At 37.0% G+C, this 144179-nt stretch overlaps 1 protein-coding gene across 1 annotated transcript; it reads left to right on the top strand.

Annotated features, from left to right (window-relative positions):
* The first annotated feature begins 24396 nt into the window (after positions 1 to 24396).
* On the top strand, positions 24397 to 118388 carry SCN9A (sodium voltage-gated channel alpha subunit 9). The gene is made up of 26 exons (XM_040229263.1): positions 24397 to 24704; positions 30475 to 30593; positions 31199 to 31288; positions 31863 to 31991; positions 33533 to 33624; positions 34607 to 34816; positions 40883 to 40946; positions 42195 to 42336; positions 44959 to 45165; positions 46762 to 47049; positions 49276 to 49647; positions 52707 to 52836; positions 54070 to 54308; positions 56834 to 57007; positions 57767 to 58123; positions 60726 to 61202; positions 79264 to 79384; positions 87384 to 87538; positions 89814 to 89987; positions 94330 to 94452; positions 98708 to 98989; positions 99799 to 99852; positions 100718 to 100855; positions 109085 to 109189; positions 110610 to 110880; positions 113924 to 118388. Exons 1-26 carry the CDS (start codon positions 24447 to 24449, stop codon positions 115114 to 115116), a joined length of 5964 nt encoding a protein of 1987 aa, XP_040085197.1. The 5' UTR covers positions 24397 to 24446; the 3' UTR covers positions 115117 to 118388.
* Positions 118389 to 144179: the final 25791 nt, after the last annotated feature.

The following is a 144179-nucleotide window of genomic DNA, read 5'->3' as shown; positions in this document are numbered from 1 at the left end:
GTCCTGGGTGTTCATTGGAAGGACTGATGTTGAAGCTGAAATTCCAATACTTTGGCCACCTACTGTGAAGAGCTGACTCGTTTGAAAAAACCCTGATGCTGGGAGGGATTGGGGGCAGGAGGAGAAGGGGACGAAAGAAGATGAAATGGTTGGATGGCATCACTGACTTGATGGACATGGATTTGGGTAAACTCTGGGATTTGGTGATAGACAGGGAGTCCTGGCGTGCTGTGGTCCAGGGAGTCGCAAATAGTTGGACACAACTGAGTGACTGAACTGAACTGAATGGAAGGCCAAGATAGACATTCAAGACTGGTCTAGTGCCTGAAAAAAATCAGTAGATACCTACACGGTCCTTCTCCTTCTGTTACTTCTGACTTCCAGCCAGAAGGTCCATTATAGTACAAGATGGTTGTTGGAGCGCTAATATCCAAATTCTAGGCAACAGAAAGGAAGGAGGACTCAGCTTCTCCTTTTTCAGGCATCTACAAGGAAGTTGCAGCAACATGTCTTACATTTATTTAGTCAGAACTAGTCATACCCCTACCTGTGAGGAAAACTGAGTAATGTAGTTTTTCAGTAGGGCCAATAATTCAGGATTCTTGTGTAAAAAATAGAGAGTGAGAATGAATATCAGAACACATACATTTCCTCTTTTGTTCCAAAGGATGGGACCATTTTAGGTTTTTAAAATTTTTTCAAGAAGCAGTCTCATTATCAAGTAATACTGAAGGGTTTATTAAATAATCATTTATAGACATTGTGCTTTTTATTCAGAAAAAGTTACAAGCTTACAAAAACTTTATTCAGAACAAATTACAACTTCTGGAAAATTATGAACTCTTTAGACTAGAAAAGAACTTAAAGATCATCATCAAAATTTTTCACTTTCCCAGGAGAGTAACTGGCACTAGGGTAAGCTGAGTAAAACCTGTTCTGGGTCTCATGGGTGGCAAGAGTAAGAGCCAGAACATAAATAATGGTTTCCTAAGGTTCCTACTAATACTCTTCACGCAACATAAAGGCATAAAAATTGCTGCCCGGATTCCTATAGACGTGGTTAGTCGCTCAGTCATCTCCGACTCTTTGCCACCCCTTGGACTGTAGCCTGCTATCCTCTGTCCATGGAATTCCCCAGACAGGACTGCTGGAGTGGGTAGCCATTCCCGTCTCCAGGGAATCTTCCGACCCAAATCCATGTCCATCGAGTCAGTGATGCCATCCAACCATCTCATCCTCTTTCGTCCCCTTCTCCTCCTGCCCCCAGTCCCTCCCAGCATCAGGTATTGAACCCTCTCTTACAATTCAGTAAGAGCCATCTGAGCCACCAGAAGAGGAATGCCTGTGGAATCACTACTCTTCTAGGAAGCTCTGGTTCATAATCATCTGTTCCTGGGCTTAATGCTACCAAGTCCTCCATAGACCTCTCAGCGTTCCTTTAGTTTGCTCTGCGTATTTTGATGCATCAGGGCCTTGGTTCATCTTGTTCCCTCTGCCAGATCAATAATGACAATAATAGCAATCATCATAGGAGTTTATTAAAGTCTTACTGTTTTAGGTGCAGTTCTGAGGAGTGTATATTTGTTGATTCATTTAATTCTCCATCATCCTTTTCATACTCATCTTCAGTTCAGTTCAGTTCAGTAGCTCAGTCGTGTCTAACTCTTTGCAACTCCAGAATCGCAGCACGCCAGGCCTCCCTGTCCATCACCAACTCCCGGAGTTCACTCAGACTCACGTCCATCAAGTCAGTCATGCCATCCAGCCATCTCATCCTCTGTCGTCCCCTTCTCCTCCTGCTCCCAATCCCTCCCAGCATCAATAGTCTTTTCCAGTGAGCAACTCTTCATATAAGGTGGCCAAACTACTGGAGTTTCAGTTTTAGCATCTTACATGTGAGTAAATTGAAATGCCCAATTAAATTATTTGACTTAGGTAACATAGCTTCTATGTCTTGAAGTCAGGATTAAAAAGAAGTTATCCTGCCTGGATTATACAGTCAGGATAATTAGAAATATCTATTCAACCATGAACTTCTACAGAATTCTGGCTTATCTTTCCTACCCTAGGTCAAACCCACTTCTACATCCTTCTGTTTCTAAAGTACTTTTTCCGTTTATCCTCCCTTGTATTATGGTAATTTGTACATAAGTCTTTCTTAAAGACTATTACCCTTTAAAAGTAGAATTTATTTCTGGTCTGTGTCAAATGGTTCTTTATGCTGATGAGTCCAGAGTTACTATTTTCATCCCCACTCATATACTGCGTTCCAAAACAACATGGCTCACTTCTTATTCACCTGTATACTTTATGTCTGCAGACATCTCAAACACATTATGTTCAAAACTGGACCTGTCATTTTTCTCTCTCGTTTAAGTCTCATCCTCCTAGTTTTCTTACCATCAGAAATTATGGGAGCATTTACTTGGTTTTCCAAGTTGGATACCTGAAAGCAATTTTTGATTCTCATCTCCTTCCTAGGGTACCACATTTAAGCATCAGTTTTAACTTTTCACGTGGTCTCAAATATGATCATGCTTCTGTACCTTGATATGCTGCATTTTTGTACTCATTTGCTAGCTGATCTCTATCCTGTAAATTCACCCTCTGCACTGTGGAAGACATGAGCTTTACTAAATACAGATTTGATCATTTTCCTGCTTAACTTAATTCACAGTCATTGCATCTCCCTTATTCTCCAACCCTCCTTTCTCATCATTATTTTTTCAAGGACATAGTTCCTTTAAAAGGAATGGGAAGAGTGAATATTTCCCAAGTGAATTGGTGTCAATATCTAGGTCTATAGCTCTGCACAGATATTCTTTATAGTGAGGACTATAATAGGAGTACCAAAGGTTGGACCAAAGCTAATGATAATGTAGTGATTATAATTGAGAAGAGTGGAGCCATTGTGGATTTATTGACAGCCTACAATACCCATCAGGAGAAGGATAACTGAAAACTGAGCCATTTGCTCAGGGTGTTTACAGTGTAAACAGGGAGTAGACAATGTAAAAATCAATTAGAGTCAAATTAGCAAGTCAGTTCCTAAGAACCTTGGCCAGTGCTAAATCAGAGGGGCCTGTGGATGAAACTGTGGTCTAACCATAGGTTTCTCAACTCAGCAAGATTGACATTTTGGGCCATGTAATTCTTTGTTGTTGGAGGTGTTCCTGTAGGATGGTTAGCAAGCTCTGTAGACTCTTCCTGCTTGATGTTCATGACAAGCACTCCTCCTCTTACTGAGTTAGGTGTTAATTATAAGAATTGTACTTTTTTGGTGGCGATAATACAAGTATAATTGGGTGATGTGTGTGTGCTCAGTCGTATCTGACCCTTTGAGACTCCATGGACTGTAACCTGCCAGGCTCCATTCTCCATTGAATTTTCCAGGCAAGGATATTGGAATGGGTTGCCATTTCCTACTGCAGGAAATCTTCCCGACCCAGGGATCGAACCCATATGTCTTGTGTCATTAGCAGGCGGATTGTGGTACACTCATATTTTGGTGGATGTTTACCTAAAGGTGTGTTGTTTATGCAAAGTTGAAGCAAAGTTTAAATGAGTCTCTGAGTGTTGATGGTTCTGCCGTTTTTACATAATGAGCAACATCTGCTGTCCTTTATATTGACAGTAAGGGCTTCCCTGGTAGCTCAGTCGGTAAGGAATCTGCCTGCAGTGCAGGAGACCCAGGTTCAATCCCTGGGTCAGGAAGATCCCCTGGAGAAGGAAACGGCAACCCACCCCAGTATTTTTGCCTGGACAACCATGTGGATAGAGGAGCCTGGTGGGCTATAGTCCACAGGGTCACAAGAATCAGACATGACTTAGCGACTAAACACCATATTGACAGTAATGTAATTGTCATGAAATTATTTTCTTATTTTAAGATTCTGCTCAAACAGAATGATTTTTGTAGTTTTGTTTGCATTCATTACTTTTCAGTGCTCTTGCGTTCTAAAAGCTAGTGGCTCTCTAACAAATGCAGTGGAGACAGTCCTTGACTATTTGAAGCACTGAAATCATACATTCATTCTGAAAAGGCCCCACAAATTCTTGTTGGCTTTTTAAATAACTCCCTGAGTGATGCCTACTTATTTCCTGTTTATAGTTTTCAGTATCTCTTTACAGTACGATTATGCTGTTTGAAAGCAGAGAAGAAAGTATTATTGTACTCCGCTGCTTAAAAGAACTTGTTGAATGAAAAAAATTAAGGAAAATGTTATTCCTTAAATACCAAGGCTGTTTTTAAAAGTTATACACAATGGAGTATTACTAAGCCATTAAAAAGAATACATTTGAATCAGTTCTAATGAGGTGGATGAAACTGGTGCCGATTATACAGAGTGAAGTAAGCCAGAAAGAAAAACACCAATACAGTATACTAACGCATATATATGGAATTTAGAAAGATGGCAACGATAACCCTGTATGTGAGACAGCAAAAGAGACACAGATGTATAGAACAGTCTTTTGGACTCTGTGGGAGAGGGAGAGGGTGGGATGATTTGGGAGAATGGCATTGAAACATGAAACATATACGAAACAAGTCGCCAGCCCAGGTTCGATGCATGATACTGGATGTTTGGGGCTGGTGCACTGGGACGACCCAGAGGGATGGTATGGGGAGGGAGGAGGGAGGGAGATTCAGGATGGGGAACACGTGTATACCTGTGGCGGATTCATGTTGATGTTATGGCAAAACCAGTACAATATTGTAAAGTAATTAACCTCCAATTAAAATAAGTAAATTTATTTTAAAAAAGAATAAAAGAAAATAAAAGGAACAACTTTACTTAAGAACAAGTGGGGGAAAATCCGTCTTCTAATGAATGATTATTATGGCAGGTATTAGGACTGTATTTTGAAATGACTCTTATCTCTTGAAGAATTTGATTCTTGCTTATGAATGTTGCTAAACACTCTTCCAGAATGGGGTAAATGGAACCATCTGTAGTCAAAGAAAAAGAGGTTAAAAATTCAAGACAGTGTTTGTTTGTCAGTAGACAACATTTTAAAAAGTCGTAGATCAAGAGAGATGACTTAGTCCTAAAAAATACAAAAGCAAGTTATGTCATGAAAGGTAGTATTATACACTTCAAAGAAATCAGCCATATGACTTCAGAGTCATTGGCCTTATGTACATATGTACTCAGTATTTCAGCTTGAAAGGCTGATGTTGACCATGTTTTCTCATTAATGAATGTTCAGTGGACAAAAGAATGAAATAAGTGGATGTGAACACTATACCAGATATGTTACAATGTAAATGGAACATAGAATCTAATTGCAAGAAATTTTACATAAGAAAATTCTGCAAAACAAGGAGCTGTTAATGGAAGCCAAATCACCAAGGAAATATTTAAGAAAGATATGGATAATTTAGATGCTGATAATTTTAGATATACTATGAATGAAATTTTAAAGTAAGCATGCTCTATGTGTATGTTTTATTTATCTCAAAATGGGTATAAGCAATTCAGTCCAGTTCAGTCACTCAGTTGTGTCCGACTCTTTGACCCCATGGATTGCAGCACACCAGGCTTCCCTGTCCATCACCAACTCCCAGAGCTTGCTCAAACTAAGGTCCATTGAGTCAGTGATGCCATCCAACCATCTCATCCTCTGTCATCCCCTTTCCCTCCCTCCTTCAGTCTTTTCCAGCATCAGGGTCTTTTCCAGTGAGTCAGTTCTTGGCATCAGGTGGCCACAGTATTGGAGTTACAGCTTCAGCATCAGTCCTTCCAATGAATATTCAGGACTGATTTCCTTTAGGATGGACTGGTTGGATCTCCTTGCAGCCCAAGGGACTCTCAAGAATCTTCTCCAACACCACAGTTCAAAAGCATCAATTCTTCAGCATTCAGCTTTCTTTTCAGTCCAACTCTCACATCCATACAGATGGACCATGGTTGGCAAAGTAATGTGTCTCCTTTTTAATATGCTGTCTAGGTTAATCATAGCTTTTCTTCCAAGGAGCAAGCATCTTTTAATTTCATGGTTGCAGTCACCATCTGCAGTGATTTTGGAGCCCCCCCAAAATAAAGCCTCTCACTATTTCCATTGTTTCCACATCTATGTGCCATGAAGTGACGGGACTGGATGCCATGACTTTGGTTTTTGAATGTTGAGTTTTATTCCAGCTTTTTCACTCTCCTCTTTCACCTTCATCAAAAGGCTCTTCAGTTCCTCTTCACTTTCTGCCCTAAGGGTGGTGTCATCTATGTAATCTGAGGTTATTGATGTTTCTCCTGGCAATCTTGATTCCAGCTTGTGCTTGATCTAGCCCAGCATTTCACATGACGTACTCTGCATATACGTTAAAAAAGCAGGGTGACAGTATACAGATGTACTCCTTTCCGAATTTTGAACCAGTCTATTGTTCCATGTCTGGTTCTAACTGTTGCTTCTTGACCTGCATACAGATTTCTCAGGAGGCAGGTAAGGTGGTCTGGTATTCCAATCTCTTGAATAATTTTCCACAGTTTATTGTCATCTACACAGTCAAAGGCTTTGGTGTAATCAATAAAGCAGAAGTAGATGTTTTTCAGGAACTCTCTTGCTTCTTTTATGATCCAAAGCAATGTTGGCAATTTGATCTCTGGTTCCTCTGCCGTTTCTAAATCTAGCTTGAACATCCCGAAGTTCATGGTACGTGTACTGTTGAAGCCTGGCTAGGAGAATTTTGAGCATATCTTTGCTAGCATGTGAGATAATTGCAATTGTGCGTTAGTTTGAACACTCTTTGGCATTGCCCTTCTTTGGGACTGGAATGAAAACTGACCTTTTCCATAATTGCATAAAAAATTAGAAATGATTTAAATTTGACTGAATGTTGTGATTTTTTCTTTGCTAACTCTGGCAACTTTACCTGAGTAGTGGGTAGGGGAGTATTGCCCTGTTGAGAGAACCATTAATTTGCTGCTGCTGCTGCTGCTGCTAAGGCACTTCAGTCATGTCCAACTCTGTGTGACCCCATAGATGGCAGCCCACCAGGCTCCCCCGTCCTTGTGATTCTCCAGGGAAGAACACTGGAGTGGGTTGCCATTTCCTTCTCCAACGCATGAAAGTAAAAAGGGAAAGTGAAGTCACTCAGTCGTGTCCAACCCTTCGCGACCCCCTGGACTGCAGCCTACCAGGCTCCTCTGTCCATGGGATTTTCCAGGCAAGAGTACTGGAGTGGGGTGCCATTGCCTTCTCCAAACCATTAGTTTAGGCCAAGATCAAATAATATAGCACTCTTATGATTATTTAAATTACTTTATTATCTTTATATTTCTCATAATCACAATATTCCTATTTGTCCCAGACTTTCCTGAGGATGAAAACTATACTCTACTAAAAATGTAACCTTAAAAGAAAATTTAATTTTGAAGTATTTTAATCACTTAGCAAAACTGCCCTGTCTAAAATTAGCCTGTTCTTTTCATAACCTAGTTTCCACACAGTGAGTCAGAAGTAATTTTCCCTTATTAAGCAAGAATATTAGTTGAAAGCAAGAGAAATAAACATTGGCTCTCTCACACCAAAAGGAGTTTTATTGGAAGATTCTGGGTTCTCACATGGTCACTGGACAGCTTTGAGAATCTGGACAAGCTGGATGGGGAAATGCAAAGACCAACGGGAGGGCCAGAGGCTATTTGCAGACTCATCTGTCCAGGACAAAACTGCTGGACAGTTCTGCCACAATTGGACTTTACTGTAGTTGCACAAAGACTCAGTTCAGTTCAGTCGCTCAGTCGTGTCCGACTGTTTGCGACCCCATGAATCGCAGCATGCCAGGCCTCCCTGTCCATCACCAACTCCCAGAGTTCACTCAGACTCGCCTCCATCGAGTCAGTGATGCCATCCAGCCATCTCATCCTCTGTCATCCCCTTCTCCTCCTGCTCCCAATCCCTCCCAGCATCAGAGTCTTTTCTAATGAGTCAAGTCATTGCATGAGGTGGCCAAAGCACTGGAGTTTCAGCTTTAGCATCATTCCTTCCAAAGAATACCCAGGGCTGATCTCCTTCAAAATGGACTGGTTGGATCTCCTTGCAGTCCAAGGGAGTCTCAAGAGTCTTCTCCAACACCACAGTTCAAAAGCATCAATTCTTCGGCACTCAGCCTTCTTCACAGTCCAACTCTCACAGCCATACATGACCACAGGAAAAACCATAGCCTTGACTAGATGGACCTTAGTCAGCAAAGTAATGTCTCTGCTTTTGAATATGCTATCTAGGTTGGTCATAACTTTTCTTCCAAGGAGTAAGTGTCTTTTAATTGCATGGCTGCACTCACCACCTGCAGTGATTTTGGAGCCCCCCGAAATAAAGTCTGACACTGTTTCCTCATCTGTTTCCCATGAAGTGATGGGACTGGATGCCATAATCTTCGTTTTCTGAATGTTGAGCTTTAAACCAACTTTTTCACTCTCCACTTTCACTTTCATCAAGAGGCTTTTTAGCTCTTCTTTACTTTCTGCCATAAGGGTGGTGTCATCTGCATATCTGAGGTTATTGATATTTCTCCCGGCAATCTTGATTCCAGCTGGTGTTTCTTCCAGTCCAGCGTTTCTCATGATGTACTCTGCATATAAGTTAAATAACCAGGGTGACAATATACAGCCTTGACGTACTCCTTCTCCTATTTGGAACCAGGCCATTGTTCCATATCCAGTTCTAACTGTTGCATCCTGACCTGCATACAGATTTCTCAAGAGGCAGGTCAAGCACCTGGGAATTCTAATTTGACCTTCCTCCAGCTTGGCTTCACTCAATCCAGAGTAAAAGTAAAGGGAAAATTAGTCCATTTGGATCAACTTAGGAGATATGGCCTCACTATTCTAACAAGAGTAGAAAGGAAGGATAATTCACCTTAGATTTTTATAGTAAGAGGTAAAGGCTCAAGTTCCATCACCACTACTCTCAAAGGGACATCCCTGTTCACCCCAGTTAAGAAGAAAGATTGGTTGTTGGATATAAATGTATATACAGATACACATATACACACACTTCTCTGCATAGACATATCTGTAATTTCCTTTGAGGTGAAAAAATGAAGCAAATTAGTATCTGACTATGTAAGACTGATCTGTATATGCAGTCAGTTGGAATAGATATACCTTTTATACCTTCCTTTTCTTGAAGCAAAGGAAGGCATTTTACCCAAGTAGTATGACTTTTCAATAAAGTATCATTTTATATTTGAATTTGTCTTATGGTAGCAATTGGTAATCCCTTCTCTCCAAAGTAGGGATTCCCTTGTAACTCAGTCAGTAAGGAATCTGCCTGAAATGCGGGAGACTCAGTTTTGATCCCTGGGTCAGGAAGATCCCCTGGAGAAGGAAATGGCAACCCACTCCAGTGTTCTTGCCTGGAGAATCCCATGGACGGAGAAGCCAGGCTGGCTACCGTCCATGGCGTGCAAGAGTTGGACATGACTTAGTTACTAAACCACCATCCCAAGTGATTTAGAACCCAACTATGCCTACTGTCTAATTTGATAAGTGAACTAGGAAATAATATAATATGAAAAGCTAACACAAGTATGAGAGATAATGCACTAAAATTAGATTATAGTAAAAAGAAGCAGTTAAAATGATTAAACCTTAAGAATTTAAGTTTTAAGTTCTGCTTATGTTTATTTTGGAGAAGGAAATGGCAACCCACTCCAGTACTCTTGCCTAGAAAATTCTATGGATGGAGGAGCCTGGTGGGCTACAGTCCATGGAGTCACAGAGTCGGACATGCCTGAGCGACTTCACTCACTTCACTTTATGTTTATTTTAGTATTGCTGTGCAACTATAACATGTATCTTTGAGCAAAGCACACAATACCAAGATTGCATACGTTGACACTCATCAAGACAATTAGTCTCACATGGTTCTTGAAAGAGGAAATTTTATTACAAACAAGTGCCTTATAAGGCTCTCTGGTTCTTTTGGTAACTTCTATGATGTCTCATGGAGAAGGAAACGGCAACCCACTCCAGTACTCTTGCCTGGAAAATCCCACGGATGGAGGAGCCTGGTCGGCTACAGTCCATGGGGTCGCAAAGAGTCGGACACGACTGAGCCAAGAGAGTTCCCTGGTGGCACAGACGGTAAAGCGTCTGTCTACAATGCGAGAGACCTGGGTTCAATCCCTGGGTTGGGAAGATCCCCTGGAGAAGGAAATGGCAATCCACTCCAGGACTATTGCCTGGAAAATCCCATGGACAGAGAAGCCTGGTAGGCTACAGTCCACGGGGTTGCAAAGAGTTGGACACGACTGAGCAACTTCACTTCACTATGATGTCTCAAGAGGAAGATAGGCATATACGTCTCTTACGATTTATGTCTTGGTGCCTGATGTGATACAGCATTTAATCTTGACAAAATATTTTGCTTTGCTGTATAAATGCCACGGTTATCCTGCCAAGGATGGAACCAGATTTGTACACCCAGGGTGTATCTGTCTATTGCCTTCCTCCAGTGATGTTATCTGGCAGATTCTTTACTGCTAGCGCCACCTAGGAAGCCCCTATCAGGTATTCATGTATGAGTAAAATGAACAGCTATTGAGAGGCCTTCTAATTATGTTTCAGAAAGTAGCCAGTACTTGCCCCAGACCTGGTTTAGTTACTGTTTTTCCTCTGTATTCTCCAGATTTAGTCCTCCAGCAGCTTTCCGTTTCTTATCTAAATAGTAGCGCTACTGGTTGACGAATGTGCAAGTCCTCTTATCTCGAATTGTTTCACCTTCATCTTCCTTGTTGTTGACAGTTAGGATCTATATGATCTAGGTTTTCCTCTCATGTGCTGAAGCTGGGTGTGGGAAGGATCCACGTTTCCTTTGGAGCAAAGAGGTAGAGCAGAACTTCGTCTCATGAAAGAGAGCTTGTATCACGACAGTCATACTAGAAGGTTGCCTCTCTCATCTCCCCTGAGGATGGCTTTCTCTTTTATCATGAGACTTTGGATTTTATGAATAGAAAATTTGTAAAGGGGATGTCATTGAACATAAGTGAGGATTTTAAAATGTTTTGGTGGTGGGACTTCCCAGGTGGTCCAGTGGTTAAGGATCCACCTTGCAGTGCAGGGGACGCTGGTTCAATTCCTGGCTGGAGAACTAAGATGCCACATACTGCAGAGCAGGTAAGCCCACCTGCCATGACTAGAGCATCTGCACTGCAATAAAAGATACTGCATGATGCAGCAGAGATCCCACACGCCACAACTGAGATGCGAGTCAGCCAAACAAATTTTTTTTAACGCTATGGTGGCAAAAGAGCACTTTGGTTGCAAGAAATGGTTGATCAAGTGCATCCCTGATAGCAGAGTTGCCTGTTGCCTTGTTGGTTGTTATCAGGTGTTTGCTGTTATTATTTAGTTGCTAAGTTTTGTCCCACTCTTTTGAGACCCTATGGACTCTAGGCCACCGGGCTCTTCCGTCCATGGGATTTTCGAGAATGAATACTGGAGTGGGTTGCCATTTCCTTCTCTAGGGGATCTTCCTGACTGAGGAACTGAACCCACGTCTCCTGCACTGGCATGCAGGTTCTTTATCACTGAGATACCTGGGAAGCTATCAGGTGTTTAGATGTCAGTAAAATGAGAATTTTGCAGTCAGATTTCTTTCATCACAGTGTTATCCTACAGTTCCTAAAGTAATACAGAAATTGAAACAGAGCCTTTTGTAACTTAACTGTATCATCATGCAGATATATAATAAAGCCTTAATTTAACAACTTAGAAGATATTTGACATGCTTAACACTACCGAGTGAGTGAAATGGCCCTTATAGGTTTGTGCAAAGTTGCTTCAGTCGTGTCTGACTCTTTGCTACTCTATGGACTGTAGTCTGCCAGGCTCCTCGCTTCATGGGGCTTTCCAGGCAAAAATACGGTAGTGGGTTTGCCATTTCCTTCTCCAGTGGATCTTCCTGACCCAGACCTTATTCTAAAAGAAAACACACATGAATCCCTTATAGATGAATTTTTTAGCCTATTTAGTCATAATGATCTCAAGTATAATTAGGGCTCAGACATTGTGACTCCAGTCAAGTTCTGTATTTATAAATTGTTAGCTTATTCCTTACCCAAGAGGGCTCATTTATAAAAATTACCTCCCAAGTATAATAACTTAAAAATTGATCAGCATTTCTAATGGATCCCATATTTATTAAATCTATGCTATCTTTACTGTGTAAAACATTATTTTTATGTATTAATTATAGCCCATTTTAATTCAAGTAGTTCAGTTTTGTAGATCTATTATCGCAGGTACATTCTAAATAATAGCAGTGTATTTACTTGATAAAATCAAATTACTGAGACATTGTTAATGTTGTTAGTATAATTTTACACCTGTGATTTCTTCTTGTTTTAAATGAACTACTTATCTTGGAAATGCTTTAGATTTACAGAACAATTTTACAGGTAGTACAGAGTTTCCATGTAAACCATACTCAGTTTACTATATTAATGACAGTTTACATTGTTATGGTATATTTGTTGCATTGATGAAACCATAATGATACATTATTATTATTAAAGAATGCCATTACTGTACTTAGATTTCCCTAGCTTTTTCCCCACTGTCTTTTTTCTCATCCAGGATCCTGCCCACATTACCAGTATTACATTTAACCATCATGTCTCCTTAAGCATCTGCAAGCCATGGCAGTTCTTCAGACTTTCTTTGTTTTTGATGACTTTAATGATTTGAAGGAGTACTGGTCAGGCATTTTGTACAATGTCCCTGACTTGAGAGTTTCTGATGTTTTTCTCATGATTTAGATCAAAGTTTTGGGGAGGAAGACTATACAAGTAAAGTACCATGCTCATCATGTATCAAGTGAGCATATTATCAACATGTAATCACTGTTGATGTGAGGAGTGATTTGTCTTAAATTGCTCTTTAAAGTGCTTGTGTATGGATTCCATGGTGCCTTCAGAAAGCTTTAAAAATAATTGGTAGTCCGGCTAAAATCTTACCTGTGGGAAAATATTACCATTTGTTTCAGGACAAGTGGCAGTTTCAAAGAAGGTTTTCACTTGACAACAGTATGCATAATACAACATTCTATTTTACTTGCTTTTACATTTGTCCACTGTCTTTAAATAGTTTAGATTTGACTGAAGTTGATTCAGATTTTGACAGATCTTCAAAATGGTTTATTGAACCTATTTTACTTTTATATAAATTTAAGTTAGCTATAGGTAAGAACTCAGTGAGGAAATATAAAACAGAATCTGAGATTATGAAAGAATTTTGAGCATATAATTATTCTCCTGCTCCTTGAAATGAGTAAGTGTATCTTTAATTGTCTAATCACAGTGAAAGAAACAGGAAGTTCAAATGATGGTTTCTTTCTACAAGAAATATTGAAAGCTGTCAAATGAAACTAACTGCTAAAGGATTTCCATAGGAAATATTTTAAGAGAATAACTGTATTTTTAAATCTATATTTAAATATGCTATTACCATTACAAAAGCCCGATTCTCATTAGAAAATTATATGGACAAAATATATACATATGCTACCCGAACCACAATAGACTAGATACTGTCATTAATAAAACAATTGGGAACTGCAGTTTAGAGTCCCAGTATTAGGCACCTGCCATGGCACTAAGGAAACAGGCTGCTGAGGCCTTTGTCAGCATAAATTAATGGGCACAGACATTTTCCCCTTTCAGTCATTTAACTAAGAACTGGTTTGGGGTTTACTTGAGTGATTTCTGTGAGAGTCCCAATTTGGATTGTAAATATCTATGGGACCCCATGCCCTTCTTACTCTCAGAGGTTATTTCTATGGCAAGGGCTTCAGAGGACTCTGAAGATTAAAGGAATCCCCCCAAAAGCTTCCTGATGGCTGCGGCTAATACATGACAACAAAAATCCAGTTTTTGAAACAGTATGTTCAGAGCCATAGAAAGTACCTATAGTCCCTAAAACTCTCTAGAGACTGTCATATTTCTTTGCTTGAAGGAAGGGGTCGTTCTTATTCTCTGTTCAGAGACTCTATTAATGATACTTAAGTGCTTCTTAGAAGGTAAACCAAGTGGTAGAATTCATTTCTTTTCGAGGTCTATTCACAAATACAAATTTAAGTTAAAAAAAAAAAAGAAAAAATCTTAATGATAGTTCTTGAACCACCTAACTTTGTCTAAATAAAAAATATCTTGCAAATCTTCATATAAAGTTCAGGGCAAAATAATGGAGATTTACTTAAATGAAACTCAGTAGCAATCTAAATCTCTGAGTAATCAAAATGCCTCTTAGGGATATTTGCACTGTTTAACATTATGTTTTATGAAATAACTGGTTCTTTTATAAATGCTTTGCCATCTTTGGGCTCAGAGAGGTTGCATAACTTTAATATACAAGATCACATACCTAGTTTCTGGAAAACCTAGGATTCAAACTCTAGGACTTTTAGCTCCTGAACTTGCACTTGAATCACTTCTCTAAATCAAATCTCTACTTATGTTATACACATATATGAGCTATGTTTCATGCTTAAAAGGCTAATCATTTCAGTTCAGTCGTGTCTGACTCTTCGCGACCCCATAGACTGCAGCACACCAGGCTTCCCTGTCCATCACCAACTCCTGGAGCTTACTCAAACTCATGTCCGTCGAGGCGATGATGCCATCCGACCATCTCATCCTCTGTCGTCCCCTTCTCCTCCCACCTTCAATCTTTCCTAGCATCAGGGTCTTTTCTAATGAGTCAGTTCTTCACATCAGGTGGGCAAAGTATTACAGGCTAATAATATATTTCTATAAACTGAAATATCCTCAAGTTGATCATAATTAATAGATCTTAGTTACAAGTGTATGATAAAATTGACCCCAGCAAGAAATTTAAATGAAAGAATGAGACAAGTTAATAATATTAATGGCACCATTTATGGTTACTATATGAAAAACTCTCTCCTATGCTCTTTATGTACACTTAATCATCCCAGTCCTAACCACTCTTTGAGGCAGTGATTATTAACCCCATTTTCAAACTAGGAACCTGAGGCTCAGAGAAGTTAAGTCACATGTACGGAGTTAATAGCTGTAAAACATAGAATGTGGATTGTGATAGGAAAGGTCAAGATGATGAAATGATCTGTGAGCTACTGAAACCAGTTCAGACTTTCCTGTATTGAGTGCAAGTACACCTCATGAAAACTTTTGTCCATTTTATACTTTACATTTTGGAAACTGAGCCATACTTTCAGTGTCTTATAGAAACTCAGATATGAAAAGAAACTGGAGAAACTTATATAAAGTGAAAAATTATTAAGTGTGCATGTTCCTAAATAGCATTCATAAATTACCATGTACCTTTAGTTTAAGGACTTCCCTGGTGGCTCAGATGGTAGACAGTCTGCCTGCAGTGCAGGAGACCTGGATTTGATCCCCGGGTCATGAAAATCCCTTGGAAAAGGGAGTGACTACCCACTCCAGTATTCTTGCCTGGAGAATTCCGTGGACAGAGGAGCCTGGCAGACTAAAGTTCCATGGAGTCCCAAAGAGTCGGACATGACTGAACTAGCACTTTAGTTCTTAAGCTGATAAACATGCTTCTTTTAATATCTTTTTTTTTCTGCAGTGTTGTCATTTATTCTTGAAAGTTGAAGATCAGCTTTTTTTAAACTGAAGAATAATTGGCATATAACATTGTAGTTTCAGATGTACAGCATAATAATTTGATATTTGTATACATTGTGAAATGATCGCCACAGTAAGTCTAGATACCATCTGTCATACATAAATTTTTTTTTTCTTGTGATGAAGACTTTTAAAGTTTATTTTCTCAGTAACTTTCAAACCTATAATACAGTATTATTAACTATAGTCACCATGGAAGAACAGCTTTTTAAAAGACATACTTGGAAAGGCTAGAGGTAACTTTGGGTATTTTTTTTTTTTTTTAGCAATATTAGCTATTCCTCTCCATGCTTATTGCTTAGCAAACATTATCTGAGCTCACGTGAGAGACCACAGATTTGAAGGATGAATGAGTGTGGGGGACACTCCTAGGAGGAGCATTGCTTACTTCAAATGAAAATGGAGAGAATAAAGGATACACAACTGAAATTTCCAGGCTTAATAGTGATGAAGTGATATGAGCAATACAACCTGTGGATTAATTGCCAAGTCGTGTCTGACTCTTTGTGATCCCTTGGGCTGCAACCTGCCAGGCTTCTCTGGCCATGGGATTTCCCAGGCAAGAATACTAGAGTGGGGTGCCATTTCCTTCTCCAGGGGCTCTTCCTGACCCAGGGAGTGAACCCACGTCTCCTGAATTGCTGGTAAATTCTTTACCAACTGAGCTACAGGAATACAGCATGAGTGATGCTTAAAATGTTGAGAGTGAAAAATAAAAATATGGCAAAGAACTTGCTTTGCTTTTTATTATCTTGGAGTTTGTAGCTAGAAGGGAGCTAAGGGATTTAGGGTATTTTTGGTAGTCTTTCCCCTTTTTGCCCTGTTACACTCTCCTTTCCTGTTTGGTTTGTTTATTGTCTTCCTTCTTTTGCTCAACCTCTTTCATTTCCTCCTTTCCCCACCTCATTCCAAAATCTTCTTCCTTTAACTGAGCATGATAGAGATTCAGAGTTCAAAAAAGTGTTGTTTTTATTGAATGGAATTTATGTTTATCCTTTCAGTTTTAACATGGAGACTTTACATTTTCATATTTTACTTCCTACTACCTACTGTTCAAATAAAGCAGAACCCCCAAAATTTTGTGTGATTTTAATTGCATTTGTTTTCTTTATTAAATAATGAAACCTGGTCATTAAGTTACAGTGTTCATCTGAATTTTTATAACAATTTATGTAATTTTGGCTGTGCTGGATATTTGTTGCTGTGTGGGTTTTCTCTAGTTGTGATGAGCAGGGGCTGCTCTCCAGTTGCAATGTGCAGGCTTCTCCTTGTGGTGGCTTCTTGTTGCAGAGCACAGGCTCTAGGGTGCACAGGCTTCACTAGTTGCAGCAGGTGGGCTCAGTAGTTGTGGCTCCTGGGCACTAGAGCACAGGCTCAGTACTTGCAGTGCACAGGCTTAGTTGCTCTGCAACATGTGGGATCTTCCTGAACCAGGGATTGAACCAGTGTTTCCTGTGTGGGCAGGTGGATTCTTTACCACTGAGCCACCAGGCAAGCCCCAGTCTGATGTTTTGATTTAGTACCTTTGTTGCTTTAAAAAAACGGTTCTTAAAAGAAGTCACATGAATATTTTATGATTTTTTTAAAAGTAGATAAGCTTAAACCCTCCCTGAAAAATTTTATTTCAGCATTACTTTGATAAACCCTGACAATTGTATTTTTTTAAGTTATACATATGATTCTTTTATATACCTACATTGAGAATGGAGTATACCTTCATTCTGACATAAATACTTTTTTGGTAGCTATAGGGAAAGTACTTACTATTTTGAAATATTAGTATTTAAGAAAATGATAGGGAATGAGACTGATTAATTTCATATTATGGATTCTTGATATTGTTCTCTATCCTCTCAAATTTCTCTGGGAATGCTAATTTTAAACCCTTAATATTCCCCTATGTTTGCTTTTTCCTTTCTTCTGGAGTTAAGAGTTTGATCTGTACGTCTGAGTCCTTCAGTTTCATGTTTGGTAGTTTTGATTACCAGTTTACCCTTATTATCTATTAGTAGTTATAAATAAAAGGTTGTGATGTTGTTGGCCAGGGTTTCTTCTTCCTTTATGTAGGCCCGTTTTCCAAATAAGTACTCCCTTGAAAGGGCAGGATGAGTGCAAGCTCTCTATATGTATCTGATGAGTTGATAGACTGGCTTCATTTTAGGATAGTTGGGCAAGAAGAATCCATCTTTCCCCAGACTCCACTCTGCTTTCACCTAAAATGAATATGGACATCCTAGAGGGCTTATCTCAGTTAATTCAGAGATTAACTTTTTGGTTTTAGTCTCAGGATGAATTCTGCTGCCTTATACAGAAGTATAGAGGAAATTGTGGGATAGCGACCTGCAAATTGTTAAATTGATAATCCTCGGTTAGTCAACTTGGTTTCTGATATACTTGCTTGTGTGCCAACTCTATGCTTCTGTTCTAGAAAGAAGTATTTCTTTCTTGAACATTCTCAGATGAGTTTTTTAGGCCTTGCCTTCTCCTCTTATCTCCTCTCTTGGGTAATCCCATCTGCCATCTCTTTGAAAGTAAAAGTGAAGTCCCTCAGTGTCTGATTCTTTGCGACCCCATGGACTGTAGCCAGCCAGGCTCCTCTGTCCATGGGATTTTCCAGGCAAGAATACTGGAGTGGGTTGCCATTTCCTCTCCAGGAGATCTTCCCGACCCAGGGATTGAACCCGGTTCTCCCGCATTGCAGGCAGATGCTTTACTGTCTGAGCTACCAGGGAAGTCTGTCTATATCTCTAGCTCTATTGCTATCTCTTTAGTTTTGTGAAAACTCTTTAGTGTCTTTTTTTTTTTTTTTTTGGTTTTCAGTGATGTTGAAACCCTTGGTTCCCTACTGTGCATCTTTGTTTTCAATGCAGTGGGGATTTAGAAGCCAAAGAGTGATAAACACATGGAATAAGACCATTGTCGTGAACTGGAAGCAGACATTGCTTTGACTGGAAAGATGTATAAGATAAAAATAGGTAGATGGTAGATGCATATGTACATAGGTAATAGCTAGAAATTAAGAAGAGAGTTCGGAATAAATACTTCCATAGATATTAATACATGGAAATATGGTATTTTCAAATTATAAACTAAAAAGGAAAGAATAAATATTGGCTAATTTTATTAACTATCTTGTTGCTGTTTAGTCACTAAGTCATGTTCGACTCTTTTGCGACCCTATGGACTGTAACCTGCAAAGCTCCTCTGTCTTTGGGATTTCCCAGGCAAGAGTACTAGACTTGGGTTGCTATTTCCTTCTCCAGAGGATCTTCCTGACCCAAGGATTGAACCCATGTCTTTTGCATTGGCAGGTGGAATCTGTACCGCTGAGCCACCAGAGGTCAAATAAATTTCAGCGCTTCTTTTTTAAATACATTTTTTAATATAAAAAGTATGACATTTTTAATGTTAAAATTTGAAAAAATATAAATAAATTAGTAAATAACTCCTAATTCTTCAGGTAGGAATAGCATTCATTAAATATACAGTACATTTAATTTCATACTTTCAATACATTTTAAAAAATTGAGATGAAGATAAGTATATGTTTTTGTTTGTGTACCCTATATTCTGTTCTTTTTATAAGATTTGTAAAATATGTTAAATAGTCTTTAAAAGCACTCTTTAGAGGCCACTCAGTCTCCTATTATATGTTCATTTTTTCATTTAATGAAACCCTGACAGTTAGACTTTTGGATTGATTACACTTTTTCAATATTATAAAAACATTGCAGTAAATATCTTCATAAATGTTTAAAGACATCTGAGATTATTGCTTTTGGTTACTTTCTTAGAAGGGAAGTTATTTGGCAATAAAAAGGAATCAACATATTTAAGGCTTTTGATAGATATTGCAAAATTACCCTCAAAAATTTGTACACATTATTTTTTCCCATCATCCAGATAAGGGTAACCCCTCCTTACCTTTATGATTTCTAGAAGTGTTGAGAAATCTCCTAAACCCAAATGGCAACTACACTTACCACCTTGTTTCTCAGAGAGAGGTAGTGCAGTTTCCAAAAGGCTACTAACTTCTGAAATCAAGTGATTTGTGACCACAGGTTTATAAATTGTACCAGGCTTGGCCTTCAAGTGCTAAAACTAAATCATAGCTTCTCCTAAATTAATCTTATACCAAAAGATATTCTGTGTTTATACTGAGACCATAGAGACTTATGCAGAGATTGGTGTTGAACGTGTGCATTTGTCTCTATTTTCTAAACCTCTTTTCTTGACTTAGGACAGTGTTCATGGATTTCATGATTCAGTTTTCTTAGAAATTGTTTATAATAGTTTTATGGAGGTATAGCTTACCTATCATAAAAATCATCCTTTAAAGTGTAAATTCAGTGATTTATAGCATAGTTACAGAGTTGCACAATCATTGCATTATCTAATTTTAGAACTTTTTTTCATCTCTCTGAGAAACTTCATTCCTATTAACCATTAACCCCATCACCGTTAATGGTCATTTTTCACTATTCCCTCCTGCTAGCCTCTGGCAACAGTAATGTTCTTTTTGTCTCTGAGGATGAAACTATTCTGGACATTTCACACGGATGGAACCATCCAGCCTTTTGTCTTTTGGATCTGGCTACATTCATGGGGTTTTCAGGGTTCATCTGTGTTGTAACATGTGTCCATATTTTACTAATTTTTATTTTCATGTAATATTCCGTTATGTGGATACACTGCATTTTGTCAGTTGACAGACATTTGGATTGTTTCCGCTATTTGGCTATTAAGAATAATGCTGCTAGGCACGTTCATGTACAAGTTTTATGGGGACATGTTTTAAATTCTTTTGAGTCCTTACCTAGTAGTGAAATGAGTCATGATTCATTCTCTCATGAGTCACCCTGGCCTGCTTTTGAATGTGCACATTGAGATATTCCTTATCTTTCACTACTTTCTTAAAAAGAAAAGTTATCTCAGCTTTAGTTTCCATCAAAATAAATGTTTCTTCTTACTGGTTTGAATTTATAGAAACAATGGAGTAAATGAATGCATGCACGCTAAGTCGCTTCAGTCCTGTCCAACTCTTTGCAATCCTTTGGGCTCTAGCCCACCAGGCTCCTCTGTCCATGGGATTCTCCAGGCGACTGGAGTGGGTTGCCATGCCCTCCTCCAGGGGATATTTCCAACCCAGGGACTGAATCCGCATCTCTTACAACTCCTGCATTGGAGTTAGTCAAATACTTTAAAACCCAGCAAAGCCAGCAAACATGTAGTCATTAACTGTTTGGATTTTGTTCAAAAGCAACATTATTAGCTGCTTGTGGCCAGCAGAATAGACTGACTTTGTCCTTTTCCATAATTATAAAATTCCATAATTCTGAATCCAGGTAGAGATACATTCTTATTTCTAATTATGCCATTGCATGGCTTTCAACATGTTCTTTCCCGTGGATGGTTGCTATATATCTACTATTTACAAGAGGGTTTTAGTTCTGCATATTTGGAGAGGATACTAACAGAGTCCTGGAATTTGTCAGAAATGTTTGAAATTTTGTTCTTAAATCAGAGAATTCACTACTTCCTCTTACATATGGTACCCTCTCTCCTGATATCTTTGTTTCTACATTCAAGATATAAAAAAAGAATGTGAGTTAAACTAATTGTATTCTCCTTTACTATGGTCAAACCAGGTTTGCCTGTATGATTCGGTTCAATTGGTATTCCTTTTTAGAAGTTTCATAAACACAAAAGCTGTGTTTTCTCCTTACTCTCACAGCACTATATATCTGATATAGAAACATGCCCAGATTAACTATTTGGTAAAATTATTTTAAATGAATATGAGTTAGCAGAGTTAAAAAGAAGTGTGATAAGACATTGCCATGGCAAAACCCAGATTCAAGTGTGTGGTGGTTTAGTCGCTAAGTTGTGTCCAACTCTTGCGACCTAATGGACTGTAGCCTGCCAGGGAATCTTCCTGACCCAGGGATCGAGCCTGGGTCTCCTGCATTGCAGGCATATTCTTTACTGACTGAGCTGTGTGATAAAACATAAAAAGGTTATTTTTCAGAAAAGCTAAATTTGCTTTATAAGTTTTTACATAAATTTACATTGCAAAATGATTGTTTTTATGTTGTTTTTAAATTGATTTTCCACCTTTAAAAAAAATGCATAGATTTCTGATAAGGGCTTTCTTGGTGGCTCAGAGAATAAAGAATCTGCCTGCAAAGCAGGAGACGCAGGCTTGATCTCTGGATCAGGAAGATCCCTGTAGAAGGGAATGGCAATCCACTCCGATATTCTTGCCTGGAGAATTCCATGGACAGCAGACACTGGTGGGCTATAGTCCATGGTGTTGCAAACAATTGGACACGACTGAGTGGGGACTAACAATACTACTTACTGATAAGGGTTGTTATACTGTGCTCAAGGGGAAGAGTCATCCATTTTGCTCTAAACATAACTAGAGTTGATTTTGTTTAACATGGGAAGCGGAGAAATCTGGAAAAGAAAGAATAATTAGTTTCAGCTTCCTTTCACTTCTTTTTCTGAATCTATATAACCTGTGTTGTCACTATTGTGATTTGCTTAGTTTTTACGTTTCACAGTGGAAAATAAAAGAGCAGACCATGGCTTCTCTTATCTCATCCTCCCTTTGTATATCAGTTCAGTTCAGTTCATTCCAGTTCAGTCGCTCAGTCGTGTCCGACTCTTTGTATATCAAGATATCATTTAATGCACAATCTTTCAATCTGTTCACAGTGGGTTGACATACTAGAAGTTGGTGTATCCCAACACTCAGGCAATCCTAATGCAGAATGACTCATTTTTATTTCCCAGTGGAGGAGTTATGAAGTTACCTTGACTCAATGAAATAATGTGCCTATCATTTTTACAATAAGAACTGTTAATTTTATGCTCTTTTATTTAGAACATTCCAAAATAATAATATATAATTTTTAAAATTTTCTTTCCTGCACTTTTTATAATGTTTTGTATATGCATGTAAGTCAATTAAGGAAGTCATAATTTGAGTGCCTATCATAGTTTTTTTTTTTAAACTTTAAAAATTGAATCTTTCCCAAAACATTTCCAAAATTCCTTTTATCTTCTTTGTTCTTCTAAAACATTTCCCTAAATCATTTTTAATTCAAACTGAAAAAAATGTTTTCTGATTTGTAAAAGGGCATGTATTTATTTTGTGTGTGTGTGTGTGTGTATGAGTGTTAGTCGCTCAGTCATGCCTAACTCTTTGGAACCCCATGGACTGTAGCCCGCCAGGCTCCTCTGTCCATGAAATTCTTCAGGCAAGAATAGTGGAGTGGGTTGCCATTTCCTTCTCCAGGGAATCTTCCTGACCTAGGGATTGAACCCAGTCTCCTACATTGTAGGCAGATTCTTTACCATCTGAGCTACCAGGGAAGCCCATGTATTTATTATAAGAAAATCTAAATGTGTAAAATAGAGTAAAACAATCTTCCACCACTTCACTTTATAGAAATGAGTTTCTTTAAGAGAGAGAAGCAGAGATTGTGAGTATGTCAGACAGAATACAATCAGTGATGCAGAAAGAGGAGAACTGGAAAATGGTGCTATCAGAAGTCCTATCACAAAGATTTTTAAACAAGTTGAGTTGCACTAAGAGTAAGCCCAGATGAAAAGAAAAGTGAATTAAGCATTTTTAATTAAGTTGTCACTAAAATCCGTGAAGTGCTAAGTTCAAGTTCTTAAATAAAGTTCATTAGAGGGCATGGAAAATAAGTCATGTACATGGTTCAGTTCAGTTCAGTTTCTCAGTCATGTCCGAGTGTTTGCGACCCCATGAATCGCAGCATGCCAGGCCTCCCTGTCCATCACCATCTCCCGGAGTTCACTCAGACTCACATCCGTGAGTCAGTGATGCCATCCATCTATCTCATCCTCTGTCATCTCCTTCTCCTCCTGCCCCCAATCCCTCCCAGCATCAGAGTCGTTTTGCATTGAGTCAACTCTTCGCATGAGGTGGCCAAAGTACTGGAGTTTCAGTTTTAGCATCATTCCTTCCAAAGAAATCCCAGGGCTGATCTCCTTCAGAATGGACTGGTTGGATCTCCTTGCAGTCCAAGGGACTCTCAAGAGTCTTCTCCAACACCACAGTTCAAAAGCATCAGTTCTTCAGTGCTCAGCCTTCTTCACAGTCCAACTCTCACATCCATACATGACTGCTGGAAAAACCATAGCCTTGACTAGACGGACCTTAGTCGGCAAAGTAATGTCTCTGCTTTTGAATATGCTATTTAGGTTAGTCGTAACTTTTCTTCCAAGGAGTAAGCGTCTTTTAATTTCATGGCTGCAGTCACCATCTGCAGTGATTTTGGAGCCCAAAAAATAAAGTCTGACACTGTTTCCACTGTTTCCCCATCTATTTCCCATGAAGTGATGGGACCAGATGCCATGATCTTCGTTTTCTGAATGTTGAGCTTTAAGCCAACTTTTCCACTCTCCTCTTTAACTTTCATCAAGAGGCTTTTTAGTTCCTCTTCACTTTTTTCCATAAGGGTGGTGTCATCTGCATATCTGAGGTTATTGATATTTCTCCCGGCAATCTTGATTCCAGCTTGTGTTTCTTCCAGTCCAGCGTTCTAATGATGTACTCTGCATAGTCACTTAGTAAGTGCCCATTCAACATGACGGTAATTATGTGAACACATTACTTATTGCAATTGAAACCAGAATCTGTTTTTTATTATTACTATAATAATTATTATTATTTGTTGAGTGTCATTCTTGACTGGCAAACAGTTAAGGCTTTCTTTATTTCTCCTTAGGCCTCTTATGTAAGGAATTGAAGGGGAAATAAAACATACAGGATGAAAAGATGGCAATGTTGCCTCCCCCGGGACCTCAGAGCTTTGTCTTCTTCACAAAACAGTCTCTTGCCCTCATTGAACAACGTATTGCTGAAGGAAAAGCAAAGGAACCCAAAGAAGAAAAGAAAGACGATGATGAAGAAGGGCCAAAGCCAAGCAGTGACTTGGAAGCCGGCAAACAGCTGCCCTTCATCTATGGGGACATTCCTCCGGGCATGGTGTCAGAGCCCCTGGAGGACTTGGACCCTTACTATGCAGACAAAAAAGTGAGTTTATTGTACCTGGAATGGTGCAGTCTCTCTTTACCTCTTTCGTACAAACAGATACTGAGATTAAGAGGAATTTAGTGAAAAACTACATCATTAAAACATGTTTAGTTAAAAATGCATATGTAGGATATTTCAGAATATGTACTTTTTCTAATATTTCATCAAAACTGATTCTGTCACTGGGATACTCTTTTGATTTTTTTTTTAATAGTGTTCAGTATCATGTTCTACCCTTTAGACATGACATAAGTGCATCCTCATAGAAACAAAATAACTGTCAATGTGAGAAGTAAGACCTGGGTATATGTCCAGAATGCATTTGCATGGAGGTGTCAATTGAATCCTTGGGAATATATAAAATCACTTATCTAATTATAGGGTTTCGAGAGCCACTCATTTAGGGGGTTGGAGAGAAAGGAGAATCTGAGATGGTCAGAGAGGTAAGATATAAATCAGAAAATTTTCCACTATTCAAAAAAAAAGGAAAGAGAATATCTCATAAAATTACTCAGGAAGCTGAGGCTAGATAAAGACTATTGGAATGAACAAGGAGGATGAGTTGGTAACTTTTTTGCAAGCAGTTTATGTTGATGGAAGTCAAAGCAAGAGAGTGGTAACTCTACTCAAAACTCTGTAATGGCCTATATGGGAAAAGAATCTTGGAAAAAAAGAGAGGATATATGTATAACTGATTCACTTTGCTGTATGCCTGAAACTAACCCAACATTGTAATTAACTACGTTCATTTTTTTAAAAAAGCAAGATAGTGGTAGACAGCAAGTGAAAAGAGGAAATGAGAAATTTAAGAAATTTCCATCAGAAAGATGGTCGCTTAAGGCAACAGGAAAATTGAAAACTTGAAAATAATGAAACGTCGCAGTTACGGTTTTTAGTATTTATTTTTGGCTGTGCTAGGCCTTCCTTGCTGTGCGCGGGCTTTCTCTCGTTGCGGCGAGCAAGGGCTAGTCTACAGTTGTGGTGCGTGGGCTCCTCATTGCAGTGGCTTCTCTTGTTGGAGAGCATGTGTTTCAGCAGTTGTGGCACACAGGCTTAGCTGTCCCATGGCACGTGGAGTCTTCCAGACCAGGTGTCAGGCGCATGTCGCCTTGCCTTGGTAGGCATATTCTCAACCACTGGACCACCAGAGAGGTCCCTTGAAAACCTTTTTCACATAGGGTATAAATAGCATGTTTAAAAGTGGAGAAAAATTATTCCCAGAGAGGAAAATACAGAGGGTTGAGTAAAGCAGTTAGTTGCTGATGTTAACAGACAAGGGATAAACCACAAGTTGGCTTGAATTTGCATTAGAAAACTGCAGAAAAGTGGAGAGAAGCCTTACTGTGTGAGCCTTGTAGGGCAAATAGGATGAATTTAAGATATGTTGAATAAATGTAGGCACATCTGAGGAAATGCATGTGAAATACTGTCAATATTTTCCATGCTACAGGAGTGGAAGTTGTCCTTTGAGAGTCAGTCTTGGGAACAAGGAAATGGGAGAGTTTGAAACAACTGCTGTAAAGATAATTCTACCAAGAAAATGAGAAGGTTACCGTCATTTTTGAGACAGTAGCAGATACAACCAGACTGAACTTGACAAAGAGACAGTACAGGATAAAATCAGCAGGTTCCCTAACATTCTCCCAACAATGCTTTGCTACACAGCACCTGCAGAATTACCATCAAGATGTCAAGAAAGGCAGGATAAAGTCCATTTAAAAGTTACTTTGATTGAAGATATAAATAAAAGGGCACATTTCTTGATAAGATAGCTAGCAGACAAAATAAGGAACAGTGCAATGTCTTGTGAAATAGAAAATGTGATGAACTTAATTTTGATAGTATAAACACAACTACTTCAGGGAGAGTTGCTATGAGTAACAATGCGTAATTTTTTGCCTCTATTAAAATCAGCATGTCAACAAACTGACAGCATGTCAAATAAGCAGAATACCTGAGAAGCCTTTGAGATAATACCCAGCATGCTTATTCACCCATCAGTACTCCGACACAGAAGAAAAGAAAGCTAACATGTTTTCAGGGTCTCTGTGACAGGCACTGGATTTTTCATACAAATTAGCAACATATTCACCACAACCTGGAGAGATAGGAATTAGTAAAGGATTCAAGGAAATTAATTAACTCACAAAATGTTACATAAACACTCATACATTCCGTCCTAGATTTTTTTAGTTCAAGTTGATTTGACTCCCTACTGAGATGTTGTCCGGCATCTCTTAATTTAATTTTGTTTTTGTTGTGTAGCAACTACTGTGCTCACAACTTTACAAAAATGAAGGAAACAATGAGTGGATAAATAATGAAATAGGCAAAATTAAAAATACTTTCTCATTTTACTTATTGATATTAGTTCATCCTGAAAAATGTCTGGCTCCAGCAATTCCCATTTCCAGAGGGGGCATAATTTAACCAGCCTCCCGTAAGGAGGAAAAAGTCTTTCTGGAGTAAATCCCAGTTCAGAGACATAAACTAATATTGGCTTAAAGTGACTTGGAAGGTAAGAAGAAAATGTTTGCATTTGGAGGATGAAAAATGGAATTATTTTAGCTCTGGTATAAACTAATGTAATAGAGAATATTTGGCGTAGGACTCCAATCCCTCGCCTTGGCCCCAGCTCCTTTCAGATGTGACACCAACCATATTAAAAGCCCAACACACATCTGCATCAGGATATAATACTTAGGTAGAGCTAAGTCAGACTAAGTAATCTATTTTTCATGGCTGTTTCTTAACAGATAAATAAATACCCAAAGGGATTATTGAGTCTTCTTATTTTTATTTTTTGGTTTGGAGCTTTAAATGATCAACTTCTGTGCTGTGTCCTAGCTCCTCATTCATTCTTGGTTAAAATAGTTTGGACTTCCCCTTGCAACTTCAGGGTTGACTTTCACGTGGATTGAGTCTTTAATGTTTCAGGTTATTCACGCTAATAGAGGAGAACTTTATGTCTGCTACACTATAATCATTGCTTGGATTAAAAATCTTAATGACTCCTGATTTGACTTAGGGTCAGATTTTAACTTATGCTTGAGTGTAATGATCAATGTTTTGTTTTTTTTTTTAAAAAAGGAACATTTAATAAATTAATGTAGAGGTATGTAGAGGTTAGGGCTTCATTTTCATATATGATGAAGATATTAAGTGGCTTCCCAGGTGGCCCTAGTGGTAAAGAACTCACCTGCCAATACAGGAGACATAAGAGATGCGGGTTTGATTCCTGGAGTGGGAAGATTCCCTGGAGGAGAGCATGGCAACCCACTCCCGTATTCTTGCCTGGAGAATCCCACGGACAGAGGAGCCTGGTGGCCTGCAGTATATAGGGTCACATAGAGTCAGACACAACTGAAGTGACTTAGCACGCATACATGTTCCCAACATTTACCAAGAATTTACAAGGTACCAGAACTTAAAAGCTTCACAGACACAGAGTGCTAGGCCTCAAGTTATGAAATGGTAGATCAAGTATTTAGAATACTATCTGCCCACCTCCAAAGCTTACACTCATAAGTTCATAATTCTCTAATTTTATGTTCAATAAATTATTAGATAAGTGAGCCATATTAAAATAATTTATTCAGACATTGACATCTGTGCATTTGCTAGCAGGAATTTAGAGTTTTCTAGAGATACTTAATTCTGCTACTCAAAATTTCATATCTGTTTTCCATCTGTAATTAACTAGTGGCTGTGTATAAATCCAGACAATCCTAAAGAAGTTTTTAGTGTAAATGAAAATTGGGAATTTGAATTTAAAAATAATAAGCCAAGTCTTTTTTTTTTTAATTTCAAGTACAAGTTAACTTAATCTTGCCAAGTTGAGGCAGTAATATTTTCATGTTAGCTCAGATGACTTCTGTTTCATGAAGCCTCCCTGATTATTCCAATAAACATAAGACCCTGCTCCCTCTTTACTCTCATGCTCTGCCATTTGGATTTCTCTGTATGATACCTGTCATGTCATGCCTTGTATTAGAGTTGTGCTGTCTGCTTAGTCACTCACTCGTGTCTGACTCTTTGTGACCCCATGGACAGGCTTCTCTGTCCATGGGGATTCTCTAGGCAAGAATACTGGAGGGACTGCCATGCCCTCCTCCAGGGAATCTTCCCAACCTAGAGATCGAACCCAGGTCTCCCGTGTTGCAAGTGGATTCTTTACTTTCTGAACCACCAAGGAAGCCCTGTATTAGCATTACTGTGCTCTTAATCACTTTTCTCTGAAACCTCTTGAATGCAAAATTCATGCCTTACTTATGTTCAGATTCATTTCAGTATCTCTTATGCCATAGTTGCTCCCAGGTGGCACTAGTGTTAAAAAAAAAAAAAAAAAGAAAAAAGCTTGTCTATCAATGCAGGAGAGACTTCAGAGACACTGGTTTGATCCCTGGGTCAGGAAGATCCCCTGGAGGAGGGCATGGCAACCCACTTGAGTATTCTTGCTTGGAAAATCCCACGGACAGAGAAACCTGGCAGGCTACAGTCTAAAGGGCCGCAAAGAGTTGACAAAAGTGAAGCGACTTAGCACACACGTTCACTAGACAATTGTAGAAAATATTAGATGAATGAATTTTAAGAAGCACAGTGTATTGAGATTTAAAAAAACAATAATTGTACTCAAACATGAGGTATTAATTTTATAACTAATTTTCAATATAAAAGTGAACTCTATGTTCAATTATGTTTTAATGTAACTGGTATAGCAAAAGAGAGCAGGAGTATAAAAAGTTAACCTAAGATAGTTCTCGTTTGTTTTCTCAGGAACACTGCCACATACAAAAGCAAGATTACCCAAAGTTATATCTAAAATTTGGTGGAAAATATTTATTACATGTGTTTACCACTCATAAACATATGTAAAACTCAGAATCAACATCAAAAGGACAAAAAATCAGTGTCTTCTGTTAATAGATAGCACGAGGAATTTTCTTGCCAGCCACAGATAAGTAAGAGCAGGCTTTGAATTTAAGTCTTTCTGGTTTCCAAGCCAATTCCTTAGGTTGTTTTAATGTTTTGTTGTTATTGCTGTTTATTTGTCTGGCTTCTAAATTTCTCAACTAAATACCAAAGCCATGGCGAATGTAACTCATTATTCAGTGATTACATATTTTTTAAATGATTCTATTCACATTTCAAAAAATTACCATGGATAGTAGCAAGCAAGTTCTTTAATTTTGATATTTTAGCTGTTATTAGTATTATATGTAAAATAGGAAAATCAAATTGAGTAATGGGTTTCTTTCAACTCTAATGTTCCTTAAATTCATGAAAATATTTTGAAAACTCATATTTTAGACCATTTGCTACTAACCCTGACAAAAGCCAGGAAGTATTACAATTCTCAAAGCAACATGATAAAAATCAGGGCTAGCTGGTTCCTATTTGTATAAAATGCAATGTAATGATATAAGGAAGTTGTATTTAAAATAATTCCAGTGGCCACAAGTTATTGTTACTGATTTGAATGTTAAGGGATATGAAAAAGAGAACACTGCATTTTGAAAGCTGTAAATAATACATACCCATAAATGGCCCACTTCTTACTTTATTGAAGAAATGGACAATGGACTTGGAGTTCATTGGCTAACATGACGTGAATATCTCCATCAGTGGCTTTGGAACCACACTGCTCGAGTCTGATGGCAGAGTTTCTTTAATATGACTGTACCACATGCAGAGGTAAACTGCAGATATTAATGTACTAGACTGAAATTTTGGAATTTCAATTCATACTGTTTTCTTTTTGCTCCTGCAGACTTTCATAGTGTTGAACAAAGGGAAAGCAATCTTCCGTTTCAATGCCACACCTGCTTTGTACCTGCTCTCTCCTTTCAGTCCTCTCAGAAGAATATCTATTAAGATTTTAGTACATGCATATCCTTTTTAAAATGCTTACTTACAGTGGTTCTTTAAAATGTAGTTTTTGGCTATTTTATTTAAATACAGAGTTTTATTTCTTTTCTACCTGAAAAGACTCAGGTTTATCAATCTCAATATAATTTGGTGTAGATCTCTGAATAGATTGGGAGTATGGCAATTTTGGGCTTCCCAGGTGGTGCTAGTGGTAAAGAACTCACCAGCTAATGCAAGAGACATAAGAGATGCAGGTTTGATCCCTGGGTCAGGAAGATCCCCTGGAGGAGGGCATGGCAGTCCACTCCAGTGTTCTTGCCTGGAGAACCCCATGGACAGAGGAGCCTGGTGAACTACAGTCCATAGGTTTGCAAAGAGTTGGACGTAACTGAAGTGACTTAGCATGCATGCATGCATTCATTATATCATCATCATGACAATTTTAGTATTGTAGGATAAATTGCTTTTATCCATTACTCTTTTGTTCAGAGAGGTTTTTTTTTTTAAGTCTATATACTTTTAGAATTATTTTCTAAGGAAAAATTGTCAGCATTTCAACAAATGTCGTTATCAGATATTCAAAGTTACCATGTGTTGTTTGATCATATTCCTTGATTCTAAGCTACCGCATTCAGCATGCTTATCATGTGCACTATTTTGACGAACTGCATATTTATGACCATGAGTAATCCTCCAGACTGGACCAAGAATGTAGAGTAAGTGGGTATAAGTACATTTTAATATAGTCTTAGTATGGTTGTTGTTATCCTTCCTTTTTCATACCAGGAAGTTATTGCATGTATAAAAATTGTGGTGATTATCTTCCCATGGTATATAGTTACTTTACTTTGCTTTCAATTAGTTTTTTCCCCTTTACAGTATTAACCTGCTAACATTAGAAGAGAATAATACATGTTACAGTCTTTTCTAGAAAAAAAGATCTTACCAGATACCCTGCCTGTTCTTAGACATGTCATGTATCTCTTGTCCTTGGATGTATTTCAGATAGGAACAATACAGGAATTTTCTAGGCAGATCTCATACCTGTGTTCTTAGTAAATTTAAAATACCTCTACTTTCTGGGAGCATTTCTGACATATACATTTCAAGATTTTCTGGAAAGATCTTAGTTGTAATTTATTTTAATAGTTAGAATGGGCCCCTTAATCATCAGCCATACTCTAATCAGTGTCTTCCTTTGATTGATCTGAGAAAAATAATTATAAAGGCTTACCTGGTACCATATTCTTTTCACAAGGGATTAATATCACAATGGACTCTTTTACCTAGGTACACTTTTACTGGAATATATACTTTTGAGTCTCTTGTGAAAATCCTTGCAAGAGGATTCTGTGTAGGAGAATTCACTTTTCTTCGTGACCCATGGAACTGGCTTGATTTCATAGTCATTGTCTTTGCGTAAGTATTTATTTTTTGAAACTCCAAACTCATGAAAATCTAAGACAGCACAGTATCCCAGTGAGAAGGAACTTTGGGATCAGACTTTTCCTGCATATAATAGTTTGATTTAAAAGATACTACATGGAAACTAGTCATAAAAAATGGTAATAATTTTTCAGAAAGAGCATTTTCCACTCAAACATGTATTTATGATATCATTATAATAGAGGATCTTCCTCTGTGCTCAGCATGTGGATGGATAGCATATGTGGTGCCAGTTAGAGTCACACTTTTCCCAAGTTCCTATTTAATATCTGGTAAAACTGATAAGAGAAACAGAGAAAACTCAAGCATTTATTATTAGCATGGTGCTCTTTCTATTAATGTATATCATCAAGAACTAATAAAATATAGACGCAAATCTTTTCATAAGGACTGTCAATGCATACTAAACCTAACATTAATGCATTGTGTATATATTACATAGGCATCCACAGTTTATTTTCATGGGGAAAATATCACATTAAGATATAATTTTAGCTTATTTATATTGCTGCTCTTTTCCTAAATATATTTGTCAGAACATTTCTTTAGTTTTAAAATCTCAAACCTAAATGCAATATTTTCTCTCTGTCATTTTGAATTGTAAAAGTAATACGTGTTCACTGGAGGGATTTAGACAATACATTGGAGAAGGAAATGGCAACCCACTCCAGTGTTCTTGCCTGGAGAATCCCAGGGACAGGGGAGCCTGGTGGGCTGCCATCTATGGGTCGCACAGAGTCGGACACGACTGAAGCGACTTAGCAGCAGCAGCAGCAGACAATACGAAAGGGTCTTGAGATTTCTAGTCTCCAATTCTGTACACCTGCCCCACCTCTTTGTCCTTCATCCATGACTATTGTAGGTCCACCCACCACCTGCTAAGATAACACTGTGTCAAAGAAGGCTGCATCTTCTCAGGGGTCTCCTTTTTTCTTAAGTATAAATTACATGCCATAAACTTCATCTTTTTTAAAGTATAAAATTCGGTGTTTTATAGTATGTTCATAAAGTTATACAACAATCACCACCCTCTGACTCCAGAATATTTTCATTATCCCAGAGAGCAGTCACTTTCCTTCCCTTCTTCCCCCAAGTCCCTAGAAAACACTCATCTATCTTGGGTCATTGGATTTGCCTAATGTAGACATTTCACATGAGTGGAATTTTAAAATATGTGGCCTTTTGTGGCTGGTTTCTTTTAATTAGCATACAGTTGTCAAGATTTTCTGATGGTGTTTTATAGAACATTACTGATATTACCATAATATTGAAGTCTAGTCATTGAAGCATTTCATCATTTATTTAGGCATTTAAGTGTATGAGGCTATTTTAATATTTGCATTTTCCTCACATCAAGTGACTCAAATCAAATTAAATTAGTAATGATAGAAGCAAAAGATTTGCAAACTATAAATTTAAATAAGTTCCAAGCATAGGAAACACCTTGACTAAAGGCACAGGTAAGTATCATAGACTCTATCTAAATTCTGAATAACTCTGATTTAATTCTGCAGGTATTTAACAGAATTTGTAAACCTAGGCAATGTTTCAGCTCTTCGAACTTTCAGAGTGTTGAGAGCTTTGAAAACTATTTCTGTAATTCCAGGTAAGAAGTAACTGATGTGAAGCATTAGGTCACTCATAACTCCAACTATTTAGGAGTTGTTCTTTGCTTGTGTGTGTGTGTGTGTGTGTGTGTGTGTGTTGTCACCGTGTTTGTGTATAAACTCCCCTATTTCAGATATGTGACAGAGTTTGTGGACCTGGGCAATGTCTCAGCGTTGAGAACATTCAGAGTTCTCCGAGCTTTGAAAACAATTTCAGTCATTCCAGGTGAGAGTGGGGTTAAACACCAGGGCTGACTTTGATCTTTTGAAGGAAAAAACAATAAAAACTGAATCTTACATAATTTTAATTAAATTTGATCTCATGTTTTTCATAATTGTTATGAAAAGTCAGCCTTTGAGTTTAATCAATTGCATGAGTCTTAGAGGATGAAGATGGCCATTTGGTTCACATCTCAACTTGAAATTTTTCCTCCTGTTTAACAGTTTATTTTCCATTTTGCTTATCCAGGAATAAAAATTTCAATTTCTTTTACTGCTTTTCTTAGAGTGAAGAAAAGAGATATAAAAATATTAGCATGGGGAGGATTGCATGACACAATGCTTTTTTCTTTCCTCAACAAATCATTTCTTTACTGAAAACTGTTGCCACTGTATCCTGTAATTCAGCCTCTGTTTTGGTCATTATAAAGAGATGGTTTGTCTGACAGACATTTACTGAACTGACACAAGTTATTTTTTCAAGTGAGTGTGGCTATGATTCGAGCAACCAAATTATTCATTTTGACTGGCTATTCTCTGGAAATACTTTAAAGTTTTTAGTCACTTGCTGCAATATACAGAAACAAAAGATATAAAACAGCAGATCCCTCCTTTTGAGCTGGTAGACTTTTTTTGAACTAGGTTATTTAAGATCATTGATTTGATAAAGTGCATGCATTTCTAGGAAAGCTTGTATTTTGCTTTTGGTTTTCATGTAGAAACTTTATTTCATTTTGAACACCTTTTCTTCTCTGTATTCAGGCCTGAAGACCATCGTGGGGGCCCTGATCCAGTCTGTGAAAAAGCTCTCAGATGTCATGATCCTGACTGTGTTCTGTCTGAGCGTGTTTGCCCTGATTGGGCTGCAGCTCTTTATGGGCAACCTGAAGCATAAATGTGTGCAGACTTCACTTGCAAATAATGAAACAATAGAAGACATATTGAATACCCTCGATGAAGAAGAATATGCAAGTAAGAATACCTCTGTAGTTGCTAATAGGTTGAAATAAGGCTAAGAGCATTGTTCTCTTTTGGCAATGAAATGTTGCTTTCATTTTAATTATTTCAAAACTCAAATGAACAGAAAGTTGCAAGTGAATTTTTATCATGTTATATTTTCATAAATTTCCCTGGATCTAAGCTTTCTAGCAGTTCTAATATTGAGAACTTGGGATGGTTTCATAATTCTCAATTTCTATAAGATAAAAAAGAATAAATTTGGCTGTAGAGAAATAAATTTAGCTATAAATTAATGATATTGACCATTAGATTTCATCATGAACTATGTATTTATCTACTATAGTTTTATTGTATAGTTTATGCTTACATTTTTATAGTATGACTTATTATATAATAATACAATTATATTTTTATACTTGTATTATTCTTATAACATTATTAATCATGGTGCAATGTCAATCAGCACATATTAAAATATTTGTCTCAATATATTTCTATAGATTTATATAAGCAGAGAAATTTATTCAGCTTTATCATATTATATTGAGCTCTATCCTCCTATTATAACCAATGATATGTTTCACAGAGCTTTCTAATGGCTCCCCTCAATCTAGCTGATAGACCATTGAAGTTCAATTCCTCAGAACTTGTTCTGTAGGTATCATTTCAGACGATAGGTATACACAGTCTCAGAAGTCTACTTAATTCACAAATATATTTTTGAGTATCTTACAGAAAGCATAAATTGCATGTTGCCTAACAGTTATCTCCTACCACAGTTTCTTTCACCAAACTGATTAGTGTGAGTGATAATGAGGTCTGACAAGATTGTACTTTCTAACACCTGTCTGTATGATGTTACCCAAAGAACCCATGAAAGTTAATTGATAATTGAATCCAGAGGTAAAATGGTTATATAAGTGCCTTAGATAGAAGGGATCAGGGAGTAAAGGTCAGGAGTTACTTCTCCTTAAATAATAAAGAGTCATATGCATCTTTATTTTTTTTAATTCAGTGTGTTTTTTCCTACTCACTGAGAAATATAAAGGCAAATAAAATCTAGCTAATATGGGAAAAACCTGTAAGTAAAGAAAACTAAAAAAAAAGGAACCTAAAACAAGAAAACTGAAAAAGTAGAATTTTAATGTATTTGTTTTACTAACAGTATTTGATAAGGAATTTAGCAAATTTTCCTTTCCTTTTTTAATTTATTTTTTTAGCTTCTGATTTTATTAATATGATCCTAAATTTTATATATTTCCCAAAGACTTTATTTCTAATTTATATGCCATAAAAATTTATATATCTTACAGATAATTGCTGACATTTATATTCTGTTTTATGAGCTGGTTTACAGCACTTACTTAAACTTGACTTTTTGTACTGGGATCACTATGTCCTTTTTTCAGAATCTTGGTCTCATTCCTGAGTTCATGATTTGAGTGATTTTTAAAACATTTTAGAATTCCTATAAGCAATTTTTTTGGAAAGGAGTAGTAAAAGCTCTTAGATTTTGGAGTGTGTCCTCATGTTGCATTTACATGTGAGCGAATGACAGCTTAGCTAAGAGTGGAATTTTATACCACTTTCTTCTCCCTCAATTCTGTACATTATTCTTGATTTTCCTCTGAAATAATACTTTCACAGCAGAGATTACTGTGTTAAATCTGTTTTTTGTGTCATAGAAGCCTGGTCTCACTTCAATATTTATTCAAGCATTCATTTATTGTGTCTGTTTATTGAATGCTTCCTTGAGCTAAGCATTGTGCAAGTTTCTGGAGCTGCAGCAATGAGTATGGTAGCCTCAGACCCAGCATCCACAGAGCTTATCCTCTTGAGGGAATAAAAGAATAAAAGGAGGGGAACAGACAAATAACAATATTATAAGTTATAATAAATGCTATGCAAAGAAAGTAAATCTCAGGGGCTGAGATACTAACTAAATGAGAAGACTTCTCTGAGGAGGTGGCATTTAAGCAGAGATATGAAGGATAAGAAGTCATAACACAGTGTAAGTGTATATGAAGGCTGTTCCTTGAGTTAGAAGGAAGAGCTTGTGGGAAAGCCCTAAGACTGGAAAGAGTATGTATTTAAAGAATGGGAAAGGAAAGAGAATGTGAAAACAGCAGAATGGTTCAGTTCAGTTGTTCAGTTGTGTCCGACTCTTTGAGACCCCATGGACTGCAGCACGCCAGGTCTCCCTGTCCATCACCAACTCCTGGAGTTCACTCAGACTCATGTCCATCGAGTCCGTGATGCCATCCAGCCATCTCATCCTCGGTCATCCCCTTCTCCTCCTGCCCCCAATCCCTCCCAACATCAGAGTCTTTTCCAATGAGTCAACTCTTCTCATGAGGTGGCCAAAGTACTGGAGTTTCAGCTTTAGCATCATTCCTTCCAAAGAATGGTTAGACTTTAGCAAAAGAGAGGCAGAATGGCAACAGAGAAAGTAAAGGAAAAAGGCAGGGGTCATTTCATGCAGGATATTTTAGCCCAAGCAAAGGAGTTTTGATTTTATTTTAAATGCAGTGGTTTTAATCACTTTTGCCATATGGAGAGCTCACTGGGCAAGAATGGATGGTAGACTGAAAATTTGAAGACCATTAGGATGTTGTTTCTGTCATCCAAACTGGAAAAGATTGTGACTTCATCTTGAGAGAAGACAGAAAATTAAAAAGGTGTGTTCAAGATGACCTGTATAACTCATGGATAGATTAAAGAGGAGAGGAGGGCTTAGGGATCTCATCTAGGTTTCTGGCCACAATAACTGGATAGGTGGCAATGGGAAATGAGGCAAGAGTGGGCAGGTTTATAGGAGAAAGTCACTATTACCCAGTTAAAATTGAGAAGTCACTGGGACATCCAAATGGAGATAGAAAGTAGACATGGAGATTTAAGCATAGACACCAGAGGAACTGCCTAGTTTGGAGATAGATATACTTTGAAGTATTCATTAAAAGGAAAAGATATGTACATATCTACCCACATCCTTCTGAAAAACCCTGATGTTTATGAGTAGGTAGAGAATGGGCAATCTGGTTTTTAAAACAAATTTGGTGGTTAGAAGCTGCTCATCTCCACAACCCTAATGTCTGGAAGGCAGGTAGAGAGGAGTATCCCAAAGAAGACATAGAGAAAGAGTGGCCAGTAAAGCAAGAAGCAAAGATATAAGTAAGGATGCCAAGAGAAGAAAGTAGATTGAGAAAAAGGGAATGCTTGTGTTGAATGATGCTGCAAGATCAAGGATTAAGGTCAAGGATGATGAGGATGGAGAAATGTACATTAGCTTACACAACATGGAAATCATTAGTCACTTTCATGCAGAAATTTTAGTGGAGTGGTAGCAGTACAGGGTTGGACTAAGGTGGTGACAGGGGTGAAGAAGATATCGGAAAGAAGAGAAGACAGTGGGTGTAGACAGTTCTTCCAAGACATTTGTCTATAAGGGAATCAGAATAACAGGGACAGTGGCTGGCATTTTTTAAAGGTGGATTTTGATAGAGATATTTTTCTAGTGCTAAAAAGGAATAAGTAGTAAATTATGGATTAATAATTCAGGAGAGTAGGGAGAGGCAAGTCCTTGAGAAAGTGGAAGAGCGAAGGGGAGAGACATCTCCACCATTGAAGCAGCAGAAAAGATGGAGGAGCAGGCTGCAGTGTTCATCAGAAGAGGATTAAGGCAAGCCCAGGGGTTTTTATTTCCACAGAAAAGTGTGAGATGTATCATTGGCTGGGAGTGACAGAAGAGGAATTCTTCTCTTTGTATTACATTCTCCCATTACATGTTAACCTTAAATTCTCTCGAGGCTAATTACCTTAATACTTTACTGTTTACTTGTTTAGGAATTATTTTCAAGTGTTCCACCAGGCCAGTGTGAGCTTTCCCATTGCTTTGCCTTTCATCATTCATGAGCTGAATTGAATAGTTAGCCCTGCAGCATCCCTATACAGGCAGCTGTATAGTCCACTTTTATAAAGCAACTCCTCCGTGATTGGCCAATATGAATCAATATTACCTTAAAGGCTGACTCTAAAGTAATCTTTCCATAATAAAAAAATCTCAGAGATTTATGGATAAAAAGTTACATGATAACCTCCTCCATCCTCATTCTGCCATGCCCACCCTCCCTGAGGCACAGGATCTTTTTTTTTTTTTAAAGCACAGCGTGAGAGTTTTCTCCCCAAACTAAGAGGCTTTATTGCTTTGTGTCTTCTAAGGTTTGTGTCTTCTGTATAATGCCAAACGGTGATGTGTAAGTCGGTCAGTCTTACCTGAAGTTATTTTATAAGAGCTGCTGCTCTTTGAGTATTTATATAGAAAGTGTGGGGGCACTGTGTTAAGTGTTTTACATGCAATATCATGTTAGTACTAGTCAACAGCTCTGTGAAGTAGGTGTTCCTATCCACATTCTACAAATGCAGTAGCTAAATCATAAAGTGGTAAAACAATTCACGTACATATGAAAGGGTGGAAGCAATATTCAAATTTAAGTACATCTGACTTCAGAGTCTTTTTTCTACTGTTACTCCAGAGGCTGCTAAAAATGATCTTAATTTTTTTTTTTTTATTTGAGCCAAATAGAAAGTAGAGTTCCTATTAAAATGTTTTTGTTTTTTTTTTTGTCCTTTATACCTTTACTATGTACTTTTGGATCAGCCCTCTGTATTAAGAATAAGTTGTTACAGTGAATAAAGGAAGAGTTATGAGTTCCTTTACACCTGAAAATGGGCACCAAGGGTACCATGAGAGGGGAAAATGTGCATTTATTTCAGTTCCATGTCCTCAACATTCCAGAACTTAGAAAGTCATAAGTAGATATTGATTAGTGAGTAAACAATGAGAGAATTTCAGAAAATATATTTCCTTCACTTGTGGTTTTGCCTTGCTGGTCCTTCCTCCTCTGGAATCCTTGGGGATCTTTTCCTTCTCTTCTCCCTCCCTCCCCTCCCCTCCCTTACTCTACTTCTTCTCTGGGTTCACTCATCAGATCCCCTTGGCCTGACTGTAGTTGATACTTTCACTGACCTTAAGACGTATCCATCTACTTACTTACTTGACAAATATAATTAAATACCCAGTAATCATTTCAAACAAAGTATAGCTAAAGCAGAGATCCTGGTTTTCCTTCAGGCCATTTCTTTGCCTCCGTCTTCCTTATCCCAGGTAAGGGGCGCCACTCTGACCAGCGGACACATCCCCGTGTCCCTTCCCTTCCACACATCCCACACGCATGCCATCAGCACACCCTGTCACCTTTATTCCACCCCCTTCTCTCCATATCCATGGCTACTCTCTGGAGCCCTGTCACCTCTCACTGTAGTCTCTCAGCTTGTATCCCTGGCTCCACACTTGCCCCCCTATTGTCCAGAGTCCACAAAGCAGCCACGGCAACATTGTCTTGTATCTCTACTTCCTACTTCTATTACTTCCTATCATACTTGAAATCCAAACTCCTTTCCATGTCATGCCAAGCCTTCCACATGGCCCCTGCCTATCTCTGCCACCACAGTACCCCCCACTCACTACACTGTAACTGGGCTGGCCACTTTGCTGTTTTGTCCCATATACCAATTTCATTTCTACCTTAGGGTTTTATTCTGCTCCTTACCCTGTCAAGATGTCTCTTCATCCAGATCTTTGAGTGGCTGGCTTCTCTGTAGCATTTAGGTCCCAGTTTAAATGTCATCTCTTTAGAAAAGACTTCCCTCCCACATTTTGTCACACTTTCTTAATTTATTTTTTTAGGGCCTCTTCCCTTATGTGAAAATCCTTTGTATATTTATTTATATACTTGTTAAGCATTCTTCTCCATCCCTAGCCTCCACCCTTACCTGAGCATAAAGCGTCATAAAACTGATGATCTTATTTATCTTGTTTGTCATTGTATTCACTGTCTGGCCCATAATAGGTTATCAAGATTTTTTGAGTGATAATTTATAAGAATGCAATAAATAAATGAATGCCTATCGCCGGGCCTAAATGTATTTGTAAATATATGTTTTAGTTAACTTACCTGCTTAGCCATTCTGAAAGCTTACACTCCATAATGTGATGTTGTCCAATTTCTTCCTAAACAGAATATTTTTATTACTTGGAGGGATCCAAAGATGCTCTCCTTTGTGGTTTCAGCACCGATTCAGGGTATGTAATATTTGTTTCATTTTTAGTCTAAAGACTGAGAAAAAGAAAAAGCAAGCTCAATCAGTTTGCTAAGAAGGACCTTTGATTCTATGTTATTTTCTTATATTTCATGACATTATTTGACTCATTCTGTCCCACAGTGAGTCCAAACTTTAAAACAATCATGGATAATGTGTACTTTTGAAAGCAAGATGTAGGTATGCTTGAATTAAAACAAGATACCAGTCATATATATCTTAAGGAAGTAGAAAAAAAATTACTTCCAAAAAAACCAACCAAAAGTTGTTTGGATAGTTTCTAGCCTTTCTTGTTTCCAGAAAGAAGAGTGATAAAATCAACTTTTCTTTCCATCCCTAAATTCTACTCATTCTCCCATTGAGTACAGTTCATAGGTGACAGAATGCAGTGACAGTTTGGCCACTCTTAACAAAAGGGTCCCATGGACTTGGGTAAAGCTATTTTAAGGTATCATATTTATGTAAGTACCTGCTGTTTCTCCCATACACCAACTTTATTTCTGCTGTAGGGCCTTTGTTCTTGCACTCTCCCTGCCCAGAGATCCCTTGACCAGACTGTGTACACAGGAAACATAAAAATAAACAAGATAAAGTTGCTGCTCCCAAAGACACATCAAAACGCATTTTATCTGTCATTGTGAATACCAATCTGCTAACTTTAAAAAGACAAAAAGTCTAATTATAAATCTCCATAAACTTATACAATTGCTATCTATTGACTGTTGTTGATTCTAGTTCACCTCAAGAATAATTTGGGGAAACAGTTTTATTAGAGACCTGTATATTAATATCAATCTTTGTGAATATAAGAATTTTTATATGATATCTAGTGAAAGTTTTCAAGTTTTGATGATTGTTGATGATGATACTAATAGCAGCTATCACATCAAACGTTTTTTATGTACAGGAAGTAGGTTAGGTAATTTGCATACATTGTCTTTTTTAAACTTACAAACAATCTTAACCTATGGAAGTACATATTATTATCTTGTCTCATGGAAAGAAGAAATTGGGCCTTGCAGAATTTAAGTAATCTGACAAAGTCAGCAACTAGCAAAAAGTAGGGAGGGGGTTGAAACCCACTTTTTCCTGACTTCAAAAAGTGTGTTCTTAATCATTATTCCATATCGTCCCCCTAAAAAGGAAATCTTGAGTTTTTGACTTCTCTGTAATACTCTTTAGCTTGCATCCTGAAGGTCCTCTGACTTGTGATATTCTTTTTCACATGTAGTCAGTGTCCAGAAGGGTACACCTGTAAGAAGATTGGCAGAAATCCTGACTATGGCTACACGAGCTTCGATACTTTCAGTTGGGCCTTCTTAGCCTTGTTTCGGCTAATGACCCAGGATTACTGGGAAAACCTTTACCAACAGGTGAGTGCCAAGAGAAGCATTCATTGTATTCATTGCACAAAAAAACTGATGTATGTCCTAACCAGCTTTATGTATGAGATATTTTGTTCAATTTAGAATGGAGAAAACTCTATTGTATTAGTCCTGTGTGTTCTATTTCGAGTACTATTAGAATGGATTGTTCTTAAATCATAAATTATTTTCTTATCTTTTCTGGGCTTTTTGATCTCCAGATCTCTTTCCCTCTTTGTGAATGTAGCACCCCATGGGGTCCTAGGTGAATAGCAAGAAATATCCTATAACATTTTCTCATAGCACTGCTATACACTCTATGCTTTCCACACATGCCTCCCAGCTTCAGTTCAGTTCAGTTCAGTTGCTCAGTCATGTCTGAGTCTTTGTGACCCCATGAATCACAGCACGCCAGGCCTCCCTGTCCATCAACAATTCCCGGAGTTCACTCAGACTCACGTCCATCGAGTCACTGATGCCATCCAGCCATCTCATCCTCTGTTGTCCCCTTCTCCTCCTGCCCTCAATCCCTCCCAGCATCAGAGACTTTTCCAATGAGTCAACTCTTCGCATGAGGTGGCCAAAGTACTGGAGTTTCAGCTTCAGCATCATTCCCTCCAAAGAAATCTCAGAGCTGATCTCCTTCAGAATGGACTGGTTGGATCTCCTTGCAGCCCAAGGGACTCTCAAGCGTCTTCTCCAACACCACAGTTCAAAAGCATCAATTCTTCAGTGCTCATCTTTCTTCACAGCTTACAGTGCTCTAAATACCAGGCTCTCCTGGGCTCACCATGCTTTGTTTTTTAACTACCTTGGACACTTGTTCTGGACTCAGTAGTATCTCCCCCAAATTCATACCTGGAAGTCCTAACTCCCAGTACCTTAGAATGGCTATGTTTAGAGTTATGGCCCTTAAAGAGGTAACTAAGTTAAAATGAAGGGCTTTCCAGGTGGCTCATTGGTAAAGAATCCACCTGCCAATGTAGGAGATGTGGGTTCAATCCCTGGGTCAGGAAGAACCCCTAGAGAAGGAAAAGGTAACCCACTCTAGTATGCTTGTCTGGAGAATCCCATGGATAGAGGAGCCTGGCAGGCTGCAGTCCACGGGGATGCAAAGAGTCAGACACGACTAAGCAACTGAGCACAAGTTAAAATGAGGCCATTTGGGTAGGTTCTAAACCAATCTAATGTTCTTATAAGAAGGAAACATTAGGACATGAGTGAGAGACACCACACACACACGCACATACACATACAGAAAATGCCAAGTGAGGACTTAGAAGGTGGCCAGCTACAAGCCAAGGGGAGAGGCCTCAGGAAACTTGAATTTTCATTGTCTAGGACTATGAGAAAACACACTTCTGTTGTGTAAGCTACCCAATTTATAGGATTTTGTTACGGCAGCCTGAGCAAACTAGAATAAGAATGGAAGACTCAATTCATGACTCTAAGTTTTCCTCTCCTAACTCAGCTGCAGTTTTCATCATCCATCTCTTGTAGTGGAATTCTTCATTCACGTGGCCGTCTCCTCCAACTTACATGTGATCTTCTGGGGACTGTGGGCTCTATCTTTTCACCTATATGTTATCAGCACCCAACCTCAAGAGAAAGGAGACCAAAAATGATTATTTTGTATTAAAAAATATGAGTCACTTTTCTCAGATTGCCACAGGTTCTTCTTTTGGCCTGTTTTGTCTGTTTCATTTCTGAGAATATTATAAATGAATGTAGAAATTATATGGAAATCTAACTTCACAGGAAAAAATATATACAAATGACTGTTTAAGGATGCAAAAAGATACTCACCTTTACTGCAAATTAAAACTAGAGTGACATATAACTTTTCATCTCTTGGAATGACAAAGATCAAAAAGTTGGTCAAAAGGAAGATACTGTCTGATTAAACTATGGGGAGGCAGATTTTCTCACACATTTCTGTGAACCACTGGAGAGGCTAACATGGGAGTTTCTATGAAAATTAAAATGAATATGCCTGTTGACTTAAGAATTCCACTACTAAGAATTTATCCAAAAGAAGAATTCAGTAACAACTGATACTGATAGAAAAAGGAACTGAGTTATTAGAGATAGGATAAAGAGACTTATTTTTCAGTTAATATCTGTTTGTACAATTTAATTTTTTAACATGTATTACATTTAAAAATGTTTAGTGTTAGTTAAAAATATGTAAAAGTTGAATACATAAGTTCATTTAATAAGGCTATCTACCTTGTGGTAACATAAACATTAATACTTAATATATCAGAATGTGATACTATAGAAATTGTCTAATCCTATAATTTGAAAATGAGTAAAAACAGCTAGTTTTTAAGTAATTTTCAGACTAGGGGAGAAAACAATTCAGAGTTATTATTAAGTTTTCATAGTCTAGAATCATATTTAGTTTTGGTACAGGCTTAATACATTGCTATATCTTTTGTCCTGGAAAAGTGTGTGTTTTAATACTGATTGTTTTCCATGAAGATACAATTTTATTCCTTTATTTTTTGATAACATGAGACTATACAGAACTGCTCGATTTACCATGCCTTAATATGCCGTTCAAGTTGAAATGATTTACCAAAAAAACCCCTTTGTGTTATTAAAATAATGGTTTCCTTTTTTGCCTAGACCCTGCGTGCTGCTGGGAAAACCTACATGATCTTCTTTGTTGTGGTGATTTTCCTGGGATCCTTTTATCTAATAAACTTGATCTTGGCTGTTGTTGCCATGGCCTATGAAGAACAGAACCAGGCAAACATTGAAGAAGCGAGGCAGAAAGAGTTAGAATTTCAACAGATGCTAGATCGACTTAAAAAAGAACAAGAGGAAGCTGAGGTATTTTTATTTGGTTTAAAATCCTTCCTAGAAGTGAAAAGGCAAAGGGGAACAACAGAACCCCTGTGGTCTCTGTCCAACCTTTCCCAGGGAAATTTTCTTTCCTGGATTCTTTCATATAAACTGAATTTTCATTCTGGTGTGGTCAAAGGAAGCAATTCTGTATTGAGTTAGAGTTGACATCTGCTTCATTCTACCTTCCCCCTTAATCAGCTCACTTCAGCATGGAGAATGTTCTAAGCTCTTTTTCCTAAACCTGTTCCCCATGGTTCCTCAGTGTGTATGATATCAAGCAAAGTCCCAAAACATTTATGATGTTATTTCCCCACAGTAACAATTGTACACATGTCCTTAGGGAAAATTATTTTGATATTAGAGTTAACAAATACACTGTGGAGTAGAAAGCAAATGGGCATCAGTTTTGGTTAAAGTTGCAAAAATTTTAAGGTAATGTGAGATGCTGAAAAAATCATACTTATGATTGTGGCCACTTTAGGTTAAGTCACAAATTTTTGTGGATTTTTCCTTACTCCTCCCTCCAAAGGGGTATGTCAGTCGAAAAGTTTGAGGAAGTTTGTACTAAGAAAACCAAAATTTCAAATATTTTACATAAGTTGATGGTTTGAGCTAGTAAAATCTCTTCAAGAAATCTAACCTATTGGGAGGAAGGTAATCTGTGATGCAGAGATGCTTTTAGGTAGAAAGATGTTCAGTGTAATATTTTAATATTAAACATCAGAAAGCATTTAAATTTCTAAAAATTAGAAAATGGCTAAGAGGATTATAATATTTTTCTGTCTTGAAATATTACTCAGGCATAAGATGGTATGTTTTAAGAATATTATGACAGGAAAAGGTGTTAATATAATAATATATTAAGTCATAGAATACAAAATTGAATATAAGATATATGTTAAAAATATATGAAGACTGAAAGACGTGTTAATGCCAGTTATTCCTGGGATGTAGGATTGTGAGTAATTCTTGCTTTTTATTCACAATATCTTTAATTCCAAATTTTGTAAGAGTTGGAAGGTTTTATAGGGTTTTTAATAATAAAACCTTAATTTTTGTAAAACGGTTAGCACTAGGCTATTGCAGGAATTTCCTCGGTAATCCCTAAAAGTGTCTTTTATTTTCTTGATATATTATTCTGTAATAATTAATTTTATTTTAAAATAATTCTTTCTTCATTTAACTATAGAAGGGCATGAATCTATTGATAATATTGAATTATATTGTATACCTGAACAACTTCTACAAATGAATTATCTTATCACATGGTTGATATGAGTTTTATGTCCCAGAATTATCTAAAGTTAAAACTTTTACATATACTATTTAAATTTGCTTTATTATAAGTATAGTAATAGTATATAATTGTTTAATTATGACCTACAATATGGCTTTATTAACAATGCAGGAGAAGTGATAAACATATATTTTATAAGCTCTCTAATCATGATGCAAAGGAAACATTACTTCCCGTATGAGGGACATGATTATATGCACAGTATAATTAAATTTGTGGTAAAGAGGTGCATTTTGCAGTTCTTGGAACTGACTCACTGTGTGTGTGTTCTCTTGGTTCAACAGGCAATAGCATTAGCAGCAGCTGAATATACCAGCATTGGGAGAAGCAGAATAATGGGTCTCTCCGAGAGTTCTTCTGAAACATCCAAACTGAGCTCTAAAAGTGCTAAAGAAAGAAGAAACAGGAGAAGGAAAAAGAACCAAAAGAAACTCTCCAGTGGGGAAGAAAAGGGAGATGATGAGAAACTGTCCAAATCGGAATCCGAGGAGAGCATCAGGAGAAAAAGTTTCCACCTTGGTGTTGAAGGTCATAGGCGAGCACGTGAAAAAAGATTGTCTACCCCTAACCAGGTACCACTGACACCATCACATGTGTATTGCCAGAGGTGGTATCATAGAGTTCTATCTGAGGGAAGGGCACTCAGGAGAAGAGTGAGTGACTTTATTAGTATGTTTTTAGGTAAAAACCTATTGATGACTGGGCATTTATGGAAAGAACATAGAGATATATAGTCTTCCATTTAAGTTTGACCATTTTGAAGGAGCTTATAGTTTTAGAATTGTCATATCTTCTCCAATATAAATATCCAAAACACATGTTCATGAGAACCAGTGTAGAAATGAAGAAATAATTTACAGTATCAGTTACCTTTTCTTGTTTTTATTTAGTCTTCCTTTTGCAGTGCCTCACTGGTTAAAAACTAACCTTAAAGTAGTTTTTTTTCTTTTTTCACCAATGTAGGTACACCAGACTACTGTAGATATCACCAGATTACAGTAGGTAGTCGCCACGTGACTGCAAGTAGTCAGCACTTTAGGGATCACCAGAATATCAGTCACCCAAACCTTGCTTCATCTACCCCAAAAGGTACCATTCGCTAACATCTAGTCCCATAGTCTCTTATTTCTGCTTGTGTGGAATTTCTCTTTCCTTTTTTTTTTTTTTTTTTTCCCACCTACACCTCTGTATTTCAGACCTTCCTGCTTACAAACCTCCAGGAGCAATGAACTATTATTCCTATTCTTTACACTTCCCTGGTTTCCACTGCACAGTCCCTTCAAATAATTTTTCTAAAACAAAGTAGTTTTTCTGCTCAATTTAAAACATGAAAAGCAGACAAAAACTATGTTGAATAGCCACTGACTACAGAACAAGCCCCACATCTTGTCAACACCATGGCTTTGATCTCAGTCCCACTCTTGTCAGCCTCCACATAGCCTCAGTCCGCCACAGTTGTGACTCTCCCCTCCATGCCCTATGTTCTCATGGCTTTTGACGTGGTGCACGTGGTTTCCTCTTCCTCCTTGTTTTCCTCCTGGCATGGAGCCACCCATTCTTTGCCCCTTAGCTCAGGTGCCACCCATCCACAGAGTCCTCTGTTCTCTCTACTCCTCCCAATCTGCTCTTCAGATACCCACTTAGAATTACTCTCGTTTTCATCTATGTCATTAAAATTTCTAGCTTCTGCTGCTTAAGTCTGTAGGACCCTACCAGATATACACAAAAGTAAAAGAATCCCTTCCTTCAAAGACTTCATAATCTAGTTGGGGAGATATAACTTGAACGTAATATCAGCAAAAAAAAAAAAAAGCAAAACAAAATTATGACTAGAGCAGTTCAAGCTAGTTTTAAGGTAGAGACCTTATATGCATTTTCCATTATTCTCAATGCCTATCACCTTGTCCTTAACATAGTAAGCACTAATGTTTGTTGAATTAGATACATCCAAGGAATATGCAGTTTGATTTATACACATAGTTTATCTTGGACACAAGTCATGTAAATGTGACTTGTTTTCACCTCTTTGGTATTGGGCAGCTTCTTTTCCATTTTCTAATATTATTATGGGGGCTTCTCTGGTGGTTCAGTGGTAAAGAATCCACCTGCCAAAGCAGGAGACACAGGTTCAATCTCTGGGTGGGGAAGATCCCTTGGAGAAGGAAATGACAACCCACTCCACTGTTCTTGCCTGGGAAATCCCAGACAGAGGAGCCTGATGGGCTATAGGCCATGGTTTCGCAAAAGAGTCAAACATGACTGAGTGACTAAACAACAACAAAAAATATTTTTAAGACTTTGTAAATCCATTGGTATTAGAAAGTCTTTCTTAACAGACCTTAACTGAGCCCTCAGTATGCAGGGTAGAGTTGCAAGCAATGGAATGCAAAGATGCGTTCAATGTGGTCTTAGTCTCAAGAAAATTTCAGTACTTAAGGAATGTAGGGGTTGATGTATGAACAGCTCGGTAATAGCTATTAGTATCAAATTCTTTTTAAAGTAATTATTTATAGCAATATGAATGGTACAGAATGAGTGGAAAGATAACTTGAGGCCAGAAGTATAGAGAGTGATACAGTAGCAGATAGTACACTTGGTCCTGAAAAGATGAACTTTTCCAGTCTCCTCATTCCTTATTTGAAAGAATTTGTCATTTTGCTGAATTTGTTTGTTTTTAAATATGTTTCTTTTAAACCCGGTACAGAGCCCTCTGCCCTCAGGTCAGCGGTCTTCATAGGGGTTCTAGGAAATGCACATCTGCTTCAGCAGATATACATCACCTTTTATTTTTCCTGCAGTCACCACTCAGCATTCGAGCCTCCTTGTTTTCTGCAAGACGGAACAGCAGGACAAGTCTTTTCAGCTTCAAAGGTCGAGGAAGAGATATTGGATCTGAGACTGAATTTGCCGACGACGAGCACAGCATCTTTGGCGACAACGAGAGCAGAAGGGGCTCCCTGTTTGTGCCCCACAGACCTCGGGAGCGGCGCAGCAGCAACATCAGCCAAGCCAGTAGGTCTCCGCCAGTGCTGCCAGTGAATGGGAAGATGCACAGCGCTGTCGACTGCAATGGCGTGGTCTCCTTGGTGGATGGACCCTCTGCCCTCATGCTACCCAATGGACAGCTCCTGCCAGAGGTGATAATAGATAAGGCAACTTCTGATGACAGCGTAAGGACGTTTTAAATAGCTTAGGCATGGTTTGGCCCTTATTCTTGCATCCATCACTCTCTCTGCTGGAGGGGCCTTCTCTCTGGTCCTCTGAATGGCTCTGCATCTTGCAATACTTTTTATGCTAGAAACACACCTTTAACTGATTAATGTAATCCTTATACTATTGTTGTAGGTATCCAATTCTAAGATATTTAAAATCCCATTTTTGAAAAATGGTACTTATCTACTGATGTTATACTTGATTATGAATCATCCCCTTAGAAAACAATTTATATATCAGCATAAAATTCATTGATAATGCTAACATTATTAGTTGATAATAGGTCCCATGTCTGTAAGGATATTTGGGTTATTTGCCACCTACTGCTATTTTTTCAAGTCACTACTTTATATATACCTTGCTCCAAGAGATCTTATTTGAGTTCTTAATAATTAATAATAGTAATAATAATAGCAGACACATTAGTATTTATAGCAGCCCTGCTGCTGCTGCTGCTGCTAAGTCGCTTCAGTCGTGTGCGACTCTGTGCAACCCCAGAGACGGCAGCCCACCAGGCTCCCCCGTCCCTGGGATTCTCCAGGCAAAAACACTGGAGTGGGTTGCCATTTCCTTCAATGCATGAAAGTGAAAAGTGAAAGTGAAGTCGCTCAGTCGGATCCGACTCTTAGCAACCCCATGGACTGCAGCCTGCTAGGCTCCTCCGTCCATGGGATTTTCCAGGCAAGAGTACTGGAGTGGGGTGCCCTAGGAGGTGATATATTACTATCCCTTTTATACACCTGGGGAAACTGAGTCATGGGGAAATGAAACAATTTGTGCAAAGTCACTCAGCCAATAAATGGTAGTCCTGAAATTAGAAAAGAGGCCTTCTGTTTCTGAGCTTGTGCTTTTAACCACCACACTTCTCTCTAGGATGTGGTAAACTTCTTAGGAATAGTTTAGAGTAACTGATTTTCCCCCATACATAAATGAAACACACTGTTATCATTAAAAGAAATACCAAAATTCTACCATCTGAAATCTGTGAATAAAAAATAATATCCAAAATACATATGTAAATGCAAACATATACATATAAGACAAAAATAAAACACCTTTCCAAAACAACAGTTTCAGGAGTTTGAGAGTCATTGAGTGGTATGAGAAAAGGGTGTGATGAAGCCTGAAAGTGAGATCTTTCTGGTTTTGGAGTTTCTTGGTTATCTGTTAAGGTCACTCACCATGTTACATTGTGTTGCTTGATATCAGAAAGGCTTTGACTAACCTAACAAGCTCTGAACTCGTGCCACCTATTCATAAATCATATTTGCAGACAATGAAGTATTTTAAGTGAGAATGAAGTTCCATCAGAGCCATGGCCACACATGTTTTTTCGTTTGAATGCATGCATGTGCTTTTGGGTCATATGTGACCTCTGTGCTTGCATGATATAGCTTCAGCCCTCTGTCAAGGTGTTTTTCTTATCAAACAAGCATGTTAAATTTCCATGGAATCATATCTTTGTTGTGTTTTGCTTTTCAATAATGTGTATTACCTATAAAAGATTATATAATGTGTATCAGATTTAGAGATTATTTCCTATTTTTAAATGAATTGTTTCACTTAATACTTAGTTTTACCACAGTAAAGTCATTATCACTCTAAATTCTAAGACTAAAACTACAGAACTGGAGTAATTAGTGGATACTTTATAATTCAATAGAAATAAATGCAAAACATAATAGCATGAAATAATGTACAGTTTAGATGAAAAAATTGCATGAGAAGTAACACAACCTTGACACCTGAGACATGTCTACATGGAGAAAAAAATGCTTTAATCAACACAGCCATTTGTTTGACTTGGGGGAAAAAGTAATCTCTGCTTCCAGAAAGTCAGTAAATTAGAGAGTATATCAGCTAAAACATGGTTATAGAGAGATCTCCTTAAGAAGCCACCTGCAAATATATGTGTGTGTATCCTCGCACATATATGGACATGCATACATATATACACACATACACGTATTTATGCCTGTTTGTCTACATTATAATATACAAGCATATATAACTGTATCTAAACAACTATACTTTACAACTCTAAATCTGTATATCTATATATATGCTTGTAGAATGGTGTGTGTGTATACACATATATATACATACCACATATCGTGACCCCATGAACTGTAGCCTACCAGGCTCCTCCATCCATGGGATTTTCCAGGCAAGAATACTGGAGTGGGGTGCCATTTCCTTCTCCATATAGTTGTGTGGTTGTCTATATGCATATATGTGTATGTGTGTGTATACTGTTGGCCTGCACTGAACTGGCACAGAGTTTTAACTTTGAATTAGGTGCCAAGATTTAGAAATAAGACATCGTTACATAAACATGGGTATACCTGGAAAGACTGAGCTCATATTCCTGCATGGCAGCAATCTTTTGGAGCCTCTTTCAGATGGAGCTTACATTCTCCATTTTGATACAGTGTCCCATCAGTCTTAATCATTGTTTTCCTACTGAGTCATTCATCTTGACAGACTCAGAGCAGCTCATGAGATCTGCTTTGGCATGAGGAACAGTCATGACCCTTGCCTGTTATTGCTATACCCAAACAAAGAATAATTACAGAAGTTTATCAGAGAACATTGAAGTTCTTCCTTTACACACACACACCATTGCAACACTTATTTAGCTGTTTTCATGTTAGGACTCTTACATAGTAAAGCTATCTGAATAAATTGGAGACCCAGAAAGATAGATAATGATAGTGATTATAACAATGAAAGCAGCTCATTTTAGTTTTTATTTCCTTAGTGTTAAGCCATTTAATCCTCATAACAAGATTGTGACGCAAGTACTATGATTATTTCCATTTCACCAATGATGAAATGGAGACAGGTTAAGTAACTCTCCTATGATACACAGCCAGTAAATGGCAGAGCCATGACTCAAATAAACAGTCTAGACTCTAATTACTCACTACAACTATGTGGGCAAGATTTTATTTTCTACCTACAATTTATTGAAATTCCATTCTTAAAACTGTAATTAATCATCTTTTTTTTTTAGGGTACAACCAATCAAATACACAAGAAAAGACGTCACAGTTCTTACCTCCTTTCTGAGGATATGTTGAATGACCCCAATCTCAGACAAAGGGCAATGAGTAGGGCAAGCATATTAACAAACACTGTGGAAGGTATGGAATAACATTCTCTTAACCATACAGATTTTTAAACAAAATTCAGGTAAGTCCTGGTCAGCCTTAAATAGATATAGCAGGTACTTAGGAAGAATTCAAAGAATATAAAATGGTTATAAGTAATGGTAAGACTAACCAGTAGGTACTAATGGAATTGTCTTTAGTGCTTAAAAAGTGGATAAGGTTCTTTGTGATTAAAGACAGGCTTTGGGTGATAATGACCTTTCAAAGATAAATAGCTTTATGGTACTAAATGAAGACAGTGAGGGTGTCTATGTGACTAGCCAGGGCTATGTGACTCTTACTGTATATACACTTAGAAATCTTACCTAGTCTCTCGAAATTGATCATTTTTCTAACAGGCAAGAAAACAATACCAACTTGAGACTCTGTAAGTTTCTGCTTCTGAGAACATTCTATAAAATTGTAAAATGGTAATATGTGACACAGCATCTGTCAAGATAGTGATGCAGAAGCGCTAGAGAAAGCAGTTTAGAGAATATGACGTGAACAGTAGTGGTCAGCCAAAGGGTGGCAATCCCAACAGTGTATTGGCGCCCACCCTCTCTCCCCACAGCACGCCTCTGGTTCCACCTTGTCCATGGCTACCACCTCATGCCCCAACACACGCATGATGGGCCCAGACAAAGTTTTCACCCACCTCCTAAATTGATGATGAGAACTAAATGGGCTAATGGTGTGTGCTACCTATTGCATGAATAGCTCTATAAATTATTTCTAGTCTCTTGGTCCTGGGATTATTTTCACCTGTGAGCTGGCAAAAGCTTTTCCTGGAGAGAATAGAACTATGTGTTATTATTGTAATGGGATTCAGGGCATAAGGGAATGTATATATTGGGGGGGTGGGTGTATGTATGTATATTGGTTTATATACATTTATCTTAAATATATGCATTATCTGAATTAAGAAAACATCAATTCTTTTAACATATGTTAAGTGCTTGTTTCTCTCAGAGATATCCATAAATGCTCTCATTCATTAATTTCACTGCTGTCTTCTTATGATTGATCTTATAAATGAATGCATGATATAAGATTTTTATGTTATATGCTATGCTTTCATAGAAAGGATGTTGTTAAACTTACAAAGTATAAAGCAGAAGACTTGTTTCAATGTTAAAATGTACTGCTGATGTGTATCTGGTTAGCAATAAAATATATAATATGCTAATGATTAACTTGGTGTTCTCTGTGGTTTTTTTCTTTCAGAACTTGAGGAGTCCAGACAGAAATGTCCACCTTGGTGGTACAGATTTGCACATACATTCTTGATCTGGAATTGCTCTCCATATTGGATAAAATTCAAAAAATTTATCTATTTTATTGTAATGGATCCTTTTGTAGATCTTGCTATTACCATTTGCATAGTTTTAAACACATTGTTTATGGCTATGGAACATCACCCAATGACAGAGGAATTCAAAAATGTGCTCGTCGTGGGAAATTTGGTAAGTCTGTTAATGTGTATTATGTACCCAGAACGTCTCTCTTTGGTTGTCATGATTATCATTCCTTTTTTTTTTTTTTAAGTCAGATGGATATTTAGCTATGTTCTTATGCATGCTCAGAATTCACAATGTGAATCATTGTACAGAGACAAGTTTCTGGTGATAAACACTATGTTAAAGTAATTGTGCAGGCATATTGAGGTCTATGAATAACAGCATTATCTCCATAATGGGTCACCATCTTGGGAGTAAATGTGTGTTTGTTTTCTGACAGGCATGTCTGTTAGCAGCAACACTTTGAAAACTTGATACTTTCTTACCCATTTTATAATTATATTGCAGCTTACTTGTGAGTACATACCCTACAAATTTTCAGAAAAACTATGGACATATAGGTAAAGGATTCAGGCCTTTGAAGTCCCAAAGTCCTTAATTTGAGTCCTGGTCTTGCCTCCTACTAGTTATATGATCTTGGGAAAAAATTTTAATATCTATAATCTTTCATGTTCTAATTTATGTAATAATAATGTTTTCTTTATAAAATGATATTTTTATTTTAATACAACAGTAATGTCTTGTTTATATTAAGTATATAAATAATATTAATGCTTATTTATCAACATTTATTGAGAGGAATGAAGACTTTCTACTTATTAGCCAGGCATATAGTAAGTACTTAAACCTGTTTTTATCAGTCATCACCATCATCATCGTAATCATCATTCTTTCTTTTTAAAAAAATTTTTGTTGGAGTATAGTTGATTTACAGTGTTGTATTAGTTTCTGCTTTACAGCAAAGTGAATCAGTTATACACATAACTTGTATCTACTGTTTGTTAGATTCTTCTCCCATGTGGGTTGTAATAGAGTATTAGGCAGAGCTCCCTGTGCTACACAGTAGCTCCTTATTAATTATCTGTTTTTTATAATCATCATGCTTTCAATGAATCAGCAGAAACAAGCCTTAAGAATAAGAATATTTAGAAGTCAAAATGATTAAACTGGACACAGAAGAAATAATGGCAGCCTAGAAGGGATCTGTAAGCTTCAGGAAGATATAGGATTCTGTTAGCAAAGTTGATGCCAGAGTGATCTCTTAAATGGGCAGTGGTGATCACACTCAGTTAATGCCTTATGGCAAACAGAAAGTGCTTAGTTTCCAGCAATCTGCATAACCAGGCAGAAGTTCTGTTTCACAGCCAAAAGGTCCCAATGTGTGATTCTTTATCAATCATGAATAACTCTGGGTGTCTTTGCAAAAAGTCTTTATAAGATATTTTTGCTTTTGCCATGGTCCCCAATCAATTGCTATTTGAAGTCAGAGTGTTTCTGAGTTGGTCTTCTCTCCAAAATTTCTTACACGTATTCCAAGGCAGGATGTTTAAACTCATGTGCCCTGAGTTAGCATTTTTCTTTCTATTCCTAATTGCAAAAGGGCAGGACCATCTAGTTTCTAATTGTTGGTAGAGGTCAGATCATGAAAACCAGTACCTTCTGTATCACTGTGAATCCAAAAATGATTCATCATGTTTCTTGTCTATAACTACAGTCCCAAGTCTGGGTGCTCCCTGCTAGTCTTCTTGATGATGTATTATTTTACAAATGACTCACAGTTATAGAGCTAACCGTTTCCCTTTGAACCTTCTTTGCTCAGTTTCTTTGAATCAGATTGTACCCAAGTGATTTATAAGACTTTTGCTGTTGCCTTTTTAATTGAATCCTTTTCATGCCATGTCATAAATTAATGATGTTTTGTGATGTACTTTTGTGTCAAAGCTTTGGAAATCTTTGGGGCTTCACTGGTGGCTCAGAGGATAAAGAATTTGCCTGCAATGCAGGAGCCCTGAGTTCAACCCCTGGGTTGGGGAGATCCCTTGGAAAAGGGAATGGCTACCTACCCCAGTATTCTTGCCTGGAGAATTTCATGGACAGAAGAGCCTGCCAGGCTACAGTCCATCAGGTCATAAAGAATCAGACATGTCTAAGCGACTAACATTTTCACTTTGGAAATCTTACTTTAGCTGCCACAGTACCAATTAAATACTTTTTCCTCTTCTACTGATATATCTTTGGAGTGAGTCAACTTATTCCTTATTACTCTAAGAGAGCAGTCAGATCAAAAAAAAGACTGGCTCAAAATTTTAGTATCAATATGTTTCCTTTTTACTATCTTCCAGAATAAGTTGTTGACATAAGTTATTTAATTAAGTGTTTTACGAAGAGTGCCTGTCTTAATTTTCAAAGGTTTTATGTATCAGAGATTTTAGTGTGCTCTTCTAAAATTCTCTCTAAAGGTGATGAAAACTGATAGAATCAGAGCTTCTTAATTCTTCAATGCTTATAGTTATAGGAATAGTGATAGTTGGTTTATAGGATTAAATTAAATGATAATATATGTTTATAAAGTATCTCTATAAAGCACATTGTCTGAAACACAGTAAATGCTACACAAATAGTCATTATCATCATTAGGTTGCTTTCATACCTTTTAATAATACTACAAATATATTTTATTTCTCATGTAGGTCTTTACTGGCATCTTTGCAGCTGAAATGGTTTTAAAACTAATTGCCATGGATCCATATGAGTATTTCCAAATAGGATGGAATATTTTTGATAGTCTTATCGTGACCTTAAGCTTAGTGGAACTTTTTCTATCAGATGTGGAAGGATTGTCAGTTCTACGATCATTCAGACTGGTAAATATAGGCCAACCTTGCCTTTATATTCTATGTATAAAGGGGTATTTCTTTGATTTTACGTTACTTTTTTTTTTTTTTAACTTTTGGAGATGTGATTCAAAATATAAGATTAGATCTCAGTAGCTAGTAAAATGAAGTTCCTTCAGTAGCAAATGCACTTAAAGAGCTCAACAATATTTGATTGTTTTAATTTTGGGATCTTGAAGATGTATTCAGTTGTATATGCTAGTATAATGATAGGGCAGTAATTTATATCACAATAAGAAGCTTATGGTTTGTAGAATTTCAGCCATTATAATATGTTCTTAACTTTGTGGATTTCATGAAGCTTATCCCCTAAAAATTGTTGTCTGATGTCAAAAATATTAAAAAAATAATGACTTTTTATTCCTTTTCCCTCTAATATATTGAACTTTCTCTTATGTCAGCATGAAAAAAAATTGTGAAAGTATCAGAAAATAGAATTAAAGATAAATGGTCAATTCTAAAGGATATAAGATCTGAAACTGTGAGAAAAGATTTCCATAACTATCCTGAACTAAAATTACAGTTCATTCAAAATATGTGTAATAATTGTATAGTGGCAAATAAAATAATAGGAATATTGACAGTAGATTAAAAATTAATAATAAAAATAATTGATTTTAACTAGATAATGATAATATTTTAGAATTAAATTTTGGAACAAAGTTCAAGACTGGAAACATTAAGAACTTTTTCATAAAAACTGATAATAAGTTTTGTGTTTACTCTTAGCTCCGAGTTTTCAAGTTGGCAAAATCTTGGCCAACACTGAACATGCTGATCAAGATCATCGGCAATTCAGTGGGGGCTCTGGGAAACCTCACGCTGGTGTTGGCCATCATCGTCTTCATTTTTGCTGTGGTCGGCATGCAGCTCTTTGGTAAGAGCTACAAAGAATGTGTTTGCAAGATCAATGAAGACTGCAAACTCCCTCGCTGGCACATGCACGACTTCTTCCACTCCTTCCTGATTGTGTTCCGGGTGCTGTGTGGAGAGTGGATCGAGACCATGTGGGACTGCATGGAGGTCGCCGGGCAAGCCATGTGCCTGATCGTCTACATGATGGTCATGGTCATTGGAAACCTGGTGGTACGTAATCACCTGCTCATACATTTAAAACTCTCCATAGAAAATTACTATATGATGATATGGTCATTTATTTATAATTATAGGATTAATTAGGTCTAAAGCCATTAATTAGAATATTGACTATTTTAATCCAGTGAAGAACAGAAAAGATAATGAATTATTGTCTTAATTTCTCTGCCAGATAATGCTTATTTATAGCTTTCACAATATTTATTTTAATGGAAAGTTTTCATTTTTCTACTTTTTCATTTTGATAGTAATGTCATATGAATTAATCCATGGTTTTCATATCTTTTAAATGTTGATTCAAACATGAAACTATGCTAGTAAACAGAATATGATTAAATTAATAATAACAAAATGAATTTATAATGGGAACAAGGCAAATGGAAGGCCTAGTCCTGCTGTGTTACAGTCATATATAAGTCTAGCATCTATAACAAGTATCAGTAAACTATATGGTCCAAGGGCCAGATCCTGCACACTGCCTGTTTTTGTATGATTCCTGCAAAGCTAAAATGTTTTCTACATTTTAAAATAGTTTAAAAATATAAAGAAAAATATTTTTTGGCACAGAGAAGGTAAATGAAATTCAAATTATAGTTTCTATAAGCAAAATTTATTGAAAACAGATATGCTTATTCATTTTCATGTTGTCTGTGGCTGTATTACTCTACATAGACAGAGATCTCTGTCCTACAAAGCCTAAATAATTTACCACCTGGCCCTTTTACAGAAAATGTTTGCCCACCACTACTCTATAGCACCTCTTTTACAAGTGATCTGCTTCTCCATTACTGTTTTCTTAGCTTGTATGCCTTCTGTTTCCTTCTATCTTATACCTACCTGTTGATGGGAATTTTCAAGCTTAGAGGCAGGAGAAAATTGAGATAAAATGCTTTTCAGTGACTCGCTTCAGTTTTCAAAGCCATCATGTTCATTTGATGTAGTTGGTCAGCCATTCGTCAGACTGCTCATCAAATATGGTTGTATATGGTAACAGCTATATGGTTAGTACCATCACTTCCCATTGACTTGAAAACAAGTTGCTAGATTTTTTTTTTTTAATCCTTGTAGCCCCCATGCCAACTTGATAATTGGTAAGAGAGTAGATATAAATGTTCTCACTGCAAAAAAATAATGGTAATTATGAGACATGATGGAGATGTTCCTTGACACTATGATGGTAATCATTTTGCCATCTGTATGCTCATCAAACCATGTTGTACACTTTAAACTTATACAATGTAATATGATAATTATATCTCAATAAAGCTGGAAAAGCTAAATCTAATTACAAATTTGAAGGGAAAAAAATCTATTTTAACATTTGCATTGATTAAGGAAACTAAAGGGAAAATGAGCTTTGGTTTGTCATCACCATTCCTATTAGAACACACACACATCAGCAAACATATATTTTATAGTGAAATATATTTTCTTATTGACAATGAAGACCAACAGGAAAATAGTCTCAAATTTTCTTAATGATTCATCAAATTGATTTCTGTGATTTTCTCTTTCCCCTTCATCTCAGATTCTTCTCTTAAGCCTGATACATTAACACAGATGTTTTTTTCACTTGTGCTTTTCTACTTACATTTCTGAGAAATTGTTCTAGGTGTGACCAAAATTAGTTGTGAGTTCTTTTTCCTCAGTTTGGTATAATTTTGATTGTTTAAATATCAAGTAGATGTTTCTGGCCATGAAGAGACTTACATGAAAGGGTTTTTCAATTATCATTTTTTATATAAAATATTTTTTAATATAATTTACATATTTTGAGCCCTCTGTGAGAATTTTTTTAAAAATAATATTCAGTTTACTTGTACCCTTACCTGTAGGAGGAAAACAGAAATGGTTTTGCACACATAATTTTGCTTCAAGGATAGGAGTTTTCCTGACCTGTTTTATAATCTTTTCCAGAGCCAAAATGATTGACAGTAAAGCCACCCAATCATAATGCCATTATCTCATTTGAATTGGGTTCAAGGGGCAGATCTTTTTCTTTGCTTTAAAAGTCTCATTAAGTTGCAAGTTGGCACAATTCTTGGACAAAATATTTTATTACAGGAACTCTGAAAGCATTATATGTTCCACTTAGTGCAAAAGTGAAGTTTATCTTCTGGGAAAAGTAAACTCAGATCTTGGCTTAAGTTACCTTCAGCACAACAGACACTAGTCACAATTTTCTTGTTGTACTTGTTTCTCACAGGTAACAAATACTAAGTAAAGGCAAATGTTAAGAGGGCATTTTAGATGCATAAAAGGGAATTTGGACAGAAGTTTCTGCTGTAGAAATGAGTTTAGGAATGACATCACGGTAATGGTGAGGGAGCATTCTCTTTGCTCCTCATGCTTGCCCTTTAAGGGTCGGGCTGACCTCTGCTCCAGTGTTCACAGAAGCTCACACACTGGGAGACTGATGAGAACTCTAGCTTCTCCTCTGCTGCCCCATCCCGTGTTCTTATCTATGGATGAGGAAGTATAGAGCTCTTCATTGCTGATTTGGATTTTGGCCTATATTTCAGAAAACTGTACTTATGTTCTTTTTTATTTCCCATCTCCCTGTTTCTCCAACCCCGTTCTCCTCCTGACATAGGTCCTCAACCTATTTCTTGCTTTATTACTGAGCTCATTTAGTTCAGACAATCTTACAGCAATTGAAGAAGACACTGATGCAAACAACCTTCAGATTGCAGTGGCCAGAATTAAGAAGGGAATAAATTATGTGAAACAAACCTTACGTGAGTTTGTTCTAAAAGCATTTTCCAAAAAGCCAAAGATTTCCAAAGAGATAAGACAAACAGAAGATCTAAATTGTAAAAAGGAAAGCTACATCTCTAACCGCACACTTGCTGAAATGAGCAAGGATCACAGTTTCCACAAAGAAAAAGATAAAACCAGTGGTTTTGGAAACAACATGGACAAATACTTAATGGAAGAAAGTGATGGTCAATCATTTCTTCATAATCCCAGCCTCACAGTGATAGTGCCAATTGCACCTGGGGAATCAGATTTGGAAATTATGAACACTGAGGAACTTAGCAGTGATTCAGATAGCGAATACAGCAAAGGGGTAAGATTGGTTTTTTACATAGATTGTTTAATGTTATTAATTATTATGAGTTAAAATTTCAGATTTTTGCTTTCATGAATTCTTTTCTAATATGCATACTAATAGGTACTTTGTGTGTATGTGAATTTGTACGGTAACTTCCTAAAGGTTCACGTGGTAAGGTTTTACCTACTGGTTCTTAATAACGGATATAATCTTATTTAGCTAGATTTGAAAGTATGGGAATATTTAAGTCTTCCTTTCCTTTATTGCATTTGTCATCAACTGTGAAGTCATATGCAGTCTCCTTTAATAGCGTCTGTTGAATCCACAGCTCTTCTCCATCACCTTTGCCTTTGCCCTCTGCTTGCCTAAGCATTTCCACATGGTGTCCCCACTGATCTCTCTGCCTTCATTTTCCATCTACTCTAATCCATTTGTTTGATTAATTTTACTCAGGTCCAATCCTAATGACATCACTCCTTCAAAGTATCCTTGATCCCCAAGATAGATCTGAATTGTACACTGCAGGTAAAAGCCTTCATATCATGGCCTCAACCAGCTGACTGGCTATGTCACCTAGTCCTCACCCTGGGGCCCCTACATCTGAACCAAGCCAGTTTTCTTCTGGGCTACTTACGCTCACAACCTGCGTGATTTTGCTTGGGGTCTCCTTCTTCAGTCAAAATCCTGAGTACACCCTTTAAGACACAGCCCTCAGTTTCCTTGTATGTAAAATATTAGCCCTTACTAAGAGCTAGGTGACAGTTAAATGAATTGCACATGTAAAATGCTTAGAACAGTATTCACAGTGCTCAGAAGTTGTACTTATTATTTAGCATTATATTTTATATTCTAAAAAAATTATTATATGCATCAAATGGTACTGCAAACTCATTGAGAACAGGAGACTTCATTACAACTTTTTTGTATCCTCCTTCCCCACCTCCAGGGGCATATATTCAAAGTATTATTGAGCTGCATTTTTATTAATATGGAATATAATAATCATAAGTGAGTTTTATGACAGGATTTTTATGGCATCGCTCTAAAGTTCTAAGATACCATTTTACAATATTTTTCCTCTCTTTAGGTCACATTTGAAAATATTTGACACGTATTTCCCAAACATCTTCTATCTGCTTGACCCTATATTATTAAGACCTGATTTCCCAGGCGGCACAGTGGGAAAGTAAAGAATCCACCTGCCAATGCAGGAGATCCAAGAGATGTGGGTTCAATCCCTGCGTTGGGAAGAACCGCTGGAGTAGGAAATGACAACCCACTCCAGTATTCTTGCCTGGAGTATTCCATGGACAGAGGAACCTGGCAGGCTACAGTCCTTGGGGTCACAAAGAGTCAGACATGACTGAGAGGAGCACACACGCACACACATATTAAGACCTATCCTTCTTAAATTTATAGTGGATTTTGGAAAAAGATACACAGCTCTGTGTGTATGTGTACACATGTGCATTGGCCATGTAACCAATACTAGGTACATAGTAAATGCTCGATACTTATTCGTTGAATAAATATATGGTTTAAAAATTATGAATATATATTATAAGTAGCCAAAGAAATTATCTCCAAGATCACAAAGTAAGGAATAAAATATTTTATTTTTTATTTTAAAAATCTTTACATGGAAGAGGTTAATAATTCCAAAAATTCAGAAGGTGTAGTTGTTTTGGTTTGAAAGTAGAAAATTAGATTCCTCATACCCTGTTCAGAAGCAGTAATCTGGGTCTAGATTCATGTGAAAAGAAAAACTAATTCAATTACCCATTTTTCTGCCTACAAAGATTAGAGTTGTAAAACCCTAACTGCCTAGCAGACTTTCTGAATAAGCTTGAGATTCTGGGTGTTAAAGCACTTTGGTATCTTGGGCTTCCCTTGTGGCTCAGCTGGTAAGGAATCTGCCTACAATGTAGTAGACCTGGGTTTGATCCCTGGGTTGGGAAGATCCCCTGGAGAAGGGAAAGGCTACCCACTCCAGTATTCTGGCTTAGAGAATCCATGGACTATACAGTCCTTGGAGTCGCAAAGAGTCAGACACGACTGAGCAACTTTCACATTTGAGAGGAATAATTTCTTACCTGGTCATTTTTTTCTTTGCTCAAAGCCTGTGGTTATCCTTACATGGATCTCCTTAAGTCGCTGGCAAATATCATATTCTTAGTATGTTGAATTATAATATTTTAAAGGGAATCTACTCATTTTCTAATTCAGAAAGCCAGTAAGAGAAAGAAACTTTATCTACAGTTATGAAACACATTCAAGGCAGAGCAAAATCAAGTCCCAGTCTTGATGTGCATAAGTCTGCCTTTATTCTCCTGTCTTTGTCCCTTTCAGGGATAAAACTCACATTCCTAATGGGGCTCATACCCAGTTTGTCTCCCCTGGGATACTGAGCCATGCTTCTGAAGAATTTACATATCCTGTGATATCCAGAGGAGGTTTGTGATGACATAGTATCCAACTGTCTTCTATAATTAATGATTTCATCTATAAGTTATTTGGTACTGAAATAGACTATTTTAGACGTTCATAAAGTTACTCTGACACCTGTCCCATAAACCTTTCCTAAACCTAAAAAGCATGAACACCATTTGATGGTAACTTAATATTCTTAATTATCATTGAGTTTTGTATGACACTGTAGTCATAACTACTTGAGAAAAAATATATTTTTCTATTTCATAGAAATGGAAATATGTGGCATAATATTCAGGAGCTTGAGGCTACCTTGTAGGTCATAATTAAAAATACATAAACTAGTTTCTTTAAGTCATTTACACAGTATTTGAGTTGGTAAGCCCTAAACAAATGTTAGGTATCGTGTTTATTATTGTATTCATCATCATCATTAGCCTCTAAAAATTCAGATTTTAAATTATGGGCTTTCAAATTTTGTCCTTCTTAATAAGACATTTTCCATGACATATCTCAAAAGTGTGTCACCCTGAGTGTATTCAAACCTGCTTGACTATATACTGGACTTGAGAAGTAATGAAATTTCAAGATCTATAAGAAATTCGTTATGTAGTATTAAGCAGCTGCCAACTGTAACAGCCTGCATCTAGAGTCTTCCTCTCCAGTGCCTTGTGATTTAAATGTTTCTAGTTATGACTTGTTGGTTTTATTTTTCAGTTCGGAACACTAAAAGATATTCACATTTCCTTATGTACCTGAAGTGTTTCTACATCATTTCAGGCTAAGCTCTCTGCTCTAATTCCCCTAATCTTCAGTTCCCATTGAGTTCCCAGTTTTTAAACTGCTTATTCTCTCCTTTGTATCTTTCCTATATTTTCATCTTTGAAATAATTCTTGATGCACTTTTCCCAAAAAGGCAAATCATGATTATCCAATAGAAAATATTGCCCAACTGAATATATGTCAGTTATTTAAGTCTTAAGCATTACCTGGAGTATGGTGAAGAAGGCAGCCTTTGGAGAGAGAATTCTTGCCTTAGATCCTAGCCTCAATATTTACTGTCTCCATGATTTGAGCAATTACAAAAAACTCTGGTTATTTTTTTTTCTAGTTTACTTATATGCAAAATAGAATTATAATAAAGATTACAATATCTGGGTAAACAAACAAGTGCTTGCTGAAAAATAAGTGCCCAATTAACAATTACCATGGGTATGAAATTGAGTAGTCGTGTACGCACTGTAAGTAGCAGTTTGCTACAGGTTAAATTTTTATGTGTAAAGACAAATGTAGGAGCTTGTTACAAATGCCTGTTCTGGGCTGTATCCTGCAAATTCTCTCTGCCTAAGTCTGGATGCACTCTCAGAATCCTTGCCAGCAGTGTTCCCAGTGACCACTCTGATGGATTGGTGGGCATAAATGAACCTAAATTCATCTCTGGCTTGTCTTGATCCAGGTTTCTGAAAATTCTTTTTTTTTATTCAAGGGCTGGGGATATAGTCTACATTAGTCTGTTTAAGAATCTGCATTTTGAACAGGGGGTAATAAAATCTCTGACCTTTCCTACTTTCCCCTTCCCCATCCAGAAAACAAATCCACCCTCTCTGTTATGACCTCGCATCCTTTTTTTTTTTTTTCCCCTGCCCTCTTCTAGCATCAGCTCTCAGGCAAGTTTTCTTCTTCTGATAGACAGTTAGATATATACACTCCAGAATGAAGGCAAAATATTTTGTCATCAAATACCTTACTAGGAAGTGACCAAAGATGGGTTCAAGTAAGGTGTTGAGTAAACTATCTTAAGAGTTTTGAGGCAATAATTGGCATTAGAACACTAACATTTCTCTGAGGATGAGTCTGTCTCAGAATCAAGAAAGACATGCTGTCATCTCTAGGGACCCATGAGAATAAGACCCGTGTCACTGCTTCTTGGAATACACGCTGAACTGATGGCCACCCTCAGAATCAATCTCCTCCTGGGGTGCAGTGCAGCCCTCCAAGCCCTTGGCAAACATTAACACACTGCACATTTTCACCATTAGCATTGAAGTGCTTCATTATTATGAGCCTCAAATGAAGCATGAAATGCATCCATTCATTCAATAAATATTTATTGAGATCTACTATGCTCCAGGCATTGTGCTAATAGTTGCTTAGAGAAAAAAAAAATTTTTTTTCACCCAGGTGCAATAATTCAATGTGATTGGCATCTGGCTTAATTAAGTTCTTAAGACACGTAGTTCTTTTTTTCTGTTTTTAAATCGTGCCATCTCAAAATTGAAAGTTGTAAAAAACTAAATTAGTAAGTTTTTTTTTTTTTAATGGAGAGCTCTTTCTTAGAGGGTTAAAGAGACATCCTTTTGTTTTCAGTTATTACAGATTACTTCCTTTTTTGCTTTAAAGATGAAAGAAAAATAGCCAGTTTATAAACTTGTGATGTTAATTATAGACTGGTGATGTTAATTTTGAATGTGTGTGTAAATTTCAGGGGAAAACATTAAATTTATCCATTTTATTTCTCCAAATATTTTAAAACATAATAGTCTTGTGTGGTTTCTGGAATAAATTCTGACAGCTTTCAGAGACGCTGGTAGCTATGAATCTAAGACCCTAAATCTTTAATGCTCTTTTGACAAATGTATTCTCAATGCTTGCTTAAAGTGAATTTGTTCATCTTGTCTACTCAGCAGAGAGGAAAACATCCTCACAGAACGATCTCCCCATTCATTCTTCCTCTGCTGCTGCTGCTGCTAAGCTGCTTCAGTCCTGTCCGACTCTGTGCGACCCCATAGACGGCAGCGCCAAATGCAAATGCTTAGCTTTACTCAGTGGTTCTTCAGTGTTTTGAAACATTGTCTCCAAGTTGTGATGGAGCTAGCTGAGGTCCTTAGAGAAAGGAGAACAATGAAACTTTCAAATTTTACATAATCAAACTTCTCACCTTCAAGGGAGTGTCATTGAAAACATTGCAAAAACAGTTATGCAGAATTTATGTTCTTAAAGGAAGTGAAGGCCACCTAAAGCCCTCATTCACTTTGATTATGGGAGAAAAAATTGCAAAGGAATCCATGAGTATATATTGTGTTAACTGTGGCTATTCATTTTTTCAACTTCGATTTCCTAAGCACCTGCTTGTTGCCGTATGCCTGCTGGATTCTAGAAAGATGTCAGCAGTGTACTCATTTCCTCAGGAGATGTGGTTCAGAGTCTTCTTGGTCTATGGTGTTGTAAGTGGTAAAGAGTAAAGCTAGGTTCCTGCCTTTGAGTTAAAACACACAGAGAAATCAGAAATTATAAATAAACATATAAAAATAATTAAAAGAGGCTGAGGCAGGATAAGGATAGGGTGACTAATCTTGAAAATAAATTGGAATACTTCACAATGGGGATGCCAGTTGAAGTATTTTTTATGATAAAAAGAATTCATCGGGTGAGAGAAAGAGTAGGGAGAGAAGGGGAGGAGGGGAGGGAAACGGAGACAAAGAAGAACAGAGAAACACCTTTCTGGTAGATGTAAAGGGCCCAGCCTGTGTGGAAGCATCCAGATACAAAAACACCCATTAAATACATGAAAGGATGGCCACATAGGAAGCAGTGGGTAACAGAGGTTGATTGGAGCCGATCCAATAGTGAGTGACTTGACTTATCGTGATTTGGAGATTGAAGTTGGTTTCTGTTTATTTAATAGAAAGAGGAAACTTTGTTTTGTTTTGTTATTCTTTGTTGTTAGTAGACTTCTACTCTTAAAGAAAGTTTGTTTGGGGGTGTAATAAAGGTGAGGAAGCAGAGAGGATGGAAAGTTGTTGCAACCATCCCAAGGACACTTGATGAAGGCTCAAGGTCAGGGAGTGATGGTGACATGTGGGATAAGTCAAAGACACTTGCAAGCTAAAGCATAAGGGCTCAGGGTCTGGATATGTGAATTGTGAGCTGTTTCAAAGGGCACATTCATTTTCTGTGATTGCCATAACAGCGTATCACAGACCTGGGGCTTTGTACAACAAGAACTGTATTCTCTGATAGTTCTAGAGGCTGTTGTGTCCTCAGGGCCATGCTCTCTCAGTGGGCTCTAAAAAGGATTCTCCCTTGCTTTTTCCTAGCTTCCGGTGGTGGTCTTTCATCCTTAGCCTTCATGACTAGCAGCTGCATCACTCTTTATCTCTGCTTCTTTTGTCACATGGGATTCTTCCTGTCTTTTCTTTTTATAAGGACACTAATTATATTGGATTAGGGCCCACCCCAGTGACCTCATCTTAACTTGGCTACATCTGCAGAGACCCTATTTCCACATAAGTCCATATTCAAAGGTAACAGGCATTAGGACTTCAACATATATTTTGGGAGATACAAAGTAATTCATAATAAAGAGTTTTGGCTTAGACGACTGGATGGATATTTATGCTATTAAAAATATGCAGGAGGGAAATATTAAGGGGGTAGGGGAGAGACAGTTTAATTTGGGGACATCTTAATTGTACACTACTCACAGGATAGCTAAGTGATAGTGAACAGTAGATATTTGGAGGTTTTAAGAAGATAATTCAGAGTTGTAGACAGCTTGGAAATTTGTATGTTAATTTTAGATCAGATTCCCTGGAAAACCAACTGTGAGTAGTGTTTTCAGGTTAAACACCTAACACCTGTATGAAATGATGGAAGCAAGTTGATTGGGCAGAGGGAGGAGCTGACATGCTCTGCAGTTGTAGCAGAGGGCTCAGCTGGTTCTATAGACATTGCTGGTATGTATGAGCCTTTGGAGTAATCCCAAATCAAAGCAAGGGCTCAGGACCTGTGTGCCCTGAACCCATCAGTCATTGGATACAGGTTCTCCCTCCACTCTTCCAGGGAAGGGAGTATGACCTTGGGTAAGGCAGCTCCCTTCTGTATTTCAATTCCTAGAGAAGGACTCAGGTATGAGTCTTCAGCAGCCAGCACTCCTAGAAGGTGGAGGAATGAGTAGCTTGTTTGAAAGGCAGATCTGGGCAGTGTACCACAGTATCCACTGCAATACAGGGACCACAGGAGGAAGAGGACAGGTGAATAACTAAGAACTTGAGAAGTGGACATGAAAGCAAGCAACAAAGAGACCAAGGAGAGAATGTATACATTAGTCACTTTCATGTACACTATATAACTTTCCTCCTTACAGCAACCTGGGAAAGAGGGTGATATTAATCTATATTTACAGATAACTAAAATGCTAAAGGATTAAGAAATAGTGCAGGTTAGTTGCTGATGTTTCTGGGAGTCATTTTAAATTTGAACTCCAGGCTTTAACCACCTCTAATACATATCATGGAAAGGCAAAAGCATGAGTAGGAATATATTCTCTGTTATATCCCTGTAATGCTGCAATTCACAGTCAGATTGTCTGTTATAATGGTATTGTGCATTTGCTGATTCCTGTTCAGTTTCTAATCCTCCTTAGTGCTAATTTATTAGCTTATAGTCTGCCTTCAAAATATAACACAAAGCAGAACAAAGCGTATTCCATGAGAGAATGAGAAGCCAGTCCAATGAGGATGTGTTGAGTAACGGATTATATTAGGTTGAAGGCACATGAAAGGAAGTGGCACCTAAGCTAGACATTAAAGAATGGAGATCATATTTCTGCGTGAATGTGGTAGGGATGGAAACCCCAGACAGAGGAATAAACAGTCGTACTGTTCATCTGATTCACTTATTCACTTATCCATCCACCCATTCATCTATTCAGTATTCAATTTCTGCAAGCCATCATGTTTTGAGAAACTTTGTGTGCTTACTTGTTATTAAATTGCTTCCTTTCATTGATTTGATACAAATTGTAAACATTTGCAGTCATCGAGGTTGAATATTTTATGTTTTTTACTATATGGTAGTTTATGTTGAATATTTTATGTGTTTCTACTATATGGTGGTTTTATTACACTGTTGTCAGGCCTGTCTCTCCTAAGATTTTTGTAAAGCTTTTTTTTCCACTAAGAGGCAGTTGCAGGCAGTTTAGATTTCTTCTCATTCCATTTTAGAAAATATATTAATTTTTCCAGAAATGCATTTGATTTGGCAATATTCAATTATACTTCTGGAGGGGAGCTGACATTTGATCCTATTTTTTATGCATAGATTCTTACAAAGACAAAACAGAATACCCCTATAGAATTTCACTTAGATCATTTTTCTGCAGATTGGTTCTAAGCTGTTTAAAATTTTTTCCTCTTTAGTGAATTTGTTCGTGTGTCTAAAAACAATGAAATTTTGGGCTGATGTTTAAATCAATGTTTCTTAATTGTTATATTTTGATAAATTTGAAAACATTCCTTTCATGTAATATGGTTTGAAATGTCAAAATTAAATCATCAATGCTAATTTTAGAGTATGCTTCAAAAACCACATTCTGTCACTCTCACCCCACTTGAGGATCACTTCCTTTAAAATGTCTGTTATGAAGAGCAAACAGAATACAAAAGGTTGCCTTCAGAAATTACAATATTTAAATCATCTCGGAAACAACAGAATGATATAACTGTTTACTTCATTGTTTACAGTCTGTGTTGAATGATACATAATTTTATTACTGTGTTGCAAATATATTTCTTTGTGTTTAGCATATAGCATGCATTGTCAAATATAACTAATTTCTACTTACAGGTATGTGACTTTAAACATTTAAATCAGTTGATTAAGCTGTTCCATCCTGCTCCACTTCCATACCTCAGTACCTAACTTTCTTACTTCTCACAGGGGTAAAAACTGGATCCATCAAGGATGCAGCTCTGTGCTTTTAACCAGGCAGAGACATATGTGACCACTTTTACACAGGTTACCTAAAAACAATTCATACATATGTATATGATATTTCTTTTCAGTGTCGTGCATGCTGTTCAGCTACAAAATCTCTCTGCCTGACCCATTGCAAGACAGTAGAAGCATACACAGTCGTGCCATAGATAAACTGACATCACAGCATGTCATGGGCAGTTGTATCTATTTTTGTTATTCTCTCGATGACTCACTTGGTATATCTCTCATGTCCTTAGGTGATTTCAAGTGCATGAGCTATAGATTTTTATTGGATAGATTATAAAAGTAAGGTATAGCATGTAACAGAAACCACCAAAGCAGCATTTAATTTAAAAACCTCTATCAACTTCCCCTCCTAGTTTAAGCTATACGGTCGACCCTTGAACATCAGGGGTTTGAACTGCATAGTTCGACTTAGAAAGTGATTTTTTTTCAATAGTAAATAATACGGTATTACATAATCCACGGTTGGTTGAATCCACAGTTGTGGAACAGAGGATACTGAGGAACCATGAGTGTAGAGGGCTGACTGTAAGTTTTAATCACATATTAGACTGCATGGAGGATCATGCCCTGACCCCCATGATGTTCAAGGGTCAACTGTATAGGTGTAGATATAAATCATATTAACTTGTCAGGCTTATTGCGATAAGAGTAGAGTTTTAATATTCTCACCATAACAACAACAAAAACGGTGATTATGTGAGGTGAAGGATGTGTTAACTAACCTTATTGTGGTAAACGTTTCACAGTATATACATGTAATCTAATCACCTTGTTTACCTTAAATTTACACAGTGCTATATGTCAATTACACCTTGGTAAAGCTGGGGGAAAAATTAAAATTGTCACATTAAATTCAGTAAATTAAAATTTTATTAAGAACATTTTGTGAGAGTATTATTTCAGGTGTAAACATAAAAATCTTGTAACAAGAAAGGACCATTCTGGTGCTAGTCTTTTATTCACAGTTTAAGGAAATTGAGGCTCATGCAGTTTCTGAGTATGCATGTAGAAACCTGAAGACAGAGACAGAGTACCCAGCTTCTAGGCCAAACTTTGCATATATTTTGAAATAGTTTTAAGCAAAATGATAACTAGGCCTTTATTCCCTTATTGATTCAGTAATTAACATTTGATTTTTATTTGATCATATGTAAAATATATCATTAATAATTTACTGGGCCTATGAATGAATGAGTTATAAATGCCTGAAATGATTAATTTGATTCCAGAATCAATTTTATACACTGATGAGAATAAGTTTCTGATTATGTACATTTGGCCCTCTGTACCTATGGGTTCTGCATGTGCAGATTCAATCAACTAAGGATCAAAAATATTCCAGAAAAGTCCAAATAGCAAAACATGAATTACCTGCATGCCAGCAAGTATTTACGTAATTTACAACTGTTTACATAGCATTCACATTGTATTCACACTGCTAACCTAATGGAAGCAAAATGAGAATTTAGACCACAGAGAGGAAAAAATATTTAATTTTCCACTGATGAATTTACGTAATTTAGATATGATTTAAACTATAAGGGATATATAAAGTATAAAGGATGTACATAAGCTATATGTAAATACTATACCTTTTTATATAAGGGACTTGAATTTATGCAGATTTTGATATCTTCTGTTTATATCTGTGATTATCTCATAAGGAGATAGATATACAGAGTAGCCTCAAGAAGATAAAAAGTTTAAGTGGAACATATTATGAAGTGGACACTAAATCTGTCAATAAGACATAAAACACTTTCTTAAAATTAGAAACAGATTAATATGAATTGCTATAACTAATGTCTAACACATATATAAATATGCTATTCAGATATAATATCTTGTTTTAATTTTACCATAGCTTGCTGAGTGATTGAACTGGAAGGAAAAACCCATGTTAATAGGAATCATGCTTTTTTATATACTTAATAGAGTTCATATTTTTAATTTATTTGTCATTGTTAGAATGTTTCTATTATTGTTTTCTGTTTCCAATGATGAAAGCAAAACTTTATCCTAAAGTTGATACACCCTAGGAATAGTGATGCACAGTTTCAAATTTAAAAAGAAGCATATAGTTTGTTCTAGCTTACTTGCAGTTAATTTTAAAGGAATTCCTGAGTAAAAGACATATTTTTCTATTTCAGATTGATGATGATTTAGAGGCAATATTGTCTTAGAAAACTATTTTGCTGCAAAATGTAGTCAGTCCTCCTCCTAGAACCTAAGTAAAGATATACACAAATGCAATAGCATCTATATATGTATAGGTAAAACACTATTTTTGAGAAAACTATTTTTAGAAATACATATAGATACACACATATATATGCATAGTATGTGTGTATGTGTGCTTAATTCCTAAATTATTACTACTTTTTTTGTTATCAAACTACATTAGAAAACATGAGGTGCATATTAAGGAATGGTCATTCTCCAGATAAACAAAGGCTCAGTTGCAAAGAATGACTTGAAACATTTTCTTTGGCAGAAAAAAATATATTTTTATCTGTGCCAAATTCTATTTTTACATTGTGTTTGCAATATTAGAAGCCTGAATATTTTTTTAAATGGTAATTGTTATATTATTAGAATTTGTCATTCCTGTCCTTCCTCCTTACAAGTGAATAGTTTCAGGAAATAGTATTCATCATTCAGAGATACAGGCAGTTTGTTCTTCGTCATTTCTTTTTTTATTATTGATAATATGTAGTGATCTTAAGTCACAGAGTACGTGCTTTTACCTCACATCTTGTGATCGTTTGCCTATGTTTCAATCCTTATTTACCAACTTGCAGTATTCTAGCAGGCCTCAAAAGGAAAAGTGTTTAAATATTTATTCCCAAAATTTTTAAGGTATTCTTTCTGATTTGACCCACTGCATTCCAGCTATTTACATACTATTCTCAGCAAATAGCACAAAGCCCCTGAATACCAATTGTTGCTTTACCTTTCAAGACCTTGAATGCCAGGGTGAATGCCATTTTCCATTAGAAAGAAGTAGATGAAACTGTAGGATCTGGCTGGGAAGTCTAAAACCAGTCCAATCTTCTTATATGACCAAACTTTCTTGTATTTTTTATTTGTTTTTATATGCAAGATCATATCTTTCAGTCACATAAATTGTCATGTATTGGACAGAAATTACCCTAGGTACAAGATTTTAAGAAAACAAAGAACTTTTAGTAGTGTTTGCTTTATTTTGAGTTTCCTGGTGGTGACTGAGATTTTACCTCATTATTTCTCTGTTGTCTAAAACTATGAACCATTTGATCATGAGATGGAACTGTTAAGTGGGTTTCCTGCTGAATGAACAACAGCTGTTCCCCAAAAGTCTATGCAGCTTCTCTAATAGCAATAAACAAAACAATAGGAAAGGAAAGACTCTGTTTTCTTGTCCTTTATTTTAGAAAGTGCTGGTGTTTTAGTTGCCCTTAATGTGGAGCGCTATGCAAGGTCACAGGTATGGAGCCCTGTACCAAGGTCACAGGATGAAAATCTCTGGAACTACCAAGCCCCATAGCAACTGTTTCCATGAGCCTCTGGATCTAAGCTGGCCAGTTTCCTGACCCCATATTAAGTAAAATGCCCACCCTATTATCCACCACATAGTATCCTAACCAATCACCCAATGCCACCACTCCAGTAGGAATTTTCTCTGTCTTGAGACTAAAAAGTGGCTGCTAGCCTGCAAAAGGGTTCAGCTCTCCCTTGAGCCAACCTGCTGTTCTAATCGTGTCTCCCACTCTAATAAACTTTATTCTCCTCTCATTCTGCCTCATGTCTAGAAATTCTTTTCCAACCCGCACACAGACCATGACATTTTTGGTGGCCTGTACTTGGACTTGGGGTCTCTTCCCCCACCTCCTCACTTCTCCTTTCTCATAAGAACCCTCTGCAAGCAGACAAGTGGCTGTGGAGGCAGCTGAGGAATTCTGGCCAGGGTTACTCTCTGGTGTAACTCTCTGAAGGCGCCACTGCTCACTGTGCCCCGGTGGCTTCCACCCAAATGGGTGATCGTCTCTCTGACTCCTTTCCAAATGAGGAATAGGCCAACCAATATTGCTATGGGGCTTGGTCAGCTCCAGAGATTTTTATCCTGTGGCCTTGGTACAGGGCTCCACACCTGTGACCTTGGTATAGGGCTCCACACTTAACTATGTGAGAAAAGAACTTACCTAGTAAATAAACTATTTTCTGCTAACCTAATGGAAGCAAAATGAGAATTTAGACCACAGAGAGGAAAAAATATTTAATTTTCCACTGATGAATGTTATCTGGTATCACTGATGAATGATGTCTGGTTGCAAAGAGTCAGATACAAATGAGCTAGGAAACTGAACTGAACTGATCTGGTGTATTTTTTAACTTGGGGCATTATCTTTTAAAAATAATCTTGAGAGAAAACAGAATTCCAGAGAGACCAGAACAGAATTTGGGTGACTTTAAGGGGCCCAGAAGCTAAATCATGTAAAGAAAATAAATATCATTACTCTCAAGATAAAAACAAACATACAAATGGTAATATGAAAGGTAATCTCTAATTTTAAAAGTGCTGAAGAGAGTAGTGTTTGTATTTCTGTACAAGGTGGGGGGAATTGCAAGAGAGAGGAGAGCATATTTTGGCTTTAAATTCAAGTTATCCGGTAATAGAATGGTAAACTTGGAAAACTGGACTTCTAGTCACACAAAGCATAGTATAGAATTCTATCTATAGAATTCTTCTATAAAAGTGCTTTGATCCTTTGTTATAAACTTTACCATTTTACTCACTGCAGATTCAAAAACTTCATTACATGTATAAATTATAATACGAGGCTGTAAAGTTAAAAGATGGGTGGTACTGGATCTAATCAAGTCTTTGAATCTAATAAAGTCTTTCTTGCTTATTGACATACAGTGGAGATTTTTTATCACTAATGCTTCCCATAGTTTTTTGTCCGTTTATGGCCAGCCCTTCCTTTTGATTTGCTTCTTTCAGCCTTCTTCCTGTCCCTTGTGTTTCTCTGATTTGATGCTCAGGTGAGATAACTATTCTAGACTGTGCTATTCAAAGAATATCTTTCTTTTGTTGTGTGAAGCAAACAGCCTTATAATATGTACTTTAAATGTGACATCTTTGGGATGTTTTCAACACCAGCCATCCTCTTTGAATAAGGCTTTTGTTGACTTCTGTGCTTCCTCAGTGCTTTATGTTGATAGTGTTTTTTGATTTTGAGTGCCAGATTATCAAGTTATTAGACAATCCTACTTCAAACTTCTCAGAATAAAATATGACCAACTAACATTAATGAGCATCCATACTAGCATGAAATAGGCTTACAATGTCAATGTCTATGTCAGGAAATGTCAGTAAGAAATTTGTAAATGACCAGCCTAGGGCAGTTTTTTCATATGACACCTATATTTAACAGAATCGCTTCTTAAATGCAGTTTTGTAAAAAGCACACCTTCAAGGCAATCAAAAGGAAATACGTGAAGAATAATTGAGCTTTAATTTGATCATATTTTCAATAGTGAAATAGCTACAGAAGTTTGTAGTCAAGATTAGAATGTAACAAAACTACTTTAGTATTTTATGGATACATAAATACATAGTATTTAATACTGAATATAGAAAACTATGTCAAAAACACATGTATAGTATAATAATTACCTAAAGGAGACAGAATCAGGGAGACAGTGAAGGAGACTTGTATTTTTCATCATATACTATTGTACATTTGAAATTTTTGAGGCAAGTATGTAGACTTTATTTAAAGGAAAGAAGGAAAAAATTGGAAAGTACCTACAGTCAATACCCTATTATTTAATAAAAAGGCAGGAATGCTAACTATAGCATATTTCCTATTCTATCCTATACTATACTAGCGATTCTACTAAAAATTATCCTATTTTTACACTTATTTCCCCTTCTGTGAAGAACACCAAAGATGAAAGATTCTCTGTTGACAAGCAAAGAATGGGCAAAAAGTTTATTTCATATTTTACTAAAAATAAAATCAACTTGAAATTATAAAATGACCTATTTATAAAACCAAAGGAGAAATTTTTCATTCTGAAGTATTTATTTTACTGTTCTTAATATAGTATAGTTATTCTTCCATTTCCAAAATCACAAGAAAGAAAGCTAAATAGCAAATGACTGAGTTTACAGAAATGAAAATAACAATATAATTATTTAAAATAACACAAATAATTGACTTGATCTTCTCTATATACTAAATAAGAATAAAAAAACAGTCAGTTGTTAAAATCAGAACACCTACTATGAGATTTGAAAAATTTATCTTCAAGAGAAAATCTTTGTTATAGATGTAAGGCTTTCTATTTAAAGATATCCTTTTTTGACCCTGTTAAAGAAACTTCTGCTTTAGTAAGTATTAAATTTAAAAGCTGAATAGATTTAAACTATCTATATTGCTAGGACATGCACATAAATATTTGAAATTATATACAGTACTGAAATTACTACTGTGTGAATACTTAGTACATTCCCGGGAAAGCATTGAGTTCCTAAAAACATTCTAAACATTGAATTGGAAAGCCACAAGAATTTGACTTGTGATACAAATTATAGTACATATTGAATATTTTGATAATTTATGTTCCAGTGAGGAATAATTTTGAATAACTGTCATTTATGATATAAAATCTGAGTCATTGACAAATTGCCATAAAACTTATGGGGGGAGGACATTTCAATGGCAAGATATGCTTCATAAAATCATCTTAATTTTTACTTATAAATTAACTTGTCATTAATCTGCTTTGTTAATGTTCTTTTGAAGAGTGAGATGATTTCATTAATTTAACCTATGTTACAACTCTACAAATTTTAATCATTTTATTTAGAAGTTATTACCAGGAGAGAGAAAATCATTATAATTATATCCAAGTTGTCAATGTTTTGGCTAAGGACAGTAAGGAGTTTTTTATTCTGTCAACTGTTTTAGCCACTGCTTTGCCTCAAATCCAAGCCAGTAACTTTTTCTCAGGATGGCAGTGTTTGATTTCAGCTCCACAGAATCAAAGTGTCTTGTCTTTCTTGTCCCTTGTGATGGTTCACTTGCAGTTGAAAGGTCAAGAATTGAGGGTATCAGATAATTGTAGTCTTTGGATATGGTATTTAAAATTGGTTTTTGTGGTAGTTGGCACAAGAGGACATATTAGTAATTACAAATTTCCCCATTGTTTCCCGGAGTAATACATATTTTAAAACCTTAAGTCTTACGGAATATCCAGTCTCATAATTAATTAGTATTTGCTTTAAAGTAATTTTAGATGAATAGAATCAGTTTAAATAACCTACTTCTTAAATGAAATTTTATATTGATATTGTTAATTCATAATATTTTAAAAATCTTTGACATTGTGGGAAAAAATCTTCTACGCTAATATAGGTTAGAAGTATTAATAGTATTAGTAATTTTAATAGAGTATTCATAGTTCTTTACTTCAGTTATACAAATAGCTTTCCTTACTTCATTGCTTATGCCCATTACTTTATCAATGCCTTTTTTTACTGATGTTGAATACTGTGTGATAATAATAGCACTGAGAATATAATGTGGTACCCATAAAGCACACTTTTAGCTTCCAAGTCATTCACTAAAAGTTAATAGTCTAGGCTGGGCCTGTGATCTTAATGCAATTCAGGAGACTGAAGAATAAATCTAAATGAAATAAGAATTTTCTCCTTTTTAAAGCTTGCATTTTTTTGGAATTATTCTTAAATAAAAAAACAAGTAAAGCTGTAATCTTAATAAGAGACTACATGCTGTAGTAACTAGTAGTTTCCAATAATCACATGTCATTTAGCAAATGAGAATGAAAATTGAACTCTTCCATTGATGTGCTCCTCCATTATAAAATAATTTTAGGAAAGTTTGACAGAGTTTTGCTACAGTTGCTGTATGTATTTTTTCGAAAACTTTCTGTGTATCTGTGTGTGTGTAAACATCCTGTTTGATCACAAAGTTCTGGGTGGGAAAAAGCCTGTTTGTATTATGATCAGTTTCATGATCATAATGACAACGAGTTCATTCCTCTCATGTGTTGGTCTGCCGTGTTCAATTTCATGGAATCTTTGTTTCAGAGTTTGCATGTGGTGCGTGCTTTAGTAGCCACTATCTCTTGACATTATAAATAATAGTTATGATCTCTTCTACTATATCCTGAAATTCCATCACTAAGATAGGTGATGATGAATAATTGCTATAGACTTTGACATTCTGATTCTGATATAGTATTTGACTTCTTTTTTTGATTCGATGAAAGGCCTTCTATCTATATCATCCTGATACATATCCTTAAATCCAAGCAATGATAGAAAAAATATGTTTGGATTTCATTTTACACTAATTTTATTATTTTAAAAAATTTTAAATATCAACAAGCTTTTTCTGCCAATTGTCAGATCAGACCTTTCCATTATCAGGTGTTGGCATTTGGCATTTGTATATTATTGCTGTTAGGGTCTTAGTTGTTCTAAATAGTAATTACTGGTGTATATAAATTTAAACATAAAACAAAGTAAAAGTGTGGTCAATACTTTGCAAATGTTATAGTTTACATAAAAATTGTACCTTCAGGCTAATTCTGTCCTAATAATTGTTGACATACTAAAAATAATGAAATGTACTTTGCACAGGATGAGTAGATAGAAAGATCAAGCATAGATGCATTGTAAGGTGACCTGACCTCAGTGTATGTTTATATGTTTTTATGGCCATCGTATTGTTAATCTTTTTTTCATAACACTTTGCATGACTCTGATGATCAAATATGGTTTTTAACAGGAGATTTGAATTGAACCCTAAATGAACTCTCTGGTGGGGTGGTGATTTCTTTTTAGAGGCTGAACCGATCAAGTTCCTCAGAGTGCAGCACAGTTGATAACCCTGTGCCTGGAGAAGGAGAAGAGGCAGAGGCTGAGCCTGTAAATCCAGATGAGCCAGAGGCCTGTTTTACAGATGGTAAGAGAAGAATTGAGACCTCACTTAACATCCATTTGTTAATGTTTTGGCCTTGGTCTTAAAACCTAATGCTTACTTGGGATTGATGGATAAACTGTCAGAAGACTCCATTCCATGCTGATTTAGTCATAGCTCTGTGACTAGGCTTCTGTTTCCACACTTATGCTACTGATAGTAATTTACAGTGGCAGTGTGTTATGCTGTAAAGCACTGCCATTTTTTGAGAGAAGCAAATAAGTGTGATACCCAATTAATAGAAATTTGTGTTTGCTCAAATTAGTACTATAAGCAAAACACATGGAGTTTCCTTTAGAAGTATCCCTATGAAAGGCATTTAAGGGTATCATCATGTATTTCAGCATCACAATAAAGTTAAATTGACTAGAACCATGTAAACTTAAATTTGTACAGATGCACCAAGATTTCTTCTACACATTTTATGAATGACCCTGATTTAAAATTCTAAGATAACCAGAAAGAAGTTGGGTTTATCAAACAAATTATAGCTTTATGTCAGAAAAGGACTTTAGAACAACTTAAACCCTCTGCGGAAAGTATTAATGCTAAACTATTTCAGACTGTAGGTGCTATCTTACTGAGATCAAACTTTACAAAGGCTATTTTAATCCTATAAAATACCAATGAGAATACTTATATAATAACTTTGAGATATTCATAACTTTTCAAATTCATGACTCTAATTTGTCTAGTATACAAGAGATATTACAGAAACACATTTTCAATGAATTGTAGCCTTCAACACTGAAAATTTGCTGTAAACCAAAGTTTCAGTTGTGTAAGATGAATGCATTCTGAAAATATAACAGGCAACAATATGATTATAGTTAGCAATACTATATGGTATACTTAAATTCCCTGAAAGGGTAGATCTTATATGTTTTTAATTACTCAAAAAAAAAGAAGAAATTGGTAACTATATGAAGAGATGGCAATTTAATTAGCTTGATTGTGGTGATTATTTCACAGTGTAAATATAACATATTTACAAGTTGTATAACTTAAATTTTTAATTGTCAATTATCTCAATAAAGCTGGAAAAAAATGGACAGAGTAAGAGAAGAATGTTTGCATGCAAAGTCGCTTTAATCATGTCTGACTCTTTGCAACCCTCTGGACTGTAGCCCACCGGGCTCCTCTGTCCATGGGATTCTCCAGGCAAGAATACTGAAGTGGGTTGCCATGCCCTCCTGTAGGGGATCTTTCCGACCCAAGGATCAAACCCATGTCTCTGGTGTTTCCTGCATTGGCAGGCAAGTTGTTTACCACTAGCACCACCTGGGAAGCCCAAAAGAAGAATAGGCAAAATCAGTCTACAAAGGTAGAAGTCAGACTAATTAATACTTACCTTTAGGAGATAGAGATTGGGAAAGGGCATGACGATGATTTCTGGGTGCTTGAAAATGTTATATCATGACTGACATTGCTATTACATGAGAATATTAATCTATATAGTTAAAATATATATACTATACTATATGTATGTTTGCCTCAATAAAAATTTAAATAAATAGATAAATATAGTTTTTAATGACCAGAACACCAAAGAAAATCTATGAGCACACACACCTCTCTTAGCTGTATCATTTTGAGCAGCTGTGTTCCACTAAAGACTTTATACTCATTGGACCTGCTGGGGTAAGCGGTTCAGCCTGATGAATTAAACAGGGCCACCAATGAGCAATGGCAAATTTCAGCCGCTTATCTACTTCTTTTACCCAATCACCAAATAATCATTAAATTCTTTCTGCAGGCACAGGCCTGAGCACTAGACAGAGCAGTTGGAAAAAAAAAAAAAGGTTTCTTACCCAAATGAAGTATGTAAGTATATGGTAGGTCAGATAAGCGATATGTGCTCTAGAGAAGTAAAATGAAAATGGGAATACCAAGGTCGAGGGGTAGAAGCCTGCTGCTGCTGCTGCTGCTGCTACTGCTGCTAAGTCGCTTCAGTCATGTGTGGCTCTGTGCGACCCCATAGACAGCAGCCCACCAGGCTCCCCCGTCCCTGGGATTCTCCAGGCAAGAACACTGGAGCGGGTTGCCATTTCCTTCTCCAGTGCATGAAAGTGAAAAGTGAAAGTGAAGTCGCTCAGTCATGTCTGACTCTTAGCGACCCCATAGACTGCAGCCCACCAGGCTCCTCCATCCATGGGATTTTCCAGGCAAGAGTACTGGAGTGGGGTGCCATTGCCTTCTTCAGGGTAGCAGCCTACTACCATATAAATAGAGTGATCAGAGAAGGACTTTCCATAAAGGTAACACTTGATCAGAGACCCAAAGGAAATTGAAGCAGATATATGAAGGAAGGCTGTTTCAAGCAGAGTAAGGAAGGCATGTGCCCTGAAGTGGGGATATGCACATTTGAAAACAAAACCAAGGGGCCAGTATGAGTCGAACAGATTGAGAGGTGGCAAGATTGGTGAAAGATGAGGTTAGAGATGCAACAGAGGCCAGATCATAAGAGTACTGAAAAACATAAGAATCTTATTTAGAAGTCTCACAACATGTCATCTTATAAGCAGATGGGTGGGTAGCAAGGGCAGAAGTTGGAAAACCTCTGAATGTTCCTACAGTAATCCAGGTGAGAAGTGATGGGAAATTAAAACTACTGTGGGAGTATGAGCGTCTGAATATATTTTGAAGTTAAAGCTGAAGGGATTTGCTGCTGGATTAGATGTTGGTTGTTAAAGCTTTCTTTTCTTTAGAAGAGTCAAAGATGACTCCAAGCTTGGGGCCTTCGAGAAATACATAGTCTCCACATGAAGGGTTAAAAATAAGCGGGCTTGGTCTCCATGGGAAATCCACAGTTTGTTTATTTATAGTAGAAATGACCCTGACCAAGTTGTGATTGGCTGACAAGCGTTGAGCTAGAATCAATGCCAATTTAGAGCAGTATTTGGCCTTCAGAGGTTTTTGTTACCTGAAAGGCAGCAGAAAAATCAAGGCAAATGTGTGAGTTAAGTCAGAATAATTGTGTTTTGGTGAAAACGAACAGTAACAGGATTTGTTGTTTATAGTCTCGCATCCATTGAGCCTTTTCAGCTTCATAACTACCACTTCATCAGTTTGCACCTTATTCCTCTTCATCTTTTTCTCCTCCCTCTTCTTCTGTGTCTTTCTTTAGTTCTGTGTCATTAGCGTTATAATCCAAGACTTCAGGTTTCTTCCCCAGTTCTAGTACCATTCTTCACTCTCCTTAATTCTGAATATCTTTGCAATCTGTATAATTATGAACATGACATGACTCTTTCATTCTGCTTGGTTTTAATAGTATTGCTGTTGGATTAAACAATTAGCAAATCAAAAAATCAGGATTAGGGTGTGAGAAGGATACACTCTTCCTTATAAGGATGTGTTCTCTATTAATTTGATAGGAGGCACTAACTCAGTCTGCCTTCAAGTGTTCTGAGTTCAACTTCCTAAAAAATAGCTAATAACTAATCCTAACTTTGATAACACAATAACTAACTCTTTTGTGCCTATTTTGTCTTTTCTTTTTTTGAAGGAAAATATGGACAAAACATTTGTTTTAAAGGATTTAGAATTTTTAAAGTGTTTTAAAAAAGACATTTTCTAATCAGTTTTTACATTAATTATACTGATCATGCTGTTACATTTTTATTAATGGATAAACTGTCTTAGAAGAAGTCTGTGGTTTCTTTTTTATTTGAAAGCATTAGTTTAACATGATGAAACCCAGTGGAGATTTTATGTAATGGCTCATAAGAGCAAATAAATGAAACCACCCAAAAGGAATAGCATTTACCCATGGGGACCCATTAAAATGTTTGAGAGGTTCTCTGTTATGTTTACATTTAATTAATAGTCCTTTAAAAAAAGAAAGTGTGATACCGTTGCTAACCAGCTAGGTTGGAAACCTCTTGGGATATACCTTTCTATGATGGTCAAACAGGCAGTGGTCTTGCACTCCTGTCTCAAAATAAGAGAGAAACTGTGAGGTATGATAAATCCTGAGGAAAATATTTATGCACCTTCATCTCAGATAAAAGGTTTATCTACTTTTCTAATTAGAATATATAGTGCCTTTTCCTGCCTGAATCATAAGAATAATATTCTCTTCAATCTAAATACTGACAAAAATAAATCCCAAATGGTAAAATCTTCTTGGGGCTTCCTTAATGGCTCAGTGGTAAAGAATCTGCCTGTCAATGCAGGAGATGCCGGAACTTAGAAGTTCCCAGAAAGGGCAAGAACACATAAAATATACATGCCAGGAAAAATGTCAGAGACTTGGGGGAAAACATAGCTTGCTACCTTTCTATAAAGCTGAAAATTACTTACCTCCTATTAAGAATCAATGAACTAATTTCACTACAGAATCATAGAAGAAGTACAGTACATTGTCCCAAAAAATGTATTTCATTAAAATTCTAGCTATGTTGTTTCAGGACATACAGGTTATGGTTATATGAAGTTATTACTTGATAGGCTCAATATTTGAATGAAACATATTGCTTGATAGACACGGAAATTATTTTTAAAGCAGCCATGAAATTTCCTCCTTGGAAGGAAAGTTATGACCAACCTAGACAGCATATTCAAAAGCAGAGACATGACTTTGCCAACAAAGGTCCGTCTAGTCAAGGCTATGGTTTTTCCAGTGGTCACGTATGGATGTGAGAGTTGGACTGTGAAGAAGGCTGAGCACTGACGAATTGATGCTTTTGAACTGTGGTGTTGGGGAGACTCTTGAGAGTCCCTTGGACTGCCAGGAGATCCAACCAGTCCATTCTGAAGGAGATCAACCCTGGGATTTCTTTGGAAGAAGTGATGCTAAAGCTGAAACTCCAGTACTTTGGCCACCTCATGAGACAAGTTGACTCATTGGAAAAGACTCTGATGCTGGGAGGGATTGGGGGCAGGAGGAGAAAGGGACGACCGAGGATGAGATGGCTGGATGGCATCACCGACTCGATGGACATGAGTTTGGGTGAACTCCAGGAGTTGGTGATGGACAGGGAGGCCTGCCGTGCTGAGGTTCATGGGGTCGCAGAGTCAGACACAACTGAGCGACTGAACTGAACTGAAACTTCTGAAACAAGCATCTGAAAGCACTGCTCATTTTTGCTTTCCCAATTCTACTTTCTCTCCAAATGAGGTTTTACGCGTAAGATTTTTAAGAGAAGAATTAACTGTAGTACTTCTTTTTAAATTCTTTCTTTTCTTTAAATTAATTTTGATTGTTTATTCTTTAATCAATTTTAATTAAAAAATTTTTCAGTTGTTATTTCTCTAAGCCTCTCTTGGTCATAGCTGTGTTCACAGTCCTTCATGAAACGTTTTCCTCGCTAACTTTTCTTTTACTTCAGCCCCTTGTACATTTCCCACACTGCCGATTCTGTCATTTCCTTCAGGGTTTTCTTTTCTTCCACCTATCCCAGTGATGTACAGCTAAATGTTTAACAACCAGTTCTCCAAGAAAAAAAAAAATGGTATACGTACTGCCATCAGTTTACCATGTTTTGTTGATGTAAAGGATATGTGGTACACAATTTACAAATAATCATATAATCAACATCCTTCATTGACTATTCCATATAGCTAATTAGTTCTCACAGAGTGTGAATTTTACCAATTTTTAAAATTTATAACAATGGTTGCAATTGATAAGGATAGTTTTAACCTGAAGGTTGCTTGGAATTTTCATTTACATTAATCAGTATCATGAAACAGACTTCCTGTCAGAACTTGACTCATTCATCAGTGATGTGAACAAATTTTTGCTGAGTCAGATAATAGGATTTGAGCAATGAAGGAATATTTCCTCAAATTTTTCATGCTATTCACAGTGTAATGGCTGCAAACATACATAACTTTTACTGTTTTATTAACGTTTTATCCATCACTTTCTTAGTCTACTCTAGAAAATCAGCAAGCCTTGATTTACAGCACTTGATAACTTTTGTAAAGACTCCCATCATGACTCATTTCAAACTACTGGTGTCACTTTGCTGCATGTGGAGTTGAAGAGACACACAGTAGCCCAACAGTGTAACATATTTCTACCAACCAAGAATACATAAAGATACTCAAGAGCATAAATAATAGCAAATTGTAGTAAAATTATTAGAGTAGTATGTTTTGAGCATTTATTACCTTTTCTAAAGTTAGACTTTTAGGTTTATACACTTTAATTTCTGATAACAGCTGTGTTTAACAACAGGCTAGCAAAATTTTCCTGAAATTTAACAGTAAGTTGTCAAGACCAATGTGAGTTAGTTCCAGCATACCTTTGAATTCTCTTAATATAGCTGTTCCAGAATGTTCCAGACTTGCCCCTTTTCTCTCTTACCCTAAATACTTTTTTTGTGTGGCCTTAACAACTGTCTTGATCTCAGCTGACACATACGTGCTAATGATTCCTTCACATTCTTTTCCAGCCCAGACTTTTCCTTTAAACTTCACAGATTCACACCTTCAAATATCTACAGGACCTCTGTGCTTAGAGATTTTACAGGCATCTCAAACTCATTACCACCCCGAGCAGTTCCTGCTGCTGTGCTCTTCATTCATTGCTGACATCCTCACAATTGTCTGGGCTTCTCCCTTCTTCTTACATCCCATATCCAGTCAGTCAGCAGATCCACTGATTATACCCAATATGTCTTGACTCTTACTGCTCTAGTTCCTAACAAAAGCTACCCTAATCTATTTTTCTTGTTGGGAATACTGAAGCAGCACCCTAAATTGTTTTCTAGTCTGGGTTTTTCTTTGTACCTCACCATCCCTCTTTTTTCTTCTCTTCCAACTTATCCTCCACAGTTGTTGGAGATGTCTATTTAAATTATGATCTTCCTATATAATTCTCTACCCACAACCCTTCATTTACCCTTCATTAGAATATAGGATATAGACCAAACTACTTAAGGTGGGGGAAAATATTTTCTATAATCTGACCAGTTTCTCTGCCTCATCTCTCATCCGTACCTCTTGTGTACACTTTGCTTTCATCACAGTTCTGAAATAATCCCTGTACACATTTTGCTGCCTCTTGGCTGGAATTCCATTCAAACTCTTCTTGACTAACACTTTGATTTAATACACCTCTTTCAGAAAACCTCCTCTGACCTTACTTCTTCAACAAATTAAGCCAGCTTAGGTGAATGTCTTCCATGCTACCAAAAATAACCCCAGCATATCTGTCCTTTTAGTTGCTTTATCCTACTGTAGCCATTTATTTCTATATCAAGCTGCCTAACTAAAAGCCAAAAACAGATTCCATAAGAAGAAGAAACCATGTACACAGTTGAGTAAAATGTTTGCTCAATAAATGTTTGATAAGGATGTGAATGAATAAACCTAAACAACTTTAAATAAAAAATTCCTGTTTTTTTTAATAGAAGTATGTTTTACATCTGTGATTCCAAAGTCAAATTGGTTTTTAACTTACATTATTTGAAAGTTTTATCTGCATCTTATAAACAAGATCTCTTTCTTTTGAACTGAATTTATAGGTCCTTCCACTAATTTTTAAAGTATTACTTAGAATGCTGTTTCTCAAAAGTGTTTTTTTATAGAGAAGTTGAAGCAGCACCAGATTGTAGACTAAATTCACATCAAGAAGGTCATGAAATGCAATATTATCTTGAGATTTATATTGATTCACCAATCATTATTTACTGCTCACTGTGTATCAGGATTAGGATTGTATTAGGGCTGCAATAATAAATAACAGTATGTGGTTTAAATACTGTAGAAGAGGTTGATGAGGAGCTAGGGAAATATAGAAAACACAAATATATCCAAGTTAGAAATTACTGACAAATATTAAGAAAACGCCATGGAGATTTAAGAGATAAGAAAAAGCAACACCCAAGTTAAAATTATTTGAAGCTTCAGATGTGCTTGAAATTATTTGGTTGAGGGATTATCATAGGGAGCACTTTGCATTAAATAATATTTCTTAAGTATTTTATTTATTCTGAATATCCAGATTTTACATGCATGTCTTTCTTACCAGGTTGCGTACAGAGGTTCCCATGCTGTCAAGTTAACATAGAATCAGGGAAAGGAAAAATCTGGTGGAACATCAGGAAAACCTGCTTCAGGATAGTTGAGCACAGTTGGTTTGAAAGCTTCATTGTTCTCATGATCTTGCTCAGCAGTGGTGCTCTGGTAAGTTATCTCACACCTAATGCTTAAATGGATGGTCATTATTTTTAATAAATGTGTTGGAATTTAAAAATATTGTGGCTTTTTTTTTTTACTTAAAAATTAATCCCTCTGAACAGTAAAGGACAACATGTTAGTCACCTTAGTAAATATTTACTACATGCCAGTCATTATTCTTCCTCCTGGAATGCAATGATGTTTAAGACCCACAGACTTTTCTCAAGGAGATCAGAGAGCTTTAGGGAAGTAAGAGGCACAGGTGATACAGAACTGGGATATGTTAGTAAGTGAAGTACATGCACGTTTAAGCTCTGGAGCAAGAAGAGTCATCTGCTTGAGAATTCAGAAAGATAGATGATATTTTGCAAAATCTAGAAAGATGAATAGGAATTTTCCAGCCAGGAATGTGGCCTGAGGGGAATGAAGCATGAAATGGCATGAGACATTTAGGAAATTGAAAGTTGTCAAACTGTAGAAAATGTGGGAGGAAGAGCAAATCCAGGGAGGTGGGTGGTGACCAGAGATACCATGAAAAAGACAGACAGTGTCAACTTATGAAGCATCTTGCATAAGAGAAAATACTGTAGTTTTAGGATGCGAATGGGATAGGTCTTTCATTCTTATACATGTGCTAAGCACTTTCAATGAGGTTTGAAAAGGAATTGGGAGAGTTAGAGGCTCCCTGAGCTTTTTCTTGACTTGGAGAAGGGAAGCAAGTTAAGTCCTGAGGGCTTGACTTTAATTCTTGCATTTCAGTTCCATTGTCATTTAGAAACTCTGCCAGCTGCTAGAACCTTCTCTCAGCATCTGTCCATTCTCTGTATCCCAACTTCTGTGTTTCCTCAATATTGACAATAACCTTTTGTAAAAAGTGCTAAGGATTATTTTTAAGGTATTGATAGAAAAACTTGGAATAAGAAGAATAAGAATGGCACAAGTCCATAACTGTGGACAAGTAGACCAGTGTTAACCACTATAGATAAAGGTCCTTTTGCTTTAATTTTCTCCAACAAGGTGAATATTATTTAAACTTGAAAGAGAAAATTCTAATCCTTTAGACCTGTTTAGGTCAGCAGTCATTTTCAATTGCTTCAGTTAACTCAGTTCTTTAAGTCCTTTCAAACTATTTCTCAACGACTTTGTGGTTATAACCACAGTATTATCATCTACCACTCACTGAAAGTTCTTGGGAAGTATCAAAAGGTATCACATTGATGGAATGAATATAACATATTAGTAGAGCTGAAGCTTTTAATGAATGATAAAGGGTTGGTGAAAAATTCAAAGAAAGAAACCATCTTCTGTGTGTTATAGCCTTATTAAGCTACAGCACTGATTCGTTTCACAAAACTTTCCTGTTGTGTTCTTGACACAGAGCTAGGTACTGGGAATTCATAAACACATAAGAGCTTAAGGAGAGGCTCTAAATCCTACTGCTGGCTTGAAGAAGAGTGCAGGGTGAGAGAGATTTATAGGAGGGGCTGACCCTGGAATCATGTCTTAAATTATTAAGACTTACTAGTTTGCAGGAGAGTGTAGGGGTGTCAGATAGTGGAAATCACTGAAAGAGTCAGAGATCATGGTTCTTTTATAGGACTATAATTTCATTCTTTTGCACCCTAGTTCTCTGGACCTCTGGTGACCAGCCACCTGTACTGATGAGAACAAAGTGGTACACCTGCGTGTGTGCTTGAGTGTTAAGTCGCTTCAGTTGTGACTGACTCTTTACAATCCTGTGGACTGTGGCTAGGCTCCTCTGTCCATGAGATTCTCCAGGCAAAAATACTGGAGTGGATGAGAATGGGATAGGTCTCTCAGTCCTGCAGGATCTTCCCAATCCTGGGCTCAAACTGGCATCTCTTACGTCTACCTGCATTGGCAGGCAGATTGGTGACTCAGCGGTAAAAATAAAAATCCGCCTGCAATACGGGAGATGCAGGAACCCAGGTTTGATTCCCTGGATTGGAAGATCTCCTGGAGGAGAAAGTGGCAACCCACACCAGTATTCTTGACTGGAGAATCCCATGGACAGAGGGCTGCAGACCATGGGATTGCCGAGTAGGACACAACTTAGCAACAGACTTTCTTTTTTTCCCTTTACCACTAGCACCACTGGGAAGCACATGTGTTCCACTGTAACTAAACCAGAAGAAAGTCAGCAGGCCCATAATAGTGTAATATGTCAGTGATCTCTTTATCAGAATTTCATTTCCTGTTTTGGTCTTGAATCATAAGCTTTAAGTTGTACTGAATTTAAATTTGAATGTTATTTTCACAGGCTTTTGAAGATATATATATTGAAAAGAAAAAGACCATTAAGATTATCCTGGAGTATGCTGACAAGATATTCACTTATATCTTCATTCTGGAAATGCTTCTAAAATGGGTGGCATATGGTTACAAAACCTATTTCACCAATGCCTGGTGTTGGCTGGATTTCTTAATTGTCGATGTAGGTACTTTTGAGTAAATTTTAAAGAGGGTTTATTCTTAATAATAAGAGGTCTGAAAAATCTCACTAATGTTGTGTATTAATCATATTTAGATAGGTAATATGCGAAAAACAGTTTTTTCCAAGGCATAGCTATACCTTATAATCTGTGTTTCTCAGACTTCCTCTATGAGAAATTTGATTTTTGATACTTATACTAATAATTTCATATTTGATTTTTTTGATTCACCTTTTTAATATATATGTTACATAGTTACTGCCTAGAAAAATGAATGGTAAGATGAATACTTTTGCAATATAATAGTTTTAAAGAAAGGCTAGCCAAAATAAGAAGTAACAGAAAGAATGTAGATCTTTTCTCTTAATTATGTAATTATGGTTGAGTCTTCTAAAAATTATTATAAAATATTTAAGATCCTCACAAACTTCTTAAAATATTATCCCAAACTTTGCTCTTTTCATCTCTCAGTTTAAGAAAAAAACTTTACAAGCAGAGTTGAATTTATTTTTAGTTAATAAATAATAATGGAGTTTGTTTGTATTTTGAAAATCTGAAGTGTGATTCTCAATATTTTGGAGTATGTAATATGCAGAATTCAGGAAAGTTACATAGCTTCAATTTGAATTTTTTAAAATATTTTTCAAAAAGTTAAATAAGTTATATATACATATAATATGTATAATATATATGTATATGTGTATAAAATGTTTTAATAATTCAACAGAGCAAAACTCCACTCAATATTCACAATATTCATATACATCTAGGCATGTGGATTTAGGGGAGGAGTTGAGATTTTTTTTTAATATCTCAAAAACAAATTTATTTATCTAGTACAGTTGCTTTCAAAGTGTAATACCTGAACCAACATCTTTGGCATTTGTGGGTGGTAACTTGTCAAAGACGCGAATTCTTAGGATCCACTTAAGTCCTACTAAATCAGAAACAATGGTGCTGGGAGCCAGCAAAACTGTGGTAACAAACCTCCTGATGATTCTGGTGCATATTCAGCTTTTAGAACCACTCATGATTTGATATTCAGAGGATGGGTTGTTTGATATCTGCAAGTTTCCTGATTATTTGAAACCTGCTTGACTGACCATTATTCATCAGGAGGGGCATATATCATGCTTATATACATGTATACCTAAGTAGAAAGATAAATATGTGCATATATATAGATGTTCTTATCAATTACAGACTGCATTTAATTTTCTCAATAATGTACATTTATTCAATATAATAGCACTCACTTAACAGTGGTTTGGAGATCAGGTTAACCATTTCCTTAGGGGTTATTCAGATTATAATCAACATTTTAAAACTTTCTTTTTGCTTATTAAAAAAAAGAACATTTATTATTCTAACTTAAAAGTATACCTATTTTTTAAACATACTTAAGTGGAAACTAATGGACCTGAAAGGTTAGGTGAATTTAAAAGTGATATGAGGATTAGTGAGAAATGCAGGATATATAGCTGCTGCTGCTGCTAAGTCGCTTCAGTCGTGTCCGATTCTGTGTGACCCCATAGACGGTAGCCCACCAAGTCCCCCGTCCCTGGGATTCTCCTGGCAAGAACACTGGAGTGGGTTGCCATTTCCTTCTCCAATGCATGAACATGAAAAGAGAAAGTGAAGTCGCTCAGTCGTGTCTGACTCTTCATGACCCCATGGACTGCAGCCTACCAGGCTCCTCTGTCCATGGGATTTTCCAGGCAAGAGGGATATATAGCATGAGGACCTAAAAAGAAACAGTTATACGACATTTAGTGAGACATTTAGAAGTATAATAACTATGTGAAATCAAAACACTTCACCACACATCCTGATTCAAGAATCAGTTCTGTGTTTCTGACAGCAGCAGTAGTGAGCTTATAAATGATAAACTTTTCTACTCCTTTAATAGTTAAACATAAGGAAGTTGCCTCTTGATTAGCTTCCTAATCTTCCCTGGAAAATTGAATCTTTCAGTCATTACTTAATCCCAATGAACTGCATTGCAGATACTGTTCTGAGTCATTGCCTCTTAGTGCACACAGTGTGAAACAGTGGATACTTTAAATGGATCTTATTCAAAGACTACAGTTCCAGATTTCAGGTCATTGAGGAGTTCATTGTTGCTTACCAAAATGTGTATTGCTTTTCTCTCCATGTTTTTTCTTCTGAGATAACTTAACGATAAGAACACAGATTTCTGTTGGACACTGGTTGTGGTAATTGTGGAGGGTCATCTAACATGACGAAGTTCTTATATGCCTGTACTGATTGTGAAGCCAGTGAGATCACCTACTAGTGAGCTGTCTTCAGTACAATTGAGATTTTGTCCCACAAATTATTGCTAGGAAAATCTTTGCTGCTGATTCTGAGAAACTGTAGGGCAGAAAAATCTTGTAGAAAATTTGCCTCATTTCAAAATCATAAGTCTTCAGAATACTTTTGAATAAGGTCTATACTAGGTCATAAATTTGGCTGAATGAATGCCACACTCTTTGGACTTAGCTTTAGAATCACACAGTTCATTATTGTTGTTCAGTCACTAAGTCATGTCTCTTTGCGACCCCGTAGACTGTAGCATGTCAAGCTCCTCTGTCCTCCATTATTTCCCAGAGTGTGCTCAAACTCATGTCCCTTGAGTTGGTGATGCTATCTAAGCATTTCATCCTCTGCCACCCCCTTCTCCTTTTGCCTTCAGTCTTTCCCAGCATTAGGGTCTTTTCCAATGAGTTGGCTCTTTGCATCAGGTGACCAAAGTATTGGAGCTTCAGTTTCAGCAACCGTACCTTCAGTGAATATGCAGGGTTGATTTTCTTTAGGATTGACTAGTTTGATCTCCTTGCTATCCAAGTGACTCTCAAAAGTCTTCTTTAGCACCACAATTTGAAAGCATTAGTTCTTCTGCACTCAGTCCTCTTTATGGTCCAACTCTCACATCTGTACATAACTACTGGAAAAACCATAGCTTTGACTATACAGACCTTTGTCTGCAAAGTAATTTCTCTGCTTTTTAAATGCTGTCTAGGTTGGTCATAGCTTTTCTTCCAAGGACCAAGCATCTTTTAATTTCATCGCTGCAGTCACCATCTGCAGTGATTTTAGAGCCCAAGAAAATACCCTGGACTTTATTCCAATTGAAATTTTGATAGTTGCTTTAATTAAATGTTCAGAATTAGTAAGCAAGTAAAAAAACCTACAAAAATATGAAAAGCATATGTGATTTTATTATTCAGATATAAGAAATAAATTACTTTCCTTCTATTATTTCTTTTTTTCTGGTTAACTTTCCTTTAAATCTACTTCCTTAAAAAGGCATCTATTTTAACCAATTTTTAGACAATTAGTAGATAACTTTATATATAAGTCATGTTGTTCTTGTTGAGTTGCTCTTCAGTTCAGTTCAGTCGCTCAGTCATGTCCAATTCTTTGCAACCCCATGGACTGCAGCATGCCAGGCCTCCCTGTCCATCACCAACTCCTGGAGTTTACTCAAACTCATTTCCATTGAGTTGGTGATGCCATCCAACCATCTCATCCTCTGTCGTCCCCGTCTCCTCTTGCCTTCAATCTTTCCCAGCATCAGGAATTTTCAAATGAGTCAGCTCTTTGCATCAGGTGGCCAAAGTACTGGAGTTTCAGCTTCAACATCAGTCCTTCCAATGAACATTCAGGACTGATCTCCTTTAGAATGGACTGGTTGGATCTCCTTGCAGTCCAAGGGACTCTCAAGAGTCTTCTCCAACACCACAGTTCAAAAGCATCAATCAATTCTTTGGCACTCAGCTTTCTTTATAGTCGAACTCTCACATCCATACATGACTACTGGAAAAACCATAGCCTTGACTACATGGACCTTTGTTGGTTGCTTGTCAGTTCAGTTCAGTCGCTCAGTCGTGTCTGACTCTTTGTGACCTCCCCGGTCTCAACTCTAACTCATCAATATAGCAAATTCCTACTTATCCTTTAGACCTAAATTTCAATGTGCCTTGTCTGTCCAGATATAGCTGGGCATCCTTCCTATGTGTTCAAACACATAAAATCCTTATTATATGAATCGCAGCACGCCAGGCCTCCCTGTCCATCACCAACTCCCAGAGTTCACTCAAACTCATGCCCATCAAGTCGGTGATGCCATCCAGCCATCTCATCCTCTGTCATCCCCTTCTGCTCCTGCCCCCAATCCCTCCCAGCATCAGAGTCTTTTCCAGTGAGTCAACTCTTCGCATGAGGTGGGCAAAGTACTGGAGTTTCATAATCTTTAAAATTGACTTGTTCTCATCATGCGTTATTATTTAATTGAAATGATTAAATGAAATTTTTGATTAATGAAAATTTTCTTTTTTGTAGGTTTCTTTGGTTACATTAGTTGCAAACACTCTTGGCTACTCAGATCTTGGTCCCATTAAATCCCTCCGGACACTTAGAGCTTTAAGACCTCTGCGAGCTTTATCTAGATTTGAAGGAATGAGGGTAAGAAAATACTAAACTTTATAATATATTCATATTTCTTAATAGAGTATGAAATATGAAAAATGGGTAATTAGGAATTATGGACTGTTTATACACATGTGCATATATATACATATGTATGATCTGTCTATAAATAAGTGTGTATACATGTGCATATATATACATTTCAGTGCATATTGTTTAACAAAGAGTAAATGAAATATAGTAATGCCTCCTTCATATTATATTGTTAGGCAGTGATTCAAATAAGTTACTTTTCCCTTCCTAAATGAAAATCTTTCCTATGGTAAGAAATGCAAATGCAGGGGACACTATTAGTCCTGACAGCATCTCTCATATACAAGTCATGAAGAACTTGCCTGTATCAGGTGCTTAAATAATATTTTTTTTAAGGAATCACTCTGGGTAGGAAGAATAAGAAAAGACAGAGAAGTAGCATCAGGCATCACTTTAAATTTTATTCTTGAAATATATGGTTCAATGAAAATGGAAATATCTCCAAATTATATTTGAGAAAGTGGAAGCTCTCAGTTAATTTAATTTGCACTAGACTGTATAGTGCCTGAAAACTGATTCATTTTTCAGAAACAAAGCAGGTGAGATAAATAATGACTACCAGAAACCTAGCTTTAGGGCTGTATTAAACGAGCAAGTTCATAAAATACATAGAGGATAAGAGGACAGTGAGTTTATTTTCTCTAATGAGTCCATGTCCTCATTTGTTGCTACTCCCCTCAAATTTCTTCTTCTCCAGATACGTTCCTGCTCTCTCATGCCTCCATTCTCTTGGCTGGGAATGCTTCTCCCTCCTCTGTCTCAACTCTTAACTCATCAATATAGCAAATTCCTACTTATCCTTTAGACCTAAATTTCAGTGTGCCTTGTCTGTCCAGGTATAGCTGGGCATCCTTCCTATGTGTTCAAACACATAAAATCCTTATTATATTGCATCACACGTATTTATCTGACTGCCTCTCTGTAGTCTCTGAACAATTTAACATGCAGATTAATCTAGCTCACTGCTTCTCTAAATGTAGTCAGCATCATTTGAAAACTTACTAGAAATGCAAATTCCTGATTGCACCCTAGATCTGCTGAATGATAAACTCTGGAGTGGGGCTCAGAAATCTGAAGCCTCAGGGGAATGGTAGACGTCTTTTAGCCTAGCAGATCTTCATTGTTATTTTTGCTAACCTAATTAAGACTATAACCTCAATTAGTTAGTATATCCAGTGCATATTGTTCCAATGTATATGAGAGATCATTATACAAAAAAAAAATTTTCATAAGTAAAAGTCAATTCCTGTTTGTCATGTAAGAACTGAAAAATTATGTTTCATTTTATACACAAAGGTAATATTGGAATTGACATTAATTTTGCTCTTTGAGCATTAGTATATAGAATGTTGCCATCAGAACTTCTCACTGATCTGTGGACTCAAGTGGAGCACTTGTGACATTTTCATGATCAAGGAATATACTTTGACCAACAAAACTACTTCCCTCAGTGATTAAGTCACTCCATTATTTGACCCTGTTCTTTGTTCTTCATCTGTAATACAGGTGAATAGGATGAAGGAGAATGTTCTAATATATTTGGAGTGACACATGTATCTATTTAGTTACATTTATTAGCCAGGCAAAAAAAAAGACATTTCTTCACAATGCAGGGTCATTTTTAAGAATATGATTGGAGACATTTTATAGTTAGCTTCCTTTGAAACGACTTGAGGTTCTTGAACTTCCTGACTTCTCCAAATGGCTTCTCATCAGAACAACATATATCCATCTCCCTCAGAGACCCATCAGAATGCGCATTCTTTCAGCAAACATTTTCAACACCAACTATGAGTCAAATTTTGTTCTGTAAAAGAAGTACAATGGTAAATGGACCTCAGCCCCCCAGGAGTGAGTCAGGACAACGTCCATGGAGAGATAGACAGGGGAATATTAGTTATTCTGCGACATCTGCTATAAACAGTAAGCACCCAGTGCTCGGGGACTAAAGATGAAAGTGGCTGCCTGCGGAGACCTGGGAGGGCCTTCATAAGGAGGTGACCTTGGAGCCATGACTGAAAGAATGGGCCCTAGCTCACAGGCAGGTGGGCATTCCAGGCAGAGGTGCCACTTGGTAGAGAAGGACAGAGTTGAATAGGCAAAGGGTGTTTGAGCAGCGACTAGAAGGATCAGCACGCCTAGGTGATGAGCATAGTGGGAAGGTAAAGAAATGAGGGTGAAAATGCAGGTTTGAATCATAGTTGACCACTTTGAACTCTCTAATCCTGTTCTTCCTAACCCTTTTGGGGGTGATGTGTACTATAAAACTCTTGTGAAAGTATAAATCCTCTCCATAAACAAAGCATGCCCAGAATATTTTCATATAATCTCATGCCCCCATGGAACCTCTACAGGTCCATGAATCGCAGGGTAGTAACTGTAGTTCTGGATCAAGAATCAACAACCAAAGCCCACAGGCTGGATGCCTGTTTTATAAAGGAAGTTTCTTTGGATCACATTGCATTCTTCAGTCACTAAGTTGTGTCTGGCTCTTTGTATAACCCCATGGACTGTAGCCCACCAGGCTCCTCTGTCCATGGGGTTTTTCCAGGGAACAATATTGGAGTGGGTTGCCATTTCCTTCCCCGAGGGATCTTCTGAACCCAGGGATCAAAACTGTGGCTCCTGCCTTGGCAGGCAGATGCTTTACCACTGAGCCACGTGGGAAGCCCCACTCGGTCATAGCCACACCCAGTGGTTTATGTATGGTCTGTTGCTGCAATGGCAGAATGGAATAGTGGCAACAGAGATCATATAACCTGCAAAGCCTAAAAATATTTAAGACAGCGTTTGCCAATTCCTGCTCTAGACAATCTCGAAAGTAATCAGGGGTCCTTAATGTCTTCCCTTTTGGAAATGTCTTGAGAACCTGCTCAACATATTGTGAAAAAAGAGAGAACATATGCTTTTTACTTATCAAGTTAGTCTTTAATGCATTTGTCCCCACATTCAACGTAGAGTTTAAGAAGATAGTAAGTTGGAAAGATGAGGTAATTAAGAAAATCTAGAGAGTGATATGGCTGGATGGACGTGAGTCTGAGTGAACTCCAGGAGTTGGTGATGGACAGGGAGACCTGGCATGCTGCGATTCATGGGGTTGCAAAGAGTCAGACGTGACTGAACTAGTGAACTGAACTGAACTGAGAGAGTGATAAATATTAGAGTAGTTGCCATGCAGTAGAAAGAGGCTTTGGTGACAGGTAGTAGTGGAAAAGCAGAAATAAAGGGAGCATGAAAGATAAAATGTATTGCATTTTTGTGTTAGCTGAGACTAGCTCTGTCTATATTTAGCCAAAGCTTATATGTAAAGTGCTTTTTAAAGTTAGAATAATAAATTTGAAAAGATTGCTCTCATTCTGCAAATGAGGAAACAGAGATCTTAAGGTCTTAAATATATTTATGTATCACATAACTAGTGTCCATGCATGCTAAGTCATTTCAGTTGTGTCCAACTCTTTGTGACCCTATGGACTGTAGCCCACCAGGTTCCTCTGTCCATGGAATTCTCCAGGCAAGAATACAAGAGTGGGGTGCCATGCCCTCCTCCAGGAGATCTTCCCAACTCAGGGATCAAACCTGAGTTTCTTATGTCTCCTGCATTGGCAGACAGGTTCTTTACCACTAGTACCACCAGGGTACCACTAGTACCCCATCACATAACTAGCAGAACCAATTAAATCTGAGTTCAAACCACAAAAAGATTCCCAGTCTTAATTCCAGCTTATATATAGTAATGGTTTACATGGAAGAATTTTAGCACTGGTAATTCTAGGACTATGAACCTTTAAATGTACATTTTGCTTATTTAATCATTTATATTTATACATTTCTTTCTTTTCTAGAGCATGCAGATTTTATGACTTCACCTTACATACATCAGGTTTTTGGTTTATTCTTTTATTTATTTAATTTATTTGAACTGTCATTTAATCTTAGTAAATTGTTTTGTGTTGTTGCTAATAGTTTCACTGTCTGATCCTCATGTATTTTTGTAAACTCATTGAGCACAGGGCTCCTGTCTCATTTTGTCCTGCTTAGCACACTGCTGAGCATATAGTAGGCATTCAATACGTCTTATGTCTTAAACATGTAAGGGTAGCTTTTCTAACTTTTTAAATTCTGCATAATGTTTCATTAATGTTGCCTATTTAACATTCTTACTGGTCCTAATCGCTCTTTTCTTTGTTTTGAATGCTAGGTGGTTGTGAACGCACTCATCGGTGCAATTCCTTCTATCATGAATGTGCTGCTTGTGTGTCTCATATTCTGGCTGATATTCAGCATCATGGGAGTAAATTTGTTTGCTGGCAAGTTTTATGAGTGTATTAACACCACAAATGGATTACGGTTTCCTACAAATGAAGTTGAAAACCGTTCTGCCTGTCTTGCGCTTATGAATGTTAGTCAAAATGTGCGATGGAAAAACCTAAAAGTGAACTTTGATAATGTTGGACTTGGCTACCTGTCTCTACTTCAAGTGGTAAGTGACTCATTTTATGAATGCTTGATAATTTAGTGCACACTGGATGGAGGCACTGTCATTATCATATAGCTATTAACTAAAAATTAAAGATAAAGTACTGTGTGACTTAAACAACAGAAGTGGTCTTTCTTAGAACATGTGCCTGTAAATATGAGTTAAGAAGCATGGGCTCTATTGCACTACTCTACAGGTGATTAATCCATAATCACCTTTTCAGAGTCACCTGACCCCCCTGCCATTGTGCCTTCTGAATTGCTCCAAAAATGAATAGTCATTTTTTGGACTACTACTTTCACACTACAAGGAAATCAGAAGGACTTGCCACTGGTACAGAAAATCCTTAAGATATGGAGAAAAATTACTTCTTTACTTAGTTGTAAAACTCTCCACCCCCTCTGGAAAAATAAAAGTTCAGGTACAAAACTCACAGGCAATTATAACAACCTGGAAATTCACTGGGACTGAGATTGAGAATGTGACTTGGCAGTGTGCCCCCACTCTGTTTCTTCTTGACACAGCATCTTTATGTTAAGTTGGTATCTTAAAATATAATGGGTTCTCTTTATCCATGGCTTTGCATCTCCGTGATGCCAGGGCTTGAGCTTGGGCAGATTTGGGTATCTTCAGGGAGTGCCCTGGAACCTGTGCCCCCTGCATGTGCCAAGGGATGACTGTATAGTTCACTAACTTTATAGTTCACTAACTTAATATTACTTAATAAATGTAATATTAAATGCAGTTACTCAGTTATGGCTAGTTTAGACTATGAGCTTCACATTCAGATTCTATCAATGTTATATTTACAGGCAACGTTTAAGGGATGGATGGATATTATGTATGCAGCAGTTGATTCTGTTAACGTAAGTATTGGTAAACATAACACCAAACTCTACAATTTTGAAAAGCTTCTTTGTTTAGTTAGGCTGTTTTCAAACAGCAGCTCCAAGAAGCTCTTGCTGTGTGCACACACACTGAAGAAAATCCACCTGGTGTTTGCCTCGGTTACCTGTGTGGCATTTGGAAACAGAGCTTGACTTAAATTCTGTGACTCTGCTGTATCAGACAAGCTTGCATCTGACTTGCAGCAAGCCACTTTATGTCTCTGAGCCTGTTTATTGATCTATAAAAAGAAAATAATTCACCACTACCTCATGGGGCTCTTCTCTGGATCCAGCTAGAAAATGTAAATAGAGAACTTAGCTCAGCCCGGCAGTAATGTGTTCAGTAAATATTTATCAAAATAAAAATGAAATAACATGTTTTATTTATCCATCTTACTGCTTTTATATTTTAAAGTGCCGTGGAAGAGTTAATGTGAAATAAGTCTCACACTAAGGAATTTTTAAAACTACTGACTAGTCTATCTTATCACAAAAGCTAGTGAAGATATTTCTATAATCAAATTTAAAAAGGCCAAATTTATGTAAATATGATATCATCTCTTTCACCATTTTTTCTGGAAATAAATAACACAGATTGTAATTTACTTACTACATTGTCCTATAATCCAAGAACGTGGATAAGCCCTTTGTAGTTATTTGAAAATTATATTTAGTATTGAATAAAGGTTTAAGAACGATTATGTTGAACTTTGACAACACTATGGCTTCCGTAAAACCACATTTACCTAGGATTGCACTATTTGAATTTCCTTGTCAGAGCATGTGAGAAAGAAAATGATGAATCTATTGTCCAACATACTGTTAACTTTTGTTGATTCCATAGGTAGACAAGCAGCCCATTTATGAATACAGCCTCTACATGTATATTTATTTTGTCATCTTCATCATCTTTGGGTCATTCTTCACTTTGAACTTGTTCATTGGTGTCATCATAGATAATTTCAACCAACAGAAAAAGAAGATAAGTATTTCAAGTTTTTGTCATTGCCCTGAAAGTCGTGAACATTATTTTTCCAAAAAATATATTGTGAAATTTAATGCCAATTACTTCATTAGAATTTCATTAATTTTCCAAGTAGTTTTTAGTATCCAGTGATGGATATGCTTAATCTCATTCATCTCTGCACAGAAAATAATCATCCTGCAATGCCTGAGACCTGGGTTCGATTCCTAAGTTGAGAAGATCCCCTGGAGATGGAAATGGCAACCCACTCCAGTATTCTTGCCTGGAGAATCCCATGGACAGAGGAGCCTGACAGGCTACACTCCATGGGGTCACAAGAGCTAGACACAACTTAGCGACTAAATGACCCCACAGTCCTAATTATTTTTAAGCAATACATCAACTGTTCAGGTCTTTTTCCCCAGTGTTCCCTGTAGAGACTTGATTAAGAAAACTCAGTGCACTAATTATTATTCAAAATGCTTTTCATAAATAGTTCCTATATTCTGTTCTGAGCCATAAGAGGGATTATTGTTATAGACTTTGTCTTATAAATGAGGAAAGGCACAGAGATTTTGAGTGATTTACCAAAATTATGCACCTGGTAAGTGATAGGGTTTTAACAGTCAGTAGTTGATCTTATATACTTTGTATATTATGTAGGCCCCTTTCTACCCCCCAATAAATGCAGTAAGAAGTTAACAAGAAATGTAAATAGGCAGAGGAAAGCTAGATACAGCTAAAACATTTTTATGATGTATGTGACAATTGAGCAGGCCTTGGGAGATGGATGAAGGGACACATAGCAATGCGGAGGCAAAAGGCTAAGTAGTCCGCAGCAGGTCAGAGATATGTCTGAGCACGTGCACAGTGATGATAAAGCAGGCAGCAATCCAGGCAAAATACCAGACCATCCAGTTGGGATGTAGTTTTGAGAAAAGAAATAGTAAGAGGTCTTGATTTGCTTGAGCACAGATCTGAAAGGCCATATTAGATATTTTTCAATAGGAGCTGATGTCATTGAAGTATTTTGAACAAGGAAGAACATACAAGCAGGACATACACATTTATCAAGATTTGATAACATGTCTGATCCTGTGTAAAGTACTTTACACAGTAATCTGCATCACATTCTGTAAGTGTAGAGAGCATAGTATCCCCATTTCACCTCTCAGAGGGGTTATGTGCCTTGCACATGATCGGATAGCTCAGAAGTAGCTACATCGTAGATCCAACTCTGAGGTCTCTTTCCCCAGAATTTATGAAAACCCAGCTTTAATTTTAAAAAATTAATCTATCAGTGATGCAGAGAATGACTGTAAGAGCCCAAAGACTAGGTTAGACTCTGCTTTACCTGTGACCTAAACCACACTTCGGAGAAGGCAATGGCACCCCACTTCAGTACTCTTGCCCGGAAAATCCCCTGGATGGAGGACCCTGGTAGGCTGCAGTCCATGGGGTTGTGAAGAGTCGGACACGACTGAGCGACTTCACTTTCACTTTTCACTTTCATGCATTGGAGAAGGAAATGGCAACCCACCCCAGTGTTCTTGCCTGGAGAATCCCAGGGACGGAGGAGCCTGGTGGGCTGCTGTCTATGGGACACACAGAGTCGGACATGACTGAAGCAAGTTAGCAGCAGCAGCAGACCACACTTCATTCTCCAAATTAGTCATTTGCAGCACTAGAGAATGTGTGTGTGTGAGTGATAAGTTGCTTCAGTCATCTCCGACTCTTTGCGTCCCTGTGGACCATAGCCACCAGTTTGCGCTGTCCATGTGATTCCCCAGGCAAGAATACTGGAGTGAGTCGCCATACCCTTCTCCAGGGGATCTTCCCAACCCAGGGGTGGAATCCCAAGTCATGTCTCCTGCATTGGCTAGAGGGTTTTTTACCACTAGCGCCACCTGGGAAGCCCACTAGAGAATAGGGGATACATTCAACTAAGAGATTTTAGGGGGTAGGATCTATAGTATTGTTTGTGGCTTGCAGGAGAAAAAATTGTCTATGAAGTCTCAGTTTCCTCAAAGTAAACTGAGTTACTGTGGCTGTAGCACCACCCACAGGAAAAGAGACTTTAGAAGGATACGGTATAGAATAACAAGAGATAGTGATTTCAGGTACTGGCTTAGTATCTAAGAAAAGACAGATGTACTTGCAATGAAATGTCATTCATGATATAATTGACTGTTCATGGGTGAAGGAAAATGTAGTAAATATTGTATTGTGTATGCGTACATTCTGAATACAGGTGTTTATTTTTCAAAGAATTTTTTAAATTCCTTGTTCCATTCTAACATTTTATATCTGACAGTCAAAGTTAGTGTTATCATATATTCATGCCTTTAGGCAGAGAATCTTAAATAAATAATAATCTTGAAAAAATATATAAATTATACCTTCATTTCCAATGTAGTTATTTTTCCTACTTTGGTCATTATATATGTGTACCTGTGATGGAGTTCTGTAACATTTCCTACAGAGGATGAATTATACGTGTATCTAGAAAGAGCAGTATGGTCATGACAGGACAGCCACAGCCCTCACTGCTTTACTCCCCTTGCTTTTAAATATTATTCTTACAACAAGAATTGCCACTGCAGGAAGATGGGATGAATAGACACCATTACCAGTAACATCAGGCACAATTACTAATTGCAAAACACTGACAGCTCCTGTCATCTCCTACCATTCTTCCAGTGTTTCATTGGCATTTAAAACATGCGTTTCATCTTCTGCCCCTTTCTGAATAAGTTTACAGTTTCTTTCCAACCTACTTGGAGAATGAAAGAAGACAGGAACAAGCTGTCTTCAGTTAATAACCTACTACGTAGGAGGCCTCCTGTGCTATACAAAATGTGTAAGAATTCATCTAATCCATAGAACAAACAAATGAAAGTGGTACCTTTGTATGTGTGTAAAACCGAGGGCTATAAAGAGTAAACAGCTTGTTTCAAATCAAGAACTAGGTCATTGGTAGTCAGGATCCAAAGTTCTGTTTGAGTGCAAAGCCCATCCAAAATGAAATGTGGCTTCTTAGTGCTTCTTACCTTTAACACTTTGATCTTGGTTTGGTGTGAAAGTCCAAGTGTTACTTGATCAGTCATGTCCAACTCTTTGCAACCCCAGGGACTATAGCCCACCAGGTTTTTCTGTCTATGAGATTTTCCAGGCAAGAATGAATACTGGAGTGGGTTGCTATTCCCTTCTCCAGGGGATCTTCCCAACTCAGGGATCGAACCTGCATCTCCCCCTTGGCAGCCAGATTCTTTACTGCTGAGCCACCTGGGATGCCCACCAAATACCCATACCTCTTTCTAATAGCCAACCCCACTTGACTAGTTTTTCAAACTAGTCTTTGAAACTAGTCCTTAAGTCTTATAAATACTGTTTTTATCTTTAACAAATCTATGTGATAGTTGGGTTTTAATAGTTCATCAGAAAATATACTTCTAAACATTTGAACTTAAGTTACTAATGAGTTCAAGTTATAAAAGGGAAATGTATGCAATGTATTTACACAAATGACTAGTACAGACTTTGGTACATGTAAATAAGTTGTGTTTACACAAATGACTAATACAGAAGTTGGTACATGTAAGTAAATTCTAAGTAACATCAACCCTTTTCAGTAACAGTAACCTTATTTGGAAGGTTAATAACAACAACAGGAATTATAAATAATTATTCAGGGTTTGAAATGCAGTACCTTAATTGATCCTCACAACAAACCAATGAGTTAATTACTCTTGTAGAGTGAGATTATTCAGCCTTCAGATCAGTTCAGGCACTCAGTCGTGTCCAACTCTTTGAAACCCCAGGAACCACAGCACGCCAGGCCTCCCTGTCCAAAACCAACCCATGGAGCCCACCCAAACTCATGTCCATTGAGTCGGTGATGCCATTCACCATCTCATCCTCTATCGTCCCCTTCTCCTCCTGCCCTGAATCTTTCCCACCATCAGGGTCTTTTCAAATGAGTCAGGTCTTCACATCAGGTGGCCAAAGTATTGGAGTTTCAGCTTCAACATCAGTCCTTCCAATGAACACCAAGGAATGATCTCCTTTAGGATGGACTGGTTGGATCTCCTTGCAGTCCAAGGGACTCTCAAGAGTCTTCTCCAACACCACAGTTCAAAAGCATCAATTCTGTGCTCAGCTTTCTTTATAGTCGAACTCTCACATCCATACATGACTACTGGAAAAACCATAGCCTTGACTAGATGGACCTTTGTTGGCAAAGTACTGTCTCTGCTTTTTAATATGCTGTCTAGGTTGGTCACAACTTTCCTTCCAAGGAGTAAGCGTCCTAATTTCATGGCTGCAGTCACCATCTGCAGTGATTTTGGAGCCCCCCAAAATAAAGTCTCTCACTGTTTCCACTGTTTCCCCATCTATTTTCCATGAAGGGATGGGACCAGATGCCATGATCTTAGTTTCTGAATGTTGAGCTTTAAGCCAACTTTTTCACTCTCCTCTTTCACTTTCATCAAGAGGCTCTTTTGTTCCTCTTCACTTTCTGCCATAAGGGTGGTGTCATCTGCATAGCTGAGGTTATTGATATTTCTCACGGCAATCTTGATTCCAGCTTGTGCTTCTTCCAACCTAGCGTTTCTCATGATGTACTCTGCATATAAGTTAAGTAAGCAGGGTGACAATATACAGCCTTCACGTACTCCTTTTCCTATTTGGAACCAGTCTGTTGTTCCATGTCTAGTTCTGTTGCTTCCTGACCTGCATACAGGTTTCTCAAGAGGCAGGTCAAGTGGTCTGGTATTCCCATCTCTCTCAGAATTTTCCACAGTTTATTGTGATCCACACAGTCAAAGGCTTTGGCATAGTCAATAATAATAGCAGAAATAGATGTTTTCTGGAACTCTCTTGCTTTTTCAATGGTCCAGCGGATGTTGGCAATTTGATCTCTGATTCCTCTACCTTTTCTAAAACCAGCTTGAACATCTGGAATTTCATGGTTCACATATTGCTGAAGCCTGATTTGGAAAATTTTGAGCATTACTTTACTAGCATGTGAGATGAGTGCCATTGTGCAGTAGTTTGAGCATTCTTTGGCATTGCCTTTCTTTGGGATTGGAATGAAAACTGACCTTTTTCAGTCCCATGGCCACTGCTGAGTTTTCCAAATTTGCTGGCATATTGAGTGCAGCACTTTCACAGCATCATCTTTCAGGATTTGAAATAGCTCAACTGGAATTCTGTCACCTCCACTAGCTTTATTTATAGTGATGCTATCTAGGGCCCACTTGACTTCACATTCCAGGATGTCTGGCTCTAGGTGAGTGATCACACCATCATAATTAACTGGGTCATGAAGATCTTTTTTGTACAATTCTGTGTATTCTTTCCACCTCTTCTTAATATCTTCTGCTTCTGTCAGGTCCATACCATTTCTGTCCTTTATTGAGCCCATCTTTGCATGAAATGTTCCCTTGGTATCTCTAATTTTCTTGAAGAGATCTTTAGTATTTCCCATCCTATTGTTTTCCTCTATTTCTTTGCATTGATCCCTGAGAAAGGCTTTCTTATCTCTCCTTGCTATTCTTTGGAACTCTTCATTCAAATGGGTATATCTTTCCTTTTCTCCTTTGCTTTTCACTTCTCTTCTTTTCACAGCTATTTGTAAGGCCTCCTCAGACAGCCATTTTGCTTTTTTGCATTTCTTTTTCCTGAGGATGGTCTTGATCCCTCTCTCCTGTACAATGTCACAAACCTCTGTCCATAGTTCATCAGGCACTGTATCAGATCTAGTCCCTTAAATCTATTTGTCACTTCCACTGTATAATCATAAGGGGTTTGATTTTAACTGCTATATAATACATCTTTGACATAACATGTAAAGACCAGCCTGACTTAGAGAATGTCTGCCACATAGGTTTTAAAGGGATGTGTTTCACAAAGTGTTTATAAGCTATGAAAGTGAAGTCGCTCAGTCGTGTCCGACTCTTTGCGACCCCATGGGCTGTAGCCTGCCAGGCTCCTCTGTCCATGGGATTTTCCAGGCAATAGTCCTGGAGTGGATTGCCATTTCCTTCTCCAGGGGGTCTTCCCAACCCAGGGATCGAACCCAGGTCTCCCACATTGTAGACAGACGCTTTACTGTCTGAGCCACCAGGGAAGTCCTTATAAGCTATGGTTAATTAAAATGACAACACAAGTTTCTCTACCGGAGTGTTTTGTAATCTCCTCTTAGCTTCATCCCGCTCTTCATTATACTGACGACCAGGGTATCATCAACAGAAGACAAGACATGTAATTATAAGTTATTAATAGACTATGATATTCAACCCTCGGGCTTCCCAGGTGGCGCTAGAGGTAAAGAGCTCGCCTGCCAGTGTAGAAGACATAAGATACACAGGTTCGATCCCTTGGTCGGGAAGATCCCCTGGAAGAGGGCATGGCAGTCCACTCCAATGTTCTTGCCTGGAGAATCCCATGAAGAGCATAGACTGGCAGGCTACAGTACACAGGGTCACAAAGAGTTGGACATGACTGAAGCAACTTAGCATGTACTCACTTTCAACCCTCATCACTAGATGGTGAAGGGTTTAGGTTTCTCTTGACATTATCATGAAAATTATCTCTTGTACTTCAGTAGATCAGATGAATACCAAAGTTACACAAACACTGCATATTAATTAGAGGAGACGTAAATTAAAACACATAAGACAGAAAAAGAAGACTGGTTTTCATTAGGTATTTGATAGATAAGAAAATGCAATCGAGGGAAACCATATCCAGATCACCTTTAACTCCAGGACCTTACAAGTAAAGTAAAGATTTCAGAACTATAAATTTCCCCCCAAATTCCCAATTACATGGATTGTGCTAATTTATGCCATAACTAAAAATTTATATTTCAGGTCAATAAGGAATGTGCATGAATCTGTATAAATTGCAGATAATTTTAAGAAATCAACAGAGTTTAAGAGAATAGGCAAAGTTTCTAGGTCTCCTGTGTGAGATTTAGACATCTACAGTGAAGAAAGGATCAAAAACTTTATTTATATGTTAATTTATTTACTGTTGAATCTTAAATGTTGTATATTCAATTAGAAAGTCCTTCAAGTCAGAAACCCTAGAGTATTGATAATTTTCTCAACATCTAAAACTCTATTATGTATATTGTTTATACCCAATAAAGTGTTTATGTTGAAATTCCTTCATTTGGAATTAAAGAGGTAATGAAAGTTTTTTTAGTAAATAAGTAAATAAATGTATTATGTGTATACCAAATATATTTGTGTGTGTATACTATTTATTAATGTGTTATAATAACATATATAGTATATTCATTTTTCTGCTAAAGGAATATGGTATAATAAAATGAATACAAGTGAATACAAAAATATTATTACTTTTTGCCCCTACTATTTATGAGCCAGTATGGCTAATAAATAAACATTAGCCAACTTCTTATTCACTACTTTTGTTTCTTATCACTCTTCCTGATATATTTGTTATTTAGCAATGAAATGCCTGATGAGACAAGTAGCAGATAAAATGAGATACCAGCATATCATTTAAAACAAAACAAGTTAGGCTACTAAAAAATAAGTGAGCCAATTATTATTTCATGTAATCCATATATTTTATATATTATGCGTATTACATTACATACAGATAGAAATGTCCCTATGTGTAGGTAATCCTTTAAGATAGATTTGATTTATAGCTACCTTGCATGTAATAAGATACATTTCATTTTATTAAATTGAAGTATAATTAACATATAACAATATATTAGCTTCCCAGGTGGTACTAGTGGTAAAGGACCTGCCTGTTAATGCAGGAGACATAACAGATGCTGGTTAGATCCTGGGTTGGGAAGATTCCCTGAAAGAGGAAATGGCAACCCACTCCAGTTTTCTTGCATGGAAAATCCCGTAGACAGAGAAGCCTGGCAGGCTGCAGTCCATAGGGTCGCACAGTCAGACACAACTAAAGTGACTTAGCATACAGCACATACAATATAATGATTCAGTATTTGCATACATTGTGAAATGATTACCATAAAACTTTAGTTACATGTGTCACCATCTGTCACCAGAAGTATGTAATACTTTTCAAGAGCCATACTAATCTCTGTATGGTTCCAATTTTAATATATGTGCTACTGAAGTGAAAACACATTTCATTTCTGTATGAATACACTTTTAACCTGAATAATCACCTGAAGGAATATCCGGAAAATGATTCTGGTTTTAACTAGATTTATTTTTATTTCTTTACCTTGGAGGTCAAGATATCTTTATGACAGAAGAACAGAAGAAATACTATAATGCAATGAAAAAGCTGGGATCCAAGAAACCACAAAAGCCAATACCTCGGCCAGGGGTAAAAAATATTATATTTAGCATGTAAATTTTAAAATCATTTTAATTAATCTTTAATATATAATTATTTCTTAAACATGAGAACGTATAATTTTAACATTTTAAAGAAAAGTCCTTATAAAACTGAATATATGTATTTTGAACACTATCACAGCTCTTAATATTCTTTCATATATTTTCCTTTTCTATAAAAATGAAAAAAATAGTTATATATGCTTTTACCTCTACATTAGCTATACATCTTACTATTAGTACAAATGGTCTATAGAGAATCAAAATAAAATGTACTTTTGACTGAAATTTGATTATGTTGATGACTTTATGATGTAGTCATAGCATGTAGTGATAGCTGTCTTCAGTCAGTTGAAACCAACCTTGTAGACCTTTGATATTAGAACAGATAGAACACCAGGGAGGCAGTTAGACTGGTCATGAATCTAAACTTTATCCTGCCATAAGATCAAAGACCAGAATACGCTCAGATGTAGTGAGTCTTAGCAGTTAAATAGTTTATAATCCTCTAACATTTAATGTAAATTTAAATGCATTATAATGTATCTCAATTTCTGTTTTGTATAACACTGTATACCAAAGTTGTGGATAAAGACAGAGCATCCTAAAAATGGGAATATGTTTAGTACCAGCTGCCTACATGAGGATTATCCAGCACTTTTTCAGTGGACACATGGCCAGTTTTCACCCAAACCTGCAGAACCATAATCTATGAATTTAAAGCTCTAGTATTTAATTTTCTCAGTACCCTACTTGATCTTGATAGAGTGTCTTAAAACTTGCCTATGTAACCAATAAAGGATTTTGAAATTGAGTTTCATGAAAAGCACAGTACTGTTCAGTGAGATTGATAAGAAAAGTGGTATGTTAAATATGGATATGTTTGGAAGTATATATTCTATACATGGAAGAGACAGGAAGGTATAGATCTCTGATATTATAGCAGTAATACCAGTGTAAGACAATGCCAACACAGTCAAAATAATGTGACAAAGTAGAAATTTAGAGATGTCGTTTTATTACCTTGAAACACTCTAGGTAATGGAACTGAGATTTTCTTTTCTTTTTTTTTTTTTCTCTGAGAGTTTCTTAGTAAATAAAATTACCTTGTAATCCTGGCAATTCCTATATGACATACTAGGGTGGATATGCTTAAAAGCAAATGTTAGTGTACAAGGTTAATTGAAGAATTGGTACACTGAAAGTCAACAACAAGTTGTCATGTACTCTCACTTAGATTTAGCCCATTAATAATATTCCTTAAACAAAGTAAGAACTTATAACCAAGGATAATTTATGCAAGTTTTGAAGACAGATAGCTTTACATTTTGTTTTGTTAATATGATCATTTATGGATACTACTTGGAAAATTTACTGTACAATTTCCAATCATTTTTGTTTCTTTGCAGAACAAATTCCAAGGATGTATCTTTGACCTAGTAACAAACCAAGCTTTTGATATAGCCATCATGGTTCTGATCTGCCTCAACATGGTAACCATGATGGTAGAAAAAGAGGGTCAAAGTGACTACATGACTGAAGTTTTATATTGGATCAATGTGGTTTTTATTATCCTGTTCTCTGGAGAATGTGTGCTGAAACTGATCTCCCTCAGATGCTACTACTTCACCGTAGGCTGGAACATCTTTGATTTTGTGGTTGTAATTCTCTCCATTGTAGGTAAGACCATTTATTAATGAGATTTTAATTTTGAATCAAGCTAAACATCACATATATTCAGAGAGGTTTCTGAATTCATGAATATAAACCTACTTTTGAGTAACACTGAAAAAAATGAAGTAAACTTTAAAGCAAAACTAAACAAAATAAAAACATCTGTGTCAGAATTCCTAGGTTCAAGTTATGAGCCTGAAGGATACATTTTCTATTTGTTGGAAGCACATAATACCCCTTGATGTTTGACTTCCAGTATACCCTTCACAAACGTAGCAAGTGTGTTAGTAGATAGGTATGTTTTGCTGCTGCTGCTGCTAAGTCGCTTCAGTCGTGTCCGACTCTGTGTGACCCCAGAGACGGCAGCCCATCAGGCTCCCCAGTCCCTGGGATTCTCCAGGCAAGATCACTGGAGTGGGTTGCCATTTCCTTCTCCAATGCGTGAAAGTGAAGCCGCTCAGTCTTGTCTGACTGTTAGCGACCCCATGGACTGCAGCCCACCAGGCTCCTCCATCCATGGGATTTTCCAGGCAAGAGTACTGGAGTGGGGTGCCATGGTATTTTTTAGACCAGTGTAAACTGGCAATATAAATCTAAATGTAGAATCTGAAGTCATTTCTAGTTTTTGCACATATGAGAACTATCCCTTGATTAATGATAAAATAACTAGCCAGAATATTGGTGATTGAAAATTCTCCCTGAAATCAAAGTGAAGTTAAGGTATGAAGAAATGCCAGCTTCATTTCTTACAGCTTCATACTTGTCAAGTCTGTAATCATTTTCAACCAACTGCAGTCATGTCTGTGAATCACAATATTTGATTTTATACTTCCTCTTGTTTCATTACCATAGCTGTTTCCCTGTTATCTTCTTTTTCATTATTTGTACATGCCTTGCCCAGTAGTTTAGGTTTGCATTCGTTTTTATAATTATAAATTTTAGACAGGAAGAGATTGTGGAGATTATTTAATACAAACTCACCTAGAGATGCTGAAACAAGGAGACTCAGAAAGGTTGAAAGTACTATAACCTAAAACTGCCATATTGAGTACTGCAACTTAGAATAAGCGTTCAAAATCAATTTTTGAAAAAATAAAAGAAGAATTAAAATTTAGGTAGGAATCACACATTAACAACAAGCAGGAGAGAAGAAGCTTCCAGTTAACTCAGGAAGAATAAAGGAATATCCCTCTGTCACTTCTCTTTGTGACAGTGTTGGCTGATCCAATTAGATCAGAAAACAGAGAGGTACATATCTTTAAACAATGGAGCAAATGATCAGTTTCACATCTTACTGTGGTACTCTAAAAATGCAAGAGAATCAACCAATAAAATGGATTCAATTAGAGTTCAGAAGATGCAGATTTTAAATTGCATGAACCATGAACCAATGTTAATAATTGTTTATGGGGACCAAAAGATTAGAAAATATATCTAAGGAAATCTGATTCATGATTCCAATAAAAATAAAGAAAAATACCTAGAAATAACTGTAATAAGCAATGTATAAGACTTCTATGAGGAAAACTAACAGAAACAAAAGAAAGTTTAAATAATAAATCCAGTGTTATCCCAATGAGAATATGAGTGGGATAATAAATTGGCAACATAAATCTAAATGATTCTAAAATTCATCTGGAAGAAAAATTAGAGTAATGAGGGGTGACTTTACATTGCCAGATATTAAAGATTGTTATTACATTGATGAAGTAATAGATTCAAATAAATAATCCTAATTTAAGCTTCAATATATAGAGAATTACTGCATTACTCAGTTGAAAGTCAAATCTTGTGGATCAAGATTAATTGATGTGTAAAAATGTATTCTAGTAGAAATAGATTTATAACCATGAGCTTGAATAGTCCTTTCTATTCGTGACAAACAACTCCCTTGAGACAAAATAATAGATATGACCACATAAAAATCAAAATATTTATTCTACGGAGGAAAAAATCACTACCGCCACCAAATTAAAAGAAAAAAAAGTTAAAAAACATGTTAAAAACAAGGAAATTGTTAATGTACCATTTATGGCTAACAAAGGACTAGTACTTGTAATAAAAAAATATTCCTCACACATCAATAAGAAGTAAATCTCCCAACAGAAAAATATTCAAAGAGCTAGACTGGGCCCAAAGGAGAAAGCTGAAAGTAGTCAACAAGCATACTAAATGTCCAATAAACTAAGAAAATGTGGATTATTTTTCCCCAAAAAATGCCACAATACTGAGATGTTTCAAACATCACAGAGATATTTTTGGTAAAATTATGAAGAAGAAAACAGCACTGGTGAGCATGTGAAGTGGGAGCACTTTCATAGACATCATTAGGAAAGTTAGCTTCTACAGACTTTTTGGAGGTAGATTTGCAATATATATAACAAAAATTTAAATATACTGTTTCACCTACCTTCTATTATTATCAAAAAATGCTCATGCAACTAGAAAAAAATATACCTGCTTAGATATTCATTTCAGTCAAAACAATTGGAAATAGCATAAAGTTCTTCAATATATGGTGACTTTGACAGAACATTATACAACTATAGGGAATTGTTCTGTTGTCATTTATATGGAAATACCTCCATAACATATGACGAAATAACTAACACAGATGACCAAAAAAACCCTTCTATTATCATGCTTACATTTGTATATGTTTGTGTGCTTGCACAGAAAAATGGAGTGATCCTAAACGAAATACTAACAGCAGTTAATGGTTGGTTGATATTTCAGGTGATTTATATTTTCTTTTTAGCATTTTACTATATGGCTTTAATTTTTCTACCCTTACAAATTAAAAAACTGTGCATGAAAAAAAAATAAGGTTCACAAACCTACTAAAGGAGAAAAAATGTCACAATGGTTAAGTCTAGCCATTTTACTGTGGGATTGCTCAATCCTTGGATTGTTATAATATTGTTTTCAATATAAAATGAAAATCCTGAAATCACAAGAGATAAAATGGCACATAAATCTATTTAGAGTCATGATTTTCTGTAGCATAGATATTTAAATATTTACCATTTATTCCTTCACTCTTCACCAGGTATGTTTCTGGCAGATTTGATAGAAAGGTATTTTGTGTCCCCTACCCTATTCCGAGTGATCCGTCTTGCCAGGATTGGCCGAATCCTGCGTCTGATCAAAGGGGCCAAGGGGATCCGCACGCTGCTCTTTGCTTTGATGATGTCCCTTCCTGCGCTGTTTAACATCGGCCTCCTGCTCTTCCTGGTCATGTTCATCTATGCCATCTTTGGAATGTCCAACTTCGCCTATGTTAAAAAGGAAGCTGGAATTAATGACATGTTCAACTTTGAGACCTTCGGCAACAGCATGATCTGTCTGTTCCAGATTACCACCTCTGCTGGTTGGGATGGATTGCTAGCACCTATCCTCAACAGTGCACCTCCAGACTGTGACCCAAAAAAAGTTCACCCTGGAAGCTCAGTTGAAGGAGACTGTGGGAACCCATCTGTCGGGATATTCTATTTTGTCAGTTACATCATCATATCATTTCTGGTCGTGGTGAACATGTACATTGCTGTCATCCTGGAGAACTTCAGTGTTGCGACTGAAGAAAGTACTGAGCCCCTGAGTGAGGACGATTTTGAGATGTTCTATGAGGTTTGGGAGAAGTTTGATCCAGATGCGACCCAGTTTATAGAATATAGCAAACTCTCTGACTTTGCAGCTGCCCTGGATCCTCCTCTTCTCATAGCAAAACCGAACAAAGTCCAGCTCATTGCCATGGACCTGCCCATGGTCAGTGGGGACAGGATCCACTGCCTTGACATCTTGTTTGCTTTTACAAAGCGTGTTTTGGGGGAAGGTGGAGAAATGGACTCTCTTCGTTCACAGATGGAAGAAAGGTTCATGTCTGCAAATCCTTCTAAAGTGTCTTATGAGCCCATCACAACTACACTAAAAAGAAAGCAAGAAGATGTGTCTGCTACAGTTATTCAGCGTGCTTACAGACGTTACCGCTTACGGCAAAATGTCAAAAATATATCAAGTATATACATCAAAGATGGTGACAGAGATGATGATTTGCCCAATAAAGAAGATATGGTTTTTGATAATGTTAATGAGAACTCAAGTCCAGAAAAAACAGATGCAACTCCATCCACTGTCTCTCCACCTTCATATGATAGTGTAACAAAACCAGACAGAGAGAAATATGAAAAAGACAAAACAGAAAAGGAAGACAAAGGGAAAGATGGCAAGGAAGGCAAAAAATAGAGCTTCATTTTTGATATATTGTTTACAGCCTGTGAAGGTGATATATTTGTGTTAATAAGACTCTTTTGAGGAGGTCTATGCCAAATCTCTTTTTATCAATTTATTCTCAAAGTCAGTGCATTTGCTAGCTCTGATTTTCTGACATAGGTGGGCAGCATTAGCAGATGGCTATTTTTGCACTGGTAAATGTATCTCTAAGAATTGTTAAGAGTAAGTGTACAGGGATTATTGATTACAGCAAACAAAGGTGATTTAATTTTATTTACTTTTAATTAATCAGAAAACCATGTAGAAAATATTCACATCTGCCTTGTCATCTTTTCACAGGATTGTAAACATTCATGTTTCCCATGCATGCAGGCATGCGTGCGTGCACACACACACCAAGACCTAACATTTGGATATCTACAAAAGTATTTTGCCTTGACTTTTCAATGAAGTGCTCTGATAGAAGGCACCAGTAATGAATGTTCAGTTAAAACACCTTGTTATCTTGTTATTGGGGGCAAGACTTTTACCATGTACAGAGGTCATTCTATATTTTGAGGTGCTTAAATTTATCCATGTTACATGAAAACCAATTTATATGTGCCCACTAAATGCCATGGGACATGTAGGCTGGTCAGTTCTACCAATGCTTTTTGTTTATCATGATGCATATACCGATTAGGATAAGAGTTACCTTTAGAATATTGTGCTTCATGGACTGCCTTTTTCTATATCTTTGTTTGTTCATTCAGTAATCATGAAACATGAAAAATTATTTTAAGTACATATCACATTCCTTGAAAGAAACAAATGAAGATAATTGAGAAAAGAAGCAACTAAAGAAAGCTTTATCCATTTTTATTTATATACTGTAATGCCAGACTGTGCTGCTCCAAAAATACCAACAATGACCCAACTCTTATCATTTTTGTCACGGTTTTCTGCTTTCTCATGCAGTATTGTTGAATCATTATTCAGCACTGAGCAAAGCTGATACTGTCTTCAGTGGAGTGCTTCCAGATATGCAGAAAGATATTTGATATCATAGTACATGTTTGAGCAGATCATGACTTGGACACAGTATTTAGTATATCACCTGCATAATATCCTGAATGTGTACAGCAGGCTTTCAAGTCGTACTACATGGCAGGCTTTCAACACAAACTTGTGTGTAGTAAGAACGAAATAGCATTCAACCAAGATTCTTGCCAACTTGCTTGCCTGATTGGTTCTAGTAATCCACTTGAACCTTTGTTCTTTCATCTACAAAATGAGGAGGATGTCACTTTCTCCTTAAAATTCTATGACTATGAGATATATTATGTATCCATCAATAATGTACCCTGAGCTTAAATTTTACCAAGCACACATTCATTTTGCTTTAGCTGTTGTTCTTCTATCAAGGATTATATATCTAGTTTAGAAAAAAAAACTTGTTAATACTGGCTTGAGAAGGAATAGCCATAATGCATTTTTTATGAGCTTATTCCAGGAACATGAGATCATTCTTCTATCGAGTTATTCATGTACAAGCAAAAACTGAGTTACAAAAGTGGAAAGTAATTTTATTTAGAAGATTTTGTGGGAGGTTTCAAAACAAATATATACAACAATATTTCATTCATTTGCTTTCTTCAATGAAAAAAGAACATAAACTGTATTTCTATATTAAGTGCTTAAAACATTTTTGTTGTTGTTCTTTTGGCTAGTTAAAAATAAAGGATATTTAAGCATACCTATAGAGATGAAGAAGTACGGATAGAGGATGAAAGGCAAAGGGCAAAAAAAAACCCAAAACACAGAAATGAGAAAGACAGACAAAAACAAAGAAAGCGACATCTCCACAGAACTTCCTGCCTAGAGTGTTTCTAAATTATGATGTGTTTTACAGCATTTGTGAAGGAGATTATCACATCTAGACATTTATCCTAAAGCATGAATGAAATTAAACCTAGGGCCAAAGATTCTTTACACCTAAATCCAATCATTCATCTTACATTATCTGGGCCTCTTTTTATTTACTATATAAGATACCATGCAGTGTTTTCCTAGACTATATAGAGCATTGTATCACCTCCCTGCTAAGTCTGTTGAAAATAGGTTTTGACCAATTTAGAGAACCATGCAAAATATATTACCTTTGTAAGATTTTTTAATACAAAAAATTAAGAAATATTACCTTAAATGTGAATGCAGTTTATCCTCATCATTTTAAATCCATATAACTGTACTTTGCATATTTATAAAATATAGTGGGAAAAGATATGGGAAGGTTTATGTGTGATTTACTATTCATGTTTTTACATTGCCTGATTTTTATGTGAAAAAAAATATTAGCAACTTGTTCCTCAACATAATTTATTCTAAGCATTTCAAAAAAAGAATTACAAAGTTGCACTTCCATTTCATGCTGAACTATAATTTTTTAATGTAACATGGTTAAGTTTTTATATATATATGTTTTCCCAGGAATGTCTAATTGTAACTTTTTATCAATTAATATTTTGGAACCAAGTGCTCATTTAATATATTACAAGCTTGAAGGGAAATTAGACTTCTCATTTCATACAGATTACTGTTTAGTACTAATAATAAGATACCATTCTCAGCACTGTCATGCTAATATTTAAGTCACAGTATCATTGAACACATTTAATCTAATGATATAAAATGACAGTTACACTGTACAATTTAAATTGGAATAAAGTGGCAGGGAACAGATTTGAACACATATCCATTCATCCAATGGAGATAAACATGGGAGAATCTCATTTTACCTTTTTGACTGTTACGTAGTTTGCAAAAGATGTAAGTAACTTGTTGGCTGTTTCTAAATGCTAACTGATGAAAACTTCAGCCCTAAATGTTCAGCATGATTTTATAGAATTTTGATAGCTTTATTCAAAAGTTAAGAGGAAATGCATATGTAAATAAAACAGTTCTAAATAGCAATTTCAGAGGAATGTTAATGGGAGTGATGAGAGTGGGCCAGCTAAATTAGAATGGCCAAGTAACTGGCTTGGGTTTAGGACCTATGTTTAGAGGCCACCAATTTCTTTTAATAATTGTAGTTTGTTATGTTATATTCTTGAGGAAAATAATTCAGTTGCTTTGTAAAGATAAATGAATAGCCATGAATATAACAATGCTGTTTACATAGAATTCTTTATAAATTTCGTACATATATGAATGCTCAAAATGTTTGAGTTTGTCATAAATTATATTGTAGTTATACTTGAGACCTGCACATTGTAATAGAATCTAAAAATAAAAGTCATCAAAAAATCAAATCATGTTTGCATGTATTTTCTGTTTTTGTGAGAATAACCTTTAACATTATACCATAATCCTGGCAAAAGGAACTGCAGAGTACATGGTTAAAATCTCTTTCAAGGGAGGGAAAGATTGCGTACTGATTAGAGTGGAGGGGACCTTTGCTGCAACGGGATTTGATGCACATGGGATGAAAAACATGAATAATTGAGAGCTGTAAACAATCAATAGGGGAAACATGCTATACTTTATTCTCTATTATTCTGAAAGCTGTGTAATTAGATACCCATATTGACAATCTATCCCAGAAGAAAAAGCCAATTTTAAGAGATTTAGGAAGCTTGTGTCATGTCTATATCACATGCTTTAGCTTGACCCTCAAATTTATTTTTCAGAAGCAATTGAAATGCAAAAAAGCCATGGATGAAACTATAGGTAGTAAGTATATAGAAAAGATTCAGAGCTTATTAACAACTTTGTAAACCTAGTAGCATTGAGGAAAAATTATTCCTCTTCCAGATGTAATATTTGCTAGCATTTGCTAGTTTCGATTGTATTTTGTGCAAGACAATATGACTTCTATTTCATTAATTTCCACTCAGTGAGTAGCAACACCTTGGGATATCTCTATGGGCCTATAAGAATAAGAAAAGCAAAAACAAGCCATATTGCTAAGTGAGGGAAACCATTCTGAAAAAGCTATGTATTGTACAAACTAGCAGGTGGCACCAATGGGAATATTTCAACCCAGGCAGAACATACTGAGATTTCATAACCTTAGAGAAATTTAAATAGAATTGATTTTAACTGCATAAACCCCAGGGAAAATTGAAAAAAGAACTACTGAAGAAAATTGCTATAATTTATTGAAGAAAAAGAATGCAACTCAAAGTCTGAGAAAGACTGTTAATAAATTGAGACTACAGAAAAGTGACATTTTCCAACCTTCTGGAAAAGCCACCCAAACCCCATCTACTTTTGGTCTTTCTGCAGAGTTTTAGAACTGCCAACACCTCACTTTCGTGAAAGATAAACATGATGATGGCATCTGAATGACTAAATACCAGAGTGTAATATTATATTGATTTATCATTCATTATAAATCATGTATCTGTTTGTTAAATTATATTTTACTATTTCTTCTATAACCTATGTTATAGACTATTTTCTTTCATGATACTTTGAAAGACAGTGTCTGGATGCTCCACTCTCAAAAGCTTCATAATTCTGGGTCATAACTTAAAAATAATGACGAGGTTGTGCAGATTATTTCACTGCACGTGTGCCAGTCCCTGTTTCTCTAGCTTAGTTCAAGTCAAAGGGCTTTGTTTACCTATAGAAGCACTGACCTCCTTAGACCAAGCTCATCATGTTGCTTGTAGCTCTTGGCATGAGAGTTAAGTGAAGTTTTAACTTTATTTCAATGAAAACGATTAAATTATGCTTGCTCACATTCACTTCTTGCCTGCAGTTATTCTTCAGATTTCTCATGTAGGCTGTGGTTTAGTATCATGAAGCTAAAGTAGATCGTTTCTTTTCTTCTCCCTGGCTTCCTCCCAGATCCCTTTCTGCCTATAACCTGGCTCTTAGGTGGTACTCTGGCTGTGGTTCTAGGAGGCAGACCCATTTACCTCTCAAATAAATGGACAATGTGTGATTCCTTAGAGAGAAACATCTTTTCCTTTACTTGCAAGTATCAGAACCAAATTAGGTGACTCCAAACCAGTGGTTAGGGTAAGATGAATATACAAAAGAAAATAGGCAGGAAAATGAAGCATGAAGGAATGTGTTTCCCACCTGTTTCCTCTATTATTCTTTTAAAAAAGAGTTGATTTTATTAAATTCATCAACTAGAACCACTACATCAAGACAGGCTGAGTTGTTTAGGGAGATTACAAGAAACTTCCATCTTTACTAATTTCTTCAAGCGAGTCAAAAGATATTTAGAAGTTTGATAGTTGTAGGTTCTACAGGATGTTCAAGAAAACAAATGTTTTCTGTGGAATTTTGATGCCTAATTCTTATTCATAGCATTTTACTATAAAATTAATTTCCAGGACTGAGAAGAACCTCCAGGAAAATGAATCATTCTGGCAGCTTAAAATGACTGAAAATGCTGTTGGCGTTTTTCCCTGTCAGCATTTCCTCCTGTTCAGTTACCTCCTCCAAGAGTAAGAGAACTCGTTTACCCCCCGTATCTGTCATCTTCAGAGCTAAAACTAACAAAACAAACCTCTCCCTCTTTACAAGATCATTGAAAGCACTTAAAGAAATCTAAGCTCTGCTTTTCAGAGTCTGATACCATCTTATGTCTTTAAGATTTGCCAAAAAATACAAATACCCACCCATATACACAACAGCAGCATAACACATAGTATCATGAGTTTAAACCTTTCTGTCACTTACTCACAATGTGACTATAAGCTTAAACAATGTACTCTATTCTCTGAGTCTGTTTCTTCATCTATAAGAGACCAGCACTCATTAGATCCAAAATACATAAACATGTGGTAGGATTTTTAAAGGCAAAACACTTTATTATGTATTTTCTGAAGTACTGCTCATTCTTAGGATTCAGTAATAAATTCTATCAAGTAATATTCAGCATCTGCTGTATCTTGGATGAATCAGTCAATGATGGTTGTTCAGTGCTAATGTACCATGGGAACACGAGGAAGATGAGTTAAATCTAGCAAGGGTAGACTAGAGTCAAATATTGAAAAATGAATAAGAGTTAGTTTTGAGTGTGTTGAATTTGAGTTACTATGGGTCAAAGTAAAAAACTTACTGAAGGCAACTGAACATATAAAGGCCTGTAGTTCGAGGAAAACACCAGAAAATATCTATTTAAGACAGAAGAAGTCACTAAGAAGAGGATATAGGGAGGAAAAAAACATGTAAGACGTATAAAAAATAAACTTCGAATGTCAGAAATACCACCTTATTAATGCACTGAAATATCAGTATTTTTATTTTTGTTATTCATCAGACAAATGAAAATTAAAACAGCCATGAGATATTATTAGACTATCACCAAAATGACTACATATAAAAGACAGACAATAACAAGTCTTATTAAAAATTTGAAGCAGGTAAAGCACTTAAAGCAAAATTTAGAAAAAAAAAAATAAAGGAGAAAAAAGAGTGGGTATATGTATATGTATAACTGATTTGCTTTGCTGTACAGCAGAAGCTAACACAACACTGTAAATCAACTGTATCCCAATAAATTTTTATAAATGTGAAGCAAAAGAAATTCTCATACGTTGCTGCTGCTGCTAAGTCGCTTTAGTCATGTCCAACTCTGTGCGACCCCATAGACGGCAGCCCACCAGGCTCCTCTGTCCCTGGGATTCTCCAGGCAAGCACACTGGAGTGGGTTGCCATTTCCTTCTCCAATGCATGAAAGTGAAAAGTGAAAGTGAAGTCGCTCAGTCATGTCTGACTCTTCACAACACCATGGACTGCAGCCTTCCAGGCTCCTCCATCCATGGGGTTTTCCAGGCAAGAGTACTGGAGTGGGGTGCCATTTCCTTCTCCATCATATGCTGCTAGTAAACATATAAATTTGAACAATTACTTTAAAATATGTTTGTCAATATCTGTTTAAACATATACGTATTCTATTACTGGAAATTTTATGATACACAAAAACGAGTGTTTATAATCATCAAAAGAAATTTTTATGAAAATTCAGAAATGCAGATTCAGTATTTGTATCGGAAAGGATACTGTGGTAGAGTATACAACAAAATGCTATACACTGCAGGAAAGGACCACTAGCTGATAGATGCAGAATCATAGAGACTCTCACCAACAAAATAATGAGCTAAAGAAGCTAGACAAAAGATTATACATTGTATAATTATAAAGTTTAATAACAGGCAAAACTCATTTTTGATAATAGAAGTCAAAAGAGTAATGATATTTTGGAGGCTTACTGACTTGGGCATTAGGGAGAATTGTAGAATACAGGATATGTTTTAATCTGGGTGGCATTTACATAAGAGCATAAATATGTATATTAGAACTGCATGATTTTTCACTTACTGTATATTTATTATACCTCAATAACGTAATAATCAACAATAACAAAGTACTGAGTTAGAAATCAGCCATCAAACCTCCAAGGCAGCTCAGCTGCAGTGTTTTCTCCTCTGTGTCCCACTGCTTCTTTTCTTTTGGTTCTTAGAAATTTCCTTTAATTTCTTGCAAGCTTCGTCTTGCATTCAAAAATATACTTATTAAATTCTACTCAACATGCATCTTATATCAGGATTTTTTCAGGATATCTGTTCATCCCATTGTTGAGCATTAAATGGACTTGGGCTTCCATGATAGCGCAGTTCCTATCTTTTCTGATAATAATACTGAATACATATTTATGCTCTTATGTAAAGGCTTATGGGCTTCCCTGATAGTTCAGTTGGTAAAGAATCCACCTGCAATAGAGGAGACCTGGGTTCCAGTCCTGGGTCAGGAAGATCCCCTGGAGAAGGGATAGGCTACCTGATTAAGTGTTCTTGGGCTTCCCATGTGGCTCAGCTGGTAAAGAATCCATCTGCAAAGAGGGAGACCAGGGTTTGATCCCTGGGTTGGGAAGATCCCCTGGAGAAGGGAAAGGCTACGCACTCCGGTATTCTGGCCTGGAGAATTTCATGGGACTTTATAGTCCATGGGGTCCCAAAGAGTCAGATACGACTGAGTGACATTCACTTTCACTTTCAAATGGACATGAAACGATATCCTATCTAAGAATCTCTTGCAATGTTGTCTGAAAGTCATAAAAGCTAAGATCATCGTAATGAAACTTTGGCTCCCAAGAGAATTTTTTTCTCCACTTCATAAGCCTCCCAGAGCAAACCTAGAAATAGCTTTTATAAAGCAGTAGGAAAATGGGGGGAAATAATTTATTCAAAGAGACTCATTAGGCCTGAGACTTAAGTTTGTAAATTTAGATGATGTCTTAATTATTTTAGAGGAGAATAATTATTTGGAGATCTCACTGAAAAATCATTTTCCTACTGCATTGTAATTGCATTTCACTAACAACACAAAGCTGTCTGAGAACTTAGATGTACCATAAACACATTCATTATTTGTCTTTGGAGGAATGGCTTGAAATAAAGAATGCAATATGAACAGCCTTCTTTTCTCCAGCTTGCAGTGTCTTAAAGTTTTTCTTTTCTTCATTATTTAGACTGGTCATTCTTTTTAAATTGATCTCAGACTAGAAATTAGCCGATAGATAATAATATCTATCCTGTTCCTCAAATTAAAAAATCAAACACACAAACCTCAGAGCATACTTTTATCCTTTCCTTATTATATAGGCGTCCAACTCATCAACAAGTACTGTTGGTTCAAGCTATAAAATACACCCCAAAGCTGTTCATTTCTCCTTATCTCTATCACCTTTACCCATAGGTCTAAACCACTATTATTTTTGGCTTGATCTGTTCTGGTAGCCACTTTACTGGTCTTTTGGCTCCACTTTTGATTCCCTACAATCTTTTCTCCACAGAACAAACAGAATGACCCTTTGAAACCCTCATCTAAACAAGCCATTCTTCCCTGGTGCCTCAGACAGCAAAGAATCTTCCTGCAATGCAAGAGACCTGGGTTTGAACCCTGGGTCGGGAAGGGAATGGCAACCTACTCCAGTATTCTTGCCTGGAGGATTCCATGGACAGAGGAGCCTGGCTATAGTACCTGGGGGTTGCAAAGAGCCGAACATGACTGAGTTACAAACACACACACACACAGTCTCCCCCATTGCCCTAATTCCTCTTAAGGTTCTTCAGAGCTTCTTCTTCCACTTACCATGAGGGGCAGACTTCTTAGCATTAAAGGGCCTGATATGACCTGGGCCCTGCTTAACTGCACGCCTCCCTGCCATACCTGAAACTCACAGAGCTTTAGCTCCACTGACTTTCCTTCTGTTCTTTGACTCATTAAATCCACTCTTGCCTCAGCTCCTTTGTGTTTGCTCTTCTCCCCTTTTCCTTGTGCCTCTGATTCAGAACCCAGCTGCAGCCACTTAGATTTCAGCTCAGGTGTTTCCTCTTTAGAGCAGCCTTGCTTTACACTCTATATAAGGTAACCCCACTGCGCCCCAGCCACTCCTCACCAAGTTGAAGTTCCATCTTCATCTCATCAGTTACTAGCACCTAAAATTCTTATGATTTTTATCCATTGGTTGACTTGTCTCCTCTCAGCTGATAAACAGTCCTATGTGAGGTAGACACACTCTTTATTTTAGCCTTCTCTAACCCTAGAAGGTCTGACCTCCAACAGAGGCTCAGTGAGGATTAGTTCAATGGGTTATTTCTGAGGCCTGAACTCCATCAGTTTGGTTTGAAAAGGAAAAGCTCCAATGGACTCCTGTGACGCAAAGGTCAGTGTCTACTTATAGCGTTACCTTTTCTGTGAATTTAACACAGAAATCCTGGGAATATATGGTGGGGAAAGCCTAGCAGGGAAGGGCTTTCCTGAAATCCTCCCATACCTCTCTTGTATTTGGGTTATGTTTGGTTATTCTGTTTCAGAGGAGAAAAGCAAATCACCTCTCCTTAGGAGTAAATAACCACAAAATGAATGCCTATCAGTCATGTCCTGGTAAATGTGTAATAACTGGCTCTTCTTTGGGACTAAAAAGCTCTATTTGTATGTATCTGCTGTCAATTCCTGTAGTATAAATACTCCTACAACAACGAAGTTCAAGCAAACAATCTGAAGTCTCAGAATGTAGCGTTGGGAGGAGATGGGCGCCACAGGCCCCTCCAGCCGGTCCAAGCTGGCTCCAGCAGACCACTGCTGGCCACCATGTGCCAAAAGCAGGGTGGAGATTTCATATTCAGTCTCTCCTTAGAGCAGCCTGTGAATGGATAGGCATATGTCAGAGACGAGGACTTAAACTTAGGTAACTTGCTCATGGATACACATCTGGAAAGGGGGAGAGGTGAGGTGAGGTGAGGTGAAGTCACTCACAGAGCTCAAATCCAGACTTGACTTCAGAAACCACATTTCTCATTTGTTTCACAGAGACGCAGTCGAAGAAGGCAATCCCAACCTCAACGACAAACAGGATTTTAGTTTAAAGTCAAGCTGCTGCTTAAGATCCTGTCAGTCAGTCAGTGTTAGGCCCTCAGTCTGCCCAACTCTTCACGACTCCATGGACTGTAGCCCAGGCTCTTCTGCCGGTGGGATTCTCCAGGCAAGAATACTGGAGTGGGTTGCCATTGCCTCCTTCAGGGGTTCTTCCTTACTCTTGTATCAAACTGTCTCCTACATTCCAGGCAGATTCTTTATCCCTGAGCTGAGCCATGGAGGAGTGGAGGGGGAGCAGATGCAGGGTGTAGCCCTAAATTTGCATTTCTAACAAGTTCTCAGGTGATGCTGAGGCTTTCCATCCAGTTCAGTTGCTCAGTCATGCCCGACTGTTTAAGATCCCCATGAACTGCAGCACACTAGGCCTCCCTGTCCATCACCAACTCCCGGAGTCCACCCAAACCCATGTCCATCCAGTTGGTGATGCCATCCAGCCATCTCATCCTCTGTCGTCCCCTTCTCCTCCTGCCCTCAATCTTTCCCAGCATCAGGGTCTTTTCAAATGAGTCAGCTCTTCGCATCAGGTGGCCAAAGTATTGGAGTTTCAGCTTCAACATCAGTCCTTCCAATGAATATTCAGGACTGATCTCCTTTAGGATGGACTGGTTGGATCTCCTGCAGTCCAAGGGACTCTCAAGGGTCTTCAACACAACAGTCAAAAGCATCAATTCTTCAGCACTCAGCCTTCTTTATAATCCAACTCTAACATCCATACATGACCACTGGAAAAACCATAGCCTTGACTTAGATGGACCTTTGTTGGCAAAGTAATGTCGCTGCTTTTTAATATGCTGTCTAGGTTGGTCACAACTTTCCTTCCAAGGAGCAAGCATCTTTTAATTTCATGGCTGCAATCGCCATCTGCAGTGATTTAGGAGCCCAGAAAAATAAAGTCAGCCACTGTTACCCTATCTATTTGTCATGAAGTGATGGGACCGGATGCCTGATCTTAGTTTTCTGAATGTTGAGCTTTAAGCCAACTTTTTCACTCTCCTCTTTCACTTTCATCAAGAGGCTCTTTAGTTCTTCCTCACTTTCTGCCGTAAGGGTGGTGTCATCTGCATATCTGAGGTTATTGATATTTCTTCAGGCAGTTGATTCCAGCTTGTGCTTCCTCCAGCCTAGCGTTTCTCATGATGTACTCTGCATATAAATTAAATAAGCAAGGTGACAATATACAGCCTTGATGTACTCCTTTTCCTATTTGGAGCCAGTCTGTTGTTCCATGTCCAGTTCTAACTGTTGTTTCCTGACCTGCATACAGTAACCACACAATAAACCAATAATTTGCATACATATTACAGATTGGAAAGCACTGGTCAAGACCATGTTTCCCAAACTTCACATTGAATTACAAGGGGACTTTAAAACCAATGCCTGGATTGAAACTCAGAGATTCTGCTCTAATTAGTCTGAGGTGCAGCCTGAATGTTGTAGAAATAGGAAGAACTCCACAGGTGATTCTAATGTGCGGCTAAGTTTGAAAATCAAGAGAAGTTGCTCTGGCTTTAATCCATAGATGCCATATTCTCTGCACACAGCTCTCCGTGTTCCCCCCGTAACTGACCCATGAGAAGAGCACTCATGCCCACAATGTCCTGGTCTGTTTCAAGTGTGTATTGAATGACATAAACTGCAGTACCAGTTTAGGACCCAGCAGACTGCCTCAGCTAAGAGTTAGGAAGTTCTCCTTCAGGTCTCAGTCTCTGCTGCTTACTGAGTGTTTGCCTTACTTAGTTGAATATGACATTTAATTCCTCTGTTTTGTCTTTTTCTTTTGTATACATATTAGTGAGCAATATTTTTTAAAGAAAACTTGAAAAATAATATATTATTTCTCTGTATATGTGAGGTTAAAACATGTTACCTCCTTTCCATTGTTAAAGAAAAACGGCATTTGGTTTACTCAAATTGCATGAAATGGTTGCAAATATTAAAGAGAGAAACTGCAGATCAATTTTGGCCTGCAAATTTAAAAAATTCTTTATATAATGGCTCCATCTTCTGGCCAATGAAATAAAAGAGTTTTCAAGCTCGAAAATGCAGTTATGTGTCATTCCACAAGTTAACTAGTCTGAGTCAGGAAAAGAATAAGGTGACTTCTTATTCAGAAAGATTCTACGAATTTGACTGAATTTCTTCCTTGAGAATCTTACTTTTTTGTTTGAATCAAGCCCAATCTCTGTAACACTGTCATATGAAAGCAAACGGCGCCATATTTGCATTGTTCTCTCTGATTTCCTTCTTCATTATTCTCCATCCTTCCTTCTTGCTGTTTCTTCCCCTTCTGCTGCTACCCTGAGACTTCAAGAATGCTGATACTTCACCCTCTTCGTTGAAATTTTCATTCTGATTTGGAAGAAATTTTATATTTATGCTAAAATAGCAATGAGGAAGTATGGCTAACTAATGGATAGCTTTGCTTCCTAGAGATGGAATGCTCTAACAGGAACAAAGACTCTCAATAGTAGATCTGAAACCAATAAGTATATGAGATCTTTGGGGGGCTAATGGGTTTAGCTTAGTAGGAATGAAGACCTATTGAAAACTGAAGTTAATTATAAGTATCAATAAGTAGAAAAGATGTGTTCAGTTAGTTCAGTCACTCAGTCTGTCTGACTTTTTGCTACCCTATGGACTGCCCCATGCCAGGCTTCACTGCCCATCACCAACTCCCATAGCTTGCTCAAATTCATGCCCATTGAGTCAGTGATGCCATCCAACCATCTCATCCTCTGTCGTCCCCTTCTCCTCCTGCCTTCAATCTTTCCCAGCATCAAGGTCTTTTCTATTGAGGTAGTTCTTCACATCGGTAGCCAAAATATTGGAACTTCAGCTTCAGCATCAGTCCTTCCAATGAATATTCAGGATTGATTTCCTTTAGGATTGACTAGTTTGATCTCCTTGAAGTCCGAGAGACTCTCAAGAGCCTTCTCCAACATCAAGGTTCAAAAGCATCAATTCTTCAGTGCTCAGCTTTCTTTATGGTCCAACTCTCACATCCATACATGACTACTGGAAAAACCGTAGCTTTGACTAGACAGAACTTTGTTGCAAAGTAATGTCTCTGCTTTTTAATATGCTGTCTAGGTTGGTCACAACTTTTCTTCCAAGGATCAAGTGTCTTTTAATTTAATGGTTGCACTCACCATCTGCAGTGATTTTAGAGCCTAAGAAAATAAAGTCTGTCACTGTTTCCATTGTTTCCCCATCTATTTCCCCATCTATTTGAAGTGATGGGACTGGATGCCATGATCTTAGTTTTTTGAATGTTGAGTTTTAAGCTGGATTTTTCACTCTCCTCTTTCACTTGCATCAAGAGGCTCTTTAGTTCCTCTTCACTTTCTGCCATACTGGTGACGTCATCTGCATATCTGAGGTTATTGATATTTCTCCAGGAAATCTTGATTCCAGCTTGTACTTCATTTATCCTGGCATTTCTCATGATGTACTTTGCATATAAGTTAAATAAGCAAGGTGACAATATATAGCCTTGACACACACCTTTCCCAGTTTGAAACCAGTCTGCTGTTCCATGTCTTGTTCTAACTGTTGCTTCTTGACCTGCATACAGATTTCTCAGGAGGCAGGTAAGTGGTCTGGTTTTCCCATCTCTTGAAGAATTTTCCACAGTTTTTGTTGTGATCCACACAGTCAAAGGCTTTGGTGTAGTTAATAAAGCAGAAGTAGATGATTTTCTGGAATTCCCTTGCTTTTTTGATGATCCAGTGAATGTTGGCAATTTGACCTCTGGTTCCTCTGCCTTTTCTAAATCCAGCTTGAACATCTGAAAGTTCTCTGTTCATGTATTGTTGAAGCCTCACTTGGAGAATTTTCAGCTTTACTTTGCTAGCATATGAGATGAGTGCAATTGTGCAGTAGTTTGAACATTCTTTGGTGTTGCCTTTCTTCAGGATTGGAATGAAAATTGACCTTTTCCAGTCCTGTGGCCACTGCTGAGTTTTCTAAGATTGCTGGCATATTGAGTGAAGCACTTTAACAGCATCATCTTTTAGAATTTGAAATAGCTTAACTGGAATTCCATCACCTCCACTAGCTTTGTTCATAGTGATGCTTCCTAAGGCCCACTTGACTTCACATTCTAGGATATCTGACTCTGGGTGAGTGATCACACCATCATGGTTATCTGGGTCATGAAGATCTTTTTTGCATAGTTCTTACCACCTCTTCTTAATATCTTCTGTTTCTGTTAGGTCCATATCATTTCTGTCCCTTATTTTGCCCATCTTCACAAGAAATGTTCCCCTGATATCTGTAATTTTCTTGAAGAGATCTTTAGTCTTTCCAATTCTATTATATTAGATCTATCAGATTAGATCTGACAGAGTGCCTAAAGAACTATGGACAGAGGTTCATGGTATTGCACAGGAGGCAGTGATCAAAACTATCCCCAAGAAAAATATATGCAAAAAAAGCAAAATAGTTGTCTGAGGAGGCCTTACAAATAGTTGAGAAAAGAAGAGACACTAAAAAAGATATATCTATTTGAATGCAGAGTTCTAAAGAATAACAAGGAAACATAAGAAAGCCTTCCTCAGAGATCAATGCAAAGAAAAAATGTGTAGTTGAATGGAAAAAAAAAAAACAGCTATGAATCCATGTACTGCCTGGATATAAATCTCATGGAAATGTTTTACTCCCTATTAGTATATCCAATTGCAGATATAATACAAGTTACCCATGTATTTAGTTCATACAACATAGTAAAATGGCAGACCGTTTTAAACTGTATCAATGTCTATCTGGGGCTTAGAAAATATGACTTACTGGTTCAATGTAGCTGAATATTAATATACACAGGTTATAGCTGTTGATTTACTTCTTATTAAGAGGAACACAGTCTTTTCTTAGACTAGGGAGATAGTGACATACTTAAATTGAAATTGCATATTTACATTTTATATTTATGGAAATTATAATTTATTATCATATGCATTGGAATATTTGGGCCACTATAAAGATATTATTCATATCAAGACAGGTTGAGTCTAATATATTATTTATACCAATGCATATTGGATCTATTAGTATGTCTCTTGGAATAAAGCAAGTACAATAATAATAACTGAATAATAAAAGAAAAATTTTAGGGAGAAATACCATAATTTTTGTACTATAAATGCTCTATAAGAATTATATCATTAGTTATTATTACCTTCTAATACTTCAGTGTTGAGATATTTTAAATGGTTTTATTAAAACGAAGGGACAGGAAAATTACCTCAACAGTAAAAAAACTAAAGAATAAAATGTTGTTGTTGTGTTCTAATATCAAATTAATCAAGTCTCTAGCGAACTTTCAATGGACACAGTATTTTCACTAACTCACTAACAAGGTCTTATATCCTCTAATATGAAATGTACAAGGAAAAAAATAACCAACGATTTTTTAACAGAATAATCAATTCAGTTGATGCCTTCTTTGTAAGACAGTATTCCAGGAACTAGGCGAGAAAAGGAGGGAACAAAACCGACAATTTGTCTTTGGAAGTAACAATAGCTAATCACCTAATAGTAACAATAGCTAATTGTAGTTGGGTGTGATTACTTCAGATCCTGCAGGATCTCTTCATCTAATCAATCTGTCAATCATATTTGTGACAAATTTCTTCTAGCACCCTTCTTTTCTTCATTATCCTTCACTTCATTTGTAGTTGTTTTTTTTTTTTAAATCACAAGCTGAGTTCATTCTGTGCAGTGTGGCAGAAAAGGAATTTTGGGAGTAGGGAGGGGTGCTAAGGATTAGTGTGATTCTGTTGTAAATTTCATGTGCCTGGATGCTCCTCCTCACTGCAAGCTGTTTGGACAGCCCTGAGCAGTACTCGGTTTTCTGGGGATTTTGCTTTATGCAGTACTTACACAGTACTGGGATCTACACTTAAAACTGGCCTCTTAATCACAGTCTCACTTAAATAGCCTAAGAGTCAAGAGAACTAAGCAAAGTAAGGCATGGACTAAGCAAGCTAGAACAGTGAGGAAGAACAGGTCAGGAATACCTCAGACAACTGCAGATTGCTATTACTGTAAAAGGCGCCCCCGTGGGATTAATGGTAAGAAATGGACCTAAAAAATGAACTTGTGGACCACAAAGTTTGCCCTATTTGGTAGTAAGTCTGATGCTGTCACGTGGCCTCCAAAGATATGAAAGACAACCAGCTCACAGCTCTGGATTCCTGTGATCTCACTGCTCGCTCTCTCTGCATATGGCTAGCTGTCTTTGGTGTCCCTCCAAAGGGGAGGAGGGCTCTAGGGAGCTGCATCCACTTTTGTGGATGTAGACACTCATTTGTGTCTGTATCTGGTTTTTAAATCTTTGCACCAGTCATTGCTGGTTTGGGATAAAGAAACAGCAACCATGAACCAAATCTCAGTATACACTCACTAGTCAATAATCACAGGCCAGCTCTGTGCAGTTGGCCGATGAAGGTAAGCTGCTTAACCACATTTCATCAGGCTGTACAATTCACAGGGGTCTGTGTTGCCTGATATATTGGGGGAACACATTGCACTATAGAATATTTATTTTCTTAAGATCTAGTACTTATTCCTTGGATTGCAAAAGTAACATGTTCTTTGTAGGAACTGGAAAAATACAGGAAGAAGAAATAAATAAGGTCACAGTCTTGAGATAAACAATTATTGAATTTTGATGCATTTCTTCCCATTATTTCTAGGTTAGTAAAATTGATTTTTATGTTTTTATGTATTTTAGATAGAGTCATGGTTAGAGTAACCTAAGGTCATTTGTTTCTTAAAACTGTCAGCTGGCAGCTGAGTGCTTATTTGGTTCATCTTACAGAGCTTTCTTGGATTTTCTCTTTCTCTCTCTGTGTGCCCCCCTCTCTCTCAGCAGTGAAGGCACTGTTGCTGGTTAAAGGTTCCAACTCCCACATCTGGAGAATATACTATTTAATTGAATTGACTCCAGTGAACAGGGAAATGAAGCTGGGTTTTGTATGCTGCTTCTTTGTGGTAGCAAAGACAAAATCATCAACCAACCTTGCTTCCAAATATTAATCCTCCTAGGGGAGCACTTTTAAACAAAATGTGTATAGAAACCCTCAGTTGCAAAGGCTTACTAACTCAGCTTCTGGTTCTGGGGCAGGCTCCCATGAGATTCAAAGTTTCATCATAAGCAGCCTCATATATCTGTTCATGTATTGCTCCTATAGTCACAACTGGAATGGGTATATGTATATGCATTTGAAAATACTTGCCAAAGAGGGGAGTGTGTTTGAAATATTTCTACTTAACATTTTCCAACTCTTTAAAATTCTTATAAGTTCATATGTATCTAAGTTTGTGAAAATGTGTAGAGGCATATACATTAAACACTTAATATCTTGGTGGTGATATTTGGATGTGTTTTAAGAATTTTTGTAGTTTTATGAATTTCATCTCTAGCCTGAATTTTTAAAAAATGAAGTATGAATTTTATTAACAGAAATGAGATATCTTCTAATTTGTTTAGAAAATAAAGTTTTAAGTGATTAATTCAGTACCTGCCCTGGTTGGATCTGTTTATGTACCAGTAAGGGGGAAGTGGAGGATGGTGAAACCAGCACAGAAAGGAGCAAATGGAGGCTTCCCTTATGAAGTAAGGCTTATTTGCCCTGTGTCCCCTGCTCAGAAACAGTTGAAATGATTCCTAGAAAAATGATATAGCATTTGTCTTTCTGAATATGGCAGCAGCATGAATATTAATTTCTGAGGTTTACTTCAGAATTTTATATGCTTTCCTTGCCTCCATTGATGGATTTTGAAAACCTTTAATCAAAACTATAATGTGACTAGATAAATATCATCTTATGCAATTCATATCACATTACTGAAGATACTTGAAAACTATTATTCTTAATCATTAAAAAATATATACTAATCTGCCCTCTACAGAGGCTAAGGCATACAGGTAATGCTTAAAACTATATTAAAATTGGGGAAAATATTCCTGTGTAGAAGAAACCTTCAAGTAGGCTTTAGAATGGGAGTTAATACTATAATTAATACTGTAGCTAATACTGTAGTTAATACTCCCAGTATTACAGTTCAGTTCAGTTCAGTCGCCCAGTCGTGTCTGACTCTTTGCAACCCCATGAATTGCAGCTCACCAGGCCTCCCTGCCCATCACCAACTCCCGGAGTTCACTCAGACTCACGTCCATAGAGTCCGTGATGCCATCCAGCCATCTCATCCTCTGTCGTCCCCTTCTCCCCCTGCCCCTAATCCCTCCCAGCATCAGAGTCTTTTCCAATGAGTCAACTCTTCGTATGAGGTGGCCAAAGTACTGGAGTTTCAGCTTTAGCATCATTCCTTCCAAGGAAATCCCAGGGCTGATCTCCTTCAGAATGGACTGGTTGGATCTCATATTACAGTACTGATTACTCCTTTTTCAAAGTATATTAAAATATAGTTGACATATAACAATGTAAAAATTTAGGCATTCAATGTGATGATTTGACACACACACACACACACAGCAAGAGAAAGAAATGTTTACCAGATAAGTAAACACATCCTATACCTCACATAATTACCATTTTGTAGTTGTTTTTATGGAGAATATTAAAATTCTACTCTTATAGCAACTTTTAAGTATAGAATACAGTATCATTAGCTATAGTTGCCATACTGAACATTAGATCCCCAGAATTTACTCATCTTTTAAGTAAAAGTTTTAACATTTGACCAACATTTTATTTCCCCCACCCCTTAGCCATTGGCAATCACCATTCCAATTTGTATTTCTATGTGCTCAGTGTTTTCAGCTTTCACGTATGAGATCATACAGTATTAGTCTTTCTCTCTCTTGCACTTTCAAAGTCCACCCATGTTGTTGCAAATGCCAGGATTTTCTCCTTTTCTGAGTGCATAATAGTCCATTATAGATATATTTGCCACGTTTTCTTTATGCATTCATCCATCAATGGACACTCAGGTTGTTTCTATGTCTTGGCTATTATAGATAGTACTGCAGTAAACATGGGAGTACAAATATCTCTTTGAGAGATAGGGACTTTATTTGCTTTGGAGATATATCCGTGGGTGGATTGGCTGGGTCACATGAGAGTTTTATTTTTAATTTTTTGAGGAACCTCAATACGATTTTCAGGAGGGACTGCACCAAATTGCATTCTCACCAGCAAGGTAACAGTATTCCCTTTACTTTACATTCTCATCAGAATTTATTTTTCTTTTCTTTTTGAAAATACCCATTTTAACTGTTAGGGAGTGATATCTTATTGTGGTTTATATTTGCATTTTCCTAATTGCTAGTGATGTTAAGAAACTTTTCACATACTTGCTTAGCATTCCTGTATTTATTTTTGAAAAATGTTTAAGATTTCTGCCCATTTTAAAAGTGGACTGTTTTGGAGTTTTTTTGGAATTGAATTATGAGTTCCTTACATATTTTAGATACTAACTGTATCAGATACGTGATTTGCAAATATTTTCTCTCCTTCTGTAGCTTGCCTTTGTGTTTTCTTGATTGTTTCTTTTGCTGTGCAGAAGCTTTTTTCGTGTGATGTACTCCTACTTTCTGATTTATGCTTTTGTTGCTTGTGCTTTGGGTGTCACATCCAGAAAATCATTGCCAAAACCAATGTCAAGGGGCTTACCTTCTACAATTTCTTTTAGGATTTTTATGCTTACAGACCTTATGTTTAAGTCCTTAATCCATTTCAAGACAATTATATAAGTCATGTAAGCTGGGGGCTCAGTTTCATTCTTTTCAAAGTGAATATCCAGTTTTCTCAGCACCATTCATTGAAGAAAATATCCTTTCTCCTTTCAGTATCCTTGGCTCCACTGTCAAATATTAGTTGATCTTACGTGTATGGGTTTATTTCTGGGCTTTTGATTCTGTCCCACTGATCTATGTATCTTTTTTATGCCAATATAATTCTCTTTTCATTACCATAATTTCATAATATAGTGAGGCTTCCAGCTTTGCTATTTCTCAAGACTGTTTTGTCTGTTTGGAATCTTCTGTGGTTGTTTTGTCTATTTGGGATCTTTTGTGGTTCCATATGAATTTTAGGATTATTTTTTTCTATTTCTCTCAAAAATGCCATTGGAATTTTGATGGGAATGCATTGAATCTATAGATGGCTTTGGGAAGTAAGGACATTTCAATAAAAACTCTTTTGATCCATGAACATGGCTATTTGTTCATTTGATTACTGATTCAATTTCTTTTTTATTGGTGTATAATTGCTTTACAATGTTGTGTTAGTTTTTGCTGTACAGCAAAGTGAATCAGCTATGTGTATGTGTATATATATATATATATATATATCCCCTCCCAACCCTCCATCTCACCTACCTAGGTCATCACAGAGCACTGATTGATTCAATTTCTTACTTGTTATTGGTCTCTTCAGATTTTCTATTTCTTCATAATTCAGACTTGGTTGTCTGTTTCAATGTATTTATCCACGTCTCACAAGTTGTTCAGTTTGTTGGCATATAATATTCTTTGTGCTTTTTATATATGTGTGTAGTATGAATTGTAATGTCTATCCTTTAATTAATAATTGAGTTCTCTCCTTTTTTCAGGTGAAGCTTTGTCCATTTTTGTTTCTTTCCAAAAAACAACTTAGTTTTTTTGATCTTTTCTATTGTTTTTCTGTTCTAGATTTCATTTACTTCTATTCTGATCTTTTCTATATCCCTCCTTCTGCTAACTGTGGGTTAAGTTTTTATTTTGAAGTTTTTGTCAGGTATTTCATGTATCTCCACTTCTTCTGTGTCAAATCCTGGAAGCTTACTTCTTTGGTTGGTGTCTTATTCACTTGATTCTTTGTAATCCCTGGGGCTTTGTGTACGTGTCTATGTATTTGAAGTAGTACAGTTCTTCCAGATTTTATGGATGTAATTTCAGTAAGAAAAGATCTTTGCCTGCAAGTAGAAGCATTCTGGAGCATGCTGTGACCCCAGGACTAGAGGTGCAGGGCATCGAGAGCTGAGGCATGTGTCTGCTTCAAGTACAGGGGAATGTGATGACTTTTCTTGAGCTGCTGGGTTCATCGACAACTGTGTAGTCCTTGACAAGCCCTGAGGGGAGTCCACAGTGTTTTCTAGGACTGTTTGGATTCTCAGCAGCACTAAAAGTCCCCAACAGCTGGGGACTAGCACAAACAATGGTGGTAGCTGGAGTAGGAGTGTGTACACACTCAGCTGTGGGCCCTAGCTGCAAGTACCTGGCTAGAGCAGGACCAGTGGAAGACTCCCACTTAATGCCAGGGCCAGCTGCAAGAGCCAGGGTCAACTATATAATTACTGGCAGCTGTGGGGGTCCTGACCATCTGTGTGCACTCCGGTGACCGCAGGATTTCACCACAGGCACATGCACAGCCGTAGAGACCAACAGCAGGAGTTGGGCAGGGGTCATGCAGGTGCATGGGTAAACAGCCAGCTAGAAGGCAATGGCACCCCACTCCAGTACTCTTGCCTGGAAAATCCCATGGATGGAGGAGCCTGGTGGGCTGCAGTCCATGGGGTCGCGAAGAGTCAGACACAACTGAGCGACTTCACTTTCACTCTTCACTTTCATGCATTGGAGAGGGAAATGGCAACCCACTCCAGTGTTCTTGCCTGGAGAATCCCAGGGACGGGGAACCTGGTGGGCTGCCATCTTTGGAGTTGCACAGAGTCGGACGTGACTGAAGCGACTTAGCAGCAGCAGCAGCAGCAGCAGAGCTGAGCCCAGTGATGCAGGAGATAAGGAGAACAGGAGATCATTAAGAATAGGAGATAAGATGGAAACTGAGCCAATGCACAGCTCTGGTGGCCTTGGCTATTGGTGTGCACTTCCATGGCTACAGGGTCTCTCCGCGGAGGCAAATACAGCAGTGGGGGCTGTGACAAGCATCAGGCCAGCAGTGTGCAGGAGCCCTGCTGGAAAGGCTGGCATCAAATGTGGGCATGGTGGTGGGGGTCAGCTGTGGGGGTCTAGGCTGGGCTCTCACACAGTGATAGAAGGCTGGGATGGCTGCTGTGTGTGAGAATCCTGGGACCTGGCAGGAGCAGGGAAGAGGAAACAGGAAAGCACTCAGGATAGCTGCCTGCAGATACTACTACCTGGGGGACAAAAACTAGTGAAATCTGCAGGAGGTCCTCAAGTCCATTGTACCCATTGCTTTCTTCAGTGGCAAAAGTTCTAAGGGTTCTGTCCAGGGCAGAGCACTGGGATCCACAGTTGTTCCCATTACAGGGCTGATGTTGGTCGAGTCTGCTCTCCTTCTTTGTTTCCAGCCTTTTCCATCTGTCTTAGCTTTACCACTCTCTTTTGTGAAACTGAATTGGTTCGTTCATGCCCAATTGGAGTGCCCCCAAACTCTGGGTAAGCTGGTTACTCACCCATTCTCCCTTTTCCAGGAAAGAAAAATCTTTCCAGCTGAGGAGTTCCCTTTTGGTGATGACCAGTGCCAGCCTGGATGCTGCGGTGATGCAGGCAAAACAAAGCGGTTCTTCATTCCAATTTTGTGTTCTCAGATTCTTTCTTCCACTGTTTTGCTGAAGTTTCTTAAATGGGCTACTGAGCTCTCCCAAAGCTGTTTTTGTTCATAATTGCTTCGCAGTTGATCTTCGTGGGAGGATGGAGGTTGGTGTCTCCTATGTCACCATTTTGGTAACAGTACTTGTAATTCTATGTCTGTGTGTCTCAAACAGAAGAACTTTGAAGAATCGGTCTATTTTTGAAAACCAACCTGGATAAAATATTAAGGATAATTTTTCTTATTATCATGGCTTACTCTGAAATATATAATCACTAGTAATTTATTCTGCATGAGCTTAGCACAATAAAAACCATCTGGGGTCTTAGGAGCATTATTATGCCTGGCATGTCAGTCACTTATTTGCTGTTACCATCTAGCCAACCTTCATATCTAGGTTACTGCAAGAGTTTCTTGTTTTCAGTCTACTGGTCAGAACCATCCCAATTTAATCTTTCTAAAATCCAGTCAATGTTTATATAGATAGTGCTGCTTAAAAACCATTGGATTTTATCTATACTGATTATTCTGGTGCCAACAGTTTTATCAACTCCAACCTGTTATATGATTTTAATTTTTCACAATTCCTCCTTTCAATCTTATCAACTCAATCAGAGCTGCTCTCCTGAATCCATCATGTACTTTCTACCTTTGCCCTTGGCTTCATGCTATTTTCCCTGTACTTTATCACTCTTGAATCTCTTTCCTTCAATCTCTCCAATTCCTCCCAGTTTTTGAGTACAACTTATGAGGACTGTGAAGGAGAGAAGCTTGGCATGTACCCAGGAGGTGCTACTCAAAAGGTGAGTTCTCTATCAGGGGAGGAACCAGTTGGAAGAAGGGCATTACTGAGAAGACACTCCAAAATCAATATTGGAGAAAGGAGGCAGTTTTCAGCCTGTGAGTAAATGGGGGAAGAGAGAGTCCTGAGATTTGATCAAAGGAGTTACCAAGTCGGATGATCTTGAACAAACCGAAAGAAAGTCAACGTGAGAGTTGAGTTGAAGGATCTAAAAGGAGTGAGGTATCAGTGTGCCAGAGGCCAGTTCAGGAATTACTGTGTATCCTCTACTGCTGTCCTCTCTTTTGGTTTGGTATGCTTTGCAGAGTTGAGGGAAATGCTTAAGTTAAAAACGCTACTCAACTGTACACCCCATGCTTTTTGGCCCAGTTCAACCCAAACTCCTCCAGATCTCTATGAAGCCTTCTTAGATCATTCAAGCATAGGTGTCTCACCTTCCTCTGACATCATAGCACTTGCTATCTCTATCTCTCACTTGGCAGTAAGCCTGTGCTTGCCTTATGACATTTTTTGTATTATGATTTAATTAATTAATTAATTTATTTATTTTATTTTACTTTACAATTCTGTATTGGTTTTGCCATACATTGACATGATAATTTTTATTTAAAACATTTTACCTGTTAGACATAACCACAGAAAGTTTTTTCTAACATAATCTCATTAGACTGTTAAATCTTGCTTCAGTATGGAGATGTGAATCTTTTATTTTATATCTTCCTCTTAATCTAATGTAGAAATATGCTCTTTATAGGCACCTAAACAAATATTTATTACATGACCAGGAATCTTATATTTTAAAGTACTCTTCTCTTTAACCTGACCTAAAATGCAAGCTGATATCCTAACCCTCCCTGAAACCATTTCTAAAACTCAAAATTTTCCCAAAAGTATACATTCAGAAATAATTATGTTGATTATTCTGTAAGGAATACAGATGCAGTTCAGACTTATGCTCAAGAGAACAACATATTTCAGCTAAAAAATTTTTTATTACAAGCAACAAAATCAACTCTGGGTAACTTAAGGAGAAAATAATGTATTATAAAGATTTTGTAGTTCAAAATTTACAAGGCTAAAGAAGGGGACTCAGGGAAAAAACTGTGACCAAGACTCCAAGGCCCAATGTAACAAACCCATCAGAGTACCCCTTCCAAAAAGAACAAGCTCTGACCACTTTTTTATCCTTGTGTTCAGTTTGAAAAAGTTTCTGAGTCTACAGAAAGAACCTAGTTGACCCAACCTGTCCTCTTGACTGACAGACAGCAAACACCTTGACTGCACAAAAATATGAGGAGAGGTTATTTGCCCAAAGTGAATCCTGGCATTCTTACCAAAAGAAGAAGAATGGAAACTAGGCATCCAAATAAAGAATAGCTGGTAGAACTGATGTACATTATAGTCCAGTGAATATAATGGTGAGGTTTTATAGAACAAGGTTCTTCTGTTGCATGAATTTTATAATCCATTTAGACATAAAGCAGGCTTAATGAGCACACGGCAAAGAGGTTATTTAAAATTGGAATACTAGACTGAGGCTTTAACCTTGAGGTAGACTTGGACCCATAGTATGAGTCCAGGCTTTTGGATAGGAAGCACAATCAGGTCAATGCAGAGAAGGCAGAGAGTGGGCAAGTTGCCATGTGAGGATGCTTTCAGGATCTGGGCCTCACTGTTTGCTTGTATACTCCTTTAAGGTCATGTTGGCAATCATTCTGTTTCATATTTAATGGGAACTTTATGTGTAAAAGGTAACTGTTTTACAGTAAAGGGGAAAAGAGAAAAATTAACAAAAATATAGCAATGCTGTACCTGAGATGGATTCCTATTGTCCAACTGGTATCTAGGTTGCACAGAACTGTATTTAAGGACACAGACAGTGGGTGAGATAAGCTGCCCAGTTACTCATCAAGCATTTCCAAACACAAAGGTATTAAAACTGCTGTTTTCTTTTTCATTTAGTGTTTGGATATACTGATAAATTTTCAAAATTTTATCAAGTAATTTTATCTTGGAGAAAATAATACCTTAAACCTGAGAATGAATCACAAATTAATTATGAATTTTTTCAAAAGGACAGTTTTTCTACTGTATGTGTTTCTCATACTTGTATTAGTTTTAACTGCTTCAGTTAAAGAATAGTGAGCACAAAGCTTACTATGTAAGAAGATTCTAGTTATTCTACTCTAAGCAGAGGGTCCCAAAGCCCTTGTATCTTCTTGGAAACAGAAAAATGTTCATAAGAAAATAAGATTCATTTAGAATGAAAAGAGCTAATGTTAGTATGATAATGCTTTACAGAATGATTCTGGTTGCACATCCTCATCAAAACTGAGCAAGATATTTTATTAGTGAGTTTAGACATTAAAAAAGGGCGATTAGAACATAAACAAGTAAAGATGACAAAAAATCAACATTTCATTTTTGTAGCAGAGATGAACCAGTGAATAGTTGCTTAATATTTTTTATAAAAAGCACAGGAAGCAAGAACACAATAAATAAGTTGCATTTTCATAGCAAACATGGAACATCAGTTAGAGAATAGACATTACTAAACTGATGAGATACCTTTGAATCTGTCATTAAATATTTAGAGCTTGATTTCTAAAAAATGATACTCATACCTTTTAATCACTAACTGAACTGTGATTAAATGTATACAATATTTTACTTGTTGGATCAAAGGAACTACAAAGTAAAAAGTGTTCATTTTTATGGTGCTGTAAGGATTAGGTAAGGAGATGGATTCACATCGACACTTTCCTTTCTATCAATTAGTCCTGGAATAAAAGAAAATTAAGAGATGTGTTTTATGGCAAAGTGAAGCTCCCCACAGTTGTATACAACTAAAAGAGAAAAATACAGAGCAGTTAAGACCTCCCAGTGTTATACCTTCCCAACAACTATATTTAAATATTTCATCCAGTGTGCATAGAAAATATCCAGGATCTTGTGTTTAGTTCCCATCTGTAAAGACAGTGTGGGAGACTTCAGACAAAAGCACTGGTGAAATATTTTATGTGCCTCACAATCACTGTTTAACATGAATATTGCTATTGGCGGACATCAAAGCACTTAAACCCCATTTTAAAATGGCCAGGAAGTGGTAATATTGCACTGAAGGGCACATTAAAGTGTTTTTAATTCCATCTGCAGACATTAAACCAATGTGGAAGCTAGCAATTTTATTGGTTCTCTATAGAGCCCTTTCTACCACAGGAAAATAAAGAAAGCATGTTATAAAAATAAAGTTCTGTGGGGATGTCCTTTACAATATATAGTCCTTTTTTTCTAAGAAAAACATTCTTATACCATATTCCCAGGACAATGAACTAGGATGTATGTGGTTGTATGTTCTATAACATACATATTGGGGGTGTGTGTGTATATATATACGTATGTATGTGTGTGTGTATATATATATGTATATATGTATATATATACACACACACACACACACACATACATACATGACTGGAGGCTCAAATGTTAAAGAATCTGCCTGTAATGCAGGAGACCTGAGTTCAATCCCTGGGTTAGGAAGACACCCTGGAGAAGATGATGGCAATCCACTCCAGTATTCTTGCCTGGAGAATTCCATGAACAGAGGAGCCTGGAAGGTTACAATCCATGGAGTTGCCGAGTTGGACATGACTAAATGACACACACTATATATATATATATATATATATATATATATATACTTTTTCACATTACTTATTTTGGAAAAAAGTGTATAAAAGTGTGTATTTGAGGGATGAACAAATAAGTATAGAGGAAATTGACATCTCCAGGTAGCTTCCAAAGCTCTTGGGAATTACTGACCTGAGATTTTAACTCGAGGAAGGGCTTTCTGGTAGCAGCAGCCTCTCTGACTTCTTTGTCAGCTGGTGGTTAGAGCCTGTTTCATACAAGGTGCCAAGACGAGACTGAGGCCGTCACTCAGCCTCAGTAGTCAGTACTTCTTGCTTCACTAACTGATGATGTCAAAATTCTGTTAACAGCAGTGGGAGAGAAAGATCTTTTAGATCATAGTGGAGCAGTTAACTAGAAGTTGCTTTGGGCAATCTCGGTCTTAAATTCTACAGGGAAATGCCTCAAGTATTTGCCTGCAATAAAGGCAAAAGTAGAATCACTCAACTTGAAGACTTAGGTACTTCTGTTAGACATAGAAAACATCAACTACAAAAATGTGGAAACACTAATATATTCAAAAATTCCAGAAAGATTATAATACACGTTTTAAAAGGGACAGCAGGTGGTAACATAATCTGAAAGTTTTAAACAGTGAACAGTTAGTTCTTCCTAAGGACTTTGCTACCCTTTACTCAATTTTTCAAAATTAGTAACTGAATACCGAGTTCGTTGTGGAGCACTTTGATCAAAGACAGAGTTCATTTGCTTGTTCTTCCTTCACTGGATGCAAGTTAAAGCTGCCTGAGGTTTCAGTGACATTTCTAAGATGAAAGAACTTTTTAAACAATTTGTCATTCTTTTATTTATTCGTCAGTTCAACAAATACTTATTGACCATGGACTCTGGAAGCAAAGTCTAGGTATAATTTAATTATCTGCCACTTAATAACCCTGTTCTATTATTTTAATCATTTTAAAACTAATATAGATGCTGTATAATATTACATAGGTTACAGGTATACAGTATAGTGATTCACAATTTTTAAAGGTTATGCTCCATTTATAGTTACTATAAAATACTGGCTTCATCTTCCTTGTTGTTCAATATATTATTGTTGCCATAATAGTCTGTACATTTTACTCCTGCACCCATATTGTTCCTCTTCCCTCTCCTCACTGGTAACCACTAGTTTTCTATATCTGTAAGCCTACTTCTTTTGTGTTATATTCACTAGTTTGTTGTATTTTTAGGATTACACATATAAGTGATATCATACAGTATCTGTCCAACTACTTTCTAGTTTAGCAGTTTATAATATGTGCCAAATTTCATAGTCAGTATTTAGCAATTTCCATGTATTTTTAGTCTGAAAAACATGATCTCATTTAAAATCCTTTCTCAATTTGACTGAAAGCCAATTTTCACTTAAGATATTTTTCCTTTTTTACTGGCCCAAAGATACATATTTAGGTGATCTTTGGTTTTAAACCACAACTGTTTGGTCAGCCTATTAACAAATACTGGTAGTTTCAGCTGCAGCATCTTATGATTCTATTGAACATCATTGAAAACAACATGATTATGATCAAATCAGACCTGCAGTGGATCTCTCTAGAATTTGACCTTTGTGTGTTTCTATTGAGTTTCTATGTGGTCCCAAATAAGGCTCTCATTTTATCCGATAATGGAGTGTGTAAAAACTACAAAAAAGACTGAACTGCGTGACTTCAAAGTAT

This window comes from Oryx dammah, unplaced genomic scaffold, assembly GCF_014754425.2.
Source record: "Oryx dammah isolate SB20612 unplaced genomic scaffold, SCBI_Odam_1.1 HiC_scaffold_27, whole genome shotgun sequence".
In the NCBI taxonomy this organism is placed as follows: domain Eukaryota; kingdom Metazoa; phylum Chordata; class Mammalia; order Artiodactyla; family Bovidae; genus Oryx; species Oryx dammah.
Note: the sequence above shows the minus strand (reverse complement) of the source record. Positions and strands in the feature narration are given on the sequence as shown.

Excerpts from the sequence above, each read along its gene's own strand:
- SCN9A (XM_040229263.1), top strand. The coding sequence starts at position 24,447 with ATGGCAATGTTGCCTCCCCCGGGACCTCAGAGCTTTGTCTTCTTCACA. Across the intron at positions 47,050-49,275 it reads GATTGTCTACCCCTAACCAG|TCACCACTCAGCATTCGAGC; the intron begins GTACCACTGACA and ends TTTTTCCTGCAG. Across the intron at positions 52,837-54,069 it reads ATTAACAAACACTGTGGAAG|AACTTGAGGAGTCCAGACAG; the intron begins GTATGGAATAAC and ends TTTTTCTTTCAG.